Source organism: Diceros bicornis, chromosome 14, assembly GCF_020826845.1.
Source record: "Diceros bicornis minor isolate mBicDic1 chromosome 14, mDicBic1.mat.cur, whole genome shotgun sequence".
NCBI classification, from domain to species: domain Eukaryota; kingdom Metazoa; phylum Chordata; class Mammalia; order Perissodactyla; family Rhinocerotidae; genus Diceros; species Diceros bicornis.
In genome coordinates this window covers 48820955-48965133 of record NC_080753.1, presented here as the reverse complement: position 1 = coordinate 48965133, position 144179 = coordinate 48820955, and the positions used below count along the sequence as shown (strand labels likewise).

General features: G+C 38.3%; 1 long non-coding RNA gene across 1 annotated transcript; it reads left to right on the top strand.

Annotated features, from left to right (window-relative positions):
• The first annotated feature begins 43915 nt into the window (after positions 1 to 43915).
• Positions 43916 to 124867, top strand: LOC131414110 (uncharacterized). Its single transcript, XR_009222122.1, has 5 exons — positions 43916 to 44083; positions 49216 to 49297; positions 49796 to 49877; positions 54194 to 54324; positions 124442 to 124867. It is a non-coding gene; the product is annotated as an uncharacterized LOC131414110 (long non-coding RNA).
• Positions 124868 to 144179: the final 19312 nt, after the last annotated feature.

Below are 144179 nucleotides of genomic sequence, written 5' to 3'. Positions count from 1 at the left end.
CCTTTCAGCACTTTGAATATATCATGTCACTTCCTTCTGGCCTGCAAAGTTTCTGCTGAGAAATCTTCTCATACACTATGGGAGTTCCCTTGTATGTAACAAGTTATTTTTCTCTTGCTGCTTTTAAGATTCTCTCTTTATGTTAAACTTTTGACATTTTAATTATAATGTGTCTTGGTGTGGATCTCTTTGAGTTCTTCTTATTTGAAACTCTATGGGCTTCCTGAATCTGGATGTCTGTTTCCTTCCCCAGGTTAGGGAAGTTTTCAGCCATTATTTCTTTAAATAATTTTTTTACCCCTTTCTATGTCTCTTCTCCTTCTGGGACCCCTAGAAATTGAGTGTTATTCCACTTGAGGTTGTCCCATAGGTCCCTTAAGCTGTCTTAACTTTTTAAAATTCTTTTTCTTTTTCTTTTTTTTTTGTGAGGAAGATCAGCCCTGAGCTAACATCTGATGCCAATCCTCCTCTTTTTTGCTGAGGAAGATTTGCCCTGGGCTAACATCTGTGCCCATCTTCCTTTACTTTATATGGGACACCACCACAGCATGGCTTGACAAGTGGTGCATCGGTGCACACCCGGGATCTGAACCTGTGAACCCTGGGCTGCCAAAGCCGAGCATGTGCATCTAACCACTGTGCCACTGGGCTGGCCCTAAAATTCTTTTTCTTTTTGCTGCTCTTTTTGGGTGAGTTCCACTGCCCTGTCTTGGAGTTCACTGATCCTTTCTTCTGCTTCATCTAGTGTGCTGTTGAACCCCTCTAGTGTATTTTTCAGTTCAGTTATTGTGTTCTTCACCTCTGTGACTTCTGTTTGGTACTTTCTTGTATTTTCTATCTCTTTGTTAAAGTTCTCACTGTGTTCATCCATTCTTCTCCTGAGTTTGGTGAGCATCTTTATGACCGTTAATTTGAACTCTTTATCAGGTAAATTACTTATCTCCATTCCATTAAGGTTTTTTTTGAGGTTTTATCTTGTTCTTTTGTTTGGAACATATTGCTTCTTTCCTCATTTTGCTTGACACTCTGTATTTTTTTCTACATATTAGGTGAAACAGCTATCTCTCCCAGTCTTGAAGGAATGGCCCTGTATAGAAGATGAATCTTATTGTTCAACCTTGCCCTAGCTCTTGGTTGTCTCTGGAACCTTTGTGATTGTTTAAGCAGCCTTATTTATTCTTAATAGGTCCCAGTTGTTAAGGGTGTGGCAGACTTGTCAGTGTTCCAAAGGGAGGGATCTCAGTCAGCACCTAGTCTGACTTGTCTATTCCTTAACATATTTGCTCATTTAACAAAAGTGTTAATAATGCTTTGTACTTAAGGAAATCATTAAAATGGAGAATGGCTTTATATATGTATTATATGAAGTCCCCACTCTACCATTTGTAAATGCTAATTTTCTTTCTTAAACCTGGAAACTAGAGACAACAATTAAGGTTGAGGATGGAGTAACCTCAGTGAAAAAAAGACCACACATTCAATTCTGTGGCCTAAGATATAACCAGGCCTTGATTTTTATTTTCTTGGACAAATTACTTTTGTCTTTGGTATATTCTCATATTCCTTTCTGGAATAAAAAAATAAGTTGGCTTTGGCAACTGTCACCACATTGATTGCTATGGTTGAGCTTTCTGGATAGTGCTTTCTGGACTGTGCTTTTCTTTCTTTGATATCCGTGTATCTTCCTTCTGAAGCTGCATGTTCTACTGAAGAGAATGACCTTCAATTCAGTGTTTAGTTAAGTGTATACAAATAGCTAGACACACCAGTCAACTTTCTCATGCCTTCCTCTATCTATCGGTACTTCTGCCCTTCCTTCTCCTAGGTGTTCAATATTTCTTATAAATCATTGGCTGCCCAAAATCCAATGCTGTGATGCTTCATGAAGGCTTCCCCTTCCCCAGTATGCTTCATGCTTTGCATTTCATTATCTCCTTCCCTTCGATCCTTCCATTGAAATTTCCCTTCCCTTATGATCAATGAATTAATATATGTTAAGTATTTGCTCTGGCTTATCATGATGTTTGGATCTAATGCTTAAATAACTTATCCTCTAGTTTGAGTCAAAGTTTACCTAAAAAAACAATCACAAAAAAAGTATTAAGAGTCAAATTATATTATATCAGCCACAGGAATAGTTTTCAGAGAAAGAAGAGGTCAATATGATCTGGAGTAGCTAGAGAAAGATTAAAGGAATCCAAATGTACCTGGAGATAAAGATTAATATTTAATTTCCTTATTGAATAACTTACTGGAATAGCTGAAAATTAATGAAATTAAGATTTACATTGCAGAGAAATTCTGGTCAAGGCTACCTCTACCCCTCAAGTAACTTAGCTTCCTACATGGTGCACTTTTCTCCTATCAGCCGAAGGCTTGCAATCCCAAATTTCTTGTTATTCATGGGGGTACTATGCAGAAGCCAAGGTCAAACATGCACAGGGGTTTGCTCCCAGTGGGGTCTCTATGAGGGTTGACTGAAGATGAAAATGATTCCAATGATGTCATCCTGGCCACCTGAGTCTTTGGATGCATTATGTCTATAATTTCGGAAAGGGCTATAAGCTAACAGTTTTCAAATGCTTGGAACTTATCTAATTTTAATAGCTTTTCAGTGACATGAAGAATCAGACTTTCTTTCTGCAAATCGTTTTCTGAGAATTAGACCTGATACTTCTGTTCCCTCTGGTAGACCAGTTAGCCTGCCATTCTCTCTTTTTTTTAACCTACATTTGATTTTTGAGAGATTTAATCTCATTCCCTATCACAACATTATTTTTCATAACAGCAGGAAGAAATTTGATAAACTATTCTAGTTTCTTATATTTGCAAATTTAATTCCCACTTCGTCAAAATGGGCTTCTATCAGGGGATGAAACCAGATGCACTGAGTTGCTCAAGTCTTAAATGTCTCTCCAGCTTGTTGAAGTAATTGCACTAAAGATCTTAATAAATATGGTTGCTGACTTTCTTGCTCCCTTTGTATTCTTGCTGCAGTTATGCTATTTACACTAGAGCTTTTGCCACATCTGGTTAGAACTCAAAGACTGCCCTCCCTATTCCCCCTGCTTTAAGTTACTGTCTCCCTCCAGGTTTCTCTTCCATGCATTAAACTTCCATTAATTCCTGTCTTTGGTTGAAAAGAGGTGTAGGAAGAAGAGTATGGGCATTGGTCCCAGAGATGCCCAAGTTTGAATTCTAGCTCCGGCATTTGCTAGCTGAATGATCTTGGCCATTTAACTTTTCTGACACTCAATATCATTACACTTATCTTGATGAGTTGTTAGGATTAAATAAAATAACCCATGCAACTGCATCTGGCACAACAATTTGCATCTAGAAGCACTCATTCTGCCTACTTTTGATACTTGTATCTATGAATTTGGCCATAATCAAGAAATAGTAATTTCTTATTCAAAAGGGCTTATTCAAAACCTAGTTCTGTGTTCTGCCTATGCTCTATATAGGCTGTTATTTAAGTCCCATTATGATTTCTTAGTTATCAGTGTTTCCTATACTATTTTTATTATTACTTTTTATCCTCATAGCACTTGATGCTTATAATGTGCTTTTGTGTGCCTTAATGTATTTTCGTAATGTGTAACATACACATTACAAATTCATCTTGTGGGCTCATCATTCTGTATGGGGTATGGCTTACGTGATCTGCTTATTCTGAACATCACAGTCTTAACTGCAGAGTTCACTTAGTCAAGAAATTCAGTTATCACAGAAGTGGGGTTCTTCAACCTGGAACTCTATGAAGACAATAGAAAACATCTTTCGAGCTCCAAGTAAACACAGTAGAGGCTTAGTTTGAATTTTTTCCACTCTTTCTCTTGGAAATTATACAGAGCAAGAAGCTTAATGAAAAAAAAATTCTTAAATTTCATTTTCAGTGAAACCAGGAGACCCAGATATCTCTTTGTCTACAAATTAGGTATACATGCTGCCAAAAGCAACCGAGACCAATGGAAGAAGGCAAGAAGCTGCACGGCAAATGGTGACGGGCTATAAGAAGGATGATGAGGAGGGCGTCAGCTGTGGTGAACTTCAGTAAACATAGTAAGTATTCACTTCCAGAAGGGGAGGATCCCCTTCTGAATGGCAAATGCAGTGAGCAGGGATGAATTCAGGGTGTCCAAATTGTCCCAGGTTGCCTGGACCTTCCCTAGCTTTAGCGCTGAAAGTCCCATGTCCTAGGAACCTCCTCAACGCTGGGCAAACTGGGGTGTTGTTCACCCTAGATGAGATGAAACAGGATGTGGCATTGGGTGGGGAGGTGGGAAGGGCCCAAAGATCACACAGGTGGCAGACTACAGAAAGTACAAGCCAAAATGCACCAAAAAAAGTGGGGCTGCTACCTTGGAAGATAAGAGATGTGTCCCATGTGGCAGTGGCTGGTGAAGAAACTAGAGGATCACATCAGTAGAAGCCATTCTGAACCTTAAAGGCAAAGGGAATGTGGTTGAATTGAGGCATCATTTTAAAAGGAACGAGTCTGTTGCAGCAGACTGGAGCGGAGGGAGCCCATGCGCTATAAAGGTTGGCAGACTGGAGCTCTTAGTCCTTCCTTTCTACCCACTAGTAGCCTTTGAAAACAGCTGGGCCACGAAAACCAAACTCATTCAAATATGAGTAACCAAAAAAGTAGTTGGAAGAGCGTCTGTACAGAGCTACTATGAAACTGTGGAAAAGAATTAAAAACTTTTCCTATAGCCGAATGAAACGCACCAGAAAACTATTGCCAAAAAGCAGGGGAAAATTGTAATTTAACATTCCGAGTATTAAAAAAAAAACTTAGTCGAGTAATAAGTGTAATTAGTGAAGGTATACTGAGCAGAAATGTAAGTACTCAGGACTGGACAACAGGAGATGATGAATGAATTATAGGAGGAAGTGAAATGAGATTTGGCAGAAATCATGAAAGAAATACAAGAAAAAGACAAATTTTTTTCAGAAGTAAAGACTAAATTAGATAGAACACAAGAAGAATAGATACCATTGAAAGCACAGTAGGGGACAAAGTAGATAGATATGAGAAAAGTGACTGAAATGAACAAGAAATACAGAGATAAAAAGGGTTAGGGACACAATTACAGAAAAAAAACACAAGCAAATATATACATATGGAGTCTTCCAAGAAGAAAGCCAAAACAAAAGAACAGAGCAAATATTTAAAACTACAATTCAAGGGAAAATTTCTAAAAATAAAATAAGGTATGAATCTATATATTTTGAGGGCTTACCATGTACCAGGAAAATTGATCTAGAAAAGGCAACATCAAGACATATCCTAAAGTGGTTAGAATAAAGAAAGAAATTTTGGGCGAGCAGGTAAAAATATCTTCACTTGTGGTGGAATGAATTTGGGCAGGCATCAGACTTTTCTAAGGATACAAATCAATCCCAGAAGACAGGGGAATAACCTTTACAAGGTACGCAAGAGAAGAAAGAATGAGCTAGAGATTTTGTATACGGCCAAGATGTCTTTCATATTCGAAAGACTGCAGAAAACCAGTTTTGAATGTGCAAGAACCCAGGAAATGTTATGCATGTAAGTCCGTTTTGAGGAAATGATTAGAAGATGAACTTCCGTCAGCTAAACGATGGCTTGGGGAAACTGGTGAAAAGACTAGCAATAAGCATTAAATGTTTTTAATTGCAGATTTAAGTCCAAGGTGAAAGAGGGGAACCCCAAGGGGTCAAGTCTAAAAGCTGTGAAGGGGGTAAGATCCAGAATATCTTTGCAAGGAATAAACCTTGATTGGAGGTAAGATACTCCCTTCATTGCACAAACAGAAGAAGGAAAAGCTGATTTGATACAGGAAGATGGTTTTTGTTTTCTCTGTGCAGTAAAAGTCAAGTCCATCTACTGAAAGTAGGGGGCTAGGACTAGGGTAAGGGTCAGCAGTGGAAGGGAAAAGAAGTATGGAACAGAATGGGAGATCAAGCCTCTAGAGGATCATAGTAGAGATATGTAAGAGAGTTTGCTGTTTAAGGAAAACGTGCAACGAATCTGTTAAAGGGAACTATTTACCTTGAGGTACCTGAATTTATTTACTCTGTAAATTAGATGCTGAATAGTATACAGAAGTTTAGGACAGACATCTATATTACTTTGCACCTGTGGATATATTGCTTTGCATATTTCTTGTGCACATCCATTCATTAGTTATGCTGTGGTTTTTTTTCTGCTTTGTTATGCTATGTTACACTTTTTCTGCTATGTTACACTTTTTCTGCTATGTTATGACACATTGAGGGTAAGGAGCATGTATCTTATTGCACTCAGTCCACTTCAGGTGTTCATTCAACAAAGATTTGATAAACTAATAATTGAAACATACTATAATATTCCACTCTGCTTAATATTTATTTTCAAACACTCATCCCTAAAGATCCACCTGAAATATTCTTACCTTTAATAATTGTTTAGTTTCTGAGAAATTAATATACAAACTTGAAATTCCTGGTGAAGCTTAGAATAAATATTACAACGAAATTCATAAATGTGAAACTGCATACATTTCTGATCTAATAGGCCAAGGTGTAAGATGTGTCTCAATGTTTCTCATCCAGAAAGTCCAGTGAATTTTTTAAGAAAATAAAAAGCCATATATGAAAGAGTCTATGGAACACCATGTTCTTAAGTCATACTCTAGATAGGCCAACTAGGTACGGATTCAATAGCAGATATGAATTTAAAAAGGCTACTTGGCAGGTCATTTTATGATCGTTATAGAATCAAGCACCATAGAACTGTAGGACTATACTAACCAAGGGTGAGAAAAGCATTATCTTCTCTGGGAGCTTTAAATGAACTCTGGTTGAATTGTTTACTGATTGGTATGGCCAGGACAGCATTTCCAAGTCTTCCTTACCAGTTCCCTACTGACTCAAAAAGAATTTCCCAAAGATATTCTCTCAATCCAACTGCAATTAAGCCATTATACACTTGATGCTGTTTTCCCTACAACATTTGAGAAGTATACATTTTACTTTATTGTTAATTTACTGTGAAAATGTCATTATCCAAATATAGCACTCTGTTAACAATTTTGTGTGAAAGAGAAAGCATCTGAGGATTAGCCAGTGTCAAAAATAATGTATGGTTGCCAAATTATTACTTACATAAGTGAAAGGAAGGCTGAGGTGCCAAAAAGTAAGCAAAACAGGAAAGAACTATAGAAAATTTGGATACCCTATACATTATATAATTTATCTCTTTAAGTGAGGGCAATTTCAGAATGATAATTCAGAATATCTGTAACAGTTGCTATGCCTCACTATGGAATGATTCTGAGGCTAGAGATAAAGGATAGTCTAATTCAACATGAGAGAGCCATTCCACCTTGACATATTATTTTATTCTTTAAGAAGTCCCCCAGATCTAATATCCACAGCTTTAACTACTGCATGTTTTGGGGAACAAGATTGTGATGTAGTTGAAAGAGCACAAACTTTGGAACCAAGCAGAACTGAGCCCCAATCCTCACTGCAGTGTGTACTAACTGTGGGACCAGAATATAACAGTAGTTTTTTTCTAGGATTGTTGTTAAATATTAGCAATAATGTGAGTAAAGTACTTAGCAGAGTGCTGGACACATAGCAAGTGCATGATGAATGGTAGCTATGCTTATTATTACTATCGCATGGCAAGAAATTTTATTAGGGTTAAAAATCTCAGAGAAACAAAACATCCACACATCTCAAACAGCCATCTGTTTCGAGCAACATTCATACTCTGAAACTCTAGCTCACTGAAATGATTTGGATTCCCTCTTAAAACTCACCATAATGAGATTTGGCCTGCACCAGAGAAAAGCCATTAATGACCTAATTGTCAAATCTAATAGCCTGTTTTCAGTCATGTTCTTATTTATTTCCTCTGTGGCATGTGATGCTATTGACTATTCTTAATTCATTCATTTGGATTCCTCAACAACGCTCTCTCTCCTGGTTCTTCTTTTGTTTTAGACCCCTTTCCTGGGGTTATGATTTTGAAGCGGCCTTTTCCACACTTCCTGATCTCATCTTCAGTGAAGACTTCCCTTCAGTTTATCAGGGAGTGTCAACGCAGTTCAGCAAAATTTTGTTCAGTACCTAGCACACATTTGCCCATCTTCCAGGTATTGGGGTCACAAGGAGATTAGAGGGGTAGGAACTCCCAGTGCTTATTGTATTGAATTCTTCTCTGCTTCTTGAACACACAGGAGGTTATATCGCTCGGCCCCTTGCAGGAGATGGGGCTATATAACTAGTTCTAGCCAGGAGATGTGAATGCAAATGATGTGAATACAAATCCTGGAACTAATATTTAAGAGACAGTACACTACTTCCTCTCTCTCTTCCCATGCTGCCATGACCCGGGAATGTTGTGTTGACCTGACAGTGTCACTCGGTGGAGGGAGCCTGGGCCCATGATTGCCAGATGGAGGAAATTCCTACCAACTTGCATCAGACTTGTATGACTGAGAAAAAAACTTGTACTAAGCTGCTGAAATCTCAGAGTTTGTTTTTGCAAACAAACTCTTGTTCGCATTGCACCCTATTCTATCTTATCCAATCCTATGCTATCCAGTCCTATCCTAAACTATTATAGTATGCTATCCTTGAAGGAAATGGGTATGTGTATATAAACAGATAGTACCAAGAAAATGTGCAAAGTGCTGTAACGGAGTAATGACAGGATGCTTTTGGAGCATTGAGGAGGGGCAGTGAACTCATCCTGGGTGGGGAGTCTTTAGGGAAGATGTGACTTCTTGGTTCTAATTCATCTTTTCCCATCCTTCCTTTCCATTCCTGGGCTCAACCTTAAGGAGATGCCACGGGAGAGAGGGCCACTCTAAGCAGTAGTCTGCCTGGATTACTGTGAGCAAGAAACCAAAGACCAAACATCCCCTTTTTTCTCAGTCCAGGTTCCTGATAGCTGGAGATTTCTTTCAAGCTATGATGCCTGAAAGACCAGATGAGAGATTGAGGATATGCAGCTTCATGATTTTTTACTTAGCACCACTTGGACAAAGTCAGCCAGAGAAGTTATCTATATCTGAAATATATTTTGAATATATAATCTTAAATTAACTCTTTTATGTATGTCTTATTCTTTTCTATTTCCATATTGTGTATGTTCCTAACACCTCACAAATTTCCCTCTAGATCTTCCTGTAAGACAGAGCTAATTGGAAAACATACTGCCTCTGGTTACTCTGCATTCATATACATTTGCTTTTTTTCTCGGTACAATGCCATTACTCTAAGGTTTGTATCCTATTGACTGGGAAAATGTTAGTTTAGCCCTAACCTCATTCTTTACCTGTGCTTGGCCAGAGTCCTTGTGGTATTTTGTTAATTTCAGTTTTTTAAAATTAAAAACTTGTAAGCTATTCCACAGTTATGACTTTTTCTGCTTGTTCTCATTTTCCTTCTCTCATCTCAAGGTGTGGCTGCCTTGTAGTTTCTCCCAAATTTATTAGTTTAACACATTGATGCCTTCCCTTCCTACATCCTGGATTTCTCCAGTATTTCTCCTCTGATCAATACTTTCCACTAATCTGCAGGTTATATGAGTGAGGGGACCCTTGAATGAATATGAAAGATCTAGTATTGTTTATCCAAGTGAACAAGAGTTAAAATATCATTCTAGACAGAGCATTGGCATAAAATACCATGGGAGCATTAAGGGAACTATAAATAATTTGGTAATGAGGGGGCGTATTGAAAACAGTGTATTAATGTCTCATTTCTGTGTGTTGGGGCTAGTCTTGTTAGGTGTTGGTTGAGTTACAACTTAGAACTGGATCGTAAGAGTTTTTGAGAGTTGGTGTGTGATGTTCATGCCCAAAGCAAACAAAGGTTCTAAGGTCTGGAACATCAACCTAAGTCAAAGACTGTTAGAAGGAAGTCTTGATTCACCAGAAAGATGAACTAAAAATACCAAACTCAGAAGGCTAGAGTAGAATCCAAGTTGAAGTTACAGAGTGAAGAACATAACACCAGGAGAAGATGACATTGGAACAAAGCTGGGTAGGGATCATTTAAAGGGGCTCAGGTCCAGAGTTCTAAAACCTAGTGTTGTGATTCATCTTCATGAACTGGTAGGTTCAAAAAAGAACCATGGTGAGATTAGGTTGTGTCACAGGCCTAGGGCAGGGCAAACATATGGGAGATAAGGTTGCCAAGAGAGCTATAGATCACATCGTGAAGAATTCTTGACTTTAAACAGGAACGATAAATGGTGCAATTTGCACAAACGGGAGCCTTCAAGTAACTGTGTGAAGGTTGGACTGGTGCAGAATGAGACAGGAGGACCCCTGGTTAAGAGGCTATTGTAGTTGTGTAGGTGAGAGAAGAGGGGACTGACTAGGGCAGGCAGTAGGGACATTTAGTTGAGGGTGGGCAAATTTAGAAGGTAGCTTCAATAGCATCTTTGTCGTGCTGTATGTATGGTATGAGGGAAAGGGGAGAGTCAAAGTTGACTTGCAGATTTCTAGGTGGATGGTGGTGTCAGCAGCAGAGGTAGGGAGGTCCAAGCGAGAAGAAGTTTTCATGAGAAAGATGTTGATTTAGTTTTGGACATGATACTTTGGTGGTTCTCATAGGATATCTAAGTGCAGAGCTTGCCAATCCATTGATACTACAAGCCAAAAACTACAGGAAGGAAGAGCATAGAGATAACCTGGAAGATCTATCAGAGAAGACAGGGTCTCAACCTGAGAGAGGAGAGAGAGTGAAAAGCGGGCTGAAGCTGATTTTAGATTAAAGACACGAAAGCAAACACCTGAAGAAGAAGAAGAGCGGATGGAATCAAGGGCCAGAGTGGGCAGATTGGTCTTGAACAGGAGGGGAGGGACCTGCATCCACTGAGTCTGGGCGGGCCCGGATGGGAACAGGAACAGCCATAGGCTGTGTTGGGTCAAAAGCTTGAAGGAATTCACCTTCACATTTTCTTTTTTTTTTAACCTTTGAGATTTCTTTTTTTTTTTTTTTTTGCTGGGAAAGATTCGCCCTGAGCTAACCTCTGTGGCCAATCTTCCTCTCTCTTTTTTTTTTCCTCCCCAGAGCCCCAGTACATAGCTGTATATTCTAATTGTAGGTCTTTCTAGTTCTTTTTTGTGAGCTGCCACCACAGCATGGCTACTGACTGGTGAGTGGTGTGGTTCTGTGCTGGGGAACCAAACCCAGGCCACCAGACTTTAACCACTAGGCATCAGGGCTGGCTCCACCTTCACATTTTCTTGGTGAAGTAAGAGACATTGTTTTCTGCTATGCATTAGAGCTGGGGTCAGCAAACTATTTTCCTGAAAGGCACGAGAGCCAGTAGATTATACTTTGCAGGTGATGTGGTCTCTGTCATAACTGCTTCACTCTGCCATTCAAGCAGGAAAGCAACCACAGACATTACCTGAAATGAATTCTGTGTTCCAACAAAACTTTATTTACAAGAGAGGTGGTGGGCTGAATTTGTTCTGCGAGCCATAGTTTGCTGACCCTTGTATTAGAGGGTTGAGGCTTGGGCTGCAGGTCTGAGATATCACCTCACATCTGTTAGAATAGCTATCGTCAAGAAGAAAAGAGACAACAGGCGCTGGCGAGGCTGTGGTAAAAAGGGAACCCTTAGACATTGTTGCTGGAAATGTAAATTGGTCCAACCACTATGGAAAACAATATGGAGGTCCCTAAAAAAATTAAAAATAGATCTACCATATGATCCAGAAATTCCACTTCTGGGTATATACCAAAAGGAAATGAAAACAAGATTTTGATGAGTTAGATGCACTCCCACGTTTATAGTAATTCTGAGTTACTTCCTTCTCTGTGATTCGAGATCATCGCTTACACTTCTGGCTAATCATAGGTGTCCCTCCCCCTAAATTGTGGACATCTTGAGGGCAAGGTCCTTGTCTTATCTATTTTTGTAATAGCCTGATTTTCCTCAGTTTCCGGGTGACAACCATATCCTTTAGCTGTAGGCATTTACCCCTCACCTCACTGCAATACAGTGAGAACACTTTCCTGGACCTCAGGCGTGATTGCCAGGCCTGTGTCACTTTGAGTTGAATCTACCCAGGCCCGTCTTGTCCTTTGAGGACTGGTGACTAATACGGTGACTATTAGCTGGTCAGAGAAGCTGAAGTCATGCAGCAATTATGGCTCCACACACATGCATTCACTGTTTTATCTGCACCCCCCACCCCCATCTTCCTGTCTTTGGAACAAAAAAATTCTCTGACTTCACATGGCCGACACAGCTGTCCAACTGGCTGCAAACACAGAAGTGGATGAAGTCAGTGAAGGGATGAGTCACTGCACAACAGTGTCATTTACACTCGCCTCCATCTTCACCCCCACCCCCCCACCCCCACCTCCTCCTAACTGGGATTTACTGCTTGAGAACGAGCCCTTTGCCACATCTCCAAGGGCAATGTGCAAGGAAGAGGCTTTCGGGGGAGAAAGTAACTCACTTGGCAAACGGGTTGTTCACTCCTGCTCCACCTAGTTGAGTAATACCATTTAGATCTAATGAAGAGATGGTAGGATTTAAGGGGCACAGAGAACTGGATGGGTGGCTTAGTGGTGTTTCAATATCTTCTAGAAAAAGGACACATGACATACAATTCAAGACCCAAATCCACACAATTTAGTTATAGTCTAATAGTGTTTCCTGAGTCATGAAACAGAGTGAACCTATAACCAGGAAAGCTCATAGGAACCAATTGGCTAACCAATTAGCCAAAAGGGTAATCTTTTCCTCTGCTGCTGTTGTCCATATTAATTCAAGAAACTTTGTGAAAATGAGCATCCTTGCAGGGGGAAGGGTACTGCCTGATAATCTAAATTGAGGCTGTTAGTTTTTATCACTATTAACGTTTTATTTGGATCAATGTTGGCACGAATTTAAAATCTATGATCAATAAATAACAATATCAATGATATTATTAATAAACAATTTATTTTCTCACTGTGGTCTCTACTACTCTGTTATGAATTTCTCCTAATCTTGCGGATGACGCTGTTCAGAATATGGGAAGCTTAGTCCAGTTGAAATTTGTCTTAGTTCTCACATCGACTGTTTTTCCTGCTTTTTGTGCCCTAGGTCAACCTTCTGTAATCATCACCCTTGCATCTCCTGCTTTCAAAGTTCTCTTTCCTCCTCTTTGTAATGGGCCTCCCAGGGGACGGCACTTGGGTTCTCAGACGGAGGAGAGAGAAAGACAAGACTGAAGCTGCAGGAGCAGCTGCTGGTCCACCCTGCTGCCAAGCCTTGGCAGCAGGCTCCTGGGGAAGCAGTAGGCACCTGGTTCACACAGGACCAGCACAGCTGGTCCAGCTTTTGACTGGCAGAGCATGGCTTCCTTCGTCACCAAAGTGACTGGCCCTGTGATCTTGCTACAGGCTGCTGAAACCGAGAGGGACACAGTGAAAGCGGTACACCTCAGTGGAGCAGGTGCAAGTCACATTTCACTAATGAACAATGGGCACTTTGCACACAGGGAGGCTTTGATCTGAGAGCTAAAAAGCTCTTCTGTTGGACAGGATGTTGGCTGGGGCAGGCAGCAGTAAGAAGCATTGGGAAGGATCCTTTATCCAAGAAAGTCAGTGCAAGAGCAATCAGCAAATAATACTTGCAGAGTCAAACACTCCCATGCTCAGAGATTTCCTTGGGAGAAAGCAACGTGTTTGTGGAGTTTTTTCAGTTGATTCCATATATGGACCATCCCCAAAATGAATAAAACATTTGTCCTATATTAAACTGAAACCTGTCTTCTACCCATTGGTTTCAGTTCTGCCTTATGGGTTTACATAGAACAATTCTACTTAAGGAAGAGGGTGTCCATGTGAGAATCTTCCATGTTTGAAGACTCTCTCATGTCTTCCAGGAAATGTGAATAGGGCATCCTTTAATAAATTAAAAAAATAAAAACAAATAAATAAATAACAAAGAAAATAAGAAAAATTGCTATCTTCATGTATTAAAGGGTGCATTCCCCCTCCACAGTGACCTCAAAGGCTTTATGCAAATCTCTTACCTCTTCCCCTAAAAAATCAACAGAATTGCAGATTTTTTAATGATGGAAAAGACCTTAGAGATCATCTTTTCTAAGCCCTTGTTTCACAGATTGGGAAACAGAGGCTGACAGAGGTGAAATCACATAGTTAGTTCAGAGCTGAGACTAGAACCCAAGCCAGTCCGGGGCTTGTGCCTCTGTGTCACGTTGCCCTGATATCTGCGATCAAGTGTAGGAGTGAGTACGATTCCATGCTAGGCAAGGGGCAAATTATCCATCCCACTCTTGATGTACACAGGACTTCCATCGTCTCACCTTCCTTTCCCCACAACCTGCTCTCAGAGGATGATGATGACCTGATCAGAGACTTCATGTGAATTTCAGCCAACGTGTTTCTATTCTTGTGAATATCTGAATTCTTTCCTGTCACTTTTCTTTGAAGAGTCTAGTCTTGGGCAAAGGATTTGAGGCTTCATAAAGCAGATGAGGGAGGGCCATTTAGGGAGATGGTAAAGAAGGAATGTCCATATGAGGAGAAGGTCTCCTTGGGGCAAGAGCTGGGGTATCTCCAAGTCTGTAAGGACATGTTTGGTGTAGCCACTGTCAGACAAACAGGGGCATATTCTGAGCATGTGAATGCTATGGGAACAACTGATGGGTCAGGAGATAAACCTCAAAGAAGGAAACCAGCACAAGCAAATTATTGCTCAGAAGCTGATTATGTCAGGAGGCACGTGGGTTCACAGCAATAAAAATAATCATATGATCACTGTCCATAGACCAGTTTAACAGAGTGACATGGCTATAGAGTAGACACTACACCTGAGCTCAGTGAGTATCATGTCAGAGGTAGAGGAAGATACCCAACTGGGCATGTGTATTTGAGAGAGGGTTATGCAGGACTGAAGCATGCAAGGAGAGGGGTAGGAGCATGGAGGAAGAGATATATGAAAATCCACGGGGGAAAGGTAGAGAGACATGGATTCAAAGCCTAATGTGGAAAGGCTTTGAGCCACTGTGTCAGCAAGGGTCCTTTGTGCCTGGGAAGGTGTTCTGTTTTGCCATTCTTGGTTAGGCTCAGAACAAGTGGGAATATAAGGTTTCAGAGAGACAAGCATCACTATTTTCAAATCCTTCCTATTGCTCTTGGATCAGAAGCTTGTTTGGGTGGATACTCTACAGCAGAGTAACTGATTCTAGCGGTTTCCCTGCTGGAGGGGATCCCCCAACTAAGATGCTTCCTCTCCTTGTCAGGACTGGCTCAGGACCCAAACAAGGCCAGACCTGGGGCAATCAGACCTCTGTGAATTTCTCTGAACCGGGCTAAGAAAAGCAACGACTGATACTGTGGGTGTGGACAACACTTCACATTTTCCCCTTTTTCTCCTTCTCTCACTTTATCAAAACATATCTGTCCCAGGTACCAATCCTCTGGACCTAGCTGTTTTTAAGGAACTAATCAATTAATTTTGCAGGAACATTATGGCTAACTAGAATACAATGTCATTATCAGAAAACATTTGGCATAGAAGTGGGAATGGGCAAGACAAGTGAATTTACTCAAAGGAATGGGAAGTTGAGTATCAGGGTTTGTGTGTGTGTGTGTGTGTGTGTGTGTGTGTGTGGGGAGAGACTATTAATCAACTTGAAAAAGCTATCCCTCCATAAGAATTGGAGTTATAAAGCTGAAGATGTATTATAGATCCCTCTACTCTATGTATGTTCCTTCAAGTACCTGCAATTCTCTTTACCACTGCCAGAATATTATTGCCCTCCGGTGGCCTGCCATCTGTATAGTTTTCACTACTGCTAAGGGTTTTCAAAAGTACTCTATGCCTCAACAACCTTATTTTTTCTAATCAACTACATTTGAATCTGTGGATTATGTTGTCCTTTTTTTTCTTGGAATTTGTCTCTTTGAATTCAGTTAGCATTTGCTTCCAGTTTTTAAAAACGTGTTTGAGACTACATCCTTCTCTTTGCTATTTTTAACATTTTAAAAAGTATAGTTGAGTCAACAGTGACAGCCCAGTTTTGCAGCTTATTTCTATTTTTGATCTGAACTTTGCTCTTCATTCAAAATCTTCATGGTAGATTGGACCCTTTAAATCTGAAATGTCCTTACTCTTCTACCTATCTGCACAAGCATTATTCTTTTTCTCATAGTTTTCTCAGAGAGGTTAGGAGGGATGTGAGTTGAGGTTTAGATCTGCCCACAGATTTCCCTGTGCATCCTCCTAAAATTTCCATTTCATATTTCTTCTACTATTGAACATTTACTTTGTCAATGTCTTTTTTTTTTCTTCTCTTTCATAATTCTTTCATTTATTTTTGCTTTGCTACGGTTGAAAAGTTTGTACTGGGATTTCAATCTTTATCCTTATGTTTTGTAATTTGTATTTTTTTTTATGGTTTTGCAACTTGTATTTTGACTTTTGTGGCAATCCCAGACTGCATAAATGCCTATTCCTAGGATATAGGTTTATAAACCATTAAGATTTGCTTATTTACTCATTTCTTCTTCATTTTCGTCAGCAAGTCCATGGGTTCTGGTGGGTGAGCAGATGGAAGTCCCCAAAAGCCTTTCTCGTCTATTTTTTACTCTCTGGTCGGTTTGTCTGTTGTTCTCCCCTCAGCATAGTTGTGCTTGGCTCAGTTCTCCCTGCCAGAGAGTTTGGAACAATCAGAGAAGAACCTTGAAATCTGTCCTACGGTGAAAACAAAATTCCAGGATGAGCATGTTTCATTGGGGAGCAGGTGGAAGGAGGCAGAGCAGAGCAACGTCTCTTTTGCCCACCAACTGAGCTCTAGTCTCATTTTGTGCACAAAATTGTTCTCAGCTTTGTGGGCCTTGGGAGACTTCCTCAGAAGTCCTGAGGCATTTATTGTCTAAGTCTCTTCTATGTTAATTGGAATGTGGTCTGTATTCAAGTCTCCAATCAGCTTGAAGTCCTTTCGAAGATAAAGATTGTCTCTCATCTCCCCGGCATCTAGCACAGCACAGTCTGGAACATAATTGGTTGTCAATATTTATCTGCTGAAGAAACAGATAAATATGTTTTTCCCCCAACGCTATATATGGCAGGCATTCAATAACAGTTTATTAACAGTTACTAGTAATATATTTAAAAATCACTGGCCATTTATAGCTCCACAGTTTTTTGGTCCATGTGAAACCTATCCATTTTTCCTTGGTTATGTCTAATTCTTGATTTTGTCTTTTGGAAGCAAATATAAAAATACTGGGAATGTTCAGGTTTTTTGAGCAGAGCTAAGGAGAACTGGACTGTAAGAATAGTTAACACATTGAGTCTGTATTTACTAACAAACCTGGTTAGGATGAATATGAGCTCTGAGATTGTGAAGGAGAAAGATGAGGAATCATCAGTTTATTTTATCCGTGCAGAGAATCAGCTGATCCTGAAATTTTCCCTTTTGTGTGGTCCTCTACATTGATCAGTAAACAAAGCGGCTCACTGCTAGATGTCTATCTTGCTTCATTCCATGTAGATGCAGAAAAGGTAGTGCATTCTTTCCTATCTTGATGACAGATAACTCAGGCTAACCCAGTATTACCCTTGGTAATATGCTTACTTGAATATAAAAATCATAATAAGATGAATACTTTGATGCTCCCCCAAATTAATTATTTGCTTAAAGCTAGAGGGGGTAAAATTCAGTGCTTTTGAGCAATTCTGTTAAAAAGGTAATATCTTTGTGTATAAAATGGTGGCATAGCCTTCCTTCTTATCTTTTACTCTACATGTCTCTTCACTTTCTCTCCATCCATTCCCTAATCAAGTACTACTTGGAGCAAAATGTGAAATGTATCTTGGATCGCTTGAAAATTAAATTGCAAATTATGTCAATAGGAATATCTGCAGAATTTTGAGTTTTAAGAATAACAGAGAGATAATGAACAAGTACATTGAGTATCTGGCACATAGTGGGTGCTCAATAGCTATGAGCTTTATAAATGAATGTGGATACTGAACACAAATACAAAAACAAAGGCAGCAGTGAGGAAGCATATGTATAGACCAAACTTGATTGCTTCTATGGCATTAAGGAATAAAGGTCACAAAATGCCATGTGTAGGATTTAATCTCAAACTGATGCAGTCTGTCCTTCTGAAGCTCAGAGAGGACCTTCGAGAACACAATAGAGCTGACTGGACTTGATATGAACTTTAAGTAAGTAGTGTCATGGGTCATGGTTTGAGCTGTACAAGTGATATTTTGGCCTCAAAATCTTGTTCATGTTTTTATTCTTCTTTATATTAAATGTTTTATACTCTTTAGGTTTGGAAGAGTAATATTTTTTTCAGGAAAAAGAGCATTGAAACCAAGGAATTAACCAAGGATCCTCTCAATTTTCTGTTTGTCTCATTGTGCTCACACATTGTACTAGGGTTTTTTGTCGTTGATTTCTAAATTAAGTCATTTAAAAATCACATGAAAACCAAACTTTTCTTTTTTTCTGGGAAAGGAGTGAATCCTTTGTTGTGTTTCTTTGTTTGATTAGTGGAAGATGCTCTCATTATCATGCCAACCACTGAGTGCCTTCACTCAAAATTAAACCACGACATTACTAAATAACAAGAATCCTCATTATAACTGTAAAGGACTAGATAGAAAAATTAGGTCTTGACCTTGTGACCCAAGGACCAATATATGATCTATATGTCTATACAGACATATGGTCTATATGTCTATACAGACATATAGAGATAGTTCCAGAGTCGGAGGTTCCCCATTTAAAATGCCCACATCCAATTCTTTAGAGTTCAGCTTGGTATCATTAGCTTGGTATCATTAGCTGAGTCTTCTTGCTACGTCTCGAGAGACAGAGACAAGCTGTTAAGCAGCATTTGTCCTAATTGCCTTGTTTGTATTAACGTCTCAGAACTTTAATTTAACTTGTTTGGAAAGCTTCCTTTTTCTTTGTTGTGTCACTAGCTCTCCAAGCGATCTGAACTCCTGCTGCATGTCGGATCCTTTCTGGACCTGGCTTTTCACTACCTCTTTACTCCTATGAGTTTTCAGTTGTGGCTACAGAACATTGTAAAAATGGATTGAAAAACTTAGACTGACTCTAAAATTACTTTTCCATTCTCACGTCTCATTACTCTCTTTCAAGCGTGACTATTTTTCCTGTCTAGACCAAGCATTCTCCTCTCTGTGCCTTTGCTTGAGTGATTCACTCTACCTAGAAGGTCTTCTCCCAGTTCAGCCTGTTAGAATTTCTAACCATTCTTCAATGATCAGCTAGTAGTTCACCCTCTCTGTGAAATCTTTCTGGATTCTTGTAGCTGGAGACACACTCACCCTTCACTGCAGTCCCATAGCCACCCCACGACGCCTCATGGCCATCACCACACACTGCAGTGTATTATCCTATGTGCCTTGGTAGTCATCTCCTAGTATTCCTAGGCTGTAAGCATTTTAAGAGTCAGGACTTTACTTCCTCGATGGTTCCAATCAGGAGCCCTCTTAGTGAAGGGGCTCAAAAAGGTTTATTGAATGAAGGCACAAATAAATACACGTTGGAATAAAATGATCTGTTTACTAGACTAAATTTTTTCCCCCATTTTTCAACTGGATTTTGAAATTACATAGACACCCAGCTGAACAATGCAAAATAGTTTCCCCCTCTTCCCAAGACACTATATGTAAACCACCAGAATCACAAGTATAAAGAACAAGTGTGTTTATAGCTGTAGGCCTGTGCTTTGGGGTAAACATAAGTTGAAGTTTTGGCAAACTGATTAAAAAATAACAATAACCTCGTGGTGTGTGTGGCCTGTTATTTTATGCAAAGTATTTTGTGTCCTGGGAAAGGTTGCCTTCGTGTTCTCTGAAATCCGAGACACAGATCATGCCTCTACGTTTGGCTTCAATTCAAATTTCCTAGTGTTACAGCTCTGCTCCTTAGGTGCTGACTCACCACTGTTCACTCTTGTTAAATTTTCTGGCACCAGCACATGTATTGTGACTTTTTTTTGTCTCCAAAGAATACACAGTCACATCAGAGAAGAACTTTCTCCAACTTCTTTCCCCTCAGTGCTCACTAATTCCAAACTACTTTTATAGCTGAAGGAAAGAGTTCTATACTCTTGGAGTTAAATTTAATTGCTGCTTCATAAACTTTCAATGAAATTCTGCTTTCCTCTTTGGGAAATAAGGGAGCTTTATGGCACAAACTCTTCCAATTGATTAATAAAACTTCAGTAGTAAATTTAGATGTAAAGAAACAAATTCTATTCAGAAAATTCACCCACTGCACCTAATGAAGTTATTTATAACAAGAAAATCCAAAGAAATAAAGCACGGACCCTGCCCCCACGGAACTTAAGGCATCAACAGATATTAAAAAATTGACAAGGTACAGTGTCAAAAGGAATATAATATAGGTATTATATAAGAAAATGGAAAATAAAGCATTTACTAGTCTTACAAGAATATTTTTACATTTAGTGAGATAATGTGCTTAAAATCTTGGAGATACCTTGATGAAAGTGAACATTTCTGTTGAGTGGGGATATCAATGGTAGTTACATCATAGGTTTATTGTATGAAATAAATGAGTTAGAGATAAGGCATTTGGAACACTGTTTGGCACATACTAGTCAATATGTGCTAGTTATTTTCAATGATCATTTCTCATCTCTATGAGCTATTTCAAAGCTCTATACAAACAGTTGCTATATTGCCATCATTTCCCAAGTATATAGAAATAATAATAGTAATATTATTGTAATGACAATTGGTAACAGTCATTCTAAGTACATAGAATTTGTTACAATGAAAGATTATGCCACCTAGAGCTATAGAGCTATCACAATTAAGAAAAGAAAAATTCTGAAGGCTTCATTGTATGTTCGTAACAACTTAGCTATTGGAAGAGAACTTTAGCATCAAACGTGCATTCTGCACATATCTGATGGACTTTCAAAGACTCATAGAAATTAAGCAGATCTTGGATGAGGCACAGTACCTAATCTGACCAGTTAGTTCCCCGATCCCTATATAAATGGACATATAACTTTGTGCCAAAATGAATAACAGGAGCTGAGTCTTCTGAATGACCGAAATCAGGCCTAAGGAGTGAAAAAATAAACTGAGCATAGTATTTATTGCTACAAAAACAAAATAAAACAAATTGCTTAATTGTTTATTGTGTTTATGTTGGTGATAGATAATGTAAGCGGTGCAGACACTTACTTGCTCCCAATTTATTTTTAATCATACAGTGTGGTCAGGGTGTTACAGTGGGGAGAGTCTAGCTGTGTGACCTTGACCCAGTTATCACCAACACTGGGCATCAGTTCTACCCTCTAAAATCGGAGTGTACTTCTACTGTTCCTTCCTGAACTAAAATGCCTGCCTCTAGAGAATAGAATTATATTATGGATACTATAGGAAAAGGGTTTGCCACTTACTTTAAAGTTTCTTTTTAAAGGAATAGTTTAAAGTATGAGTGTAACAAAGTGCAGAGCATTGCTCAATGTTGATTTGTGAAAAGATTACAATTTAGCCCTTGAAATAAATGTTTCCCAAAATAACAGCATTTGGGAAACTTTGAGCTCTGTTTTAGTCCTTTCACAGGAACTAAGAGGTCCTTCACATTCTGAAGGCGGGATACTGAGTAATAGAAGAAACAAGAAGTGCTCAGTCTCCATGGCTCTGCCTGGGGACCCACTGGACTATTATTAGCATGGGATACAAAATAGATTTGGTAAACATTGGAAAAGTCTTGCCAAACAGCGTCTCAAAGACATATGGTCTTTTGTAAGTGCCATGATCATTATAAACAAGCAAGATGTTCTAATTAAGAAGGAGTCTTTGTAAGGCAACTTGTTCTATAACTTAGCACTGAGGTTCTGAAACAGACAGGCAAAACTTTGGGGGTTGGGTAACCCCTATTCCTTCTTCCATGCAGACTCTTAAGGCTGAAACAAGAGCTGCCATCTCTACTTTGACCACTAGAGGGAGGGCAACTACGTGGAATTACTAAGCCAGGGGGTGGTTTATTTCAAACCACACAGTCCCCTTTGCCTCTTCACCCTGGTCTTCACAAAAGACCAGCCTATAGTAGAAAATGATTTTCTTTGGCTTTTTGAGGAGCAGAAATGTAGGGGAATGTGTTTCATCAATGCATGTCAGCCCCATCTTTTAAGTTCAGTGGGGTTATGGTGTGGATATTATTTTCTTATTTTTACAAACCTCACTAAGCACAGCACAGATGTGGTTGAATGATGGAATGAGGGAATAAATGGCTCTTCTTCAAATCTCCCCCGCCTTGTGCAGAATGCCTGGATTTTCCACTATAAGATTATCTCTTTTGAGTTAAAGCATTGAATCTTTGTAACGATTTCATGGGATAAAGGTTGGACCAGAAGAACTTTGATAACTCTTTCAACCCTAAAATTCTATGATTCTGTATTTCCTCAACGTCTCGAGGGTAAGGAACTATGACTTAGATATAACACCTACTGCCAAAGCTGTTCACTGAAGAGTCCACGATTGAAGTGATTGATAAGACTGGCTTGTTTATATGATTATTTATCATCTAGGAGCGCCATCAAGAATGGGACATAGTTTTGATTCTCAAAGCATATAAGTGTATCTCCTCAATATTTTTTTAACCCGTTGAATCTCAGAACAGTAGTGGTTAAACAAAATGCCCAGAAATAGTACTCCTCACTATAACCATCTCCTCCAACATACATACAAATACATACCCGTTATAAACACACATATCCCACACATCAAACACACATGCACAAATTCAGATTCTAAGGCAAAAATCTTTACCAAAAATACCTTATGCTAGACAACAAGTAATTGTGGGGAAAAAAGTCTTTCTCATCCTTATAAAGCAATAAAAAGGAGTACAATAAATTTGAAAAAACAGGAACTATTTATGATTCACTTGTGAGAGAGGTATTTATAGTCTTTTATAATGTCATGTTATTATAATTATAAAAGGTAAAGACTTAGAAAAAGTTCAGAGATGATAGTGGTATTAAAAATCATCCTTCCTCTTTTTGTTGTGGTTCTTTTTTTTTTTAAATGAAGGAAAAATACTGATGCTAAGGAATGACCCAGCTGGTTACTAGTGAGCTGGGCCCAGAACTCGGGTCTCCTGGTTCTGAGTCCATCCTGTTAACATCTCGCAGTAGAACTATCACTGCAAGCTGTGCCTGGGATTTAGAAGTTGATCTTTCTATACTAGATTCTGAAGCCAAACTATGTAAGGACTTAGAATCTGGAAAGGAAGCTGAGTTGGAAAATATTCCTAAATAAAAAATGAACTAGGACACAAAAAGTAAGCCTTCCATAAAGAACAGAATTCTAATTGGGAACAAGAATGTCTAAAAATAAACTGAGGAATGAGAAGACTTTATTGTTCTAATTTAGAGCCATTAATAACAAAGATACAGACATTAAATAAATATATTGTTTATATGCTGCTTTTGATTGAGCCACAGGAAGAGCTATGAATGAGGACATAAGAATAGAGTTGAGGCTGCTTTGTGTTTAATTTGACACTGCTCCTTTAATATAAAGAATGTGGAAATATCAAAACCTACCATAATTATCTTAATACTAATAATAGAGTTGCTGTCTCTGTTTGGTGAGACTACAAATTCAATTAATTCCAATGCTGGTTCCAATAAGCTCTTTATAAGTCTAAGGGGATTATTAACACAGCAAAGTTTGAAAGATTGAATCACAATAACAATTTCTTGCGAGATTTTTGAAGCTTTCAGCAGGTTTGCTTTCATGAAAATAATCATTTATTAACCTCATGCAGTAGAAGGAGCAAGCTGGGAAGAGAGGGAGCAAAGGGATGAGGGATAAAAGGGAGGGGATTGGCATCTCTCATTCTTATTTATATCTGCCAAGTGGAAGCCAATGACAATGTCAGGTTTTTTTTCTCGGGCTGACCCCAAAAGGACGAATTCTGTTTAGGATCCATTTTGTAAGGCCAGGATATTTAACGAGACTGAATAAGGCTGGGGCCTCTTTTGGGTCCATGTGTGCAACTGTAGATACACTGACTCAATTTGCACACCTGGGCACCAAGATTGGGCAAATGTGACGCATATGCACATGTGGTATTGGTGGTGGTACTGGTGGCAGCAGTGAGGGGTCATTTCATAATCTGGTATTACAGAAAATAGTGAAAATGTTATTTGAGAAGACCCTCCAAAAAAAGTAGTAGTAAAGTCTCCATTGGTTTATTAAATGATTAATTTAACTCTAAATATTACAGGTATCATGGACAGAATACTCCCACTTAGTCAGGAATCAATACAGTCCTCAAGTCATGGATGGCTAGAGGCAAATCTCATCCTTAGCCTGAGTCTTTATATATGTATATATTTTTAATATTATAGGTTTTCATGCCTAAATTGAATGATCTGCTTCTCCTATTTCACACACAGGTATAGGGGACAACATTTTTCCAGTGTCATACTATGTGGTATAAGGGTTGTGTTATCCTTGCTATAAAAATGTCTTCTGCAACTCATGTTGTCACATTTCCTTCTTTTGGCCTTTCTTGATGTATAGATCATGTCACCCTACGCTGGGGTAGATTCCCCCTAGTAGCTGTCTGAGCTGTTTCTTCAACTACCTCGTCCCAAGACAGGGATGCCTTGGGACGTCCTCATGCATGCCTTCACCGTGGCTGATTGATCACGTAGTGACGTAGTAACTGGCCAAGTCTCTCTTTTCTGGACATGATAACTCCCCAGGCTTCACCACCAATACTGCCAATTTGCCACATGCCAATTAGCCTAAGCTGAGTCAGGTGCTGCCTATGACATCTTTCTACTGGATGACCCCTTGTCTGCTCTGCTGGTCCCATGACTAGTTCTGATTTGTAGATGCCTGTGGGCTGATTGATCATCACACTGAAAGGGCTGGTCATTTCCTCCCCTAGTTAGGGACAGGACGGCAGAGCCTGCAGGCAAAGAGCTGTTAGAATGACCATTTCTTAAACACAATCAAGCCCTTTCTTTATGGTTTTTTCCTGTTTCTCAGCTTCCCCAAGACTCCTTCGTGTATCTATCTGGGATGAAAGTGGTGCCTTAGGCACTTCAAAGATCATCTGAAGGAAAGGCTGGAGGCCTTTGAAAACCCTGTTGCTCCCCCCTCCACTCTGCCCAGTACTGTGAGTGACACAGACTCACTGATGTCTCTGTGTTTCAGTTCCATCAAGTCTGGCTTTCTTCCTGGAGTGAAATAGTCATGGGGCTGGGTGGGTTGGCTCAAGGGATTAGGGAAGCATTTTTTTTACGTTGTCCTTATTTTGAGTCATAGGGAGGGGAATGGGGTTTAAAAATACCCATTATCCCTAGTAACAGAGAAATATTATATTCTGGTAAGTTGGTAACAATGAGAAGAGAAAATGAAAGTGGAGGTAGTAAGAAAACAGACTTCTTGGGTCTTGAGCCCAGCAGCTAGATCAGCTTGGTTTTCCAGGCAGGGGGGTTTCTGCTGGCTTCCCTTAGCATAGTCAGATTTTATCACTGCATTTCTTTTCTGGTTCTTGGAATCAGAATGGAGAGGGATGATTTTTCATGTTCCCAGGCGAGTCCCCTGTTTTCATCAGGAGACAGATATAGAAGCATTTTTAGCATCTCCTGCCTATTGTTCTTTCCAGATGATAGAAAGAGAAGAGGGGAGAAATCAGAAATCAGAAGGGGAAGTGACTCTGGCATCCCCAAAGGGAGCCCTCTCACAGAAGCTTGTCCCATGGACAATGCCATCCAAGAGGTAATCTTCTCCAGATCCTGAATTTGACGGGTCCTGGGGTTGAAAAAACCCCAGGACCATGATTGTTGGGAGAAATGTGGGCACTGAAAGTGTCCAGTGGGTGGGAGAAACTTATGACACTGTGTGAGCAATAAAGTCAAGAGGTAGAGAATTGAAGCCAAAACTGCTCAGATAATTTCTGAAACCCACCCTCAACAAAAGGGTTACTGAGAATAACTGACTACCCAGCACTTTTCCACCTGGTCTTGAGGTGGGGCTGCTCTCAGTGAGCCAGGAAAGTAAACAACCTTGACTTTGGGGTACAAGAGAAGCTGTCTAGTTGTCTCATCCTGACTTAGTGATTCCAGTGGCTGGGGAGACAGTATAGAGTCTGGGAGAGAGGAAGAGTGCCGAGGAGGAAGGGATGCCAAGGAGATGTTTCTGGCGATGGAGCAGCTGGCATCCTGCTCTTATTGAGATTGGCTGGCCCAGGAGGATCCTAATTACTGCACAACTGCTGCCTCCATAATCACTGTGATAGGAGCAGTGTGGGCCAGAAGGAGATGTGAGATGGAACTGGTTGATGCGGAAGAGGATATTGGAATCACTGTTTTTTGCCCCGGCTTCAAACAGGAGGCTGTTGTCAGCTGCCTGCTAACGTTGAACCAGCTGCCACCAAGGAAAGGACCAGCCCCTTCCTGCCTCGTCTCCAGGGGATGCACCAGCGCCAGACTGCAGGTCTTTCTCTGGGCCCTCTGGCCAGCGGGAGTGGGCAGGTTGCCCAGCAGGCCTGTAGAATAATTATGGGAGACCAGAGGGAGAATTCAAAAGTATGGTGAGGGGTTCAGAGAGAGCCAGGCTGGGAAATCAACCTAGATTAAAAACCAATGACACAACAAACTTCCGTGGAATTATCCTCAAATCAAAGAAAAGAACTATGAAATTTATCATTTGGTGATATTGGTTAGGTAATCTCTTCGATTCAAGTAATCATGGAAAAACGAAGCTATTTTACCCTTCCTCATCCCTTATGCTACATGTGAGAGATTTTTTTTACCCCCTTTTGGATAAATTCCCAGGTTTAGGGGTGAACGGTCTCTTGGATGGTAACACAAATAGTAGATTGTGGGCAACTTGCCAATAAATTGTGAGAATTAGCTGAGGGCTTCAGTCTGTTTGCAGGGAAATCCAGAAATAAACCATGGGTGCTAGAACCAAGGTGAAAGGGGCGTGAGAGTGGGTGAGGAGGGAGGCAGCTATGCAGAAGGATGTATTTGGAGGAAATGTATATGGAGAAGGATGCTTTGACTTGCCTATTTATTGCCTGGCTCTCAGGAAAATACCAAGACTGGCCATTTACAGGGACTTCTAATGAGGCTCTGGTATCCTCTGCAAGTCTTTTATAGTGCTTTCTGACTTCTGACACCAAGGAAACTTCTGAAAGAAGAAAAGGCATAATGGATTTGTTGCCTGATTTTGGTCTCCTCGGGAGGCAGGTGACTGGATACAACATAGTGCTGACTCCTGGAAAGCCCACTTGCCATGTTGATGCTTAGAGTGGGCTCACTGGGAAAGAAATCTTGTGGAGTCCCAGAATTTAATGTTTTTTTATTCTATTTTATTTTTTTATCCCCCTTTATTCAGCATAGCGTTAGTTTTATTGGCCTCTCCTCCAATGCATTACACAATCGCAGCATTCCCTATCATGTTGTACCTTTGGGTTCCCATGTATGAAGCTAGTCATTCTCACATAGTCTTTTCAGGATTTCTCTATAGATTATGGCTCCTTTTTAGCTGCTTCACAAGATAGTAGGACAATATTGAGAGTGGGGAATTTGGAAGGCTGAGATGCTCACATCCTAGTTTTTTGCATAAAGAACCACTACAAAATAAACCTGGCTTTTGGGGCTCAAACTTTTTGTTCCCTAGCCTCTTCTGTTTATTCCCTCCAAATCCTTTTAGCTTAGCTTATGAGTCTGAATATGATTCTAATAACCCTTCCCCTGAAAAGCATCTCTCACATGTTGTCATGAGAGATTGCAATTTTACCATGAACTAATTTCACCACCAAATAATAAGTTGATCCTTTTGCTGAGAGCATTTGGAAGAAAATATAAATTAAATCTCTTTTCTACAGTTCCAGGAGTGTGGTAGTAGGCCCTGGTCTTTGACATTTCCAGTAACCATAAGAGAAAATTTGGGATTTTGATAGAGAGGTGGAATTGGGATTTGGAAAAGGGTAGAACTACTATTTTAAGATAGTATTGCCACGATAGCATTTCCTGTATGTTCTAGCTTTAAAAGTCACAGAGTCATTAGAGTGGTGGTATGCTAGACAAATTGGGCATGGTTTAACTGGAAGATGTTTAGCTGTGAGGCAGTTGGTTTTTCCCTTAGATGATAATCTAAGCGTAAAATGTCAAGAAGGCAAGAATACAATGAGTGTTGGCATTTTAGTGAGTATAGTTTTGGAAATATAATTAGAATCATGTATTTGGGAGTCAAAGATTAATTAGTGGAGTAAATGACACTGTATATACATATATAGATTATGGTTGGCTCTGATGCGATCATAAATCAGTTACTAACTGTTCACCCATGGAATCATTTATGGCACTTTGAGTAGGCAGAATGGAAATGCAGCCTGGATAGTCTGCTGTTAACATAAACCATTGGAAAGTATGCCATCTTTCTTCCTCTGGGTCTCAGAATCTCCCCATTTCCACCCTTGCTCTGTATGGTTTCAGTAGGGTTGGGGTTGAGGGTAGAGGTAGAGGTCTCCTTGTTTCCCAGCTTCACATATAAGCTGCTTCTAGGCTGGCTCAGTTCCCTGTAACTTCAAAACTGTTTTCCATCTAGGCTAAATAAATTATGTAAAAATTATATGATTCATGCAAAAGAATGAAATTGGAACTTTACCCAAAATCATATACAAAAATTAACTCAAAACGGATCAAAGACCTAAATGTAAGACCTTAAACTACAAAACACTTAGAAGAAAACATCGAGCAAAAGCTTTATGACATTGGATTTGGCAATGATTTCTTGGATTGACACCAAAAGCATAGGCGATAAAAAAATAAAGAGCAAATTGGACATTACAGAAATTAAAAAAATTTGTCCATCAAAAGATAGTGTCAACAAAGTAAAAAGGCAACCCCCAGAATGGGAGAAAATACTTGCAAATCCTATGTCTGATAAAGGATTAATATCCAGAACTTCTAAAACTCAACAACGAAAGAACAAACAACCCAATTTTAAAAACAGGCAAAGAACTTTTTTTTTGTTTATTGCAGTCACATTGGTTTATAATGTTGTATAAATTTCAGGTGTGCATCATTATACTTCTATTTCTGCATAGATTACATCATGTTCACCACCCAAATACTAATTACAACCCATCACCACACACATGTGCCTAATCATCCCTTTCGCCCTCCTCCCTCCCCGCTTCCCCTCTGATAACCACCAATCCAATCTCTGTCTCTGTGTGTTTGTTTGTTGTTGATTTTATCTTCTACTTATGAGTGAGATCATACGGTATTTGACCTTCTCCCTCTGACTTATTTTGCTTAGCATAATACCCTCAGTGTCCATCCATGTTGTCACAAATGGCTGGATTTCATCATTTCTTACGGCTGAGTAGTATTCCATTGTGTATATATACCACATCTTCTTTACCCATTTATCCCTTGAGGGGCACTTAGGTTGCTTCCAAGTCTTTGTTATTGTGAATAACGCTGCAATGAACACAGGGGTGCATGTATCTTTACACATTGGTGTTTTCATGTTCTTTGGATAAATGCCCAGCAGTGGAATAGCTGGATCATATGGTAGTTCTATCCTTAATTTTTTGAGAAATCTCCATACTGTTTTCCATAGTGGCTGCACCAATTTGCACTCCCACCAAAGAACTTTAACAGACATTTCTCCAAGAAGATATACAAATGGTCAATAAGCACATAAAAAGATACTCAACATCACTAATCATTAGGGAAATGCAAATCAAAACTACAATGAGATACCTCACACCAATTAGAATGGCTACTAATAAAAAACTCAGAAAATGAAGTGTTGGTGAGGATATGGGGAAATTGGAACTTTTGTGTAATGTTGGTGGGAATGTAAAATGGTACAGTCATTGTGGAAAACAGCATAGCAATTCCTCAAAAAATTAAAAATAGGATTACCATATGATCCAGCAATTCCACTTCTGGGTATGTACCCCCCAAAATTGAAAGCAGAATCTTTGAAGAGATATTTGTACACTCATGTTCAGAACAGCATTATTCACAATAGCTAAAACATGGAAGTAACCCAGTGTCCATCGACAGATGAATCAATAAGCAAAATGTGGTATATACAATAAAATATTATTCTGCCTTAAAAAGGAAGGAAATTCTGACACGTGCTACAACCTTGATGAAACTTGAGGACATTATGCTAAGTGAAATAAGCCAGTCACTAGAAGATAAATACTGTATAATTCCACTTATGTGAGGTATATAGAGTAGTCAAAATCATAGAGATACAAAGTAGAATGGTGGTTGCCAGGGGCTGGGGGGAGGGAGGAATGGGAAATTATTGTTTAATAGGTAGAGGGTTTCAGTTTCACAAGGTGAAAAGAGTTATGGAGACGGATTGTGGTGATGGCTGCACAGCAATATGAGTATATTTAATACCACTGGAATGTACACTTAAAAATGGTTAAGATGGTAAATTTTATGTAGGCATATTTTACCACAATAAAAAATTGGAGAAAAAGTTATGTGATTACTTACTATGTTGTCCTTTTGTACTCTAATTGTCTTTGTACACACATTTTAAATGTGTACACACACATTTTTATCACTACTTGATCAAATAATTGATTTAATATGGTGTTAACTTCGCATTTATAAAATCTGAGTGCTGAACAACAGGTGAAGTTATGTAAATTAGTGTATATATAAGTGGATTAATATATTGACATTACTAATTATGTTTATGAATGGGAAACCACTCATTATATAACGTTAAGTACCAGGATCAGAACACAAAACTATGTATTGTGGTGATCTCATATCTGTAAAAATATGCAGAGAAAATAAACTTGTAGGAAATATGACACAATGTAAACAGTGGTTATCTGTTCTTAGTTAGTTTGCAGGTAATTTTTCTTTTCTGTAAAACACTTTCAACAATAAATATATACTATTTCTGTAGTCAGAAAAATACTTTTATAATAAAAAATAGTCATAAAATATAAATATAAAATATTTTATATTTAGATAGCACTGGATATGTGTCTCCTTTACACCTGATCAAAGAATTGATTGAATATACCTGAATAAAATTTGGGACTCTGGCTCCTGATCAGGAACATAACACTATTATGAAATAGTTTCTAAAGAAAAATAAAATCTGTCTTACAATATTTTGACTTCCAGTGCCTTTTGCAGACACATAATCTGCCGTGAATTGGAGACCTGCCAGCTGGGGCAATACAGCTTAACAAATGAGGTTTATAAGCCTTTCTTCAGTTCATATTGGTAGCATTTCCTTACTGAGATGTAAATAGCACAGCTGGTGAAGTGGCAACATTAATTAGCATTGGAAAGTATGTCAGATAAAAAAGAAGAGTCAGTAGAAATGTCATGAGATATAACTTCAGGTAAAAAGCAGGTAGAAAGGCAAGTAATGCTCTTTCCTCTATTCTTTGAGAAGACAGATAATATTAGCTGGGTCATATTTGTAGAGGAAAATAAATATCTTGCTTTAAGAGCTGACCACAGAATTACTTTAATGGGAAAGTCCCATTGTTTGGGTTGATAGCTGGGTTGGCCATTTTGGTTGAGGGAAGAAAGCCCTTATGGCCCAGATGGTAGGAGTAAGAGAACTCTTAGCTGAATGACTCTGAAGGAGAGTTGAATAGGACATCTGAAGTATAGGGGCAAGTGAGGTAGAGAGGAGAGAAAAGGAGGAGGAGATTAAATGTGTGCCGGTGTGTGTGTGTGTGTGTGTGTATGGCGGTTAGTAATGGAGAGCCTTAATGAAAGGAAGGAAAAATTCTGAAGTGGGAGTGAAGTGATGGTGTGGATGATGGCTGCAGAACTTTTAAGAAGAGGAACAGAAGTCTCTCCTCTGCTGATCTGTGCTACGTTGTAGATAACTATCCTGTCTCCTCAGTCAACATTACCTTCGATTTTCAGTGACGAGTCTACTACATCCCATGGCCATGTATGAGTAGTCTTTTCAAGAAGGGGCAATATTCCATGAATGGGTTGACACAAAGAGGAGAGAAGAGAATGACCACAGAAAGAGAGGAGAGAGACATTATTAGGATTGCAGTAGAGAATTGGAACCAGATATGTCAAGGTAAAACATGAGTCTCCCAAGAATCCCCAGAAATATTGAGAGGCACTCTGGGCTACCCATTGCAGTTACAATGAGATTTGAGATCTGAATCTCAAAGGCAGGGTCACCCCAGTTGACATAAGTGTTACATTTGCACTTTTACAGAGGCAGATATTTAACAGTTAATTCTTTCGGATTGATTGATTCATGGATTTTTGGTTAACTAAATGCCCAGCCCAGGAAAAACTCAGTCCAAAGTTTGGATTATTATTAGTTCACAGGTTTAGTCTTTCCCTGTTTGTTTTAAGTAGTACAATTTGTAGCTGAGATTTGCAATTGTCAATTATCTGTTCTCCTGCCAATATTAAAAAAAAATAGGCATGGGAAGAAAATAACCATAAAGACATTTAATCAGTTACAAGAATGGGGTTTATTTCTCCCTACTGGGTCATGTTTTCCAAAAAGTCTTCAGAGACTTTAAGCTGATTAATATTTGTCATGTCAAAACCACATAATTGCAATTCAGCCCATTAGTATGCCCGTAGTCTTATGGAACAGGACAGAGCAATCAATTTATCACTAAAATTTCATTTGTTTATTACCCAAACAAAAGAGCAGGATGGGAAATTATGGCAATACCATTAGTAGTGATTTTTTTGGGCTCTTATTTTCCCTTAGCAATTTAAGTGTTGGATCCAGTATTGTTCTACTTGTGAGAGCCAAATCCATGAGCATTATAATGGAGCACATCCTGACTATCAGTTATTGATCAAGGTATTTAAAAGTGAGGGTGGGAGACCTCATTTTGAATAGTTCAGTTTCTTATTCACCAGTTCAGAGGGCTTTCTTTTTTAGATGCCTTTTCCCTTTCCACTCTGTTTTTTATTAGATGATCTCATTTTATTGGGACCAACAAGGAAAAATGAGTACACAGGGATTATCTGTGCTTAAAAATGTACATTTATGGAAGTGCAATTTCAGGTTGAAGTATTATTAGACAAACTAAATGTGGCATGCTAAAAAAGCAATAGAAAGTAGGAGATTTGGCTTTTAGTTTATACTTTGTTGCTTGCAAGCTCTGGGACGTTGGGCAAGTCACTTAGCTTTTCAACTCCTCATTGTCTAATCTACTGGATGGGGATAATAATGCCTGTCCTACCTGAAGACACAGGATTGAGCTAAATGATCACCAGTGTGCCCTAACTATATAGCACTTTCCCAAGATAGCCCCCTACTCTATTTTTTTATAGCATGTATCACTATCTGATCTTTTACTATATATGCTTATCTTTTTATTTCCTGTGTATCCAAATAGAAAGTAAGCTTCTTGAAAACAGGATTCTCTCGGTGTTATTGCCAGTGCTAGGGCAGTGATTGGCACATAGCGTATGCTCAATAAATATTTGTTGAAAAGATGAATCCCAGCTGTAAGACCTGAGATGATAAAACAGAATCTGATGCAGCATGGTGGCCAAGCTCTGTTGTCGAGATGCCATGGTTCAAATCTCAGCTCCGCCACTTGCTGGCTATGTGAACTTAGGTAAGTTAATTAGCTGCTTAGAGCTTCAATTTTATCTTTTGTCATGGGTAAAATGGACCTAATAATAGTACCCAACTCTGAGTTGTTATGAAAATAAATAAAATAATTCATGAACAAGGGTCTGAGTTTATGGTCAGTTGTTGCCATGAGTTTCTGGATTCATAAAACACGGACACAGCTTTTCCAAGCCAGGATGAAAAAATTAGATGATGTCACAATAAAGACTTACAATGACAAAGGTTTGTTGCTGCCTCATAACAAATGCCATCTCCTGGTAATCCTGGTTTTGAGGTGTAGTTGTGTTTGCTGTGGTTACACTTTCGAGGAGGGAGGAGTGCAGGCTGAAGGAAGATTCTTTTACAGAATAACTTCTTGTTACTATCTTATTGTCTTGGTTAAAGTGACAATAGTTGTGCCTGGTTCAAGTGACAATTACGACAGTGGTGAGCCAAGCTGCAGTGGTTGATGAATTACTTTGGAGCCTTGGGCTATGAGGAGCCCGAATGGGATCACTATCCAGGCAGCAATGAAGGTGGTGGTGTTGCTGGGGCCACAGGCTAATAGGGGAAGACGACAAAATCAGGTGGCCTGAGCTTGTGTGGGACTTAGCAGGATCAGGTTGTGCTTCTGCTCAGCCCCACGCCTGTTCCTCTGCTGCGTTAGATCCACGGAAACCTTGACAGCCAAAGAAAATTAGGGATGAGGAAGCAGCAAGGAAGGAAGCTAACAGTTATTTAGCACCCCCTGTTTGTCAGGCACTTTTAATAGTTTTAAAAGTTATTGTCTCATCTAGTCTTTATAATAACCCTTGAAACAAGTGTTTTATTTATTTAACAGTTAAAGACCTGAGGCTGAGGAAGTTTAAATAACTCATTCAAGGTCAACAGCAAGTAGAGGATGGTCCACAAGTTCTAATTTAGACCTCTCTGATTCCAAAGACTTCAAGATGGAAATCTGACTTCCAGAGAATAGGCTCAGCAGTTGGATCTAAGAAACCCATGTGGTGCAATAACAGCAGGAGGGGATGCTGAGTCCACTGCCTCCTCAAGCGGCTCTTACATGTTTCAGTCCAGCTCAGCATCCAGACTGGACAGAGCATAAGGTAGAAACACATAGGCTGATGGAGAAGCAGACTTTTGGGAACGAAGGAAGCCTTCCCTGACCCATGCAGGCCCCTCACTCCCCCAGACTATGTTGATTTAGGTGTTCCTCCTATACATTCCCATAAATCATTTGTAAATGTACCTTGCTCGGCAGCTGACACATTGTTTTCTACCTCTCTTCTTATGTGTCTGCCTTCTACTCTAGTATGTGATCTCCTTGAGTGCCAGGAGACTAGCTCAGTCACTTAATACCCAGTACACTGCCTGTCACATAGCTGATGTTCATGGCTGCTGCAGAGTTGAGGGGAATAGATGGGAGTTATAGTTGGAGTTGGTCTTGAAAATATCAGCAGCTCCTGCTTTACTTCCTCTATGATGACTCTGTTTTAATAGCCTTTGTTCCACGACCTTCTCCCCTCCTGCCCCCTACCCTTCTTGCCTGTAGACAGGAATAAAATTGGCAGCAGTGGTTCCAGAAGCAAGGCCACTGTTCTCTCTGCTTGAAGGTATAAGAAGAAGGTAGTGGAGGTGGTGGGCCCAGGGCTGTTCTGTATCACAGTTAGTCTATTTTGGGCAAGGCCAAGAGGTATGCATAGATTACGAATGGTTTGCCAGAGTTGGAAAATATCATGAAGCTGCTGACTCAAGAGATGTAGGGTATGTAAGACAGCACACCCAGCAACTGTGGGAAGGAAATAGACTTTGGCATTGAGTTTGCCCCTTGCAGTATTCTCTTTGGTTAAGCACCACATTTTAGTTGATTGTCTCCAATTTTTATGTGTATTATATACACATAAGGTTAGAAGCCCTGAAGCTTAGATTAGGGAGGCAGTTTAGTGGAGCAGTTATGGGCATCAACTCTGGATCCAGTCTGCATTTAAACCTGGCTCCACCACTTCTAATGCTGCTTGGCTCTGACGAGTTTACCTAAACTCTGTACCTCAGTTTCCTCATCTGTAAAATGGCAATGCTCAGAGGATTAAATGAGTTAATACATTTGATACACTTAGAATCATGCCTGGCACTTAGGAAGCTTTATTGAGTGCATTATTATTATTACTATGATGATGATGGGATCTTCAAAACTTTGCAGCGGTATTGTAATGTGGATTTCAAAACTTTGAGGATATGTCTGTCAAACTAGATATATTGAAGCCCATCGTACCCATTGGTTCCCAGTACTAAAGAACAGAAAAAGCAAATGACTAATATGTAACGTAGTGTGGTGGAACAATCACTAGACTCCACTAGATTTAGAGTTGAAAGTTCTACCATCATTGCAGCACAATCTTGGAAAATCCCTTTCAGCCCCTGGTCTCAATTTTCTTTTCTTTAAAATGAAAGTGTTGAATTAGATCTGGGATGACAAGTGAGCGAAAGCAAGCTGCTAATCCACCCTCCTGTGACCATGGAAGGCATGGCTAATAGATATCAGCACACTTTCCTGCTGCTCATAATTTGGCTCAACTCTGCCGGCCAAGAAGCCACTGCCAGTTGATTGGTGCTGGCAAATAAAATAAAACCTATTTCCCGTTCCTAGTATCGTATGCTCTGGAAGGTCCCTTCCAGCTCTATACTTCTGTGATTTAATGACTCAGAAATGAATGAATGTGTTAGAAGTTGATTTTTGTAGATTTGTTATAGCCGGTATTGGGAACTTTCCAGGATGCCAAAGGATTCAGGGAAATCGGAGAGCTTTTTTCGCAGTCAGGATAAGAAAATATTCCCTGACAGCTTACCATGATTCTTATGTTTCAAAGGGAAGTTTGAAGAGGTAACGGAAGACCCAGGAAGGAGGAAGTCTGGGTGTGGGAAATTCTTTCTTCCTAATATTGCCCAAACCTGCTTTTTGGAAGGCTCTCTTGTGCCTCATAGAAAGGGTGCGGGCATTTTGTCCTTGTAACCCCGAAGATGTTGGAGTGTGCTAATGGTCGATTTTGAGGCATTTAAACTGGAGAACTTCCCAAGAACAGCACTGGTTTCTGATTTATGAGTTGAAAGCAAATCTACACAGGGGAGTAATCAGAGGCCAACAACCTTTTCTGGTTTCCATATGTGCTGTCTACAGATGTTTTGATCAGACATTTTTGACCAGAAACGGATTACCTTGGTAAGCTTGGCTTTGTGACAAGGTGTCCTTTATTTAAAGTTTGGAATTCAAGCTTATTTTTATAAATAAATTTCAGAGACATGGTGATGTGGACATCTTTCAGAGAATGATGTTCATTTTGAGGGCTTTGGTGCTGAGTTCCCCTCTCCCCCTCATATCACTGGGATTTTATATTTACTCTGGTATTGAACAACTCTGGAGCATCCATTTCCATCCCTATAATGTTTGAGCTGACAGTTTCTGTTTATCTGAGACTGGAAGATAGCAACACCCAAGAAATTAGACATTGTAGAACCAGAGAAAGTCACTGTTTTGATAGTCTCAGGAAGGAAGAATTTTGAACATCTAGACTACTTCCTCACTGGATCTTATTTTAATCACTTGGAAATTTTCTTCCAGTGTCTAAAGAGTAAGATTGCTACATACATGAAAAATTGACTAAATTTGCTTACTTTTAACAGGGTAAAGCACTAATTTCAGCTCTCTACTGACCCAGAGAGAAATGTTTTGTGAGAGCTCTGGGTCTGCAGTTTCATGTTCCTCAAGAATCAAATGCCCCAGCACAAAACTCTCGACTCCTCCCTGTGAGAGTGGTGAGTGGAAGGTCTTTGTTACCAAGATCAACGGTGTTCTTTTTTGTTTTGAAGTTTCAATCATAACTTCATTAACTGCAAAGTCCTCATCCTTGTATTATTTGTACCACTTATGGTTCCACATTTTCTTTGGTAATTCTGTAAACAACCAACTTTCTTTATACTAACCTGGAAAATGTAAAGAACTCTTTTGCTTGGAAGTGCTAGTACTGCTGAAACAGTTTTGGGCTTTCTTGAAAGTTATATATATATATATATTTTTGATTTTTTTTTGTTGTTTATTGTGGTAAAATTGGTTTATAACATTGTATAAATTTCAGGTGTACATAATTATATTTATATTTCTGCATGGATTACATCATGTTCTCATGTTTACCACCTAAATACGAATTACAGTCCATCACCACACACATGTGCCTAATTATCCCCTTCACCCTACTCCCTCCCCTCTTCCCCACTGGTAACCACCAATCTAATCTCTGTCTCTATGTATTTGTTTGTTGTTATTATCTACTACTTAATGAGTGAGATCATACGGTATTTGACCTTATCCCTTTGACTTATTTCACGTAGCATAATACTCTCAATGTCCATCCATGTTGTCACAAATGGCTGGATTTCATTGTTTCTTATGGCTGAGTAGTATTCCGTTGTGTATAAATACCACATCTTCTTTGTCCGTTCTTCCCTTGATGGGCACTTATGTTGCTTCCATGTCTTGGCTATTGTGAATAAAGCTTCAATGAACAGAGGGGTGCATGGATCTTTACGCATTGGTGTTTTCATGTTCTTTGGATAAATATCCAGCAGTGAAATAGCTGGATCATATGGTAGTTCTAGCCTTAATTTTTTGAGGAATCTCCATACTGTTTTCCGTAGTGGCTGTACCAGTTTGCACTCCCACCAGCAGTGTATGAGAGTTCCCTTCTCTCCACATCCTCTCCAACACTTGTTGTTTCCTGTCTTGTTAATTATAGCCATTCTGACAGGCGTGAGGTGATATCTCATTGTAGTTTTGCTTTGCATTTCCCTGATAATTAATGATGCTGAACATCTTTTCATGTGACTGTTGGCTATCTGTATATCTTCTTTGAAGAAATGTTTGTTCAGGTCTTTTGCCCATTTTTTAATTGGGTTGGTAGTTTTTTTGTTGTTGAGATGCATGAGTTCTTTATATATTTTGGAGATTAACCCCTTATCAGACGTATGGTTTGCAAATATCTTCTCCCAATTGTTAGGTTGTCTTTTCGTTTTGTTGATGGTTTTCTTTGCTGTGAAGAAGCTTTTTAGTTTGATGTAGTCCCATTTGTTTATTTTTTCTATTGTTTCTCTTGCCCAGTCAGATATGGTGCTTGAAAATATGTTGCTAAGACTGAAGTCGAAGAGTGTACTGCCTATGTTTTCTTCTAGAAGTTTCATAGTTTCAGGTCTTACATTCAAGTCTTTAATCCATTTTGAGTTAATTTTTGTGTATTTGTAAGGTAATGGTCTATTTTCATTTTTTTGCATGTGGCTGTGCAGTTTTCCCAACACCATTTGTTGAAGAGACTTTCTTTTTCCATTGTATGTTCTTGGCTCCTTTGTCGAAGATTAGCTGACCATAGATGTGTGGATTTATTTCTGGGCTTGCGATTCTATTCCATTGATCTGTGTGTCTGTTTTTGCGCCTGTACCATGCTGTTTTGGTTACTAAAGCTTTGTAGTATATTTTGAAGTCAGGGAGTGTGATACCTCCAGCTTTGTTCTTTTTCCTCAGGATTCCTTTAGCTATTCGGGGTCTTTTGTTGTTCCATATAAAGTTTAGGATTCTTTGTTCTATTTCTGTGAAAAATGTTGGAACATTGATAGGGATTGCATTGAATCTATAGATTGCTTTAGGAAGTGTGGACATCTTAATTATGTTAATTCTTCCAATCCAAGAGCATGGAATATCATTCCATTTCTTTGTGTCTTCTTCGATTTCTTTAAGCAATGTTTTATAGTTTTCAGTGTACAGATCTTTCATCTCTTTGGTTAAGTTTATTCTTGGCTATTTTATTCTTTTTGTTGCAATTGTAAATGGGATTGTATTCTTAATTTCTCTTTCTGCTACTTTGTTGTTAGTGTATAGAAATACAACTGATTTTTGTATGTTGATTTTGTATCCTGCAACTTTACTGTATTCGTTTGTTACTTCTAAAAGTTTTTTGGTGGATTCTTTAGGGTTTTCCATGTATAAAATCATGTCATCTGCAAATAGTGACAGTTTCACTTCTTCCTTTCCAATTTGGATCCTTTTTATTTCTTTTTCTTGCCTGATTGCTCTGGCTAGGACTTCCAATACTACGTTAAATAGGAGTGGTGAGAGTGGGCATCCTTGTCTGGTTCCTGTTCTTAGAGGGATAGCTTTCAGTTTTTCACCATTGAGGATGATATTAGCTGTGGGTTTGTCATATATGGCCTTTATTATGTTGAGGTACTTTCCTTCTATATCCATTTTATTCAGAGTTTTTATCATAAATGGATGCTGTATCTTGTCAAATGCTTTCTCTGCATCGATCGAGATGATCATGTGATTTTTATTCTTCATTTTATTAATGTGGTGTATCACATTGATTGATTTGTGAATGTTGAACCATCCGCGCATCCCTGGAATAAATCCCACCTGATCATGGTGTATAATCTTTTTAATACATTGTTGTATGCGATTTGCTAGTATTTTGTTGAGGATTTTTGCGTTGATGTTCATCACTGATAGTGGCCTGTAATTTTCTTTTTTTTTCTGTTGTCCTTGTCTGGTTTTGGTATCAGGGTAATGTCAGCTTCATAGAATGAGTTAGGGAGCTTGCCCCCCTCCTCAATTTTTTGGAAGAGTTTGAGAAGGATAGGTATTAAGTCTTCTTTGAATGTTTGGTAGAATTCACCAGGGAAGCCATCTGGTCCTGGACTTTTATTTTTGGGGAGGTTTTTCATTACAGTTTCGATCTCTTTACTGGTGATTGGTCTATTCGAATTCTCTATTTCTTCTTGGTCCAGTTTTGGAAGGTTGTATGACTTAGAAATTTATCCATTTCTTTCAGATTGTCAAATTGGTTGGCATATAGCTTTTCATAGTATTCTCTTATAATCTTTTGTATTTCTGAGGTATCCATTTAATTTCTCCTCTTTCATTTCTGATTTTACTTATTTGAGACTTCTCTCTTTTTTTCTTGGTGGGTCTAGCTAAAGGTTTGTCAATTTTGTTTATCTTTTCAAAGAACCAGCTCTTGGATTTATTAATTTTTTCTATTTTTTTTTTAGTTTCTATTTCATTTATTTCTGCTCTGATTTTTGTTATTTCCCTTCTTCTACTGATTTTGGGCTTTGTTTGTTCTTTTTCTAGTTCCTTTAGGTGCATTGTTAGATTGTTTATTTGAGATTTTTCTTGTTTGTTGAGATAGGCCTGTATTGCTATAAACTTCCCTCTTAGAACCGCTTTTGCTGTATCCCATAAATTCTGGCATGTCGTATTTTCATTTTCATTTGTCTCCAAGTATTTTTTAATTTCTCCTTTGATTTCTTCATTGACCCAATCATTGCTCAGTAGCATTTTGTTTAATCTCCACATATTTGTGGCTTTTCTGATTTTCTTCCTATAGTTGATTTCTAGTTTCATACTGTAGTGGTCAGAAAAGATGCTTGGTATTATTTCAATCTTCCTAAATTTATGGAGACTTGTTTTGTGGCCTAATATGTGATCAATCCTGGAGAATGTTCCATGTGCATTTGAAAAGAATGTGTATCCTTCAGTTTTTGGATGGAATGTTCTGTATATATCTACTAGGTCCATCTCTTCTAGTGTGTCATTTAAGGCCAATATTTCCTTATTGATCTTCTGTTTGGATGATCTATCCATTGGTGTAAGTGGAGTGTTAAAGTCCCCTACTATTATTGTGTTCCTGTCTATTTCTCTTTTTATGTCTGTTAATATTGCTTTATATATTTATGTGCTCCTGCGTTGGGTGCATAGATATTTACAAGTGTTATGTCCTCTTGCTGGATTGTTCCCTTGATTATCATGTAGGGCCCTTCTTTGTCTCTTTTTATAGTTTTTGTTTTAAAGTCTATTTTGTCTGATATGAGTATTGCTACCCCAGCTTTCTTTTTATTGCCATTAGCATGCAGTATCTTTTTTCATCCCTTTACTTTCAGTTTGTGAGTGTCTTTAGGTCTGAAATGTGTCTCTTGTATGCATCATATGTATGGGTCTTGTTTATTTATCCAGTCAGCCACCCTATGCCTTTTAATTGGAGCATTTAGTCCATTAATGTTTAAAGTAGCAATGATAAGTATGTATTTACTGCCATTTTTTAACTTTTTTTCTTGGTGTTTTAGTAGTTCTTTTCTGTTCCTTTCTTCTTCTCTTGCTCTCTTCCCTTGTGGTTTGATGGCTTTCTTTAGTATTATGTTTGGGTTCCTTTCTCTTAGTTTTTTGTGTATTTATTATAGGTTTCTGGTTTGTGATTACCATGAGGTGCATATATAGTAACCTACATATATAGCAGTCTATATTAAGTTGATAGTCTCTTTAATTTGACCTCTGTCTGAAAGCTCTACTCTTTAACTTCCTTCCTCCCACATTTTATGTTTTTGATACCACATCTAACTTCTTTTTTGTGCATTTGTATCCATTACTCTCTTATCATGGAAATAGATAATTTTTCCTATTTGTGGTCTTCTCTTTTCCCCTTAAATAAGTTCCCTTAGCATTTCTTGTAGTACTGGTTTCTTGGTGACAAACTCCTTTAATTTTTGCTTGTCTGGGAAACTTTTTATCTCTCTTTCCATTTTGAATGATAATCTTTCTGGGTAGAGTATTCTTGACTGTAGGTTTTTTCCTTTTAGCACTTTAAATATATCATGCCACTCTCTTCTAGCCTGTAAGGTTTCTGCTGAGAAGTCAGCTGATAGCCTTACGGGGTTTCCTTTGTATGTAACTTGTCTTTCTCTTGCGGCTTTTAGGATTCTCTCTTTATCTTTAATTCTGGACATTTTAATTATGATGTTTCTTGGTGTGGGCCTCTTTGGGTTTATCTTGTTTGGGGCTCTCTGTGCTTCCTGTACGTGGATGTCTGTTTCCTTCCTTAGGTTAGGGAAGTTTTCAGCAATTATTTCTTCAAATAGATTCTCTGCCCCTTTGTCTCGCTCTTCTCCTTCTAGGATACCTATAACACGGATGTTAGTGAGCTTGATGTTGTCCCAGAGGTCCCTTAGACTGTCTTCACTCTTTTTAATTCTTTTCTCTTTTACCTGTTCAGCTTGGGTGATTTCTTCTAGTCTTTTGTCCAGCTCGCAGATCCGTTCTTCTGTATCCTCTACTCTGCTTTTGAGTCCCTCTAGTGAATTTTTCATTTCCAGTATTGTATTCTTCATTTCTGATTGGTTCTTTTTTATACTTCCATTTCTTTGTTGACGGTCTCACTGAGTTCATCCATTCTTCTCCCAAGATCAGTGAGCATCCTTAACACTCTTTGTTTGAACTCATTTCTGTTTCGCTTAGTTCCTTTTCTGGAGTTTTGTCCTGTTCCCTTACTTGGAATGTATTCCTTTGCCTCCTCATTTTGCCTCTTTCCCTGTGCTTGTGTCTATATATTAGGTAGGTCAGCTACGTCTCCTGCTCTTGGAGAGGTGACCTTATATAAGTGATGCCTTAGGAGGCAGTGTGCTTCCCTCTCCTCTCCAGTTGCAAATGTTCCAGGAGTGACCCCTGTGTGTCCTTCTGTTGTGGCGGGGTTGTTCTTCCTGTAGGTGCCCAGGGAGGCTGAGCTATGCCCCTGGCCAGCTGTTGTAATTCTCAGCTGTGTGTAGTTGTTGTGGGCCCTTCAGTCTCTTTATCGAGTGTGGGGTGTCCCAGCACAGTTGGCTGCAAGGTCTAGTAGCACATTCCTGTTGCTGTATTTCTATTAAGTGTGTAGGCCCCCAGCATGGCAGGTTGTTAGGCTCATGCGCTTACAATTGCTATAAGCCTCTAGCCTTTAGGTCCCTTGTCAGCTCTCTGAGGATTGCAGCTGGGTGGGGCTGGCCTCAGGCACGGGAGCACCCAATTGTTTCAGGCTTTGGAAGGTGGGGCCAACCCCCATGTCACTCTTCGAGAAGCACAAGTCTTCTGCAGCTGACAAGCCCCACTGCCTACAGGTCCACACACACAGTCAACACAGTCCTGCCCCGTACATACGCCCTGACCTCTTGAAGTGGACCCAGTCTCTCCAAGGCGGGAGCCCACAGTCTCCACCCACTCCTTGCACACACCCTGCCTTAGAGAGGCAGACCCAGTCACCAGGCTGTGGAGAATCCAGGCAGCTGCCTTAGCAGGCCAACAAGTTGCCCGAGGGCTTGTTGTTGGGTGGGGCCAGTCTCTTGGGTGGGCTGCCTGCCCTGGCTGAGCTGGATTAAATCGGTGCTCTAGTGGGTAGGGCAGATCCTGGGCTAGCAGGCCCCAGGGAGAACTCCAATGGCGTCTGCCAGCGTCTGTGTCAGCACGCCCACACCAGGCCACAACAATGGCCTCCGCCAATGTCCCAGTCCCTGGAGAGGTCTCATTTCTCACCGAGATGCACTCAGAGCTTAGTGAGTGCACCAATAGCAGTCAGAGACTACTATCAGGTGAGTCTCTTTCCCCCAAAGTGCTGTGCACCTTTCTTTCTGCTGATTTTAGGTTGCTTTCTGAAACAGGTGAGTTTGCGTGTGGGCCCTTTAAGAGCTGGTTTTAGTTTCTTTGTGAACCAGCTTTTCTGGGGGTACTCCCCAATGTTTTAGTAGCAGGCACAGTCAGATATTATGCCACTCGGCTAGATTGTGCTGGGTCCACAAAATGCCCCCAGCAGGGGCGCTCCCCGGCTCAGGGCCCCGCGCCTCCAGGGAGGGCTGCGGACCTGTGCGCTGCTCCCGGCGGCCCGTGAGGCGCTGCGGCTTGTGAAGGCGGCGTTTTTCCTCTCCAGAAGGGAGTCTCTTCCTCTTCTACCTCAGTTAGGATTGTCGTTTGTTGCAGGAGTTCCTCGTATCCAGTTTTCAGTTCTCTCTCAGGGGTCATTTTTCCACGAGTAGTTGTAAATTGGCTGTGTCTGCGGGAGGAGGTGAGTTGAGAGTCTGCCTACGCCGCCATCTTGACTTCTCTCCGAAAGTTATATTTTTTTATGGCTCTTTTTGATTTTTTTTTAAAAAACGGGAAAATCTTTTCTCTTTGTGGTTCTTTGAGACAGTAGGTGAAACTAGAGCCAAAAAATGGTAGCAGGAGAAATAGATAAAGTAAGCCAGCGATTGGGTGGTGAGGATGCTAGATTAAGATATGTGAAGTGTGTCTTTGGGTCTTCCAGTTCCAGCAGTATTGTTGACAATTTCCCCTCCCCTCCATGTGTTAGCATCCTTATATTTCCCTGTCATTAAGTCTGTTGAAACTTTGCTTAGGAAAAGCAAAAGAACCTGCTTAGGAGCCTGATCTACTTACTAGCTCTGAGGGCAAGTGATGGGTTAATCTTCAAGTGCCTCCTCGTTTGGACAGCCGTTTGCTCTATTATTCTGAAATCACTCTACGGATAGCTGATTACCCACCCTGATAATCACAGGGGAAGCTAATATTATCTGAGCACTGACTATGGGTTAGGTGCTGTGCCAGGCAGACCATGCACTTCCTCATTTAGTCCCATAATATCCTTATGCATTTGGTGTGACTATCATTCCCATCTCATAGATGGGGCATCTGAGGCCTAGGCTGGTCAGATAACTCAAGTTACCTGGGCTCATGCAGCCAATATGTGCTGGAACTGGAATTTGGGCTCCATAACTTGGCTAAGAGCATGGCCTGGAGAGTCCAAATTCTGTGCTCTTAGCCAACTTACTGTCGACAGTTTTCCAGCATTTTTCTGATGACAACACTTGATGAGGGTTGTTTGATGATATAGTCAGTGGAGTATCATAACTGATAAGAGACAGGGAGATGGCTTAATATTTCTTTGGTTCGGCCTATAATGATATGTATCCCATTTGCTTCCTCTTTTATTTGATTATATTTATATCTTGAAACCAATGAGTTTTCCTTTCAAGGGTGGTAAGAAATCCGAGAAGGAAGCAACCCTGGAGAAGAAAGGGAACCATTACAGGTTGACAGTGAGGGTGGAAATAAAAACACAGAGGTGTCCCTCAAGTCTCATCGCTAGTGTTATCTTCCAGAGAGGAACTTTGATACTTAGCATCAAGAGTTCAACCCTCCTCCTCATTTCACATATTGGGCATATAATTTTTGTGGGGATTACAACCTGAATCTTCTTAGGTACCTCTGGTTTCTGACACAGCAGCAGTGTTTGAATCACTGAGTGTTTTTTCCCTGCTGCTTAATCTCCGGAGCAGCCAATTTATAGACGGGAGGAGTTTTACTTTATCTGTTGCAACCACACTCCCACTTTACGCCTTTGTATCAGGAAGCAGCTTTGACTCTCTGTTGCTCGGCGCAGGTTTGCCGATGTGTGTGTGCACCTCTGTGTGTGCATCTGGATGTTCCTGAGGATGCTGGAAACAATGGTGGACAAGTGTGGGAGGGTGAGGACCTTTATTGTGTAACAAACTGAAGGCACCAAGGAGGCTGCATTTGTTGTGAGTTAAAAGGTTTATACAAAGATTTTCTTAGTAATGTCTAAGTTTTTAATAGGGTAATTAATCTTTCTAAGTGTTAGTGCCAGATTATGGGATCAGCTATTATCCCTGGCTGCAGAGTAATCCTTTGTGTGTTGCTATGAGCAGGACTAAGTGAAGAGAATACTCAGGTTGCCAAACAAAGATATGGCTGCAGCGAGCTTGTTTAGGTTTTTAAAGCATTTTCTGGTACAGTTAAAAGAACCCCTATTTCTGTGGGACTATCACTGCCCTTTAATAGCCATTGAGTTGAGGGGAAAGGCAGAGAAATAAACATACATGCTTTATGCTTTCTATTCCTTAACAATCAATTCTTATTATTTTTAAAATAATGACAGGCATATTCATTGGAGACCTTATTTTAAGCCAGAAAATACAATTTCACAGAAAGAAAGACCTGCAGGAATAAGGGCAAAAGGTTTTCATCTAATTCCAAGAGTTCTGACTTTTTCTTTCTCCTTAATTGAACTTGAATGAAAATGGCCAATCCAGCAAGTTCACAAAAATTGAAGGGAAAACACAGCAGCTAATGAGACTTGGCTACAGTCTTTATGCAAAATTGATTATTTAATATAGCCTATCAAAATATTGATTGCAAATAGATGGCTTGTTTCTTTGTAGTTTCTATATATACATATGTGCGAAAGAAGAAAGTTCAGAACACACTGTACTGTGTGAAAATCCTGCAGGTTTAATGATTGTGTTGCAATCCAGCTGATGGCCTCTGCTCTGGCTTTGCTTAAACTTCTCCTTGGCTGTGATGAGGATTTTGGCTCTGGCTCCTAAACGAAGCAGTTATTCAGAACTATATGTCTATTGGTTTGGCAATTGGTTGCAGTTACCACTTATTTTCCTCAAACTGCTCCAACTGTTTTGTTTACATGAATTCTTGTAATTCTCAACTGCTAGTGTCACTGCTCTGGTAGAAAAGATTTCTCCTTTGAATTGTAACTCCTTCCCTCTCCATGGGGCCACACTCTTTGTGCTGGCTCTACTGTTATGATTGGCGGCGTACCACAGGAAGGGTCGCTAGGTTTGTTTGTTCTTGAATCATGTCTGTATTTTGGTGTTAAACTCTACTTACGTTTGAGATCCACCAGAGGATGTTGGTGGGCGGTGGGGAGACGTTCTGTAATTTGTTTGCCTTTTATACAGAAGTGATACAAGAATGATGACTTAAGCAAGAGGTACCCAAGATTCTCCTGTGTAGGGTGGAGCAAGAGTTTTAAGGAGTAAGGAAGAACTTAGGCTGGGTGTTCTGGTGATCTTAAAGTCATGTCAGTGCTTTGTTTATATCTAAAGCAGTTATATAGTTATATCGCTCTCTATCAAAATGCCAAACTTCCAGTACCTGAGCTGACCGGGAGAAGGCCAGCGGAGAAGGGAGAGGTGCTCATGAAAGTAAGATGCTCATCAGGATGCATGTGAATATCAATCAGCTTGCATACCAAAAAATGGTTCACACAGCAGCTTGGACTGGGATGCATGCCAGTGTAGCCCCCATATATTAGAGGATGCTTGCAAGTAACTTTCCCAGACCGCTGCTACTGTTAGGGAATATTACCCAAGGACTGTCTTGACATTATTCAATGAAGGTCAAATAAGAAATTGTGTTTCCCAGCTAAAGGGGTTTAAAATGCTCTTTTCATTGTTACACCATGCAGAATACTGATCACAGTATGTGACCAGTAAATAATTCTCCTCCACTGGGGGAGGAGGGATGAACAAGGACAGCACGTGTAAAAGTGAGTGAGAGAGCTGCAGCACCAAGTAGTCATTCCTGTTAATACATAAAGGTAGCAGTTAATATTTTGCATACTTTGCAAATTTTGCACAGCCTCTTGATGGGAGGAAAAACATCCTGGAAAAATCAATTAATAAAGACTCATGATTTAAAACAAATATTTAGTCTTTTTTTTTTTCAATGCAGCTGACTTTTTTTTTTCTTTTTTTTGGTGAGGAAGATCAGCCCTGAGCTAACATCCATGCCAATCCTCCTCTTTTTGCTGAGGAAGACCAGCCCTGAGCTAACATCTATTGCCAATCCTCCTCTTTTTTTTTTTTTCCCCTTTTTCTCCCCAAAGCCCCAGCAGATAGTTGTATGTCATAGTTGCACATCCTTCTAGTTGCTCTATGTGGGACGCCGCCTCAGCACGGCCCGACAAGTGGTGCGTCGGTGTGTGCCCGGGGTCTGCACACAGGCCACCAGTAGCAGAGCGCACGCGCTTAACCACTAAGCCACGGCTGGCCTCAAAGTGTTTACTCTTTGTGGTGTAAAGCCTGAGCTTTTGGGACAACTCTTAGGAACAAGCATACTGAAGCTGTTCCAGAACGAGATAGGGACGTGCACACGCTGGGAAAATTCAGGTTGGAGAAGATGAGAGACTACTTGCTGGATGAGGAGGAACTGGATGTTGAAGTTAGGAAACGTTGTATAATCCCTCTTATTGTTTTACATTAGTATGTGCATGTGGGTCTTATTTCAGAGTGTGGAATTGAACATATCCTCTTGTTGTCTTACTGAAACTCTTAATGCTGTTGAGTATCTGGTCTGGGTGGACTCTTTTTGACTATTCCAGGCAAGATTCTCGGTCCCACACTGTCTCAAATGGAGAAGTAGAGGCTCAAACAGAAAGCTACCTTCACAAGTTTAACTTATGAGTAGGTGTGCTCAAGTCCATCTTAAGTGGACAGTCACTATGATAAAGTAAATCCTCATCTATACTGCATTTGAAATATTGCCAAGGACACACAGTCAATGTGGGTGGATAAGAATCTTTTTATGAGCTTTTTTTTGGGGCCATTGCCTAGGTGAAGATGATGGGGCAGAATAAAGAGGACGAGGTTGGGAGAGAGGGTGGGCTTGATTCCTCTTGATGGAGAGTAAGACTTCATTCTGCCACAATTTCTCTTCTTGCTAATGATAAGGTCAAGTATCCATATGTGGAATTCAAATAAATTTTTTTCAGTTCTTTGGTGAATCCAAGGCAACTCCAGTGCAAGTCACCAAGAATAGTGAAAAGTAAATAGAGAATCAGACCAATGATGGGAAGAATGGCTGCACTCTCACATTATTTATCTTAGTTTCTCATGTTTCAAAAAATTTCCAGGTACAGAATCACTTCACGGATGTTAATATATTTATCAACTCAGTTTATGATAGTCCTGGAAATTTCTTCATATCAAACAGTGGTAAGCAATAATGCCATTTTACATTATGGTTTTTTCTTTTTTTTTCCTTTTAAGATTTTAAGTTTATTTTTAAAGATAATCAATGGCCATAATAGAAAATCAGAATGTGCAGCAATAAAAAAGCACATGGTCTAAAAATAATCAGAAAATATAAAAGAATAATAGTAAAAATTGTTAGAGTAATTTTTTAAAATTTTAACTTTTTTGAGCGTAGAGATTTTGTGTAGTTTTCTTGCGTTTTTTAAATAAATAGAAATCTCAGACATATGTTTTTAATTTGGAAGTTTTTTCTTTTGTTCTGTTTTCGTTTTTAAGCTTAAGAATATTGGTCAAATTGGTATACTTCTTAACAGCCTTAGGAAATTTTTCTAATCTTGGAAAATGGTCCATCAGGTGACTTTTAGGAGAGTTATACATACAATTTTTTTTTTTTAGGGAGATTGGCCCTGTGCTAACATCTGCTGCCAATCGTCCTCTTTTTCTTTTTTCTCCCCACAGCCCCAGTACATGGTTGTATATCACAGTTGTAGAGTTGTAGCTCTTCTGTATGGGATGGCGCCTCAGCATGGCTTGATGAGCGGTGAGTAGGTTGCCCCCAGGATCCGAACTGGCGAACCCTAGGCTGTGGAAGCAGAATGCCTGATCTTAACCACTATGCCACTAGGCTGACCCCTATACATACAATTTTTAAAGACTGATCTACTCTATTTCTCAGGATGATCCATTCTTACTTCCATTCACTGCACTGGTTCCTAGTAGACACTACAGAGGTTTATAAGTATGTGCTAGATACGTATATTCATGGGTTAATGGGGTGACTACTGGTCCCACTTGCAACTCCCAAATAGAGATAGTCACCTGGGGGATTTGTACCACTAAACAGAAGCCTCAATTCCCATTTTACCATCCAGCTCTGGTCTTCAAAGATATACTTCTTTGAAGCAGCCTTCAGCTTGTAGTTCTTCCTTCCTCCCTCCCCCTTCCCCTTCCTTCCGTCTCACCTCTCCTCCCCTTTCCTTCTCCCCTTCCCTTTTCCCTCTTCCCTCTCTCTTCTTTCCTCCCTTCCTTCTCTTTTATTCTCTTGCTTCCTCCTTTCTCTCTTGCTTCCTTTCTTTCTTTCTTGCTGTTTCGTGTAGAATTGTTTTTTTTTCAAAGGTAGATAAGAGGCCTGATTCTTGGAACAAGAAACACAATTTTGGTGCCAAGTAGGCTGCTAATATCATTAAACACACACAATTAGCCAAGGTGCTGAGGAGGAATAATTTATAAATTATGAAATTACCAGGGAGTAATTTTATGAAGAGAAATAGCAATTTTATTATGCTATCTGCATATGTCAACATACATTCACATGCATAGACACATTTTTACTCCCAAGTGCTTACTCACATTGCAGGAAAGTGCCTTGGAGATCATTCAGTTCATCCATCTCACTTCACAGAAGAAGAAACTAAAGTCCCAAGAAGGGTCACCAAGATTCGTTTGTCAGAGCCGTGTGCAAAGCCCAGTCTTTCGATTTCTAAGCTTCCCCTGTTATATCACAGGGTTATGTATGTGTTTTGCATGTCTTTTTCCCAACCTTATTTTGGAAGAAAAAAAAACCTATAGAAAAATTGAAAGAATGGTAAATACTATGATCACCAATGTACCAATATACTCTTAATCAATTGTTAACATTTTGCCACATTGGTTTCTCTCCCTGTCTCTCTGTGTCTCTGTCTGTCTGTCTGCCTGTTCGGCTCTCTCTATATGCATATGTATGTGTGTATATGCATATGTATGTCTTTCTTTTTTACACTTTCTTTTTCTTTTTTCCTAAGCCATTTGAAAGGAAATTGTAAACATCTCTCTTAAATAGCTCAGGATGTGTCTTCTAGGAACAAAGGCATTCTTCCATATAAGTACAATAAATTATCCCAGTTTAACATTGATACAATATTATTATCATGAAATATTCAGTCTGTATTCACTCCCCAACTCTCCTTGTAATGTCGTATAGTTTTTCTTTTTCAATCTAATGATCTGAGTAAGGATCACACTTTGCGTTTAGTTGTCATGTCTATTTAGTTTCTTTTAATCTGGAATGGTTCTCCCATCAGGTTTTTTAGGATCTTTTGTAACACTGACAGTTTTAAAGAGTCAAGTCCAATCTTGTGGTTGAATATGGATTTGTCTGATTGTTTCCCCATGATTAGCTTCAGGATAAGCATTTTTAAGGCAAGAACACTCCACAGGTGATGTTACATCTTCCCATTGCATTGCATCAACAGGCATGTATTGTCAGATTGCCCTACTATTGTTGAGGCTAACATTTACATTTCTCTTTCATAAATCTATATGGACAAAGACATTTAAAGGCCATAAAAAACATTATGAGAAGAAAATCATCTCACCTGAGAATCCTATCTATTTGCGATAGAAAAAGCCACACAGCCAAAATAGACTTAGAAGTGAATTTTGAATCACTCAAAGTGGTATGTCTTGCATCTGGGGCGTTTAAATCTGGTAATTGTGTTCCTAGGTACTGATATATCCAACTTTCTCTGAATTAGGAGCAGTTTTATAAATATACTGAAACTGTATTTCAGCTGATTAACTCTGGCATAGCAAAATCCTTGATTAGAGGTCAACGTCATTTATAGTGGGAAGGAGAGTCGAGCTTGGGGGCTGGGTTCCATAGGAGAAGTATCATCAAGGATTAGGCAGCATTGGAGAAGAGAAGGTACTAGAAATATTGACATTGGCTCAGACAAGTCATAGGTTTAAAGTCGGTCTTTTATTCCTCTTATTAAAAAACAAGTCAGCAGTCACTTATCAGTGAATTATTGGGAGATGCAATGGAATTGTTTTCTTTAACGTGTGAATGATACATTTTAGTTATTTCTCCTAAGCCCAGTATGGAGCCTTTAAGGAATAAAAGGGAATTTCCTCCATATCCTTGGACTAACAGACTTCCTTTCCTGGACACTTTCATCTTATCTCCTCTATGTTTTGCTTCTTGCTTTGTTCTCCTCACCTTAATGCCCTTCAGTCATTTTGTCTCTGGCTCCCCGGATCAGTTCGGTGTAAATCTAGTCTCTCCTGTCCTCGAACCTCACTTCACTTCCTTGGCTTATCGTGTCTCAGAAAACTCTCAGAGAAACAGCCTCTGCATTCACTTGGCCTTCTCTTCCCATATACATATGCCTTTTATACCCATTATCCAACCTCTCTATATAGGAACTGGAAAATTGCCTTTATATTTGTAAAGGTGTGATATCTGGGCTCTAGTTTCCTCACTGCCAATGTAGTTTTATTAATAAATGTCAGATGTTGGATCACAGTACAATCTTAGTTTCTCTCTTCCTTCTATACAGGAATCACTTCTTTTCTCACCTCGTTCTATGTATTTCTACATTTTGAAATATTGATCATCTCATGTCATTTTATAACTGGAGGAATGCTCAAGGATATCTCTAATATATTGTAAGGCCCAAGTCAGAATGGTTTTGCTCATTCCTGCTAAGTGTAGAATGGTATTATTTCTGAGAGTATGGTTTCATAAAAGGAATTCAAAGTGTTAAGTGTGTATTGACATGTACTGCATTCATATGAAATTCTGTGTTCAGGACTCACAGGGGTGCATTTCAGAAGTGAAGAGGTTGGCTGCTTTACATATGGCCACTTGTCTTCTCCTTCTGTCTCCCATCCTCAACAACATTTATCAGTCTTGCATGCTGAAGGCTCTGCTATCGGCTAACTGTGATTAAACCATTAATTCATTACTGAAAATTTTGAGTGCTAACCTTTTGAAGAATAGTTACAACACCTTTAAGTATGGCTGTAAAGAACCTAAGGCAGAACACAATTGGGAAGGTGTTTTTTGGGGGATGTTGGTGATGGTGGACAGAAGAAAGGGTTTTCTTAGATCTTGCAGGTTATGCCACGATTTGAGTGACTTGCTATCTTTCACCCTCTCGTATTTATCTGAAAATGTGACCCCACTTTCATGATTTTTCTTGACTATTTAAATGGATATTATTAAAAATATGCCTAGATTCTGTTGGCTTTGAAGAAAACAGAACTTCTCAATCCAGTTTTAAAAATAGAACCTATTGCTATTCTTTCACAACCATATGAGTTTTGGTATATTTTCTTAGGCTTTTTTTTTTCAATGAAGAATTTTGCTGTTTTGTATTACATAGTTGTTATTACATAGAATATACACATTTTCTCTTATTTAAACCAAATATTATGAGAATTTCTCTTACAGCAAATTAATAGAAATCATCATTTTAATGGCTGCACACTATCCTATTATAATGATGAACCATAATTTATTTCATATTCCTTGTTGTTTACATGTATATATGAAAATATAGGTGATAACTTCACATCAACATTATGTATTATATTTTTATTTTTTTTTTGCTGAGGAAGATTTTCCCTGAGCTAACATCTGTACCAATCTTCCTCTATTTTGTATGTGGGTTGCTGCTTCAGCGTGGCCGCCAATGAGAGGTGTAGGTCTGAGCCCGGGCTGCCGAAGCGGAGCCCACCTAACTTAACCACTAGGCCATGGGGCCAGCCCCAGGTATTATATTTTTAAAAGAGAATTTGCTAGTTTTATAGGCCAAGCTTAAAAGCGTTTATCTTAACTTGTATTTATTGGAAGACTATGAAGGTATAACCCTTCCTGTGTTTTGTGATCCAGATATATTTTCTCTTTCATGAATTATCTATTCATCTGCTTTACTCATTTATCTTTTGGAATTTTGATGGTTTAAACGTCAAATTTTATGTACTTTGTAATAGAACAAAGATAAAAGTTATTTGGCTTTTTTGTCTGTTATAGTATTTTTTCCTGGTTATTTGCCTTTTACTTACCCCACTTTTAATTCTGTCTTCTCTATCAAGGAGAAAAACATTTAAACTGCAAAGAGTGAAACTAACATGAGTAAAAGAGAACTGAAGCTCAAGAAGGTGGGGAGCCCTTTGCTTCTTCACATGAGTGAAACTATGCACTCTTGGATGAAGTACTTTTCAAGGTAATAAAAGAAGTTGGAGATGCAATCATGGAAACAATATGGCTAATCTTTGAGGAAGATGGTATTTTTTAAAATGAGCAAACTATAGAATCTCAGCTTACCATGCTAGTGTTTTGATGGCTCTCTGGCAAAATTCTAGATGAATTGTTTACAAGAACTCTTCACAAAGGAAAATAGTGACCAGTTAGACCCAGAATGAGCATGTAAACAATAATTTATGCCAAAGTAACTATTTTTGCATGGGTTATTAGATTTAAAGATGGAAAGAATTCTGTGAACGTAGGCTAATTTATTTCTGCAGGGTGTTCATTGGAAACTTTATAATATTCTTGCAGGCAAGATGGAGAAGTATGGGCTGGGTGATAATCCTGTTAGGTAGATTAGCAGCTGGTTAAAGAGCTCACTCAATAGGATGCTGATTGATGGGAGCTTCACGTTGTGTTCAACAGGGCTCCAATATAAGCTTTAGTTTAATGAACATTTTTCTAATTACTAGGTTGAAGAGATCAAAGCCTGCTTATCAAATGTGTGAAGGTCCCAAACTGGGAACCTTAATGAATATGCTAGATGAAGGAATCTTTTTAAAAAATATCTCAATTGATGGAAATCATGGGAGTAGGTATACATATAAAGTATAATGAGCTTAGTTTAAAACAATGAATTGAACAAATATAAGATGGGGAGTCTTCATGCAAGTAAAAGAACTGAGTGTTTCCACTGTCTAAGAGATCCAAATGAGGAAAAAATGTGACATATCTTTAGTTGAATCAGTCAGGGTCCCTAGAAAAGGCAGAACCAATAGGATACATGCACACACGCACGCACACACACACAAATTACTGGGGGGGCACTGGTGAGTCTGAAATCAGGCAGGCTGGAAATTCTGGCTGAAGTCAATGTTGCAGTCTGGAGTCCACAGGTAGTCTGTAGTCAGAATTCCTTTCTCTTATGAGGATCTCAATCTTTCCTTTTAAGGCCTTCAACTGATTCGATGAGGCCCACTCGTATTATAGAGGGTAATCTGCTTTACTCAAAGTCTACCCTTCACAGCAACATCTAGATTGACCAACAATTGACCAAACAATGGGGTAACACAGCCTAGCCTAAACTGACATATGACGTTAACCATCGCAATATTATTCATGGAATATGGAGCTGCACAGATAGAATTATCGTATCCAGATCAATAACGGTCAACATTTACTGTTCTCTGCACCGCTCAGAGCACATCTCACATTTTGGGTTTAGTTTTGGGTAAAAGTTTATGAAGCTCATTTTCACTGGAACACATCAAGCAGTGAGTTGATTGGGATGGTGAAAAACTGGGAAGACATGCTGTTTAAAGAATAGTTGGAGGAACTGTGATGCTCCTTAAAAAGGATAAGACCCAGAAAAGCTCTATTAGTCAGAACTCTTTTGTTTGGAAATGACTCATTGACTTACAAGAAAAGTGAAATGGATTGACTTATGTAACTGAAAAGGCCAGGAGTAGACCTGTTATCCAGATGTCAAACCACATCATCTGGTCTCTTTCCTCTATCTCTTGGCTCTGGTTTATTTGGCTTCACTCTCAGGCCAAAACCTCTCCATGAAGTAGTGCCTGGAACTTTGAGCTTGCATCATTCTAAAACTATCAACCCATGGCAGGAAGAGAGCTCTTTCTCAAAGGTTCTATAAAAATAATTGAAACTATATCTCATTGATTTAGCTTTTGTCAAATGCCCAGTTATAAACTAAGCATTGGGGCAGGATATTTGTATGTATTTATTGGTAGGCCTGGGTCATGTACCTGCTCCAGCAGTGTGGACCTCCAATCTCTGCAAATAGCCGCATAGATTAAGAGTGAGGAAGGTGTGGCACTAGAGAAAAATTAGATACTGTTACCAGAAGAAGGAGGTGGGGATGGGAACTGGCCAGCAAAAAATGACATTCTTCACTATAAAGGACTTGGTAACTATTTTTCAAACATTTGAAGGGCTGAATGTATGAGAAGGATTAGGATTTTTCTATGCACTCCCAGAGGGAAGAACTGGTGTCAGTGGGCAGAAGTTAAGGGGAAACAGATTTTGTCCCTACATAAGGAATAATAAGTACCAGTATGGTATGTGTTATAAGGTAATCTGTGCCCAGTCCCTAGAATAATTTACACAGAATCTTGATGGATATTATAGAGATGATTCCTGTTTTGTATTAAAGATTGCCTAGATACATTAGAAAATCCCTTCTCTTTCTATGACTTCATTATTCTGTTCTCTACATATGTGTGTACCAGTGCATGAGCACAACCTGTGGTTATTAGATCCCCCAAGGAGGAAATTTAATCCAATCGCCTGATATGGGTGTTATTTAATGTCAATTGTTTTCAAGTTGTTTCTTCTGCTGAATTGATTCCACTTTTCTATTTCTTGTTAATATAGCATTACCCAAGACATAAGTAGCTATACATGTTGGCATGGAAGATATAATGCTGATTAGAGGCAAGGGAGTGGAAAGAAATATGGGTGGGGTTCACTTTATCCTTGTGTACAGGTCACTTCTACAAACAGATAGAATACTCAGTTTTCACTTTATGTTTCAGTTCTAGTACCAAACACTGAGAGAATGTAGACTATAACGAAGAAATAACACTAAAGGGAAGCCCTTGAAGATAATTCCATCATCCATAACACCAGGCGCTTCCTGGCATTACGACTAATAAAACTCAGCTAAAAACATGTGCTAAATATTTTTATGTGCAAAAAATAGAAAATTGTAATAAAATAGTGGCTGTTATTTCAAACCATGACTATAAAATGCCCCTGGGACAGAAATGCCTAATTATGAAATAAAACAACTTTTGTATCCCTCGGGCAATGTTTTCAAACTATTACTTTCTCCAAAATAGTCACTATAATTAGTACAATTCCCCAGAAGAAATAAAAAGTGTAGGGGAATTCATTTAGGGCTGTAGCTCAGGGCTGTGTCTTGGATTAGGATCAAATGGACTTATTAAAATGTTAGTGTGAAAGACGTGTATTAGCATCGCAGGTCAGAGGAATACATCTATCAGGAATTGCTTAATATCATCTCAGAGTCATTATATTCATATATTTGCTTTCCAGCAGGTAACTTGAGAATTATGAATACTAGGAGGAGTTGGCTGATCTTTGACGGGAAGTTTATTCCCAATGATGGTTAGCCGTGCCGTCTCTCTTTGCCTTAGCTTTCCTAATTCTCAAGTGGGGTTATAAATAACATTGCCTCTTTAGAAACAGGAAGCTTTAAGAAAAACTAATGGGAAGTTGTGAAGGAAAAACTGCAACATTTCTCTTATGTTTCCTCTTGAAATATTTTAAAGTACTATAGTACTTGATGAGGAAAATATTCTAGAATTATAAGTCATTGTTAGGATAAGTATTTTCTATTTTGCTACATAGAATTTATTCCTACTAAATTATTCCTTAAGACATTTATTTAGAATTATTTTGTAGATGACTTGTTAGGGAATATTGTATCATTCTTTCCGTTTCAAAGGTAAGCAGTGCAATACAACATTTTAAAATTAGTTGGATACTTTCTAGCTTCTGGAGATTACTGCTATTTTCTCAAGCTAGGATGCTGTGCCTTCTATGTGGATTTTCTGTTATTGACTTTGGATCCATAGCTATGGCTTCATCCTCTTTTTTTTTTTTTTCTTTAGTTGATGTAACATTGGTTTATAAAATATAAATTTCAAGTGTATATCATTATATTTCAGTTTCTGTGTAGACTACATCATGTTCAACACCCAAAGACTAATTACCATCTAGCACCATACCCAGTCTCCCCTTTTGCCCTCCACCATCCCCCCTTCCCCTCTGGTAACCACTAATCTAATCTCTCTATCCAGATGTTTGTTTGTTGTTGTTGTTGTTGTTTTTAATCTCCTATTTATGAGTGAGATCATATGGTATTTGACTTTCTCCATCTGACTTATTTCACTTTGCATAATACCCTCAAGTTCCATCCATGTTGTTGCAGATGGCAAGATTTCATCTTTTTTTTTATAGCTGAGTGGTATTCCATTGTGTATATATACCACATCTTCTTTATCCATTCATCCCTTGGTGGGCACTTAGGTTGTTTCCAAGTCTTGACTATTATGAATAATGCTGCAGTGAACATAGGGGTGCATGTATTTTTACACATTCGTGTTTTCAAGTTCTTTGGATAAATGCCCAGCAGTGGAATAGCTGGATCATATGTTAGTTCTATTCTTTTTTTTTAATTTTTTATTTATTGCAGTAACATTGGTTTATAACATTGTAAAAATTTCAGGTGTACATCATTGTACTTCTATTTCTTCATAGATTACATCATGTTCACCACCAAAATACTAATTACAACCCATCACCACACACATGTACCGAATTATCCCTTTTACCCTCCTCCCTCCCCCCTTCCCCTCTGGTAACCACCAATCCAATCTCGGTCCCTATGTGTTTGTTTATTGTTGTTATTATCTACTACTTAATGAAGGAAATCATACGGTATTTGACCTTCTCCCTCTGACTTATTTCACTTTGCATTATACCCTCAATGTCCATCCTTGTTGTCACAAATGCCTGGATTTCATCGTTTGTTATGGCTGAGTAGTATTCCATTGTGTATATATACCACATCTTGTTTATCCATTCGTCCCTTGATGGGCACTTAGGTTGCTTCCAAGTCTTGGCTATTGTGAATAACGCTGCAATGAACACAGGGTTGCATGTACCTTTACAAATTGGTGTTTTCAAGTTCTTTGGATAAATACCCAACAGTGGAATAGCTGGATCATATGGTAGTTCTATCCTTGATTTTTTGAGGAATCTCCATACTGTTTTCCATAGTGGCTGCACCAGTTTGCACTCCCACCAGCAGTGTATGAGAGTTCCCTTCTCTCCACATCCTCTCCAACACATGTTGTTTCCTGTCTTGTTAATTATAGCCATTCTGACAGGCGTGAGGTGATATCTCATTGTAGTTTTGATTTGCATTTCCCTGATAGTTAGTGATTTTGAACATCTTTTCATGTGTCTGTTGGCCATCTGTATATCTTCTTTGGAGAAATGTCTGTTGAGGTCTTTTGCCCATTTTTTAATTGGGTTGGTAGTTTTTTTGTTGGTGAGATGCATGAGTTCTTTATATATTTTGGAGATTAAGCCCTTATCAGAAGTATGGTTTGCAAATATCTTCTCCCAATTGTTAGGTTGTCTTTTCGTTTTGTTGATGGTTTCCTTTGCTGTGCAGAAGCTTTTTAGTTTGATGTAGTCCCATTTGTTTGTTTTTTCTATTGTTTCTTTTGCCCGGTCAGACATGGTGTTTGAAAAGATGTTGCTAAGACCGATGTCGAAGAGCATACTGCCTATGTTTTCTTCCAGAAGTTTCACAGTTTCAGGTCTTACATTCAAGTCTTTAATCCATTTGGAGTTAATTTTTGTGTATGGTGTAAGGTAATGGTCTACTTTCATTTTTTTGCATATGGCTATCCAGTTTTCCCAACACCATTTGTTGAAGAGACTTTCTTTTCCCCATTGTATGTTCTTGGCTCCTTTGTCAAAGATTAGCTGTCCATAGATGTGTGGGTTTATTTCTGGGCTTTCGATTCTATTCCATTGATCTGTGTGTCTGTTTTTGTGCCAGTACCATGCTGTTTTGGTTACTATAGCTTTGTAGTATATTTTGAAATCAGGGAGTGTGTGTTAGTTCTATTCTTAATTTTTTGAGGAATCTCCATACTGCTTGATTTGTTCCCAGAGTGGAAGTTTAATACAATCTGCATCAGTCAAGGTCCTGGCAGGAAATTGGGTAATTTGAATAGAGTTTAATAAAGGGATTATTTACAATGGTGTGTTCAGATTGTATAGAAACCACAAGGTGCAATCCAGGATGACTGAGGAGAGGAGGAATTCCCAGAGCCCAGAAAGAGAGAGAACTATGTGAAAAGGGCTGCTCGACAGGAGCTGTGACCTTCAGTCTAGGGACAGAGCCATCTTGTGGTGACACGGCAGAGAGGGAGCTGGGTGAGTGAATACCTGACCTCCATCTTTTCCTCTTTCTCATTTCCTGTCTGCTCTAATGGGTTCTCCCCAGAGAACCCAAGTGGCAGCCAGAGTGTGGGAAGCCTGCTGACGGAGTGGTCCACACAGGTGAGCCTCCCAGGACACACAGCAGAGAAGAGTGCACAGTGGATTTGGACAGGACTAATGGAAGAAAGCCAGCACAGTTTCTAGTAGCATCCCTTTTCAAAAGCAGAAATGAGATAATCGGCTGCTACTGTACTTGTGTAGATTTGAAATAAAACCTTAGAAGTAGATGTGGGACGGTTTCATTGCCTCATTGCATTATAAAACATACCTTCAGGCCTTTGGTCAAGGGATGTAGTCTGAGAGTTTATCAAGACACAGCTTGCCACAACAAGCCCTCTGCATGACCCAGTCTTGAGCCTCCCACTTGCTTGCATCTGGTTCTTACTCTTATCTCCGGAAACACGAAAGAAATTTGTCTGGATTTAGAAATATTACATATTGGGAAGCTTGGAAAGACACTTGTCTTAGAACCATTGCACAGTTTTCACAAGACTGTGGAGAAGATAAGAAGGGAACATTAGAAGAGGCAGAGGCCACTGAGAATGACAGCCCAGAATAAGAGGTAATTTTAGAGATCTCCTATGGCAAAAAGGAGTATCCAGGGAGGCTTTCTCCTGTCTTTTTCTTTTTTTCTCAGCAAATTCAACAAAAATTAAACATTTTTAAGTGGTTAACACTGTCTAGAAAACCAAACATAACATTCATCTCATTTTTTCTCTCTCTCTTTCAAACTAGGCAATTAGTTTCTTTTCTTAGGAGGGTTTTCTCTGCTTCTTAAATATTGGCTGGGCTTAGAAAGGCTAAGTAATTTCAATAATCATTTTATAATTATTATCTGATTATACTATCTTAAAAATTTAATATCTCAATATATCAAACATGATAATTTTATAAGAAACATATATCTTCAAATAAAATCTTTATGTATTTTAAAGCATCTCCTTAAACACAAAGCTATGTCCATTTTTATTTCCTCCCCGATTTCCGTTAATTCTCTTTCATTCACCCTAAACCTCAAATCTGGGGAAAGTGATTTTGATTAACTGCATGGTTTTAAAGTTTTAACAATGTACTCTTGGATCACAGATATATTTTGAGAATAAATAAAATCGTACTTGTAAAAGTATTCTGAGTCTTGAGTGGAGAGGAATTATATGGATTCAAGTTGTCATTATTAACCAAAGGAACCATTGTTCTCCTAAACACAGCTATAAATGGGGCACAGAAAAGCCCCTCAGCGAGATGGTCATCTTTCAAAACTTGTAGTTTATTTTACAATTGACAAATTAAATGGGCACTGTCTGAATTGTAGACTGGGTGCCTGCAGACGTTAGGGCCATTTTTGTGTGTGTGATGTGCTGTTTGATACAAGGAAACAGTATAGAAATATGTCTGTGGCTCTGAGAATCTTTCCAAGAAGATAAAACAGGATTTGGCCCACTAGATTGGACATCCAGTCAGGTTAGCGTGGTGATTTAAACTTTGTAGCTGCCCTAGAGTTGTGAGTTCAGAGATTAGTCCCTGGATTGCTCTCGAGATCACTCTCTAGTTTATGAGTCACGGAACTGTTTCCTTTCTTATTTTGTCATAACCGAGAGGTCACAAGAATCAGAAAAATCTAATTGGAACTTAGTCTTAGCCAAATGGAGATTGACAACCCTTAAGGAGAATTGAAATAAATCTTTCTCTTCATCTGCCTATTTCTAAGAGCTGCAGAGAAAAAAGATTTTTGATATCTCAGAGCATAATTAGTCTTACAAAAGCTGTCAGTACAGTGAAAACCAAATTGTAGAAGAGAAGTTAATTCATTCCACTAAGTAAACATCTCCTCTTGCTTAACTATACTAAAAAAACAAGCACAAATAAGTCACTAGGAATGTGTGAAATCAAATTGGTGTGGAATTTACATTCCTAATCAGACAAGTTGGGTTGTTTCAAAAGCTCTTTCTGTGTGATGTGGTTGATGTGGACTTTATTGGAAAAGAGTTCTGTCTAGTTCATTTTACTTTTTTGATTGGGTTTGGGGAGAAGATACAGAAATTGGGAGAAGTTTGTGACTGATTTTTATTGGAGTAAATTTCTTTTTGAATTTCATACCTTAAGGCAGAGCTCTATCTATGAAATTGACTTGTTTTTAAAACTAAAAACAAGAGGTATTAAGTGTGCAGCCATTTGATTTTGAGACTATGAGGACCCGGAGTAGGAGTGAAAAGGGTAGAAGAATGAAAAGGTGGCAGGGATGCAAGAGATACTATAGAAGAGGATTGACTGCGTGTTCTGGCTGAGAGGCAAATCAGAGATAATTCCAGGGCTTTGTGGTTGTGGGTACCTAAGAGAATCATGTTAACATTAACAGAATAAGGATGTTTGAGGGGCAGCTTATCTTTAGAGGGTGGAGGTGAGGTGGGGAAAGGATGTATAGTAGAATCATGATGTTTGTAAATACAACTTTTGCAACATTCAGTATTCCATAATGATATTACGATGTTTCTTGATGTATTAATTTTTAATGAAGAAGATAACTCCCTCATTGAGTTGTGAAGATTAAATTGGACAACATAGACAAAGTGCTTAGGGATAATGATTATAATTATCATCATAACAAAAATTTTAGGCAAGTATTGAACAACTCCTAAAAGCCAGATATTGTTGTAAGATTTTTACATGTATTAACAAATTTAATTCTCCAATGGCTCTGTGAAGTAGGTACTGATATTACCTCATTTTACAGATGAGAAAGTTGAGGCAGAATGAGAGGTAAAGCAACTTGTTTGAGGTTACGTTAAGTGGCAGAGTTCAGACTCAATTCAGGTAGTCAGGATCCAGAATTCAGCTCATAATCTCTCTTCTGTAGACTCCTGGGAAGAATTTGAACTGACAATTCTACAAGACTGCAGTATCATAGTAAATTTTCAGTTATTGAGTGATCCTAGAAAACAGTCCCACATCCATACCTCAGTTAGTAAATCTCATGAATTTGAGGATACTCAAAGGATCCTGGGAAAGTCAGTGGGTCTATGAGCATAAAGGAAAAGACTTTTAACACTTTGTTACGTAAATTATAAACACACACACGGTCAATTCTTTAAAATATCCATGAACAAAGGAATTCACAGTAATGTAACCATGTCAGCTCTCTTCCTATTAAACTATTTGATAAATGTTTTTTGAGCACCTGTCACAGTGATAAGCACTATGGGGAATGATGGGGAAGAAGAAAATTCCTTCTCTTAGCAAGCTTACTCTGTAGCAAGAGAGAGAGAGATGAATGAAATGCAAGCACAATGTAGTGAATTAATTACTAGGTGGAGGTAATTACCACGAATGTATTCGCAGTATCAACTAACTTGGTCATAGAAGGGTCAAATGTAATGCTTTTTGGAAAAAGTGATGTGGAATATGGAACTTGAAGGATGAGTAGGAGATTAGTGCAGGTGAAAATGAGAGGGAAGTGAAGAAGAGAGAGCAGGCTGTGCTTGTGAAACTATGAATAGTTCAATATGGCTGAAAGATACAATTTGCTGGGGGTGAGCATCAGGTGGAGATAAAGCTGGACAAGTGAGCCAGCAGTCAGCTCGCGAAGGCCTTCTGGATCATGGTGAGGAGTTCCATAATTGTCTTGAGGGCAATGGAACCTATTGGTGTGATTTAAGCAGAGAAGTGCTGTGGTCCAGCAGCATTCTTGCAATATATCTGGAACATACAGATATGCTGGTCTAATACTAATCTGAGGGCCTTCGGAGAGTACATTTTTATTTATACCAAATTTATATGGAACACCCATTGCATACATAAAGAGCTTATAAACTATGTGAAGGAAAGATAAACTTGCACGTAAGTTTTAGCATGCAGCATGTCCTTTTTTCCTAAAGAGTGCGGTTTTATTTTGGTGCAAACTTGAGGACCGATGTGTACAGTCAGATTGTTTTGCTACAAAATCACCAGTTATTTGTCTAGGGAGGCAGTAGAACCTGATTTCTGGTCTTGACTGTGCTCTGTGATGTTGGGACAAATCAGTTAACTATCTTTGGCATTGGTTTTCTTATCTGCAACATGAGAATGTTGAAGTAGTTCATCACCAAAGTTTTCTCTAAGCTCTAAAATTCACCTATTGTGGTTTGAAACTTTTCAAACATTCCAGTCATGTGAAAAATGACTAATTTTTATACACTGTTCTTTTCGTTATGTTTCTCTCTTGCCTTCCTGGGTGATTTCAGTGGTAGTTCTTGTTGCAGAAGAGGGCTGCAATGACAGTAGGACATTCAAGTTAAAGAAGAATTTGGAGACCATCTTATCCATTCCCACATGTGACAGATGAGGACACTGAGGTGCCTAATTATGTGACTTATCCAAATTCCAGCAGTAGGTCAGAAGCAGCAGAGTGAAGTCCAGAGCACCAGGGGCTTCTGACTCCAACCCAGTTCTCTTTCTACTCCGTTGGGGGTCACTTTCCTCACCTCTGCCAGGGTAATATAAGGTGATAGGTGATAAACTGGCAAAAAAGTTGTGTACCATGGAAGATTTCAGATGTCGTTACGTAGACGTGACTGCATCACTGCCAATTAGAGTTGCTGTTTATTTTTCTACCTTCAAGTTGTCTAAAAAAATTATATATATAATATATACATATTATATATACTATGTATATATAATAATACATGTAATCATATATGTATTTTGCTCCCTTATTCTTCGTGAATGATTCCTCCATACGTGCTATTGTTTTCCTCTCTGGTTTCTCTAAAAGAAAGATTCTTTTTCCTCCTTTCCACCCCCAGTGCTCTTACATCAGCAATGAAATGATCTTCCTTTTAGTTCAGGAAGCTGGCAGCCTCCAGTCTGCAGCCTTTAGATAGCCAGCTAATTAAGGGGAAAGCAGGTGTGGATGGGTCTATTCAGCCTGTAAATAAGTGCCAAAAATTAAAGTTATTGGTCTGTGAGTGCTAGCAGGTGGAAGTACTGTTTTATACCTTTAATAGAGGAGGGGGAACAAGGGGCATTAGAAAGCGTTACGGTAGGAAAGAAAAAAAAATGACTTTTTATGACTAAAAGCTCTTCAAAAGAGAATGTGTCTATTTCTGAATCATTGTCTTGTTTGGGATTATTCCGAAAGACATATAATTGCCTGCCCTAAGGGTGTAATGTTCCCTGAGCTGGGCTCCATGAACTGTATGGCCTGGGCAGAAATAATTCATGGTCTCAAGCGGATCCTTACTGGCGGAACTCGTGACTGACTGCAGACATAAATGCCTGTGTTCTTTTGTGATTTCTTTTCTCCGTTTCTTACATATGCTCAAATGCCCAGAGTTCTCTATCTGCAAAGCCTTCCACTTAAATGTTGAGAAAAAAATATGATCTATTGTTGCACAACTTAATGCATTACTTAATGAAGCGATTTGGAAATAAAATTTATATGAGGAAATGAGTTCCTGGAAGCATACTGCTCCGTTTGTCATTTCTTTTTTCTTCCTGATTTTTTTCCCCTTTCTTTTTCCTTCCTTTGTGTTTAATAATTTATTTTATCATTTCTTAACTGGAGGACATTTTTCAGTAGGCTGTTATGGCAGAAGACCACAAAAGCATCATATATTACGCATTCAAAATACATTAATACAGGGCTGAAATGCTAACCCGTACAATGGAATAATTATAGTGTATCTTCACTGCAATTGTACACATGGCTTTGTGATCACGCTCATTAATTTAGATCCAAATGAAGCAAAATTATTCTGCATGGCTGCTGAGTTAATTTATGTGATATAAGGAAAGAAAAGTTAAATAAAGTGTGATGGAAAATGAGATTGCAGCTGGGCAATTAGGTCCAGAGGAAGAGGTTCACTCATCTCCCCAGGCTTCTCGGCCCCTCTTGTCTGCAAAGATTATTCGTGTTATTGCAACAATTGGTCCATTTTAAGACTGTATCTTGGAATGTCTTGATGGAAATTCTGAAGGATCTTCTTCACAGCTAACTTTTTGTGGGAGAAGAATAATGTGCTGATATGATAGATGCTTTTGCTTGGAACTATTCAAATATCCAGGTGAGAGAACACAGTTTCTCTATTGATGTGAGGCTGAACTCTCGGCGGAATGGGAAAAAGTCTGTGTTATAATGGGTGGTATTTTTAAGGGCTTGAACATCTTACAAGTAAAGTGCATATTGTATATTGTTTCAAGTAGACAAAGAAATAAGCTTTTTCTTTTTCTTTTTTTAAATTGAGGAGGAAAAAATGTGTCCCCATGATTTTCTAGTAGTGCAGCAATGTATGCATAATATGTCTTAGAAAAAGCTACCTTGTTGCTTTCTCCCTTATTTCAGCCCATTTCAAGGTGTTTGAAAGTGGTAACTAGTTTCAATTTTGTGATCAGTGGGATAATGGTTCATCTTACAAAATGGAGGAATTATTATATTTCTATATATAGAAAAGAGACTGATTTTGAATCTAAACCCCATTTGAAAGCATCCACAAAAGCCCTTGTCCTTCATTTACTTAAACTTTCATTTCTGTGAGAGAAGAGCAGAATCAATTCAATTGCAAAAAGTTTCACTGGCCTCAATTTTGGAGATGCAAAGATAAATAAGACAGGACCTCCATCCTCTTGACTACTTGAATCTAATAGATTCAAAGAAAAAAATGGACATGTACAAAATAGCTAACAAACTCTACCATAAGCCAAGAGATGGTTCAAACTGCAATGGAGATTCCAAGAGAAGTAGTTCAAATCTAAGTGGCAGAGGGGCCAAGACAGCCTTCACAGAGAAATGAACTTTGATATTGACCTCGGAGAAGGGTGCGGGCTCTGATAGTCAGAGAGGACATAGAGATTTGGGGCAGAGGAGGAGGAGTACAGAGGGGAAGTTGTCAGGAGCTGGGCAAAGGCCTGGAGTGGAGGGTCCCGTGGGGTAATCATGAGAGAGAATTCTAGAAAGTTAGATTGGGATAACATTGTGGGGCTTGAGGTTGGGTTAAGGCATTTTTATTTCACTTGGAGACGAGGAAGGGGCATTCAAAGTTTGTGAGCAGCTGAGTGCTGTCAGTGAAATAAGGGATAGATGAGAACAGGGACACTTGGGAGGCTGAGAGGTCATTAGGAGATTGTGGCAACTACCCAGGTAAGTGACAATCAGTGATTAAGCTAGGAAGATGTCAGTGGGAGATAGTAAGGAGACTGAACCAGGGGAGTTTGCAGACACAACTGGTTGGATGCTGGGGAGAGGAAGGGAGAAGGAAGAGATAGATGCTGGTACCTTTAACAGAAATCCAAAGGAGTGGCAGATTGTGGTGGGAACATAAATTCAGTTTTACACTTATGTGTTTTTAGGTGCTTCCAGCACATTTAGTAAAAGATGTATCACAGTCAGTTGGAAATTCAGGTTAAAGCTACTTTGAGAACTTGAGCCTAGAGAGACCGTTTAGAAGGCCAAACATATAATGATGATATTTAAAGCCATCGGAGTGGGTGACATTGCTCAGGGAGAATAAGTGGAGTGAGAGAAAAGCAAAATGTAATGACTTTGGGGAGAGATTTCTTCACTTAGGGAAAGGAGAAGAAAATGGAGGATAGGGAGGAGTGACCAGAGATACAGGGTACCATGAGGATGATATAATTCATTGAAGTGTAAGGGGGAGAGAGTTTCAAGAAAGACAAGACCAACAGAGTCAAATGCTGGAGGGGGAGAGAGGCAAGACTATTGAATTTGGTGTTCAGAAGGTCCTTGGTGCTTCAGTGCAGTGATGGAGAAAGAAAACAGACTGTAAGTACTAAGGATTAAATAAGCAATGGATTCAGGGTGCTACTGTTTCAAAGTGAACAATGAATGTTGAAATCAATCTAGGAAAAGGGATCTTTTGAAAGGACCAGATGTAGATCTTTGAGGCTTCCCTGATAGATTTTTCTAGCCTATTTTCACTAAAGCCCCCTGCTCCTTTGAGCACGAACCTCATCCCACCAGTCATTCTCCATCATTTGCCAGGATTCTCTGGAGTAGGGAGGTGATTTCCCAGTGGGAACCTCTCCCCTTATGTACTGACCATGAACATTTCCCTTCTATGAAAGGACTTCATTTTCACGTTGACACGTTGCCTTCCTGTCATGTTTCTGTGGAATAAAAAGTGTCTACTATTATTGGTAAAGTTGGATGTCATGATTCTGGAATAAAGCAAGTCATACATCTATTGGCTGCAGAGAGGTAGTAACGCATTTAGCTGCCACATATAGATAATGAGCCAGTTAGCCAAAGGAGCAGGTTTCAAACCTCCCCCCACCCTCCTCGGAATCTTTTTCACGAGTTCCCTTCCATCCAATGAGGCTCTGTGTCTCAATCTACTTTGCACCCCTGCGATCCTTCCTCTCACAAGAATCAATTCTAAAGACTGTGTTAAGAGTAATATTTTGGTCAGAGGAGTGGGAAGCAAAGAGGTAACGAAGAAAATGTAATGAAAGAATTCAATGAAATAGAACAATTGCACATTCCAAATTCATTTTAACAAACTTCTGCTTCTTAGTTTCATCATGAAAGAAACAAATGTCCATTTTCCCCTTTGTCTTTCATTTTATCCTGTTATTGTGATATTTTTCTTTAGTATTGCTTTACTTAGTGTAGAAAATACAGTGTCAAAGATTCAAATAAATATAAGGTTAAATCTTTGTTCCCAAGACTCTAAAGATAAGTGGCAATGCTTTCTCCCACTATTTTTTTTTTGCTTTAACCCTTAAGAGTATTTTATATCTCATCTCTATTCTGTGCCACATGATTCACGCAATCATTGTCTTGGTTTAAGGCACTTGAAAATAAGGTCCTCTTTTGCATATCAAGGAGTGTTATGAAGTTACAAACGTTCTCTCTGACATTATGGGATCACTTGAAGGAAAAGTGCTCGCTCAGCAGAAGTGTTGTAGCTGTCATTGATTTGTGGAGACATCAAAAGGAAATGAAGAGAGACCAAAGACTGAATAAAGCAGTCGTTTCAAGTATAAGTAATCCCAAGAATGAAGTTTCGCTCATTTATCAATTCTACAATTTTAGAAAGTTAACGCCTGGGGTTTTTCCTTAGCCCCTTCTGTTTGTGTACAATTATCTGGAGACTGATTTTCTAGCAAATAGTATGCTCAAAAATGAGGCTAATTCATGAGAACGTATTTATTCAGTGACTCATTAAAACTACATTCGTGGGGCCGGCCCTGTGCCATAGCAGTTCAGTGCGCGCTCCGCTGCTGGCAGCCCAGGTTTTGATCCCAGGCGCACATAGAGGCACTGCTTGTCAGGCCATGCTGTGGTGGCATCTCATATAAAGTGGAGGAAGATGGGCACAGATGTTAGCCCAGGGCCAGTCTTCCTCAGCAAAAAGAGGAGGATTGGCATGGATGTTAGCTCAGGGCTGGTCTTCCTCACAACCAAAACAAAACAAAACAAAAACAAAACAAAACAAAACAAAACAAAAACTACATTCGTATTTTTACTAAGCTATACCGTTTTAATTTTCTATGTGAACTGTTTGGCACAGCATTATATATTGTTGTATTTGCTGTGGAATATTGAAGTCTTACGAAGCTGTGATCTCTATTTCCTTTAAATTGTCAGTCTAATTTTAACCTTTGTTACCCTAATATAACTGCCTTCCTCTACCTCTCTCCCCTTCTGTTACGTCTAGTTCTCTACTCTCCTCTTAGGAGGATAAAATTTACCTAAATTTAGGAGGGTAAATTTAATTAAAATGAAAGATTCTTGCCTTGCAAAGCATGCTCTGTGACCACTCACACGTGATTCCCTGTGCTGGCTCATTATTCTCTCCCAGGACCACCCTCTTCTCTGACATCTTCCTACATTAACCTTCCACCTCTAACTCTGATTCGCTTCACTCTGACTTTGGGTTCTGGGAGTATATGCTAAGTTCTTTCTGTTTGTTGTGGGTTAAATTATGTCCCCTCAATAGATATGCAAGTCTAATCCCCAGTACCTGTGAATGTGACCTTATTTGGAAACAGATAGTTTGTGGATGTCAGCAAGGTAAGATGAAGTCATACTGGATTAGAGTGGGCCCTAGTCCAATGACTGATGTCCTCACAAGAAGAGGGAAATTTGGACATAGACAGATATACAGGGAGACTACTATGTGAAGATGAAGGCAGAGACTGGAATGATGCATCTACAAACCAAGAAACGCCAAGGATTGCCAGCAACCAATAGAAGCTAGGATAGAGGCACAGAACAGGTTCTCTGTTAGAACTTCCAGAGGGAACCAACCTGGCCAACATCTTGATTTTGGACTTCTAGCCTCCAGAATGGCGAGAGAATACATTACTGTTGTTTTAAGTGGCTCAATTTGTGGTAATTTGTTATTGCAGTCCTGGGAAACTGATATACCTTTCTTTTATATATTTTAAAAAATCTTTTAGTTTTTTTTTTTTTTTTTTTTGTGAGCAAGATCAGCCCTGAGCTAACATCCATGCTAATCCTCCTCTTTTTGCTGAGGAAGACCAGCTCTGAGCTAACATCTATTGCCAATTCTCCTCCTCCCCCGCCACCCCAAAGCCCCAGTAGATTGTATGTCATAGCTGCGCATCCTTCTAGTTGCTGTATGTGGGATGCGGCCTCAGCATGGCCGGAGAAGCGGTGCATCAGTGCGCGCCTGGGATCCGAACCCGGGCCGCCAGTAGCGGAGTGCGCGCACTTAACCGCTAAGCCACGGGGTGGGCCCAAAATCTTTCAGTTTTAACAAAAATAAAATTGAAACTAGGTAATGGTGGAGCCTATTAATCAGGTTTCTGGGTTGCAAACACAGAAACTGATGCTGGCTATTTTAACTAGCCAATAAAATAAAATTTATTAGAATGATAGAAGCAACTAATGGAATCAATGCAAAAGCTGGAGAACTGGGCTACAGACCAGGGAACAGAGGCAACAGCTGTGGTCATGCCACTGGATCAGTTTTGGGCCATCATGGCTACTGGACATGCCCTACCACTGTGCCTGACTCCTTTATCTTCACAGAGAATTCCCTCTATGGTTTTGCTGCCCGACCTTGAGTTAATCCTTCAGGGATTTGCCCACCAGTGGGAGTGTTCCAAACTGAGCCTCGACCATGGGCCTGTGCTTTGGCTGCAAGGGAGCAGGGATAGACCCCATCTCCTGCAGCTCCAGGAATGGGAAACAGTGCTTTCTGGTGACTCCTGTCTGAACTTTTCTTAGCATCTGTGTGAAAGGAATATTTTGCATCAGATGCTTCTTAGAAATGGCAAAGCAGATTATATTAGAGCTACTGCAGTAGGGGAGAGAAACTTCAGTATAGAACTGAGCTCAGCTCTGAATACAGCAAAGACAGCTGGAGATTTGCAGCTGACAAGCAGAGTGAGGAGGTAAAGAGACGGAAAATTACTAAGAGGAAATTGATCAGATGTCAAGGGTGGGGGGATGCTCACTAAACTGACTCAACAGGATTCTTTGCTGAAAGTGGGCTCTGCAGGCCAAGGTTGAGGCCTCATGGAGAAGAGAGCTTAGAGGAGCCTGACTAAAGTTAGGTCAAGGAGAGAGTCTTTATCATCCCACTCGTGTCCAAGGCAAGGAATGTGAATAATAATAATAATGGGCTAGTTATCAATGGGTTAGTTTCAAAGAGGCAAGCAGCACCTTTAGAGGAAAACTTCCTTGACTTGAAAATGAGTGTTAATTGCTGCTAGTTGGAGTCCCAAGCAGTGTTGCTTTGCTGTTATTTACACTTCATGACTCAGCCTTTCCTTAGACACTACTGGAATTTCCTGGTTGGGGGAAGTTGTCTTTCTTTTTGATGTTTACTTTTTCTTTTAAGTGTCCTAATCTTCTTTAGTATATAGAGAAGAAGGGATAAACCCATGCCCTGGTCTGGTTTTCTCCATTTGCACCCTTCAGACAAGTTCTTCTCTGCTATCTTCTCCGAGCTCCACTCCCCAGGATGCTGGTCTGTCTGGGGTTGGCCAGTGGGAGGCACTGGCAGGAGATTAAAGGGCAGGAGGAGAGAGAGGTCTCGCTCTCTATTTTGCTGTCATGGTTCTGACAGCAGATACATCCTCCATGTCCATGGCTGCTGTCAAGTTTCCAGCTCTCACCGGAGCCCTGTGACACTATTTCTTGCTTTTGCCCATTCAGTCTAGGTGTGGAAATGGCTTCTCACTCATTCCCCTAATCCTGTCCATAGCACTGCAAATAATCCCTTCATTAAAATCTCTTCTGATGAGCTATCATCAGACCTTTATCATTTTCCTAAATCCTACTGCGACCTTGGGCCAAACATCTCCATAGTTAGATGTTCTCTCTGCTCAAACATATCCTTTCTATTTTCAAAATTCTAGTCAAAAACCATCTTCTCTTTAAGGCCTCCCAGATTATACCTTTGCTACTTCCAGAAAATTGTGAATGAATGCACTTTCTTTTGAAATATCTGTGTGCTTATATATTTTCACTTTGAATCTGCCCAACCTGGTAATTAGAGTATAAGTGCCTCAAGGTTAAGGGCAGTGTAAACTGTCTAATTTAAATGCTGTTTCTCTGTACCCTACCCAATAGGCCTCTGCAAGGTCTTGCATATGCTGCATGTGGTAAGAGAAACTGACTGAAAAACAACCAAGGCCAAATGCGTACAAAGTCAGATCTTCTTATGTTGTGCTTATGGAATAAGTTGCATTTAGTATTTATTGCATGGGATGCTTTGGATTTCTGGAAAGAAACGTATGGACAATTATATTCTCAACTTTTTTTTATAGTTTAAAAGGAAGAGAAAAAGAAAGGTTCTTTGTTCTTGCTTCAACTACTATGACACTTTTTTCCCAGCTTTATTGAGATATAATTGACATGTAACATTGTGTAAGATTAAAATGTACAAGTGATGATTTGTTACACATATATATTGAAAAATGTTTATCACAATAAGATTACTTAACACAACATTTACCTCACATAATTACCATTTTGTTGTTGTTGTTGTTGTTATGGTGAGAACATTAAAGGTCTACTGTCATAGCAACTTACAAGTATACAGTACAGGTTTTTAAAATATAGTCACTATGCTGTGTATTATATCTCCAGAACTTATTCATCTTATAACTGAAAGTTTGTACCTTTTGACCAATATCTCCTCATTTCTGTCCCCCGTCAGCCCCTGGCAAACACCATTCTACTCTTTGTTTCTACGGATTTGATGTTTTTAGATTCCACATATATGTGAGATCATACAGTATGTGTCTTTCTCTGTCTGGCTTATTTCGTGTAGTATAATACCCTCAAGGTCCATCTGTGTTATCCCAAATGGCAGGATATCCTTCTTTTTTTTTATCGCTGAATAATATTCCATTGTATATGAGTGTATATATATCACATTTTCTTTATCAATTCATTTGTTGGAGGATGTTTAGGTTGTTTCCACATCTTGGCTATTGTGAATAATGCTGCAATGAATGTGAGAGTGCAGATCTCTCAAGGATATCCTGTTTTCGTTTTCTTTGGATATATACCCAGAAATGGGATTACTGGATCATATAGCAGTTCTATTTTTAATTTTTTGAGGAACCCCCGTACTGTTTTCCACAGTGGCTGTGCCCATTTACCTTCACACCAACAGTGTACCAGGGTTCCCTTTTCTCCAAATCCTTGCAAGCACTTGTTATCTTGCCTTTTTGATAATAGCCATCCTATGAGGTGTGAGATGATATCTGACTGTGGTTTTGATTTTTATTTCTCAGATGATTGTTGATGTTGTGCACCTTTTCTTGTACTTGGCCATTTGTATGTCTTTTTTGGAAAATGTCTATTTAAGTCCTCTGCTTATTTTTTAATTGGACTGTTTGTTTTTTGCTATTGACTTGTATGAGTTCCTTACATTTTGAATATTAATCCCTTATCAGATACATGGTTTGCAAATATTTTCTCCCATTTCATAGGTTGCCTTTTCATTTTGTTGATTGTTTCTTTTGCCGTGCAGAAGCTTTTAAATTTGATGTAGTCCCACTCGCTGATTTTTGCTTTTGTTGCTTGTGTTTCTGGAGTCATATCCAAAAAAACATTACTAAGAGCAATGTCAAGGAGCTTTTATCCCATGTTTTCTTCTAGGAGTTTTAAGGTTTCAGGTCTTATATTTAAGTCTTTAAACCATTGTTTTTTCTATTACTGTGAAAAATGCCTTTGGAATTTTGATAGAGATTGCAGTGAATCTATAGATGGCTTTGAGTAATATGGACATTTTTAACAATATTAACTGCTGCTTCATGAACACAGGATATCTGTCCATTTACTTGTGTCTTCTTCAATTTATATCCTCAGTGTTTATAGTTTTTGGTGTATATATCTTTCACCTCCTTGGTTAAGTTCATTCCTAAGTGTTTTATTGTTTTTGATAGTATTGTAAATGGGATTGTTTTCTTTATTTCTTTTTCAGATAGTTCATTGTTAGTGTATAGAAATGCAACTGATATTTATATGTTGATTTGGCATCCTGGAATTTTACTGAATTCGTTTATTGGATCTAACAGTTTTTGGTCTTTGGGAGTTTCTATATACAAGATCATGTCATCGTGGACACAAGCTTTCAACCTTTCTTCATTGAGTATGACATTAGCTGTGGGTTTGTCATATATGGATTTTATTATGTTGAAGTACATTCCTTTTATACCCAATTTGTTGAGAGTTTTTATCATGAAAGGATGTTGAATTTGTCTCCTGCTTTTTCTGCATCTATTGGGGTGGTCACATCATTTTGTCTTTCATTTTATTAATATGGTATATCACATTTGTTGATTTGTGTATGTTGAACCATCCTTGCAGTCCAGGGCTAAATCCAACTTGATCACGTTGTATAATCCTTTTAATGTGCTGTTGAATTTGCTTTACTAGTATTTTCTTGAGAATTTTTGCGTCTATATTCATCAGGAATATTGGCCTGTAGTTTTCTTTTCTTGTAGTATCTTTATTTGGCTTTGGTATCAGGGTAATGCTATCCTTGTAAAATGAGTGTGGGAATGTTACCTGCTCTTCAAGTTTTTGGAAGAGTTTGAGAATGGCATTAATTCTTTAAATGTTTGGTAGAATTCACTTGTGAAGACTTCTGGTCTTGAGCTTCTCTTTTCTGATCCTGGAAGTTTTTTATTATTGATTCAATCTCCTTACTTGTTATTAGTCTGTTCAGATTTTCTATTTCTTCATGATTCAGACTTGGTAGGTTGTATATTTATAGAAATTTATCCATTTCTTCTAGGTTGTTCAATTTGGTGATATGTAATTGTTCATAGGAATCTCTTATGATCCTTTGTATTTCTGTAGTGTCAGTTCTAATGTCTCCTTTTTCATTTATAATAGTATTTATTTGAGTCTTCTCTCATTTTTTCTTGGTAAGTCTAGCTAAAGATTTGTCAATTTTGTTTATCTTTTCAAAAAACCAACTCTTAGTTTCATTGATCTTTCGTATTGTTTTTCTATTCTCTATTTCATTTATTTCTGCTCTGCTCTTTGTTATTTCCTCCCTTTTGCTAATTTTGGGCTTAGTTTGCTCTTTTTTATTCTAGTTCCTTGAGGTAAAGTAGGTTGTTTATTTGAGATCTTTCTTTATTTTTAATGTAGGCATTTATCACTACAAACTTTCCTCTTCATGCTGCTTTTGCTGCATTCCATAAGTCTTGGTATGTTGTGTTTCAAGATATTTTTTGATTTCCCTTTTGATTTCATCTTGATCCATTGGTTTTTTTCAGGAGTGTCTTGTTTAATCACCACATATTTGTGAATTTTCCAGTTTTCCTCTTTTTATTGATTTTTAGTTTTATACTACTCTGGTTGGAAAAGATATTTGGTATAATTTCAATCTTTTAAAATGTGCTAAGACTTGTTTTGTGACCTAAAATATAATCTATTCTAAAGAATATTCCATGTGCACTTGAGAAGAATGTGTGTTCTGCTGCTGTTGGATGGAATGTTCTGTATATGTCTGTTCTGTATCTGTTTGCATTATTTAATTTGTTTCAGTGTTCTGATGTTGGGTACATATATAAATGTGTTATATCCTCTTGGTGAATTGACCCCTTTATCATTATATAATGACCTTCTTTTTCTCTTGTTACGGTTTTTTGACTTAAAGTCTATTTGTCTGCTCTAAGTATAGCTACTCCTGTTCTCTTTTGGTTTCCATTTGTATAGGATATCTTTTTGCTTTCCTTCACTTTGAGCTTATGTGTCCTTGCAGCTGTAGTGAGTTTCTTGTAGGTAGCATATAGTTGGGTCTTTCTTAAAAAATTCATTCAGCCACTCTATGTTTTTGATTGGAGCATTTAATCCATTTACATTTAAAGCAATTATTGATAGGTAAGGACTTACTATTGCCTTCTTGGTAATTGTTTAAAGGCTGTTTTGCAGGTCCTTTGTTTCATTCTTCCTTTGTAAATTGATGATTTTCTATAGTGGTATATTTTGATTCCCTTCTTTTTCTTGTGTGCATCTACCGTAGGGTTTTGTTTTGTGATTACACTGAGGCTTACTCGAAACATCTTATAGATAGAGCAGTTTATTTTAAGCCGATAACAATTTAACTTCAATCACATACAAAAACTCTACCCTTTTATCCCCCCCCTACATTTTATGTTTGTGATGTCACACTTTACATCTTTTTATATCGTGCATCCATTAACAAATTATTGTAGCTATAGCTATTTTTAATACTTTTGTCATTCAACCTTTATACTAGAGTTAAGTGGTTAACACATCACCATATTACAGTATTAGAGTATTCTCAATCTGGCTATACACTTACCTTTACTAGTGTGTTGTTTATTTTCATATTTTTTCATGTTATTAGTTAGGGTCATTTCACTTCAGTTTGAAGAACTCCTTTCAGCCTTTCTGATAAGGCAGGTCTAGTGGTGATGAACTCTCTCAGATTTTGTTTGTTTGGGAAAGTCTTTATCTTGACTTCATCTCTGAAGAACAACTTTGCTGTGTAAAGTATTCTTGGTCAGCAATTTATTTCTTCTAGCACTTTGACTATATCATCCCAAGCAAAGAGGGCAGTAATAGTATCTTCACAAATATTATAAACCACACCTAAAGTACTATGCTCTCATCTCTACTCTAAGACTTTAAGTGTACAAAGCAGTTGTGAACTCTGAGAAACATGTTTTCTTCCCCATTTGTGTGGCCTGATACACTAACATTTGGGGTTGAGAGAGAAAGGAGACATTATTAAATGTTCACTGATGAGTATTACATTGATTGCGTATGACAACTTCCTTTCAGTAAGATATAGTGCATTCAACCATTTTGAGCTTTATTTAACATTTTTCCCCCAGATATCATTATTGATGCTTTTAGTTTGGTAACAGACAGATTGGCAAAAAATAGATGATTTGGCAAAAGTCTGGGCTCTGGAGGCCTTGGGAATTAGGTATTGCCATTGTACAGACTCAAAGATCTTTCACAGACAGTAACTTGCCTCTCTGTTTGGTGAGCTCCAATATTCTCCCAGGCTAAGCCCCAGAGATAGGAAGCTGGGGCCCAAGCACTAAAGTTTAATGAGCCAGTCATGCAACAACAAGGAGAATTAGCTCCTTAGAGGCTGAGATGATTTCTACTTCATAGCACAAAGCCACTTAATAAGAACACATAAAACCTTGCTTTCTTTTTCTTCAAGAGAATGTATAGAATTTATCAGAAAAGGGAATATGGGCTCAAACTCACAGAGTGTTTCTTCTTTTCAAATTGTGTATCAATGAATATAACCATTTGTCAGTAGCCCTGGAATATCTGATCAATAATCAATACTGGTGTATTATTCAAATATTGTTAATCTTAAAATATAGGATATTGCTCTTTGCATTGCCATAGGAAATCTGTGAACTCTAGGTCTAAATCAGTGATTCTCAGCCTTGGATGCACATTGGAATCTCCTGGGAGCTTTAAAAATCCCAATGCCCGGGTCATACTACAGAATTACATTAGAGTCTCTGGGGCTGGGTTGAAGTCATCAGTATTGTTTAAAGCTCCTCAGGTGATTTCAAAGGTGAAGCTACCATTGAGAACTATGGAGACTTTAATTTATATTTTATACTAACACTTTCCCTGTGGTCACATTTGATGACTTGAACTAAAATGTAACTCTGCTAAAAATCAGGGAATAAGCAAAAATGCACAAACAAAACAACAAATCCAAAGAATGAAACAGCAACAACTAGAAATATTTTTTCCTCCCAAAGGTGCCTTTGTTTTTTCATCAGACACTTATTATGCACTTATTTTAATTTGCACACTGGCTGGTATTCAGAAACAATGACCGAGGCCCTGACCATACAGAATTTTTAATCTGGTATCTAAATCAACAATTATAACTTCAGTAGTAGAAATATTGTTGAGTAATGTATAGAGTGTTAGGTAAGCATAAAGGAGAGAAATATAATTGAGCTAGGGCTAAGGAGTATAAAAGCGTATTGAATGAGTTGATACTTGATTTGAGTCTCAAATGAAAGGAGATTGACTCAGATCAGAAGCAGGGGAAGGGCACTGTAGGACAGCTGAGGGCACAGCATGCATGAAGACACAGGGGCAAGGAAAAACATGGTTCTTCTTGTAGGTGGAATAATATTCCCCACTCCCTGCCCCAAAGATGTCCACATCCTACTCCGCGGAACCTGTGGATATGTTATGTTATGTGGCAAGGGGAAATTAAAGGTGTAGGTGGAAGTAAGTTTACTCATGAGCTGACTGTAAGATAAGGAGATTATTCTGGATTATACCGATGGGCCCAATGTAATCACACATGTCCTTTAAAGTGGAAGAGGGAGACAGAAGGGAGGTCAGAGTCAGAGAGAGATGAAAATGCTACTCTGCTGGCTTTGAAGATGGAGGATGGGGCCAGGAGCCAAGGAATGCAGGTGGCCTCTAGAAGCTAGAAAAGGCAAGGTAACTTATTCTTCCCTAGAACCTCTAGAATGAACGCAGCCCTGCAAACATCTTGATTTTAAACTTCTGACCTCCAAAACTGTGGGATAATAAGTTTGTGTTTTTTCAAGCTACCAAGTTCATGGTAATTTGTTACAGCAGCAATAGGAAGCTAATACAGTCCCTTATAGGGAACTGCAAGTGATGATACATTTGGGATAAGTGTTAGTGAGCCACTGAATGACTTTTTTCAGGGGAGGAAATGAAGCAGGATCATATTGTAGGAAAGCTAGACTTGTAGCAGTGTTGATAATGGTTTGAAATAGAGTCAACTGCAGAAGGGAGCAGAGTATGAATAGAGAGATTAGAGAGGAGACTAGTGCAGTAATTGGAGCAAGACTAACAATAAAAAGAATGGTAATAGCTGTTTTTTACTGAAGGCATGTTTATGCATAACCCTGCATTTTATGACTTAAATTATAATCCTTAATTCTTAAAAAAACTCTCAAAGGAAGTATTAATATCCACATTTTTATAGGTAAGGAGACTGAGTCTCAGAGACTTTAACAAAAAGTTGCTCAAGATTATGCAGCTAATTAGTAAGGAGCTAGGTTTGGAACCAGGTCTGTTGACCTCAAAGCCCGTGGACTTGCCACTAGATTGCTGTGCCTGAAAGAAAAGACAGATAGCAGCTAACCTGGAAATGAGTGAGAAGATTTTCAAAAGTACAAGAAATCAGGGCCATTGGAAACAGTCTTCAGTACTAGAGAAGCATTTGAGGATTTCAGAGTAATAATTGAAGTTCAAGAAAATGAACCTCAGTCGTGAAGGAAAAAAAGGTGAAACATCGACTTTGTTTCTTTTCTATAAAATACTCAAGCCCTTTACAACTATGCCAACAACTTTTAATGAGGGTGTAAAATATTTGCTGCCATTGAGAATCCACACTGTTTAGTCCTGTCTGATGGGTGAGAATTGAGCAGATATAAATTAGAGTGGATTCAACTGGCCGTAATAGGTAACAGGGAGAATATACCACCAAGCTAAAATCAAGAAAGATGCCTTGCTTCCTGGGAAAGTGTAAGAAATTTCCTGCAGAATGATAGAAGAGATCACAGTCAGGGAAGTTCATAGTTCTACTCAAAGACTTATGTAATTACAAAGGATGACCAAGTGTATAGTAGATGAACTTCAGCTCCTTTAGAGTGTCATCAAGAACTCCAACATTCAAATTGTTCGGCAAACTCAACAAGGCTAAGGATCACTGGACTATGCATTGTTTGTTTCTGTCTCCTCAGAAGGCATAGGGGCCATGTTAAATATTTGTTTACTCAGTGCATATTAAAGTATATTTTTCTTATAACTGTTACTGGTTTTGGTTATATGCTGCTGCCAAGATCTTCACCTTAATCAATTATAGCTCTAGTCCATTTATTAATGATAACCAAGGAATATCCAAATTCTTAGGTTGCATTATTAATTAATAATGAGTATTGGCTGAAGTAAGATTGACTTTGATTAGGCTAGGATATTTTTTTATAATCCAAAGAGATTTTCATTAAATGATATTTGTTTCAATGGGATATGGCATGTGCTATTACTGTGATATTTGGATTGAGTATGGTTTGGCTGACAAGGCCACAATGGTGTGAATGTTTTCTTTGGACTCATGCAAAGAGTTGAAAAAGAACATCTCAAAGGAGAAAAAAGAGCAGATAGGACTTCATCACTGTGGTCTGAAAATTGAACACACACCAACGTTAAGATGAACTGGGGAATGCAAGATCCCCAGAAAGATAGAAAGAAAGTGAAATCGATGAGCAGTCTCAGAAAATGCGGAGCAAAACAAAACAATGCAGACTGAAAAGTAGAGAAGTGGTCAATAGGTCAGAGGTTAGGAGATGCTGAGTTAAAGAGATATGATAGACTACTGAGGCAAAGAAATTCTGCTCACTGATTATATGGTTCAATAAGAGGAGGCCGCTAAAATACCTCCTCCTCTGTAGTGTTATAATACGTCTGTCCAAAGTGGGGCTCCTTTCAATTCCCAGATTGTTCATCTTTCAGACACAAGTTTTATAAACAAGCTTAGCTTTTGCTGAATTCTCAGTGTTCATGTTTTGAAGGGCTGGGTATGCATTAGGAATTCATTAAATGCTGAGATGAATTGAATACTGTAGTTGCTGACATTTAGGGCAATTGGATACATTTGTACCAGTTTCTGGAGGTCTTTTAGTTCAGGGGTCCCCAAAATACTGGCTCAGATGATATGTCAGAATCATCTTGGAAGAATATGTAAAATATAGCTTTGTAGTTCCCTCCCCTGGAGATTCTGATTCAATGTGTTTGAGGGTGCCCAGCCATCTGTATTTTTATAAGTACCTTAAGGGGATATTATGCAGGGGTTGGCAAACTTTTCTGTAGAAGGCCAGATAGTAAGTATTTCAGACTTTGTGGGCCATGTGATCTCTGTTACAACCACTCAACTCTGCCATTGTAGCTCAAAAGCAGCCACAGACAACACAGACAAATGAGCATGGCTGTGTTCCAATAAAACTTTATTTACAAAAACAGGCAGCAGCTTCCTCAAAAAAATTAAACATAGAGCTACTGTATGATCTAGAAATTCTATCCTTGGTGTATACCCCAAAGAATCAAAAGCAGGGACTCGGACTTGTGCACCAATGTTCATAGCAGCACTATTCACAATAGCCAAAAAGTGGAAGCAATACAAGTGTCCATCAACAAACGAATAGATAAGCAAAATGTGGTACATATATAAAATGGAATATTATTCAGCCTTGAAAAGCAATGAAATTCTGACACATGCTACAACATGGATGAACCTTGAGGACATTATGCTAAGTGAAATAAGCCAGACACAAAAGGGAAAATATTGTATGATTCCACTTATATGAGGTACCTAGAGTAGTCAAAGGCATAGAGAAAGAAAGCAGAACTGTGGTTACCAGGGGTCGAAGAAGGGGGGAAGGTAGAGTTATTGTTTAATGGGTACAGCGTTTCAGTTTGGGATGATGAAAAAGTTCTGGAGATGGAAGGTGGTGATGGTTGCACAACAGTGTGAATGTACCGAATGCTACTGAGCTGTGCACTGAGGAAAGCTAAATGGTGAATTTTTAATGTGTACTTTACTACAATAAAAAATAAACTAAAAATACGTAATTAAGAAACAGAAAAACCAGAACAAGAAATAAAACAAACAACAGATGGCAGGAGGCGTGGATTGGACTCACGGTTATAGTTTACCAACCCCTGGTCTAGTGTGCAGCCAGGGTAGGGAATCACCAGCAATAGTTCATTTCCTTTTGGAGTTATAATGGCAACCAAGCCAACCTTCCCTTTTCTGTGATTTGAAATTATTTTCAGAAATGGGACTCTCTGGTGTTTAACAACAGACGATCTTTGCCAACTTCTGTGGAAAATAAGGTTCTCTTAGTGTTATATTCAGATCAAATTGCATTTTGTACTATTATGATCTACTCTAGTCCTTCAAAATCTACTTGTCACTAAATACTAGATAGAGTTTTCTTGAGGAAATATTGCAAATGCATTGCTTGCTTTTACATATTTTTTGTTTCTCTTTGTCTCTGTCTCTCTCTCCTTTGATTCTTGCATCAGTTAAATTGCTTCTCTTGCCATACAGAACAGGAAGTAAGGACGGAGATCGGAAATGCTCCTTGTTGGGCAGTGGAATGGAATTCCTCTACCATCTATGGAGAAACAAAGAGATTGATGATAAATATTCTCCCTCTAAATGCTATTGGTTTACTTATCTTTTCCCAATGATAGTTTAAAGATCAAACTTTAGCAAAATGCCTATTCAGGGACAAATTTGGAATTAGTGAATGAATACAAATTAATAGGGCTTTACTATCTATAAGGGAATGACCTATTATTTTTACATATAAAACCAAAATGATATTTAACCTGAGGCACTCGTAGGTGTTTTAGCTAAAGAAGTTTCTTCAATCCAGCACAATTTTGTACTTTAAGGACTGAAATAAGAGTGAGAGGACCTAAATCTAGCTCCCTTGTTTAGAATGGTATCCTGTGTCCCCTCAGTTTTCTGACTAAATGTCTCAGAGAAGTCACAAAATAGTATGTTTTAATTATCTTGGCTTATTATATATGGTATAGATTAATACTTAAAGAAGTGTGCTGATTCAATTGGTAGGTTCTTTTTATCCCTTTGCTCTGTTATAATATAATCTCTTTTTGTGCGTTTTTGTCACTATTGTTTACACACTTTAGATTCCCTTTGAAAAGTGTAAAAGAACGAGTCATGGTGGGAGTAAGGAATTAATGTAAGTGTGTTTGTGTGTGTGTGTGCACACTGAACATGCACTGGCAAAGCAGCTAAGCATCAGAGCAAAGTTTACATATCTTTCCAATGTATTGCAATCTCTATGTATGGCATGAGGTAAGTTTATGTACCTAGATGTATCATTTTCTTAAATTTCACTTCAGTTTCACTGAGGGATTCTGGAATGGCACACTCTTGTACAACTCTCGGATAGTCTTCACAGAGTTGGCTACTGTTTAGAACTTGTTTTGCTGAGGGACATATCTATGGTGATATTGAGGCCATCTGAGTGAGTCTCAGTCTACACAAATTCGTGTGCTTAAGTACAGGTATCGATGTGCTTCATTTATTGGCACATTTACACAATAGCAAGAATCAGCAATTCCCTTGTTTGTGTGCGCAATGTGCTAGAGATGCCAGGGTCAAGGAGATGAAGAATGTATGCTTATAACAATAAAGGCTCTGACCTGGATGAGTGGTGGTGGAAATAAAAAGGAGTGATGGAATAAGGGGTGGGGGAATGAGATTCCAGAGGTTAGAAAAGTAGCAATGGTAATACTTCACCACTGAGGAGCTCCTCCTCTATACCAGCTCTGTGCTGATTGCTTAACAGACTTAAACTCTTTTAGTCCTTATGTAGGTTCTATCATTACGTTTGTTTTACAGGGAGATTGAATAACCATGATTACAGAGCTACCAACTGTTGGAGCTGAAATTCAAACCCATTTTTTGATCGGGTTGTTCATTTTTTTGCTGTTGTTGAGTTGTATGAGTTCTTTATATATTTTGGATATTAACCCCTTATTGGATATATGATTTGCAAATATTTTCTCCCAGTTAGTGGGTTGTCTTTTCATTTTGTTGGTGTTTTCCTTTGCCATACAAAACCTTTTTAGTATGATGTAGTCCCATTTGCTTATTTTTTCTTTTGTTTCCCTTGAGTGAGGAGACATGGAATTCAAAGAGATACTGCTAAGACCAATGTCAAAGAGCTTACTGTCTATGTTTTCTTCTAGGAGTTTTATGATTTCAGGTCTTAAATTCAAGTTTTTAATCCATTTTGAGTGACAGACGGAAACTAGACTTTTGGTGGTAAATATGATGCAGTCTATACAGAAGCTGAGATATAATGATGTATACCTGATGTTTACACAATGTTATAATGTGAAAATGTGACCTCAATTAAAAAAAAAGAAAAAAAGTGGAATTGAAACCAACAGTTTAACTTCAGAGTCTAAGCTCTTAACCATATGCTCATTAGCAAAATCTACCACTATCCTTATCATACTTTAGATGGACAGGAGAATGCCATCACTGGTGTTTTAGGAGCTAATGACTTAAAAAGGTGACCATCTAAGGGGATGTAGCATGGAAGTAGAGAGAGCATAAACTGACTATAAATCTTAAGGAAGCTTGTATTGCTAAACATGTCTGTGGAAATCTTGCTTAACCTCTCTGAGCCTCCTTTTCTTAAGCGTGAATGGGTCTTAATTATATCATATAGTTTATAGCATTATCATGAGAATTAAAAGAGTTAACACGTGGAAAGTGCCATGCTGAGTACTAAGGAGAGAATAGAATCGCAATAAAAACTGTTCTATTTTGATGATGATTAAGATTAAATATGCCTGGCTAACTCCATATTCCAGAGTTACTCTGTTGTTTGATTCTGGATGAGTAAATGATTGGTAATTATCTGTTCATCATATTTTTCTACTGAATGTTTATTTGTTTAAATAAGGGCCATAGAAGTTGGGAACTAAAATCGAAATTAATAAATGTGAAAGAAAAGAAAATGAAACAAATATCTCTTGAGTAATCTAACCCATCACTGATTTTTTTTGTAACAGTGATAGACCATAAGCTGCGTTATTTATTTATTTATTTATTTATTTATTTATTTATTTATGAGGAAGATCAGCCCTGAGCTAACCCCCATGCTAATCCTCTTTTTGCTGAGGAAGACGGGCTCTGAGCTAACATCTATTGCCAATCCTCCTCCTTTCTTTTTTCCCCCCCAAAGCCCCACTAGATAGTTGTACGTCATAGTTGCAGATTCCTCTAGTTGCTGTATGTGGGACGCGGCCTCAGCATGGCTGGAGAAGCGTGCATTGGTGTGCGCCCGGGATCTGAACCCGGCCGCCAGTAGCGGAGCGTGCACACTTAACCGCGAAGCCACGGGGCCGGCCCTAAGCTGCATAATTTAAATTGCATTTCAAATCATAACAATAATTTGCAGTGTTTCGGAGAATAAATTCCTTTCCTAAAGACTTTGGAAGTGCTTTGCTGAAATATCCTAAAAACTCCCAGGACTGAGTTCAGTTCAAATTATGGCCCTCCCATTTCCCATCTATTGGCTATGGAGCCCTGGCAAGTCTTGAGCGTCCCTATGCTCTTTTTGCTTCATCAAACAAAACAATATTAGGCTCAAATGGATAAAGAACATAAAGTGTGTAGTGTAGTGCCAGGCACTTAGTTCACATTTAATAAAAACTAACCTCCCCTTTCCCATCAACTCAAAAATAATACAAAACCCACTAAGAAAAGGTTTCTTTATTTTCCCCTCAAAACAAAAGAATGTCATAGAAGCCTCAATGTATGCATCTCTTGTTTGTCATACCAGTCTTCAAAAAACTCTCAAAATGCGGCCCAGTTTGCTTTCTTCAAGACTGATGGTTCCAACATCTTAGTGAGGAATTTTGCTTATAGGTTTTGTGATTTTTAAAAACATGAACATATTTCACAGATGAGAAATGTGTCTAGTAGCTGGTAGCTCTGCTGTGCTAGGTGACATGGAAAAGCATTGCTCTTTTGCCCAAAGCAAACTTCTAGGGCCACCTTTGTGACTCAGAGATCCATAGCCAAGAACAGGCTGCTAAGAAAACAGGCTGGAGGAGCTACATTCAGCTTCTTCCAACCCTGGAAACTGGTCAACCCAGCTCAAGCATATTATTGGTGTTTTATTAAAAGGGTTGATTTGGGGAACGTTGTGTTTGCCATGCAGTGTCATGCCTTGACTTCTGGGTTTCCAGCCTTTATTTATATGCCTAATTGTTGCTATGGAAATTCAATATTTAAAGAGGTAATTATTGCTGATCTTGTTGCATGTGTCCATTTCTGATGTCCAGCTGTTAGCTCTTTAGCTCCAGTCTAGCAGATTAATTACTGCTATTGATTACTTTGAGCTTCTCTCTTCACACCTGCAGTCTGTGTAATTAGCCGGTGGCCTCCTCTGAAAATTAGGAGCAGTTTCATTCTGGCGCTTTGCCATTTCCCAGCCATGTGTGCTGCACTGATGAACAAAAGCAAATCTATTTTAAACAGAGATATCTGGGTAATGAACTCTTTGTGTTTTTGAACTATCCGTGGATAATTCAAATTACCCTCTGTTAGCAAATATTGTACTTCATTTGATGACTATCTGCAAAGAAAAAATTCCAAAACACTGGTTTTTATTCCCATTTCCACCTTGCACAAATTTGCTCCTGTGTGTGGTTAAAAAAAAAGATCAAAACAACTTCCTAATTCCGCTGCCGAGGGTATTGGGGTACTGGAATGGGTTTCCTAATGGAGCCCAGTGGAAGCAACTGAGTTTGCACTCTGAGTATTCCAGGCATCCAGGTATTAATGTTCATCCTTTCATTAGATTCAAATGCCTAGTCTGAGAGACAAATCACCATTCTTGGGAGTCACTGATATATATTGAGAATAAAAAATTTTCCCATAAAAAATGATTTTGGCAGAGATATGAGAGAGGTATCGCAAGAGTCTTCAAATGTTTCTTCCCATCTTTACTTCAGTTAGTAAGATTTTTTTTTCCTCTCTGCTTATCAGAAACCCAATCTGGCATTGCCAAATATTGGAATCTAGAGTTCTGCCTCCGATGTCCTGTTACGATACTTTCTCATCTGTCGTGTGTTATTGCCTAAACACTCAGGAATTACAAGTTGGTAGTAGATGTGGGAGTGGACTTCCCAAGTAACGACATGCAATGATTGCTAACATGGCCAGCTGTTCCTTTTCATGCCGACAGTGTCCCACTAATGTTCCCTTTAGCTATTTAACTTGTGTTGAGTTATTATACTAAGGGTTTTTGCTTATTGTAGGAAAAAATAAAGTGCTTTCCTCCTGCCCATGGCATGCATCTGCCAGCTTTCCTTTGAAGCTTGAAGTGGATAAGTATGTCCCAAAACCTACCCAGCACATGGAAGAAAAAAAGTTCAGAAAGTTATTACTTGTCAGAATGATGAAAGTATCGTTCCACTTATGTCAAGCACAAATGTGTTTGGTTGGATCACAGCAATGTGGAAATGCTTCATCAGCTCCAAGATAGCCTCTGTGGAAGCAAAGAAATGCAACCTCCTGCGGTCTCTGGGCATCAGGTGGGAGATGGGCATGGAGTGGGAAAGAGTAAAAAGAGTAGGGGCATTCACTCATCAACTCAATGAAGCTTTGGGGCATCTAATGGGGAGGCTGAACACCGGCCCTCAGACCAGAAGGTCCCCAGCTGGAATCTCATCATTTCCACTGTTTCCAGATTAAAATTTAAATTGTGTGCTGCCATTTGGAGGCCTTCTGGGCAGGGTCTCACAGAGTCACCAGTTATTAGGAATGCCTCCTATTATCACAACCCTAAAAGCTATTTGAACAGCAGCCTAATGTGATTGTGATTTCCAAGGACCATTTGCTGTTATTGCAGCTCTGCTCAGATGTGAGTGGGAGCAACTAACCAAAGCTGCCTTCTCATAGTACCAGAGAGAAGAATCAGAGGCACCAGAGAAATATTTCGCTGGCCATAAATATAAGTTCACCCCAAATAAACAATCCTTTGTTTCTCCTATTTGGGCAAGGTCATCTCTAATTTGGGCAAACAGTAACACTCTTTCCCTTACAAGAGTATAAACTTTAGAAATTCACACTAATTACAATTTCAACTCAACTGGAAATATGAAAACTACAGTAAAATACAAAGTGATAGTTTTATATAACATTTCACACTTAGGGATTATACATACATACATATATATGTATATACATGTACACACATATTTTTATTTTTGGTGTCACAAAATTCAACATGCTTAACATTATGAATATCTGAGGCTGTGCACAGTGTATGTATCGTGAAGTTAGACCCGTCACAGATCTCTCTGGTGTGTGGAGCTACTTCAGCTATCGGTTTTTCAGCACCAGCAGAAGAGAAATGAAAAGTCTATCTAGTTAAGTTTTTTAAACCTGATTTTTAAAACCAGTTAAGTTATTTTACACCATGATGAAGGCTAGGTATTTTTTTGTTGTGTACAAAGTTGCTGGGAGTATTTAACATGTACTCTATTATACCACCATAGGGCATATAAGAAAGCTAAGTAAACTGAGAGATGAGAATTTATCCAGCGAATAATAAAAATAGTGTAGCCGCCACGTATCCAATGCTTATTATGTGCCAGGCGTTGGTTAAATGCTTTGAATACACCATCTATTTTAATCCTCGCAACAAACCTATATTATGGATGCTACTATTCTCTGGATTTTACATTAGAGGCCATTGAAGTTGAGAAGTTGTGTAACTAGACCATGGTCAAATCTAGTAAGTGACTTCATTTGTCTACCAAGCCAGCTTTTTAACTACTTCTGGTTATTTTATTCCAGCCCTACAGCCTTGACGATGTTTTATTCCATTTATATAGATTCTTTAATATTTAAATTAACCAAATGAAATATCCACTCATAAAGTTGATATCTTTGGGTCCACCTAATATTACTTAAACCTTAGTCTAACATTTAGTTTTTCCTTAATTTGTTGTAACTTATATGCAGTTGTGCTAGGAGTTCCACGATCTTATCTTGTCTGTGAGGAAAGAGCCCAGGTTAACGAACTGTGGGGATGGTGCAGTGTTGGGCATTTGTGTGACTCTTGCCTGACTCAGGTCAGGCAGAATGCTCAGTGACTGCCATAAGTTCTCCTGTGGGTTAGTCTTTTAACAGGAAGAATCACAAAATTGGATTCCATTATTGGAAATGCAGGGAAAATCTCCCTCCCCAACTTTGCTGTGGTTTCTTTCTTGCTGTATACAATTATTCTTGTTTCACTTAGATGCTTGAAACTTTTATTTTCCCAGGAAACAATCAGAATAACAGCTCTCTATATATTTATGTACAATACATATATGTATATTTCGCTTTTCCATACATATATTTTGTTATACATGTGTGTGTATTGCTTTTACACACACACACACACACACACACAATTGCTCTTTCATGCAGTGTTTCTAAGATGCTTTCTGGCAAGAACCTTTGAGAGAATGAAGGGCAGAACCTTCTCAGTGTCAATATGTGTGTAAATATCTTCAGAGTCTATGAAAGCATCTTCATTTTTTTCAATCATAGGTTACTGTTTGGAGAGGAGTCGTTTTATCATCTGTAACATACATGGGATAACCTTCAAGAAATTCTCTTGTGAAAACAGAGGAAGTCAGATTTTCTTGGTCTTACATTTTCCCTTTCTATGTCTAATAATGTCCCATCCCAAGCATCAACTCTCACCCTAATGAGCTGAAACTACATTAGCGAAATCTTAGGCAGATAAATTGATTCAAACCTTGGTTTGATGATCCCACTTAAGGCATTCAATTAATTCTGTTTTGCTACAAGCTAATTTATGACTTTGTATTTATTCAAAAAGTGTTGAACATGTAAAGCAGTGGGAGACAAAATAATGAATTATTCTGCCTTCCTTCATGTGGTCGTCATGTGCTCACTACAGTAAGGGAGGAAGAGAAACAAGACAGAAATGCTTTTGATGTTAGATGTGTGGGTATTTTCTTGTCATATCAGACAGTCTTTAATTGATGTAAACACATTTATATCCCTCTAGGAGATACTAATTAGTGCAGTAAATTTTGGTTTATTAATTGTTGTTAAATTTTTCTTTATTTACCCAGTAAATAGTTTTTATCTTTTCTTTTCCCCTCCCTCCCCCGCTCCCTCCTTGCCTCCTTCCTTCTTTCCTTCCATCCTTCCTTCGTTCCTTCCTTCCTTCCATCCAAGATGACACTTGGTTTAGTTTGGTCAGAAAACTCGTTTTCTTTGTGGTGGATAATGACTGGCAACTTGATAAAGCTGTGACATAATAACAGATATCATGATCCACTTTTCTGTGGCAAAGCTTAATAATTGATCTGTACAATTTGAGAGACAAGAGAAAAATCTGAGAGTTTTAAAGTAATTTACAGCCCCATGCCACACTCGATGTGTTTTTAATGAGCTTCTCTAGACTTACAGGTAGCGAAAGTTTTCTCTGCTGATGCGCAGGGCAACTTGTCAAGACATCATACAGGGAAGTGTGTACAGAGGTCAGCCAGGGAATAAATAGAACTGCATTAGGTGATGCTGTGGTACATAATTGACTTCCTCTGTCTCTGGAAAGTGATAGAAGGCAAGGTTGGAAGGAAGCTTGCCCTTCTCAATTCCCTCTCCTTCTTTCTTACTTTATTAAAAGTGCTTTTCTTATACCCCCTTCTACCATTTCTCTTTCCTCTTTGCGTTCTTGCAGCCTAAAACTCTAATTGCCACCCATGTTGCTTTTGTTGTTAATTCAAAATATGAAATGTTTTTTATAATAATCAGCCCCAAATTTCTATACTGCTCTGTTTTATAAGCCTGACATTTTTCATGTATTTTCCTAAGGGCAAGCAACAATCATGTTCCTCTCCCCAGCATGACAGCTGGTGTTATTGTGTGAGACAGGTTCATCTTGCTATGCTGCAGAAGAAAGGCATATTCCTGTGATTTTTTTGCTGTCTCCACTCCTGTACTTTGGAGGACTAAATATATCCACCAATCTCAACAGACTTTTTTTTTTACCCTTGGTAATCAATAACTGTGAAAAAAATATGCATTTTCCAAAGTCACAGATTTTCCAATATTTGTTCTTATGCCAATTGGAAAAATAATTACTTAAAATGAGCATATATCAGTCAATTTAAAATAAACTCTGTCTTCATGGTATGAAGAAAAATAATTGTACAGAGCATATTTGTTTTGCTGGACTTCTTATGTAGTTCTAGGTACCTACCATATTAGACAGTATATCATGAAACACCTGCTTCATTCTATCCAGAGAAGTTCAGAAAGTGAACTTATATAGAATCAATCATAAAATCAATTGCCAATAAGGTGACATAGGTACTTTGACAATGTTGGTGAAAAGTAGAGGCCATTGAAGATAGTAACCACACAAAGATACTCAAGGAATTGATTTTTTTCTTTTTTTTTGTGGTTGAAAAGGCTTCTAAGGCCATTTTGTGAGTCTGTGTTTATAGACAGGCTGTTCAGTGTTCTCGCTGGGCTGAATTGATCTTGCATTTTCTCATTAGGACCTCTGGAAAGAGAGCTTGCCTCAGTTGTTCAGAGGAGGACAGAACCTGAACATCCTTTGAGAGCTGTCAGTTCTGTTTAAAGTGAAAGGTGATGTGGAAGAACAGGAGCCTCCTGGCTCAGCATGAATTTGTCCTGTGTCAGACTGGAATTTCCCATGGAAACATCTCATGTCATCTCCTGGTTGTAGAGTCTGAAGAAATAGGGAGTGAATGAGAGGTGCTGCTGATGAACTTTTGGAAGTCAACCATGTGGCTGAGGGTGTAGCTGAACTCCCCTGATTACCTGGATGTTTAAAAGCTTTGATTTTTGAAATATCATTTTAGGAAGACAATGGTGACAAAGAGGAAAAAAGATAATGTGTTTGTTTCCAGAGGTCTCCTGAGAGGTGTGCACATGGCTCTGTTTCTCCAGGCTGAATTGTTCTCTGGTTGGTGGAGATAGCAGGAGATTGACTGGCAGACACTGTGTGTCCAGGCATGATATGCTTGCAGACCTAGGACAACTCGATCATTTCTTTCTTCCAAATTTTACTCTTCCATAATCACACTGAATTGGGTACTAAAATTTAAATGTCTTCTTAGGGCTTGGCAAAATTAAAAAAATAAATTTGCTGCTGAGGAACTAAGAAATTAAATATCTATTACCAGACGTGGCAAATTTTCATGGACTTCTGCATTGGATAAGTCTTTGTGTCTCAAACCAGCGTTATTCAATGCAGTTACATTTAATGTGGGCCAGGCTATAGCACCCTTGTACTCTCTTCCAAGGTATTAAAACTGGTCCCTCCAGTGCAGCCCCCTCAGCCCCCTCCTCTCCTACCTTTTCCCTTCCAGGCAATGTTTTGCCTGTTGAGTTGACGATTAAGACTGATGTTTCCGACTTTCTAGATTCACCCTACATGTTGTTGAATCCACTTTATTACTTGCAACCATTACTCATTTTTCCATTTAAAATGTAGACATAGAAATACATTGTATTTAAGACCTGATGTCAATTTAAACTTCTCTGTATTAGGAGTATCTTTTGGTCATGGCAACTCCTGCAAATTTCCGTGGTTATATTTTTAAGCATAATTAAAGGAAAAAGACAAAACTTTGAGTTAATCTTTATGCCAGTGATTTCTAGTAATGAGATAATGAATGTGGTTATCTAAATTATAGGCTGAAAAAAGGTTCATTTTAAAGTAAAACTTTCTGGTTATTATGTGAGTTCTAAGGTGAAATATCAGAAGACTGAATAATAGTAACCCATTAAACTAACTATTTAGTGATATATTAAATTGACTATTCTAAGGCACGGTCAAAGAATGGATATTTGGGTTAAACATACTGGCTCTGGAAAGGGCCATGTAGCATGGATAGTATCATTTTGTGTAGGAGGAAATAATATATACTTAATTCTAAATCAATATTGAAGAGAATTTAATATTTCTTTTATTTAGAAAGCTTTTCAAAATTTTGCAATGCTTTACAGTTATTGTTAGACACAGTACTTATTATATTGACTTTTACGGAATGTATACTGAATGTATATGGAGTATATATTGAAAAACTCGGGTATTGACCTATTTAAATAGTTGGGTATTTGCAAAAGGCAGTGATGTTTTCTTTTGGACGAGGGTATCGTGAAGGCAATCCTCCCTCCCTCCCTCCTCCCCTCTCTTCTCTTCCCTTCACAAATGTCACCTGAGTGCCTTTTCTGAGCCAGGCATGGTGCTATGGAGATATAGAAAGGAATAAGACATATAAGGCAATCACTATCTGCTTAGTCTCTTAAACCTAGAACCTAAAAAGTCATTCTTGATTCCTTTTCTCCTCAACCCATACAGCCCTCAGAAAGCTTGTTGACTTTACCTCCAAAATACGTAACCTGTTACTAGGTTTGTAACCTCCAAAATATGTTCTGTTACTCCAAATCAACTGGCATACCCGCCTGCTCTAACCCAAGTGACCATCACCTTTCACCTAATCTATTACAATTGCCACCTAACTGGTCTCCCAGTATCACCCATTGCCTTGCTTATCATTCATCTTCTACTAGCTAAAGTGATCTTTAAAAATATAAATCAGATCATATAATTTCCCCCACTTTTAACCCTCCAGTAGTTTCCATTGGTTTGTATTGTACTATGAATTCCTAATTCCTTCCCTTGGGCTTACATAATGTGGCCCCTGCCCACTCTCTTGCACACCATTGCCCAGGGGCACTCACGCTCTTTCCGATCCTCAGACAAATCATGCTTGTGTCTGCCTCAGACTCTTTGCCCTTGATTTTCCTTCTACCAAGAATGGTCTTTCCTCTCATCTTTATGGCTGGCTTCATCACTTCATTCCTGTCTTAGCTCAGATGCCACCTTCCCAGAGTGGGCTTCCATCACTTGCCCCCTCCCCCTTAGTCTCCCTCTCTGTCACATTGCATTGTTTTATTTTTTTCATGGTACTATTGCTAATCAAAATTGTTTTATTAGTTTATTTTTTTACACATCTATTGTTTGTCTCTCCCACTAGAATGCAATCTTGATGAGAGTAGGTACTTTCTCTGTTCTGTTCATTACTGTATCGTTAATGCTGAGGACAGCGTTTAGCGTATTCAAAGCACTCAATAATTTTGTTTTGTATTAACAAGGTCTGTGCCCACGTGGACCTTTCACTTTAGTGGTTAGTGCCCCCCCCCCTGCTTTTTTTGCAAGTCTGATAAAAGCTTGTTCTTAAACCTATAACCTAGAAAGTCATTCTTGATTCCTTTTTTCTATTTAAGGAATAGAAACTTGTTTCAGTAATTTTACAAAATTCAAGTCTAATATAGCAAGGGTGTATTAGTCTGTTCAACTGCCATAACAAAGATACCACAGACTAGGTGGTTTAAACAACAGAAATTTTTTTTCTCACAGTTCTGGAGGCTAGAAATCCAAGATCAAGATACTATTAGGATTGGCCTTGGCAATGATTTTTTGGATATGACACCAAAAGCACAGGCAACAAAAGAGACAAGTGGGATTACATTAAACTGAAAAGCTTCTACACAGCAAAGAAAACCACCAACAAAATGAAAAGGCAACTTATGGAATGGGAGAAAACACCTCCAAACCATATGTCTGATACTGGGTTAATATTGAAAATGTATAAAAACAGAATATCAAAAAAAACCCAACAAAAACCAAATAATCCAATTAAAAAATGGGCAAAGGAACTGAATAGACATTTTTCCAAAGAAGACATACAAAAGACCAGTATATATTTCATATCTATATGAAAACGTGCTTAATATCACTAGTTATCAGGGAAATGCAAAACAATGAGATATCACCTCATATGTGTTAGGATGGCTTTTATTAAAAATAGCCAAAAGATAACAAATGTTGGCAAGGATGTGGAGAAAAGGGAATCTTTGTACGGTTTGGCAGGAATGTAAATTGTTGCAGCTGATATGAAAAACAGTATGGAGGTTCCTCAAAAAACTAAAAATAGAACTATCATGTGGTCCAGCCATCCCACTTCTGGATATATATCCAAAGAAATTGAAATCAAGATATCAAAGAGGTATCTGTATTCCCGTGTTTGTTGCAACGTTATTCACAATAGCCAGATATGAAAAGAACCTAAGTGTCCATCAATGGATGAATAGACAAAAAAAAAATCTGGTGTCTATATATATGTATATGTATATGGAATATTATTCAGTCATGAGAAAGAAAGAAATCCTACTGTTTGCAACAACTTGGATGAACCTTGAGGGCATTATGTTAAGTGAAATATGCCAGACACAGAAGGACAAATACTACACGATATGATGTGTGTGATAAATCTAAAATAATCAAATTCATAGAAGTGGAAAGTAGAATGGTGGTTGCCAGGTCTGGGGAATGGAGGGGGAAATTGGGAAGTATCAGTTAAGGGATACAAAGTTTCAGTTATACAAGATAAACAAGCCCTAGAGATCTACTGTACAGCATAATACCTATAATTAACATTACTGTGTTGCATTCTTAAAAAGTTGCTAAGAAGGTAGATCTTATCTTAAATGTTCTTATCACACAAAAAGTAAATAAGAGGGCAGGAGGAAACTTTTGGAGGTGATGAATAGGTTTATGGCATAGACTGTGGTGATGGTTTCATGGGTGTATACTTATCTCCAAACTCATGAAGTGGTATACATTAATTATGTAGAGCTTTTTGTATGTCAAAAAATAATTAAAAATAAAAGGTGCCATCAGGGTAGGTTTCTGGTGAAGCCTCTCTTCCTAGCTTGTAGATGGCCACCTTCTCACTGTGTCCTCACGTGGCCTCTCTCTGTGCACACATGGAGAGAGATCTCTTATCTCTCCTCTTCTTATAAGGACACTAGTCCTGTTGGATTAGGTCCTCACCCTTATGACCTCATTCTACTGTAATTACCTCCCAAAAGGCCCTATCTCCAAATACAGTCCCATTGGGGATTAGGGCTTCAGTATAACGAATTTTGAGGAGATGCAATTCTGTCCATAACAAAGGGTGAGGAGAAAAGTACTTTCATTTTAGTTGCTTGAACTATAATGGATTTGTGCAATCCTACGGAGTAACAATCTGAGATTTTGGCATTCATTATTTAGCCAAGGTATTGCTTGACTTGTAGTATACTTCAGTGCATGTTATGGCACAAGTTATGTATTTTTTTTTTTTTTTTTTTTGTGAGGAGATCAGCCCTGAGCTAACATCCGCCAATCCTCCTCCTTTTTTGCTGAGGAAGACGGCCGTGGGCTAACATCTGTGCCCATCTACCTCCACTTTATATGGGACGCCGCCACAGCATGGCTTACCAAGCAGTGCGTCGGTGCGCGCCCGGGATCCGAACCAGCGAACCCCGGGCCGCCGCAGCGGAGCGCGCGCACTTAACCGCTTGCGCCACGGGGCCGGCCCCCACAAATTATGTATTTTAATGGGATATTTTAATGAGCTTCTCTTGTTGATTTGCACAATGGGCAAAAACATGCTGATAATTTAAAATGGGATTAGATTTCTTTCTTTTTTTTTTTTTTTAGCACAATGAGTTGGCTAGGTAACATGCAATGCTAATCATATGTAGCTCTTCTTTTCAGGAGTTTGCTTTTCAAAATTTCCAAAAGTTTTATGCTTATGCTTGCATTGTACTATGATGTTCACAAATTTACCATGAGGCAAGTGTAATTCCGTGATGCCCAAGTAGAAAGCTTTAAAAAAAGATGAAAAATAAATTGTTAAAGAAATCTTTTTCTTTTTCTTCCTTCTCCTCGTGTCTTTTTCTCTCTCTACTCTCTCCTCACCCTTTCTTTTTTAGGAGAGAATCTTGGGTAAGAGATGATCTCCTTAATTCATTTTATTGCCTATTTCCATAGCATGAATATTTAGGAGGTACTTAAGGATAGTTTCTAGGCAGTGACAGAAATGGAAATTATTTACCCCAGGAACCCTGCATGTATTCTTGTTAATTCATTTGCATACTGTTAAATAAATAACATATTGGTGGGACCAGCAGATTTGGAAACTCTTCACCACCCACACTTCATTTTTGTACTCTATTTTTAGGGTCCAAATTGTGTTTGTTTACCTAAGTTACAAGGCTTCCTTTATGTTATACAAATAGAAAAATTGGTTGGGTGGAATCATGGATGAATTAAGTTACTGCCTCGCTTTGTGTCTTTTCAGGAATCTGAGGAGGAATAAGTGGACCTACATGGGTAACAGTTTGCAGTGGCTGAATAATTTAATAAAAAATTAAAAACATTACATAAATATGGCTATGATTATATGTGCACAGGATAAAATCCAATATTTAGGATAAGCCAAATTGATATAAAGTTAGAGAGGAGATTGCTTAAACATTGAGAGGTTACTAGAGCAATTGATTATAGACTGGAGTTTTTGAAAACCTTCAAATAGACTCTGATAAACTGCTCTACTATAAATATGACAATGTGGGACAAACACAAAAGCATGATGACATGTTGATTGTCAAATTGAACTTAAGAACCCATATAAATATTATGGAGTATAAGGAAATTGTTATATGCATATTCAAATGGAATGTATCTAAATTTGGTTTTGAAAGTGATTTGGCTGGGATGGGGTGGGAGTGTTGTTTACTAGATTTGAAATTTTTTAGGAACTTAAAGAAAGTAAAACTGCATGTCCTATGAGAGCTAATCCTTTTATCCATCTGAATAAATGAGCATTTTTTTAACTGGGCAATACTGTGTATTCCAGCTGCAAACTAAATGATTGCTTCATTTCAAGCCTCCTGACTGCCATGGAACCATCTGGTATGTGCTCATGTGTAGGAGTAGGTGAGACTCCAGCTAACACTAAAATCTTCAGCTAGTCTAAGTTGTTTCTTATTTACCACTTCATATTACACCTGGGTGCAGAGGCAGAATTAACACTAAAGTCCGAATCTCTTCCACCCATCTTTAAGCCTATTCTTTTCTGCATTTTGACTTACATAAGGGTGTTCATTTTTAGGGAAATTGTTGGAATGGAAAAAAAAAAGCAGTCATAGCTAAGGAAATCTAAACTCTAAAATGGGAAAGGCTTTATTTCATTCACACTTAGAGGTTTTTCCCCAATGATTGCTTTGGATCAAGGGGAAAAAGTTTTGTGTATGTTTTTCCCCCATGAGTTATTTTGAACAATGTTCATATGTTACGTGAAATGATTATGCTAAATGTCTGTGAGAACAGGAGTCTTAGTGTGGATATATAGTGAGTCTACGGGACCCAAAAGAGCATAACAGTAGGAGAATAAGAAAGGCAAGGGATTTTTAAAAAATGAAGAGTTAATATGAGATAGGCAAGTAGGGGTTTAAATGAGAAATTAGGTGGTTTGAACAGATTGTGTATATATTTTCCTCTCTGAGACCTCTAGGATCTCTTCTTATACATTGCATGGGGAAAAATAATCTTTGCATTTTTTTTTTAGCTTCTTAACTATGCACTTTCATCATTGCTGTACATTCTTTTAAGCTTGGCTCAGAAAAGAAGGGATAATATAATACAGGAGCTCGACATAGTGACTGAAAACTGGCTGTGGATCTGGCACTGGCCAGGAAAAACACAAAGTAGATCACTATTAATGCATGCTATTAGTGCTAAACTATACATATTAGTATAGTTAAAAAGATTAGTGTAATGCCTAGCACATCATCTTTCCTCTTTTTATAAATCATGCTACAAACAGAAACAGCATCTTTTAAAACCGAAGACTATCTGGACATGTGCCTGTGGTGCAAAATGCAGACTGGTATAGTCCAGAGGCTTCCTCTGTCCACTTGGTCTTTACTTGAGTGCTGGTAGTGTCTGATTCAATTAGTAATCAGAGATGTAGTCATCGCTATTTTGTGACTTTGAGAGCGTTGATTGTCAATTATATTCACAGATTGCAATTATCTTTCTAAGTAGGACCCTTTGTATTCAAGAACCTGAAAAGTCTTGCAGTCTGTGATAAAATTGAGTTTTATCCATATAATAATACATCAGACATCATTGTATTTGTCAAGAGTTTGGTCAATAGAGCCAGGCAAAATCCATGTGTATGAATAATAAATTTAGCCACATTTTGTTTGTGGGAATAATTTTGTTAGACACCCTCCCCCCGCCCTACCCCAACAGAGATACCTTGGCTAACATATATACTTTCAAAATGGAAACATCCTGGGTTTTGAAGTCTGAAGCTACTAGTCCATAAACATTGAGCCTTTATTACTCATGGCATTGTGTTATAGCTGATGAGGCAAGCAAAAATATAAGGCATGGTCTTAGCCCTGAAGGAATATACAGTCTTTAGGAAGTCAAGCTCTATATGGATTTAAAAAATAACTAATTTTATAAGACATTTTGGGATAAAGTGCCGAGTGTATGGTATTTAATAAGTAGTTTTGCTATAAAGTCATATGTCTTGACTCCAGAGTTTAGAATGAACTTAACTGGAACTGAGTGTTTCTGTCAGGAGGTTTGAGAGCCATTCTGTCTATGAATTGGTATATGGATCATTCTGTTTATAAACCAGACAATTATGAAAGGTTGTTAAAGCAAGTGGATGGAAACTGTATTCAAAGTCAAGAAGTTATTATAGATCCTATGAGAAGGGTGCATATTTGAGGCTTCCTCTAGAGGACCAAGTAACAAATATTTAGATATTTCCACCCCGTGCCATCATTGGCATGTGGTTTCATTGGGTGATTCATAAACAGGTCAGAAGTTGGAGAACAGCTGAGAATTTAACCCTTTGTTACATTCACTGATTTTTCTATACCCTGTAAGAGAATTCTCCCCATCAGAAAACCAGTTAAGACAGGTTTTGCCTATTGCTCTGCCCCTAGAAAATATAGTATGTAATTCCCATGCAAAAAAATGCATCAAAGAGAGAAACACCAGCTTGCTGACACCCTCATAATGGAGCATGGCCAAGGCAATTGTTGATCTCTTACAGCTTTTTGAAGAGTTAGCTCAGCAGTTAAGCTCTGAATAGGTCCACCCTTCTGTTATTTAGCCAGCAATCTGCTCCCTTCCAATGAATGGAATCAAAGCTGAGAGGCAGAATTTCATCTCGGTTCAAATTAGAAACCTGTCTCCTATAAGCTGGGTCCCTTCTTTCTCCATTAAAATCTTCTACTACCAAGGAGAGAAAAAAGTTCTTGGATACGTAACATAACAATCATTCCACCAGCTATAAACCTCACTTGGTGATTTTTTTTTTTTTAATTGAGTACTAGAAGAACCTAAATGTGCATGCTATATGCAAATCCATTATTCTTAGTACTGCTACCTATAATTAACACTGCCCAATGGAATTTTAAAAATATTTATAAAAAAGGCGACAGAGTGACAATTACCATTATCCCCAACTAAACTCCTCCTCCTCCATGTTTTCATCAAGAGAGCGGTGTTGTTACTTCAATAGGCACAGTGTTGTGGTGACTTTTGTGATACAAATAAAGCAGGACTAAAATTCTAATTGTGAAATTTAAAAGGAAAGTAATTGCTCAGTGTTGGTTAATTCCTTCTTTGTGTGATGACAGCAGCTGCGTTTCCCTGCCTTGTGTATTTTAACAGATGGCTTTATTTCTTATGGAGTGTTACAGTGGCGACCGAGGTGACACTGAAGGAAAATTCTGTGACAGTATGTTAAGTAAGATATTACTGACAGCCCTGCTGAGCGGCAATGCAGAACTGCACGTCGTGGATCTCTTCTCACCCTTATAGCCCCCACCAAATGGTTTCCATTTGTGGCATATGTGGAACCAGAATGGAAAGATGAATGGAAAATTATGTTCTTTTTCAAATTCACTTGTTTGCATACCATTAATAGGCCTAGGACGAAGGCTCAAATCTGGCAAAAAGGTGCATTTATCAATCCAGTATCATACTGTTGTACCTTTCCATATCGTAGGTAAGAAAATCAAGAGGCACTAACAGGTTTGAGTTCTAGACCAGAATCTGCCACAAGTCACTTTTCTCTAGATTGGGTTTCTTTGTGTAAGACTGGAGTTGGACTATGACGAAGTTTCTGGGGCCCTTTCTAGCTCCAACTTTCTGTGATTCTGAAAGTCCTGAGCTTTGTGCCTTAATAGCACAGAAGACAAAGTGAGTAGAATGCAGGATGGAAACTAGGTTGCTCTCTATGCTACAGATTTTGATGCAGCCTACTAGGGAAAAGACCAGCGGGTCACAAGTCAGGAGATCTGGCCATGGTGCAGCCACGAAGCAAGTCACTGAGTCAACCCATGTCAGCTTCCTCACTTCCTTCACAAGGCTGTAGTCAAGGTCTAATGGGATTATGCCACTGAAAGATGATTAATTGATCCAACACACATTGCACAACTGCCCTGTGCCACACTCTGTGCCAAATGCTAGGGATTCAATGGTGGGTAAAGCATGGTCTTTGTTTTGGAGGAGAACGTCTAGTGGGGGAGGCAGATAAGTGAATGGGTAATTACAGTAGAGTATAAGGGGCGCTTGGAAGGGCACACGTACAGGGTGATATAAAAGTGTAGAGGAGGGGCAGCACACTCAGCTGGGGGCACGGAAGGCTTTCAGGAAGAAGTGGATTCTAAGCTAAGGCAAATATAGGTGGAAGGGGGAGGGACAAATGACATGGCCGGCAGCTTCTTGAATCAAGATTTAGAAATCATTATGGTTTGGTTTTCTTTCACCACTAGTCTTCAAAGAAGGAGCCCATCAGCATCTTGGGTCTTGATGAACAAGGAGTGCTCTTATTTACATATTCTTGTAATTATTTATATCCTGCTTCATTTCTAAAACAAATGGGGTTAAAAGCCTGAGAAATAATGTTTAATAGAATACCACCATTGACTGTCAGACTCTAAATGTGAGCCTGAAAAATTTTCTCTAGACTTTCCTCTTTACAAACGCTTGTGTGAGGCCCCAAGAGTTTTATGGTGTACTTTGAAGGAAGGTATGGATGGATCTACTTTGATTGGTAAATGGAGAAATGACAGTGGCTTTATATAGGATATGAACTTCTGGTTTTCTTTTTTCCTTTTTTTTTTGTGAGGAAGATCAGCCTTGAGCTAACATCTGTCTCCAATCCTCCTATTTCTTTGTTTTTTTCTGAGGAACACTGGCCCTGGGCTAACATCCGTGCCCATCTTCCTCCACTTTATATGAGACGCCGCCACAGCATGGCCTGACAAGAGGTGGGTCGGTGTGTGCCCAGGATCCGAACCCCAAGCCTCCACAGTGGAGCGCACACTCCTAACCGCTATGCCACCAGGCCAGCCCCTGGTTTTTTTTTTTATAATCTTCTCTCTTTAAGAGAAAGGCTACCAGCTTGCTGCTCAGTGAATAGTAAATCTGACTCATCCCCTCTTCCTACAGGCTGATGCTCCTCCATACTAATGTTTGACATTTTGCAGTTTCATTGAAATCACCCTTTAAGTAGCACACCACCAAGAGAATAATGGAATTTCTTCCTGCAATGTGATGCTGAATAAAGGACAACTCACCAAGTCTGCCCTACTTTCCACAGAGCTACATGGAGACCTAAGAGTGTTATAATGTGACGCTTTTGGTGAGAACGTAGTTAAGTGGGAGAGAAGAGAGCCCCAGACTTTGGGAATAGAAGCAGAGCCACGTCTCTGAACTTGGTGAGAGAAAGAATGTCCTACTGCATTATTTCTTCTTTAAGCCTTTGTCCTTTCATGAGACTGCAAACAGTAAATGCGATGGTAACCTTTGTGAACCCACCTACTTCTGCACCAGAGTTATCTGTATTTGCAGTTTGGACCTACAATGCCCTCCAAGTTAAAAGAAAGTGCCAGCAATGATCCCAGACCTGTGCAGGATGGTGGTGTTTGCTTGGGAGTCAATGTTATAAACCTTCAAATATATCTAATGCTCAAACCTAGAACTCCAGACCTCCATATTTGCCTCTCCTCTTAAGTGTCTTAAAGGCACCTGAAACTCAACGTGACCACAGCTGAATGAATGATATCTCACCCTTCCCTTATATACTCCCTCTGGGGTCTTTATGTTAGTGTTTCAAAGTAACAACAGTTTTCTTTACCATAGTTCTGTTTGGAATAGCACTGTTTTGTTTGGATGAAAGCCTTGACTATCCTTCTTTCCACCTTCAAAACCCCTGCCAGGAACCTGGGCATCAGCTGGCACCAAGACCTCAGAGTGGAAGAAATTCGATCTGCTGCCAAAGCAGAAAACTATTGTGTTATACCTTGTGGAGAGAGAAGAAAGAGGAGGAAATTGAAGCAAAAGTAAGAAAGATAGAAAGAAAAGAGGAAAATAGAAATTGAGATGAATCGAAGGAATAGCGAAATTCCCTAGTGATTGGTGAGGAGGCCAATAGATATTTTAAGAAAAGAGATGTTTGAAGTTCTCAATAAAAGTTATTTGTTTTAAAATGTAAACTCTTCTTCATCTTCATTGTGAAATCTTGTACAGGATGTGAATAATCGTGTGTGTGTGTATGTGTGTGTGTAAATCAGTGGAGGGGTTGAGTTTTATGTCCAGGTTGACATGGATCACAGCAGAGACAGCAGGAGAAGAGAGGGGATACAAATGAGGCCAGAGAATGGAAGGTTCCTGGCATTACAGCAATCTTTTGAGGGCAATAGACTTGTCCAGACTGTGAAATTGGAGGTTCAAGGCAATTTCACTCAGATCTCCAAGATGATTAAGCCCCCAGGTATCATCTTAGTTATCAGCTATGTCTGCTGCGTAAGGTAAAACACATAATGTTTGACCTTGACACCCGGTCCCCACCTTCCTTCATCTTCCATAGCTAGTCTTCTTACCCACTATGCCTGGCCCCTCTTTCTGAATTACCATTCATCTCTGGAGCCTGGAACTCAGAAAGTGATATTCTCCAGGCAAAGCATGAAAATTGTGTTCAGAATATGTGTAAACAGGAATGAGCAGGCTCTTAGAAGTTATTTTGGGGGATCAGAACCCACTGTGGGATAATTCCACCCCAAATCACTTTAACACATAACTACTAATGATGAGGTTGAATCAAAAGGAACACCAAGACTGCACTACAATGTCTCTAGCAGACATGACTATGTTGGATTAAAGATGGCTGCAAATTCTTTGCTGCACCTCTCACCAAAGGGTGATATCTATTTCCACTTTCCTTGAATCTGAACTGATCTTTTAATTGATTTTAATCAATAGAACGTGGAGGAAGAGTTGCTGTGGAATGTCTGAGCCTGAGCCTTAAGAGATTGGCAACTCCCTCTTAGAATATTTCCTTTTGGAAGCCAGTTGCCATGTAAGACGGTCTGATTTCCCTGAGACCATAATGCTGTTAATAAACCTACGCTACCTGCTTGGAGACAGAGAGGCAAACAGAGGTGAACTGGGGCATCAGACATGTGAGTGAAAACTTCCTGGACTTTTAGCTTAGTCTACTCACCAGCTGAATGCAGCCAAGTGAATGATCTCAGCTGACAATACATGGAGCAGAAGAACCACCCAGCTGAGCCTAGTTTAAAATATTGACCGATAGAATTGTGAGCAAATAAAACAGTTGTTTAAGTCACGAAGTTTGGGATAGTTTTTATGCAATAATAGATAGTTGAAATGATGATATATGGAGGCAACAAAACTAGGCCACATGGCTCTAGAGGAGATGCTTTTAATAGTTCTGCTGAGGTTTGACCATCAATGCCATATCTACCCAAAAGTATGTGACAAAGTAGAAATAATAATGAATAACACAGTTTTTATGGTTTATTCAGGACATTCTCACTTAATCCTTATGACTATTCTCTGATGTAGGCCTTATCTCAGTTTCACAGATGGGGAAACTGAATCTCAAGGGTCACATATAAGTAAGTTGTATTCAAATCCAGGTATTCTGCTTCTATATTGTTCTTTCCCAAATAAGGCTGGAATCAGTCAAAGTAAGACTTCAAATAGCGTCCCACTAGTAATTTAACAGTTGTTGAACACGGATGACAGAGGAACTAGGCACATCTTTTTCAATACTTTGCTAGAGCATATCACCTCGTCTGTGCCATTGTTGTAATTTGACTAGTTGCTTGGATGAGAAGTTGCAAGGGTAAAATTGAATCCTTAAAGCAAACTAAGTAAATGCAAAACTACTTCCAGAGACTAGATTGTCTGAAAATTTGTGTTCCAAATAATTGGCTCAAAAATTTGCAGCCGAGGTTTGTGATGGAATTAGTTCTTTAAAAAGAAGCCCGTCATAATCAACAAGATCATCCTCTGACCTTACAAAGTAATTATGAATTCCTAACTAAGGCTTCTTAGTTACTTTCCATGGTAGAGAAAAATATATCTCTTTTGGATCATGCCCAATAATGTGGCATGTGTAATTCTACTTTACTTTTTTAGTATTATGATCAATTTCAGATCAAAATATCTTCTATATCCAAAACCTTGGAGTGAACAATTTCTAAGTACATTACTTGTAGTGTGACCTAGATAATGTGATGACAGCCCTTTGGAAAAACGTCAAGACCACTCCATACATGTGCTCTTTATGAGCAGGCGTCTCAACATGACAGCTTGAATTACACACGCAGTTTTTCCTATATTAAAATATACCCAAACATCTCTCAAACTCACTTTAAAACATGGACCAATCTGAGATCCTTTATGGTTGATTATACAATGTGACCAACCTGGAAAGATGGGCCAGGGAAATATTCTTAGATCAAAGCTCAAAATGAAGGAGGCACAAGGCAATAGGACTTGCACAGTAAAGATAATTCAAGCCATCGTGTGTAGTAGATTTGAGAATAGCACTCAAGTGACAATTATAAATACCAGCCACACAATTCAGCCCTTACTATGTGTAGTATAGAATGGATGTCAGCTTGTGATGATCAAATGTTTTAAAGGCGTAGCCATAAAGGAAGCTTTGGGACTTCTTTACCCTACTGATGACAGCTACTGCTATACAGATTGGTTCTGAAAATTGACATTTTAAAGAAAGAAAACTTCAATGGATTTTAATGACTGCATAGAATGTACCCAAATCTCTTTATCTGGCCTCTTATTGTTTGGACATTTAGCATGCTTTCATATCTTTTGTTTTCCCCTGTTGAAAACAATCTCGTGCTAGAGGTTGTAAATGAGTTTTTTTACGCCTGTACAGTGATTTCCTTAGTGGAAATTTCTAGAATTAGAATGACTGGATGAAAGTGTTAGGCATTTTAAATGAATGGTCATATAGAATATCTATTTTTGAAGTGTCTGATATTTAAGATAGTCATTATCTGCCCTACTGGTTAAGTTTACCTTAGAGTGAAAATAATTCAGATTAACCTTAATATTTAAAGAGTATGGTATGGCCAGACACTAATATAAAAGACAGCCACCCTCCTAGAAGTGACACTAGAAATGAAAATAAGGTCCCTATGATGACATTTCCTGTATTTTAGGGAGATTAGGATTAAACATCATATAGTACTTCCTGATGGAAACAAACCTGGGTCATAGTTGGAACAAAGCTTTGATAGTATTAAGGCATCAATAAATATTTAATTTTAATGTTCATCTCAGTGCCAAATATCGTACCTGGAGATAATATCTAATTGGATCTGGACCAAAAGGATGAATGAATGAACACTGGCTATGAACACTGATTTATAAATGTTTTTATAAACTATTATTTTGGACTACTCCTTCAAGTCTATCCTAAACTGTAGTTCTCAATTTTGAATTTTCAATCATCTTCTGTTCTTACCTCTACTCTTAGAATCTCTCATGGTTTTCCATTCCAGCTTCTCATGATAAATGTTTGTTGTCTTGCTTCCTTCTGCCTCTTTCCTTTCCTTTGCATGCCATAACTAATGCTTTGCTTTGCTTGAATACCAGTGAATACTTGAAACATGTTGCTGACATAACTCACATTACCTTCCATTTTGTCTCTTTAAATATCAAAAAGGATGTTGACCTAAAATGAAATTCAATTACTAAAACCACTAAAAAGAAAATGAAATAGCGATTACGTATTTGGAATATTATCAAATGCTTCCTGCTTTCTGTTTCCCCTCTGTCTCTTCTGAAGTGAAGAGGGAGTAGATTGAAGAAACTGAACTTAATAGAAGGATTGTTCAAAGAAGACATGTTTTTAAGTAACTTTATATATGTGATCTTAAGTTGAATCAGTTCCTATATTACCATTAAACAATTCCTTTCATCTTATTGGATGAGTCACATCTAAAAAATAGCTTTATTACTTTAAAACTGAAACATGCTTATTATTTTAAAAACAGTATTAGAAAAGTGTAAAGATTAATATAAAATAACCACATGGAATTCCTTCACCAAGGCATAACCACTGTTAATATACTGGTGAAAACTCTTTTAGATAGCTCTCTACGAATACATACACACACACACACACACGCACGTGCCTCCACACTCATTTTATGTGGTTGGGATTACACCATGTATACTGTCTTTTATACGTATGCTTATATGTGACATATGTGGTTACACTGATTTTGAGCATTTATTCGTGACAAGAAAGATTCTATATTATTCTTAATGGTTGCCGGATATTGTCCTGTTTATCCCATAATTTACTTAAATGACATTTAAGAGAGAAAGAACATTTATTCTTTCTCTTTCCTTTTTCCCTTTCTTTCTTCCCTCCCTCGCTCCTTCCCTCACTGCCTTCTTCCTTGCTGCTTTTTTTCCTGCCTAGGCGCCTGCCAAAATGATCTCTAGAAAGGGCATATGAATTGAAATTCTCATTAACAAATCATAAGTGCCTGATTTTCTATTCCCTTTTCGATACAGATTTTGATCTTTTTCACCTTTGCCAATCTACCAGTATGATATACGGTTGCTTTTATTTGCATCTCTTTGACTATAAGTTAGAGAGAACATCTTTTCATGATTGCTGATCATGTTTTAAGTTTTTCCTTTGAGTAATTGCCCCTTCTTGTCATATTACACTTTTTTATTCTAAAGAATTTCTTTGAGGAAAATAATCTTTTGTCATATGCTTTATGAATGTTACTTCCCAGTTTGTATTTTTATTTAAAAAATATGTTCAATATGCTTTATTTTTCTCTTATAATGAAGTTTTCAGCTTTTATGTGATCATTTATCAGTGTTTTTGTTTTATGCTTCCGCGTTTTATGATATGCTAAAAGATTTTCCCCACTGTATGAGTATTCAAAACAAAAAAACTCCTTCTAAATTTTAGTTAGCAATTTTATGGCTCAATTTTATTCTTTAAATAAATGAGATGATGTCCCAGCATTATTGTTTTTCCCTCCAAGTGAATAGTTTATTGTCCTAAACAATTGGCAATATTTTTCTACCAAATTACCAGCTTATTGCCCCAATGACTTTCTTGAACAATAATTGGAAATATTTTTGTACTCTGTTTTGCCAAGTTTTCAAAGTCATTTAGTTGGAATTTTGAATGGGCATTTGATTTCTGTTCAAATTTCTATAATGTTTTAATTGAATTTAATACATGACAATTTACAAAAATTTATGTTTTTATAATGCAGGTCTATTCAAGAGAACATTTGTTCATTTATTTATTCATATTTTTCTTCTATGTCCTTTGTAGAGTGTTGCAGGCTTGCTAATCTTTTTGCCAATTTATTAATATGGTATCTGCTTGCTTTTTTATTTCCTTGATAATAACCGAGAAACAGCATCTTTTTATATTATTGTAAATCACTTTCTTTTTTCTTTGAAGACTTGCCAGTTTATGTGCTTTTGAGTTTTAAAAAATAATTTTTAAGAATTCTTTGCATATTAAGGCTAGTTAACCCATCATCATACGTCTTGTAAATATTTTTTCCCAGGTTGATTTTGTTTTCCAAATATGTTTATAGTGCTTTTATTTTTCCATTATAAGGAAGTGTTTTATTTTATGTAGTCGATTTATCAGTTTTTTTGCTTAATGGGTTTTTGTTTTTATGCCAAAAAACATATTAAAGGGGCATGACCAGCAGTGTAGTGGTTAAGTTTGTGTGCTCTTCTTCGGTGGCCTGGGGTCCGTGAGTTTGGATCTCAGGTGTGAACCTATGCGCCACTCATCAAGCCATGCTGTGGCGGTGTACCCTATACAAAGTAGAGGAAGATTGGAACAGATGTTAGCTCAGGGACAATCTTTCTCAAGCAAAAACAGAAAGATTGGCAACAGTTGTTAGTTTAGGGCCAATCTTTCTCACCAAAAAAAAAAAAATTGTTTATTCTGGTATGGTCAGACCTTTAAATTTCAGTATTTCTAGTGGGTGTGTAGTGGTATCTCATTGTCACTTTAATTTTCATGTCTCTAATGAATAATAATGTGAAGTATCTTTTTATGTATTTATTTGCCATCTATATGTCTTCTTTGGTGAAGAGTTTATTCAACTATTTTGCCCAGTTTTTATTGGATTGTTTGTCTTCCTGTGATTGAGTTGTACAACATCAAAATATACTCTAGGTACAAGTTCTTTGTTGGGTATAAATTTGCAAATATTTTCTCCCAGTCTGTGCCTTGCCTTTTCATTTTCATTGCATTGTTCTTTGAAGAACAAAAGAATTTAATTTTAAGTCTAATTTATCAATTTTTTTCTTTTATGAATTTTGATTTTTGGTGTCCTACTTAAAAAATCTTTGCCAAGCTCAAGGTCTACAACATCATCTATGTTTTATCCTATAAGTTTTATAGTTTTAGCTCTTACATTTAGTTATATGTTCTTATCTGAGTTCATTTTATATATGTTGTGAGTTAAGAATCAAGTTTAATTTCTTTTTTTTGCACATAGCTATTTAATTAATTGTTTTAGCATGGTTAGTTGAATATATTAGCACCATTGCATCTTTTTCCCATTAAATGGCCTTGGAACTTTGTCAAAAATCCATTGACCATATACGTGTGGGTCTGTTTCTGGACTCTATTCCCCACCATTGATCTATATGTCTATCTTTACAGCAATCACACTGTCTTGATTACTGTAGCTTTATAATGTCTTTAAATCAGGTAATGTCAGTCTTCTTTTAAAAATTATTCCAAGACCTTTGCATTTCCATATAAATTTTAGAATCAGCATGTCAATTTCTACAAAAATGCATGTTAGAATTATTCCAATTCCTATATCGTATGAGAATCTTATCACCATGTATTTCTATTCACTTCTCTTGGCCTCTGTGCTAATTTTGTCATATATTTTGTTTCTACATATGTAATGAACTCACAATACATTTTACTATTTTTACTTTAAATAATTATCTTTTAAGCTGATTTAGAAAAATAAGAAAAATGTGTTGTATATCCACCTATGTATTTACTATTTCTAGTGTTCTCCATTCCTTTGCTTAGATACAGATTTCATTTTGGTATTATTTTCCTTTTGTTTGAAAGACTTCCTTTATCATTTTTTTTAGTGTTGCTCTGCTAGCCATGCATTCTCTTAGATTTTGTAGGTATGAGATTGTTGTTATTTTGTCTTCGAAGGATTTTTTTTTTTGGGTATAGGATTCCAGGTTGAGAACAGTTTAATTTCAGTATCTTAAAGCTGTTGCTCCACTGTGTTCTAGCTTGCGTTGTTTCTGATGTGTCTGCTGTCATTCTTATTTTTTCCTCCATAATTAATGCACCTTTTTTTTTCCTCTGGATGATTTTAAGATTTTCTTTTACACTGTTTTGAAGCAGTTTATTTATAATGGGCATTGGTGTCATTTTCTTCATCTTCCTTGTGCTTGGAGGTTTGTTGAGATTCCTGAAACTGAGTTTGTAGTTTTCATCACATATGGAGAGTATTTGGCCATTATCTTTTCAAAATTTTTTGTTTCCTCCCTCTTTCTTATCTTTCTGGGACTCTATTTAAATATATATTGGAACAATTGAGGTTGTCTCACAGTTCCTTGATGTTCTTATCATTTTTTTCCATCTTTTTCTCTCTTTGTTTAATTTTAGGTAGTTTCTATTGCTATGTTTTCAAGTTCACTAATGTTTTCTTCTGCAGTGTCTAATTTGATGTTAATCCCATCTAACATATTTTTCATCTCAGACGTTATACATTTTCATCCTTATAAGTTTGTTTTGTTTCATTTTTACATTTTCCATATTTCTGCTTAAGCACCAATGCTTTTCTCTACCTTCTTAAAGAAATGAAGTATACTTATAATTGCAGTTTTATTATCTTTTCTACTCATTCCCTTATCTGTGCCATTTCTGGGTCTTTTTTCTATGATTTTGTTTTTTGCATCATTATCTGTTCTATTTTCCTGCTTCTTTGCATGCCATAACTCAGGAAATTTCCAGAACTCAGGAAAGTGGTATACTTACTATTATAAAGGCTGGAACTCAGAAACAGCTAAAAAGAAGAGACACATAGGGCAAGATGGGAAGAGTGGAAAGTGCAGAGCTTCCATGCCCTCTCCTCATGGAATTAGGGTGCTGTCACCCTCCCAGCACATCAATGTGTTAAGCAGGAAGCTCCCTTGAGCCTCAGTGTCCAAGAATTTTTATGGGGGTTTCATTACTTAGGCAAGACTGATTGAATCATTGACCATGTGATTGAACTCAATCTCCAGTGCTCCTCCCCACACCAGAGGTCAGACAACTGAAAATTCCAACTCTCTAATCACATGGTTGGTTTTTCTAGTGACAAGCCCCCATCCTGAAGCTATCTAGGCCCTTCCCCCATGAGTCACCTCACTAGCATAACACTATCACTCAGGGAATTCTAAGGGTTTTTGAAGCTTTGTGCCAGGAATCCAGGGCAAAGACCAGATATATGTTTTTTATTATACTACAGGATCAAAGCAAACATTAATCTAGGGCTAATTTAGTCCCTCTACTGAGGTAGTACAGTCTGAGTATTCAACTTGATTCTCCACGTATTACAAAGTTTTTATACACTCGCTGTTGGGAATGTGAATATTCCTGGCCCTGGGTGAGTAATGGGGATTGTGTCCTCTGATTTTTTTCTTGTGGTTCCTTCCCCAGCCCCCGGTAGTTTCCTCACACTTATACCTTGATCACTACTCATGTGAAGACTCACAGGGGACCCCTTGTAGATCTCTAGGACTTGCTCTCTGTGCTTTTCTTCTTCTCTGGTAGTCTGCCTGGAAAATTCTAATCTTCTTGATGTCCCTGAATTGTCAACTCCATCACCTCAACTTAGAGAGACTGCCAAGATCTTTTTGGGTTCTACCTCCCTGTACTGTGCCCTGGAAACTCTTTCTGCAGTTAGTTGGAGCAATCACAGGGCAAACTGTGTTTATTTCTCTTCTCTTAGGTATCACTGTCCTTCACTGCCTGTCTGTCAATGTCTGAAGACAGTTTCATATATTTTGCCTGGTTTTTCAGTTGTTTAAGATGAGAGAGTAAATGTTACCCTGTTACTCCATTGTGGGTGGAAGCAGAAGTCTATGGACCTTTTCAATCTGAGTTCTTTCTGGGAAATGTATCTTTCTTATTTCTGCTGATATAGCCTCCTCTCCACGTTTGCCTCTCTCTCTTTCTGACCCTCTGATGATTTCACTATTACCATTTATTCCTCTATCCTCTGTAGGTCTTACTTTTTCTTTTATATTTTTCTGTTTTTGTCTTTTCTTCTTTGGGGAGCTTGTCTAAATTCACTAAATTCACTCAGTTGTCCCCATTCTGCTGTGTACCTTATCAACTGTGTTCTTTATTTTAACCATTATATTTTTATGACTATGATTTATGTGTAGTTATTATATTGTGTTGTTCTTGTTTCATATTGCTAATGTTTTCACTTGTGTTATTTAGTATAATTAATTGGCTAGTTTTAAGTTCTAGGTCTATTTGTTGTAATATTTTTGTTTCTGATGGAATGTGTTATGCAGTGTATTTTCTTTTTGGAAAATAATTTAGATCCTTAAATGCCTTGTTGCTTTGGCCTATGAACTCATTTTTTTCCTAGGGTATTTGCTACTCTGTCAAAGGAAGCATGTAGAGAAAGTCCAGAATGCAGTCTGTGCCAGTGAACTCAAAGGTGGAGTATAGATGATCCCAAGAAAGGAGAACTCCAGTTACCTAAAAACCATGGGCAATAACTCTTCACACCCTAAAATAACTCCTCAGCTTAGTGTTTTGCCTTTTGTCCCCCAGAGAGAAGCAGTACTAGGAGGACAGTGGTTTTCAAACTTTAGTATTCATCAGAATCACAGGGAGGACTTTTTAATACATAGATTACTGGGCCTCACTCCCAGAATTTCTCATTTAGCAGGCCAGGGGTTGGGCACAAATATTTGTTTTCTAACAAGTTCTCAAGGGATAGTGATGCTGTTCGCCCTGGGACAGCACTTTTGAGACCGCTGGCATTGGAGAATGAAGAGCAGAATGCCAAGGTTTTTTTTCTATTCTACCTCCCACGGCCAGGCCTAGCAACCTCCTGCCTCGAGTCAAATCTACCTGTTCCTTCCTCACTCCACCCCAGCCAATGTAACACCATTTCAAAATTATACTGCTTCCCATCTGGAATTTCATTTCTCTCCATTCTCTCTCTTTTTTTGTATTTTCCTCTATATTTCCTCAGGGTTTATTTTGGGGCAAGAAATCCTGCAGCCAATGTAGTTACACTTCTTGGGAGAATTAAGACTATATATTAAATTTCTAACTGATCATCTTATCAAATTCCTAATTTTCTAATTTTTTTTCAGTTGGATCTTTCAGTGCTTTCAGGTATACAAATATATCCTTTTTAAAACCTTGGTAATTTTGCCTTTCTCCTTTCCCATAATTATGTCTTTAAAAATGTTTAATTGCACCTGTACATAAAAATGCTAAATAATGAAGTTAATAACAGAAATTACTATTTGTTATTGTTTTTGACTTTCATGTGAATGATTCTGGAAATTCACTATTAACCCTGAAGCTGGCATTTACTTTGAGTTTAATTTTTTATCATGTTATGGGAATATCTTTCTATCGAATGCCTTTTTAGCATCTGCTGAGATAATAATATTGTATTTCTCCTTTGACCTTTTAATATGGTGAATTTTCTTGATCATTTTCTAATAATGAACCATTGTTGTATTCCTAACATGATCACCACTTAGTAACGATTCGTTAGTTATTCCTTTAGTGTACTGCTAGATTCAACTTGCTAATATTTTATTTAGATTTTTTTTTTTGCCTTATGAATAGGATTGGTCTTTCTCCAATGCTCGATATATAACTACATATAATTTGAGTACACAGTACTTCGTTGTTAGATAACATTAGTACTCATCCTTCCAATTTTTTTTTTCCAAAACCACTTTGTATCATTCACTGTGTTGAGCAAGAAGAATTCAAAGACAGATATTCTCTAGTTTCTATCTTGGAGGAACACACTGTCTAGTAGGGGAGAGAAACAAGGAAATAGACATTTACAAAATGGTGTGAAAGTGCAATGGTAGAGCCATATTCCAGGTTATCTGGGAGTACAGAGAGGATATTTATGGCATTTACATGGCCAAAACTTATGGTTGGTTAATAAATATTTGTTGAATTGAACTCATCTTGTTTAGAAGAGGATTTTTAGGAGAGGCTTCATAGGTCAGTTGATTTTCCATATTGTTGATCAATAAAGGAATAGAACATAAGTTCTTTCCTCTGAGAAGAGTGAACTACTGAGAGAACTAGAAGGTAGAGAGACCTGATTTAACTGTGCCTTTCATAGTCCACACCCTGCAATTTCAAATGGAATCTTTTTTTCTTCTTCATGAGTTTGTTATGAATCATAGTTTCTGTTAGTTTCCAAGCCCTTAACCAAAATCAACTAAACATGGCTATGCCATGAGTTCTGCAGAATATTTCAGAAAATCATTTAATCTATAAATAGTTTGAATCCCAGAGAAATTTAGTATTGAGATTCTTACCCTTTAATTATTGGGATTATTTAGATGTAAAGGAAACAGTTCACATGTTCTTGATATCCTGTGTTTATTTATTTTTTACGTCAGCCTTTCTTTCTATTTTTCCCTATGTCCTTTATTCTTTTCCCACTGGTCACATTACATAGGAGGAAGGGAGAAAAAGGAACAAACGTATTGGTCATCTATCCTGTGCTCTATACTCCTGGAGAGCTCATGGCAACCTTTGAGGGACATCCTCTTCTTATCCTTATTTTCTCAGCTGCACAGAGGCTTTAGGTAACTTACTCCTGGGCACATGACTTAGTTATGGTGAAGCTGGAATTCCAACTCAGATGCGTCAGAGTCCAAAGACCGCATCCCTCCTACTATACCATAGAAAGGATTGGTTTTCAGAATGAAATAGATGTGTCTGTACATTTATGATGTACTCACGCCTTTGTCTATGCAGGTCTAACAACTATTAATAAGCCAAACACGTAAGAATCCCTTGGGTAGTTTGATAAAAATGCGTAACAGAGCTTTACCCCCCAGAGACTTTTGATTCAGTTAGTCATGTATGGTGCTTTGGAATCTGCATTTCTAAGAAGTTCTTCACGTGATTCTGATGCCCAGCCAGCTTTGAAAATTAGAAATTTATGTTATTGTCTCCCAGTGGTAGAAATTATGTTGTGAATCTAAACTCATTAGTGCTTCTCAGCATTATTGTGGTGTCGGGTATTGTCTATGGAGTCCGTACACATCATGAGCACTGAAATAGAGAAGGTGAACGTCTCTTGTGAAAGAAGATGCTGACTCCCCACAGCATCCAAATGTCTTCATGGATGAGCCCAATGTGCAGATGTTATTTCTTAGTTGAGACTCCTGCTCTCCATCTTTTTCTAGGACAGCTCTTCTCAACCCCACCTACACATTAGAATGGCAATGCCTGGGCCTCAAACTAGACTAATTAAATTAGAATCTCTGGCATGGGGCCTGGACAGCAATATTTTTTAAAATACTCCAAATGATCCTAATATATGGTCAGAGTTGAGAACACTTTTCTCAAGCAGGGTAAAGTGAGTTTGAGTAATAAACATTTTTTCCTTCTGGAAATTGGGAAAAATCCTAATTAAAAATGTTGAATACCTTCTTTTTTAAAATAAAATTGTATATATTTAAGGTGTACAACATGCTGATTTGAAATACATAGATATAGTGAAATGGTTCTCAAGTAGTTACCTTTTTTTTTTTTGAGAGCACCGGAAATCTACTGTTGTAGCAAATTTCCAGTATTCCAAACAGTATTAATAACTACAGTCATCATGCTGTACACTAGTTCTCTAGATTTATTCATCCTATATAACTGCAACTTTGTACCCTTTGACCATCTCCCCATTTCCCCCACCTCCCCACCCCTGGTAACCACTGTTCTACTCTCTACTTCTGTGTATTCGATGTATTTTTTTAGATTCCATTTATAAATGAGATCATGCAGTTTTTTTCTTTCTGTGTCTGGCTTATTTCACTTAGCATAATATCCTCCAGGTTCATTCATGTTGTTTCAAATGGCAAGATCTTCTTTTTTAAAGCTAAATAATATTCCATTGTGTGTATATCTATATCTATATCTATATCTATATTATCTATATATCTATCTACATACCATATTTTCTTTACCCATTCACCCATCAATGGACACTTAGGTTGTTTCCATATCTTGACTATTGTGAATAATGCTGCAATGAACATAAAATGGCAGATATCTGAATATTTTCTTTTATTTGTTTGCATTATTAACATTTTAAATATTGAAAAGAGTCAAGGATAAAAAAAGTAATCAGCAAAGTAATATGTCTGACTTGAACTTGTATTTTTCCTAGCAACTTTACTCACCTGAAACTAACACAAAAACACCTCCACACTTGTGTACATTCTGAGATGTGTCTTAGGTTTCTAAGTAATCTGGAGGTAATTGTGGATGGCTGTATAAGGAAAATGAAGCTTATAACTGCTAATTTAGGCTTAAGTTGATCAACTCAGTTGTCTCTCACTTGTGTCTTCTGCAAATTGTTCATACCAACTATAGGTCAGACACTCTATTGCGTACTTAGAGTACAACTGAAAATACTACACAATTCTTGCCCTTGTTGCTTTCTAGTGGGGCAGAGAGAGAGAAATGAGATAAATGCCACAATATAAGATAACTGGAGAATGCTATGAGACCGCTTAGGAGAAGAACCTATCACAAAGACATTTCAAAAATCCCCTAAAGTCTATTATCTTGTATCATGTGTGCAAAGGCAAGAGAGAGAAGATATGGGATAGAATGAGTGTTTACCTGGATTAATAAGTATTTAAAGGATTAATACATACACAAAGACAAATACAACTCTCAATGTGTGTGTGTATGTGTGTGTGTAAATTTTTGGATGATGTCCTGGGAATTACTTTCTCTTTGGTGTGGTAGGAATATTTGTAATGATTTTTTTTTTTTTTTTTTTTTTTTTTTTTGTGAGGAGATCAGCCCTGAGCTAACATCCGCCAATCCTCCTCCTTTTTTGCTGAGGAAGACGGCCCTGGGCTAACATCGGTGCCTATCTTCCTCCACTTTATATGGGACGCCGCCACAGCATGGCTTACCAAGCAGTGCATCGGTGCGCGCCCGGGATCCGAACCAGCGAACCCCGGGCCGCCGCAGCGGAGCGCGCGCACTTAACCACTTGCGCCACCGGGCCGGCCCCAATTTTTGTAATGATTTTTATGCACTGTTTTTCATTGACCTATAATATCATTTCATGTTACACTATTAATATTATTCTTTGTATAAAGGTAAGGCAAATAAGTTGGTAAAATTTGCACTGCCCACTCCCACCCCTTGCTTTCCCATAATCATTCTGAATGGTTGGCAGGTTGGCAGGTTGGGACTAGAATTCTTATTCCTTGAGTTTTAGATTTGGGACAAAGAACACTGTGTTACATTGACTCTTAGAATAAAGTGTTTGGGGCCCCTTTGTTATGTGAATAAACTTTATTGTTTATTTTTATGATATGTTTTCTTCTATTTCACACCTGCTGACTATCTACACATCAAAGAGAAGTTAGATGGTTTGTATTTTCAATGATATTTGAAAATAGCTATGCTAAATATGATATTTTCCAAGCATTGCTAATATCCTTCCTTTAGTTTCCAAGTATGGCAAACACCCTTTTGTAACATAAAACTCTCATTAACAGCCATTGAAATGTCATTTTTTTCCTAACCCTTTTTCTTGAAAGTTTGAATTCTGCTATTGACTTAAATTTTTTTTAATGCCCTGAGGATTTCCCTTCATAATGAAAAAAAAAAAGAACACTTAACAAGAATGGCATTGTCTCTATGAATAGATGTGGCAAAAGAATAAAGTCAATGTTAGGATTATCATTCTTGCCAATATCCTTTCAGGTATATTTTGTAGACTAACATGAGGATGAAGGACAAAGAAAGACTGGAAGGCATAAGTACAGACATTCTTTTTTGGCTCAAGATACTTCAAACCCAACTAGGGCAGGATTTTCACCTAAAGAGGAAGTTTTTCTGATAATACTCTCTTTAGGCAAAGATAACCCACCAAATGATACCAAAAAGCTTTTTATATTAAATGAGAGTGGAGTTATAACTGAATAAAAATGAGAGAAAGTATTTTTTTCTGAAATGGTCATGATATTTCTAGTCCATGGAAGCCTATTTGAGTGTCCAGATAAATGTGTATTAGTCTTCCTTATCTTTTTATTGATAGCAACATCATTAAAAATTAAACTTGGAACTTCTACGGAGGATGTTTTCATTGAGTTATGAAAGATAAAAACTCTCCTATTTTTCTGACAGTTTCTAGGTAGATGTTTCTAAAATAAAGTATTTTGAATGCATACAAAATGTTTAATTCATTTTTGACTTTTAGGATGAAAGGATACTATTTCTCAATCCTTGTTCAAAGAGGAAACAATTATTTGAAATATTTGCCCCTTCATCCATTGAAAATGAATTTCAAAAATTATTCAACCTCCAGTCATGCTTGTTTAAGTTGATGAAATCAACTTGTCTACTGGTTTAAATTTCCATACATCTTCACTTCCACAGTATGACTTAAAAATACTGAGGCATTTTTTTTGTGAGGCTGCAACTAAGCAATGTTCTACAGGAAGGCATTATGGATTGTGGTGAGTCATACAGGGAACGCTAGGTTGTGACTTTTTTCCAGGCTTCCCTGAGACTTCCTTTTATCCTTCCCCATTTAATAGCATGATACTTTCTCAGCATGGACACACAGACAGAGGTGGCCACATTTCCAACTTCTCCTCCTAATTCACACCCTGAAGGGGAAAAGAAATGCTACACAAGTAGGTTGAACCTCAGAGTTTGCTCTGAGAGAGCAAAAGTTTACATTTGTCAGAGCCAAATGGAGAAGCATGGTAGAAGGCAAACAGTGGCTGCTTGGAGTTAAGCGCCACCGCCCCCAGTCTAATGGGTAATAGAGTCATTAATTCTGCTGATTAACTTGGCCTTGGGGTTCATGGAAATGACATCCACCTCTTGTTTTTTTTTAAGCTCAAACTGTGGAACGAGGGAACATAAAAAAACAAGATAATTAGAGAGAAAGCAGGAGAAAAGAAGCAGAGAGAGAGAAAGACAGTTTGAGCATTAATGAGACTTGTTTGGGGAGAGACTGTGACAGGCTCTTCAAAAGCATTATTGTCAAATGTGTCACCATTGCATAGACGGGGAGAGCTACCTTTGAGCTACATGCTGATAGTTAATGATTTGAAACTATAAAAAGATTGAAAAGGTAAAAGGCAAAATGTCAGACTCAACTGGATTTTAATGAGCTTATTTTTTTTTTTTTCCTAAGGAAAACAGCCTAGAAAGTAGAGGACGTTTGCGTTCTTTCTATCCCTCGCTCTCTGCTCTCTGGATTTCCATTTCTTTCTTAGAGATACAGTTGGCAAAGGAACAGTGGGAGAGGAATATCAAAGGTCTACGCTCAAAGATCTGGGACATTTTACTTTTCTGAGAAGATGAGTGGTAGTGAGGGCAGCACAGGGGTTTGAGTGACAACCATAAGGAGAGATTGATGGAGGAGACAGCAATAGCTCTTGTTTGTTTTTTGGAGGACGTGCTGAGCAGAAGCCATCTTCACACTGTGAGATGTAACAAAGAAATCCAAAGTGATTACGCAGGTTCATTTGTCAGTATCGCTACTGCAGCTATTGCTGTGTGCAACAACAAGATGACAAGGCATTTATTGCTGATGGTTGGTTATTAGTCGCATTATAGGAAACATTAGAGCCGAGTAGGATACATAGACCAGGGAGACAATAGCTTTCTGGGCTCCGAACTCAGCAGGGTAGCCTTGTCATTAAATTTGGTAGTGCCAATTTAATTTTTTAAAAAGATAAACTGGAGAGAAACTTTGAAAATGAATTCTGTAACCCCATTTTTACCTTAATAGTAACTGTCAGGATTTCACTCCCTGGGCTCTCAGTTATGTGTTAGCAGGCTGAGCACATAGAGAAGGCGAACATATTTTCAAAAGAACTGAATGCTAGTGGGAAAATCAGAACCAAATTTTAATTCTTTTCTATATGATTTTCTTGTTGTCCTTGAAACATTAAATTCTGATTATGGTACAGTATCTAGGAAAAAATTACTAATCAGGTACCAGGGTCAAACCAACTGCTTTCCTAGTGAGTTTCTGATGAATTCCTTTCTGAAATAAGACACCTAGATTGCTGATTTGAAAGTGGTGGCCCAGTTCATTGCACAGCAAAGAGGCTGCATATAGAATAGGGACCTGACGTCTTTTGTTTTCCTTCACAGTTCGTCATCCAGCGTCCACTGATACAAATATCTCTGAACTCACTGGGCTTGTATCTGGGCTTGCTATCTCCAAATGTGTGTTTTTTGGTCCACTCACCTGTAGAAAGATTGCAAACAGAACAGAGATGAAAATATTGATCTGAAGAAGATCTTGGGGACATAGGGGACTATTTAAAAAAGGATTTGTCTACTTAAAAAAAATACATTCTATTCTAGAGTTTCAGAACACATTAAAACACTAATTAATTCTCAGACCAACCCCATATAGTAGAAATTACTAAGATAATTCTGCTCTTGGGTAAATGGAGGCATGGAGGTTTAAATAAACTTGACCAAGCTTGTAGTCATTATCTGACTTAAGACTAGAAACTTGCATTTATATTTCAGAACTTGTCTGATTTCTGCTCAAGGCACTAGGAGTACACTTTTATTAATTTTAAGTGGCTTTCCTCCATGCTATTGTGGATCATTAAAATAAATTTTGTGCAATGACAAGCAAGATGGAGGTCTCTTAGGCCTCTCCTTTGGTACTGGGCATGGACAAAGTTTTACATGATGCATGGAAGATATTTTTACAAAGTTTATTAGAGAAAATAAGAATTGGTTCCAACTGGAAAGGGTATTGTTTCTTGGGGATTGTCATTGCCCTGAGGGCTCAGTTTAGGAATTTCCTGTTTAAGAAGTCTATCCTGATCCCTAAGAGCTGTGTTAAGTGTCTCTGCTTTGTACTTTTCTGTCATTGCACTTAGCACATTTTATTAAAATTAGTTGTTTACATGGCTGCTCTTCTCTATTTGAGGATACAATACTAAGAAAAGAAATATGTACAAATGTTTAAAATGGTTGATCTTATTTGTCAGGAAAGCTTTAAAAAAAGAAACAATGATTTAGAGAAATCCAAATCAATCTCAACCTTTCTATCATATTTTTCCTGTTCTTTGTCTTTGTAAGCTCCCTTCCTTCTCCCCAGTTTCCATCTGGTTTTATTCATAGAAAGTCTTAGAGACCCTTACGTATATGCTCCCTTCACCCTCTCTCCTACCAGTCATTGACTTTTAAGTGACATGTAAGTTATCAAACAAAATGTATGTTTGTAAGGACAAAATTTAATCCTTCATTAGTATCTTATTTTTCATAACTATGCTATAGAATGTTTTGAGAGTTTGTTGGGAAGAGAAAATACTCGATTTCAGAAGTGACCAAGGTAGATTCTTATAAGGAAGAAAAAATGGAAGCCCACACATTGCCTCTTTTCTGAGTTGCTTTCCTGAGGTTTTAAATAAGTTCCTATTTTGGGTGAGTGACTTGGATGGCATCCATGAGGTGCCAGGTAGTTCTCTACTCCTGTCGTTTATATTTCCATTAGATTTTCCACAGCGATTGTATGCACCAGGCAGGACAGAGTCTTTAATTCCTATTGTGCAGATGAGCAAACTGGAATACAGAGTGTCCTATTCAAGGGCAGGCAGGCAGCTGCTGAGTAGTGGGGCTGATGATCACCACCTCGTCTTCCTGCTCCAGTACTCATTCTGTTATTCCAATCTAGACACTGGAATGAGCTCTTAAATTTGCCACAAGTTTACTAAATGTTATGGAATTATTATTATTGCCACATTTTGCACCAGGAGTTCCTCAGAAAAGGGTACTACATAAATGAATCCCAAACCTTCACTTTTTAATGGCTATTCCTAAAGGTAGACAAACTCTTTCTCCTTGAGGTGTACAGATGTTAAATTGAAGAAATAAAGGAACATGTATAATATAAACAACACTTGATTTAGGAGGAGCTCAATATGGCTGGATATAAACCTGTGTATATTTTCAATTCAGAGAGTAAAAGACAAAATATTTTCTAAAAGTAGTTATAAAAGAAGAATACTATCTTGAGCACCCTAAGCAGAGTAAGTATCTTAATGACACAAGGGCTAAACAAAATGCCAGTGTGCGTGAGAGAGTATAAGTGTGTGTGCATTTTTGTGGATATAGAAGTTTTGCCAAATTTTTGCCAGTGGTGCTAAATAGAGTTATTGAGCAATCACAGTGAGGGTTCCAGGGTTCTACAGCTGGAATCTATGCAGGTGCAGCTTTCTGGTAGCTGGCCAGCATTATTTTGCAATACTGCTGGCAGTAACCACTTTTAAATAGAAACATGATTGCACTTTATTTTAATATTTCTCTCTTCTATTTTTTCCCCCTACTGTAAATCAACCCTGCTCTGAGCATAAAGTCCTTGCCAAAGTTTCGGGTAACAGATTAAGCCCACTGGGCTAAGCCTGTTTTCAGTGCGTGGAAACACACTGAGTAAGTTTACTGCAGTTGGTCTAGCACACATGACTGAGTAAGAAAATATTAACCATACAAAGCAAACTTCTCTTAGACTTTTGTGACATTTGGAGATGAATTATTTCACTACTCCCAAGATGATGGCAGGTAGCAGGTGTATGTCAACTATGTGACCAAATTAAGAACAGCCCCTTCTTCTGGTCTGCTTTCCTACGCTATGGGTTCTGGGAGGATTCTGTTCTAAATGAAGCAATTGGGAATCAAGCAGATCCTTCTACAGAAGAGTAATTAAAGTTGCTCACTCTCAGGTAGCTCTTACCCTTTGCTAGACACTATTCTAAAGACTTTACATGTATCAATACAGTTGATCCTCATACCAACTCTATGAGGAAATTATTATTCTTATGTGACTTTACAAATGGGGAAACTGAGATACAAAGAAGTTAAATAATTTACCTAAGTTTAGGTAGATAGTAAGTGGAGAAGCCAGGATTTGAACACAGAGAATCTAACACAAGAGTCTATGTTCTTAACTACCTGGTTACACAGCATTCTATTTTGGAAACTGGAGGCTATCTCATTTCACACCAAGCCAAGATAGGCTTCCCCACTCTCTTCATGTGCTATTTGTGTACATGTCTGTCTCTCCAACTGGACCATGAGCTTCTTAAGGTTAAAAGATAGGTTTTTAATCTCTATATCTGACCTTGCCATCTAGAATTGGAGTTTCCTATAATAAGTATTCCACAAGATACGCAAAGCAGACATTTCAATGTTTTGAAAAGATTATGCTCCAAAATGTTTGATAATGGTGCATAAGATCAAAATAATTAAGAGATTTGTTTTAAAGACCTAAAATGCAGTAAATTCAGCATAAAGTGAATTATCCTGTGTCAATTTGTAACACATTTTCCCACAGGACTAGGGCTCATGTAAAGTTTCTTGCTTGGTCTTAAACAGACCTAACTGATTCTCTATTCTTTGTAAAATAAATACAACAATTTTTTTTTCTCTGCAGGAGGAAGCATCCTTAGCAGTTTTCCTTGGTGTTGGACAATTCAATACTTCTTTCAGAAGTAACTCCTGTCTTTCTTGGAGCTTGGCTTTGCACAACAAGTATATCTTCACTTAGATCTTTGGAACAATTATTATAAGCCTAAATGACCCATACTGATGATATATTTTATAAAACAGCAGTTCTTCCTCCTGGTTCTGTGCTCTTAGGTATAAATTTACATAATTTTCGTACTGATTGTAGCTGGATGGTCCTATAAAGAGGTCATCGGGCCTGCTCTTTGCTTGTAAGCAATTTGAGTTGCCAAGCCTCTATTAGAACCCATTTCTCTCATTTTTCTGTAAAGTTTCATAATTGTAAAATACTCGTCCAAAACTAAAGATTAAAAATGGAAAGTCTAACAACACTGTAGAAGTCAGAACAATGAATTGGGAGTTGAGAGTTAATGATTTTAGTCCCACTTTTTCCAGTGATGAGCTATGTGACTAGCTGGGTGACCCTGAGGAAATTAAAATGGGATAAATTTCCTTATTAATAATATCAGAGAGTGAAATTAGAGAATATCTTTTCAATTCTCTTCTTTTAATCAAGTCTATAGATTACATGAAGACCCTCTTCCCTGCACCCACATCACCTCTGCTTTCCACCAAAGATCTTGGAAAAAATAAAACTTTAGTAGGAAGTGCACATTTTGATCTGTTTCTTTGGTGAGCAAAGAATAAAAGCCTTGTGGTTAGTCTGTTGAAACTTTCAGGAAGGGGTTGATTGGTTTCACATGTGCAAATTTACATTTTGGATTTTACATTTTAGAGCACCATAAATTGACCTGAGAATTAAAAGTTATTAGAAGGTTCCTTCCTCTACTAGTGGCCTTTTGGAAAATCTTGAGAATGCTTACATGCTTATGGTCACTAAAGATCATTCTAACTGTTTCTTTGAGGCAGTGTTAATATCACTCTCACTTTACCTGCAAACGGGCACTATATACCTTCACATGTTTGTTTTCCAAATCTTTGCTACTCAAAGTGTGACTGCAGACCAGCAGCATCAACATCACTTTGGGAGCATGTTAGAACTGCAGACTGACTGAATCAGAAATGGAATTTTAACAAGATCCCCAGGTGATTTGTATTCACATTAATGTTTGAGATGTACAGCTCTCAATCACTGAGATTGTTGAAAGAAAGTTCCCCTCTCTTAAAATCTCAGTGTTCTGTTTAAGGTGGTGCTACCTAAATCAAAATTTATTGGTATACTAGAAACTCAGATCCTTGAGCTTAATTTGTCCACTAAAACAGAGTGAGCATGTGGGGCAGGAGAGAAGGGGTGTAGCATTATTTTCAACACATATTAGGATGCTAGTTTCTCAAGCTGGTGCAGGCCCACAGCAAAATTTGGGCTTTGATGCATTAGGAATTAATTGACTCAAGTTGCACATAGAGAGGCATATCCAAGAAGGTAGAATTGTGGAGGGAAGCTGTGTGCATGAGGGGCAATAATATGATCCAGTGCTTTGCAGCTAAGATTAGAGCTGAAGAACCATTCAAAATTTGTGTGGCAATTAAAAGCCATTATCACCTCTCCCCCAATGCTGTAAAACATTTGATTGTTTATCAACTAACCTTGTAGGACATTATTACTATGCTTTCTTGTAATCCATAGGGTGTGTTCTGATTCCTCTGCTAAATGAGGAAAGAACAATGGGAAAGCTGCTCTTCAGCAAATGGAGTTCTTTCTTTGGTGTTCTCCTACCTCTAGTTCCAGATTTATCTTTTCCTTTTTTATCATCATTTTGTCAGATACTCAGTCTCTCTTGGTGCTCCTGAGTCCTGAACCTACCTGTCAAGTGTCTGGTGTTTTTTCTCTCCCACTCCTCATCTTCCTTCACTCCTGAAACCTTCTTTCCATTTTCTCTCCAATTGTGTCATGTTAAATGATTCACAAGGCTTGAGAGTCCCTTTTCTCTGGAATATCTGAATTTTAGCAACAACAATAATAAAATCCTGGCTTTCTCCAAGTAATTTTCTCTGCCGGGGTCCTTCAGACATCAGTACAGGTGAGTGAAGGAGATAACAGTAAGAGAGGAGGGCAGCACCAGCCTGTTCCAAATGCCACTTAAAACCCTTTGCCTGGATGTTACTTCTTTGTACTTGGTTTGTGGGTCTGATGTAGCCACAAAGAGAGTTAAAATCTTGCTTCATGCAAGTTACACTGGAAGGTCTGAGAACTATAAGGGATGTTGTGTTTAGATTGAAGATGGTCACTGTAGGACAATAGACTTTTGTGCTTGAAGCACGCTTAGTATCAGAACACTAAGATAGAACGGCACCAAGCAGAGTCAGGGGTGGACGTTGGTGGGGAAGTTGACCTTCAAGGAAACTAGTGAACTGGAGGCTGAGAAGCAGTTCAGAGGCGGGTGGGAGTGGACTCTGTTCTCTCTCTGACCACTGCTGAGCTTGGCTTGAGGACTGGGAGTTAGATGAGTGTTCGTTATTTCCATTAATGACCCAGAGATGGTTGGTGCATGCTTGTTTACGTTTTCTTCCTTCATCCACAGCAGGAAAAAGGTTCCTGGATGTGTTGAAACCCTTCCTTGTGCAGGCAGTGCATTGACATGTGCTGCTCCCTGATAGGGACTCCAGGGTTCATGGAGACAGGCTGCATCTGCCTCTGCTCCTCGTGGCCATATTGCCTCTAATAAGTTTGTAACCTTGGGTAGATAATTTGGGATCTTAATCTAATCTCACAGGGGAGCTGTTTGTGGCTTCTGCCTGCCATCCCATGGCCCATCTGAAGTGCTGAAGTCTTCAGTCTTGGAAGAGAACTCTTTAGACATGTATGTGATAAATTTCCAAAATGCCCACATAGTTAAAAGATAGCTAATGTTAGCGGAGCACTTATACTATGCTGAGTAATATCTGAATTATTCAACACAGACACCATATGAGGCAAGTGCTACCCTTCCCATTTTACAATTAAAAACACTGACAGAGATCGAAAACCTCGTCTGGAATGGCATGGTAAGGTTATTTTACTCAGCCAAGTTGTTTCACTCCAAAGTCCATACCCTAAACCTCTAGGCCACTCAAATAAGAGCATTGATTTAATATATGCTTTCCTCTGTTAGCGTAGAATGTTTTCCTCCAGTTATACTAGTGTTAATATATACCAGTGTCGCTGTATACTATCACACATATACTAGTGTTAATGTGTTACGTTAACACATTATAACAAAAATTCTTAGTCCGCATTATTTCAGCTCTCTCCAGGGTCAGTCCTCACTCAATTCTTCACCTGGCCATCTCTGGATACTTCCACAGGTCTGAAAATTATCAAGAAGGTGGCCTATGCTGTCAGGAACCCTCTGCTTACTCTTTCTTGTTTTCATTTTTGTAAGCAGTTACACCCTTCATCCAAGGCTAATAAAGTTAATGTAGTTTAATTTAAATGGTTCATTTGGCTTGGGGACTACTTGAATGTTTTTATTGGATACATTTCTTAATGAACAAATTTGGAGAAAAAAGATCGGCATTCTCCATTCAACAAATATTTGAGTTTCTACTCTTTTTTTTTGTAAGACAGTGTTGGGAACTATGGAGCATGGGCCATTTGGTCCGAAGTCCTGTGACTAAGTGTGATGGTTAATTTTATATGTCAACTTGACTGGGCCACAGAGTGTGGGGCTCTGTGTGTATGTGATGGTGTTTCTGCACGAGATTAATATTTGAATCATTAGACTGGAGTGAAGCCAATCACAAACCCTAATGTAGGTGGGCCTCACCCAGTCAGTTGGAGACCTGCTGCCTGACTGTATGAACTGGGACATTGATCTTTGCCTGCCTTCAGATTCGAACTGAAAACTGAAACATCAGCTCTTCTTGGGTCTTAAGCCTGCCGTCTTTCGTACTGGAACTATACCATTGGCTCTCCTGGATCTCCAGCTTGCCAATTGTAGATCTTGAGACTTCTCAGACTCCATAATTGCATGAGCCAATTCCCTATAATAAATCTCTTTTATATATCCTGTTGGTTCTGTTTCTCTGGAGAACCCTCGCTAATATATCAGGCGATATCAAGCACACCCTTTAAACCCATCCCTTTCTATAGGAAGTGTCTGTGCCTGGAAGCTAACTTACCCAAGATAGGTTAGATGAATTCCAGATCAATTTTGTTTAAGGAATCCTGTAGCTATAGTCATTTAATAAATCAGTCTTGGGAAAGTACAATATCAATAATAATTGGAAACACTTCAATCAGTACTTTGGAAAAAAACCTCTTCATAGGGATCTTTTTACGAGAGTGTGACAGGTTTGAAAATGGAAGACAGTGTTTCCATTGTTTTCCAAGCTTTAAAAGGAAGGAAGATGGTAAATGCCAACTGCCAGGCCCCAGAGGAACAGTCACTGTTGACTGACTGATTGCAGGGCCAAATCTTCTCTGGGTTGGGAAGGATGATTTCATTTGCCTCTGGGTGTGACTAGGGCAGTTTCTCCATAAAAAACATAGGAAAGGAAATGCTGTGTTTTCTTATGGGCCAGGAAGTTGATTTTTCTAATGAACATAAGCTTGTTCTCAGCATCTTCCATCTCATTCTAATATATTTTTTTATTGAGTGGAATTCACATAACATAAAATTAACCATTTTAAAGTGAACAATTCAGTGGCATTTAGAGCATTCACAATGTGGTGCAACCATCATCTCTATCTAGTTCCACACATTTTCGTCACCCCCCAAAAAACCCTGTGCCCCTTAATCAGTTGCCTCTGGTTCCTTCCTTCCTCCTAACCTCTAGAAACTCTATGAATTTACCTATTCTAATACAGCTTTTAAATAATACTCTTTTTACAAGGAAAAACTTACAGAATAGAATGCAAGTAACATAATCGAAGGAGTATATTCGACTTAACAGATAGTTTTGATATTTGTCGTACATGCTTGTAGAATTCTTGGATAAAGGACTAGCTTTGTATGTGAATCTAGTGCTCTTCACACTATGGCAAGATGTGCGCTTGCGAGAATTTCTCAACAACCTGTGGCGAGACAGACAGGCTTCAGTTGGAGCGACTCTGGCAGGTCCTTCCAAGATGAAAACACAGGGAGCAATGCCCTTTTGGCACCCTCCTTGGCCACACTTTGGCTGCCAGGCGAGTCGGCACATTGCACACAAGCTTCAGCATGGAATCCCACTGCGTTCAGCTGTTTGGCTTTTGATTAGCAGAGAACTGAGAAAGATTGTATTGGTCCCATGTGAGGACTGTTTTCTATTTCTGACAGACTCTTCCCATGGTCTTTTTTCTCCTTAGCCATCAGATATCATAGCTGCATTTTTGGTCAACTATCTGTATCTCTCTTTTCTAGGTTTAAATACTCTATTGAAAACAATCAGGAATTCAACTGCAGGAAGTCATAGGTCTTTGAATATATGGGGATGCTTGAAGGTGATGAAGTCATCACTCTATTTTCCATGCTGAGGTGGTTGGGAATAGACGAGGGGTCTTTTTTTATTTGCCCTATTTCACACCCTAAGTGTGAGGAGCAATTTTTGGTTAGGGAGAATTTTCATAAAACAAGAAGAAGAAGTTGTTGGGAAGTGGGAAGCGCCCATTCTAGAAAACTGTTTCTTAAAGATTAGGGAGGGAAGCAAGTATTCTTCATAGGACTGCAGGATACCATTTAAGGGGTAGACTTTATAACTCGACCCTCTCTATGGATTTACGTACACGAAAAACCACCCATCTCACAGTGGAGGGAAGGGTTCCTGCCACGTAGGGCTATGTGTGTTGCACACTCTGCATCTCAAGAGTGTGCTTTCATGTAGAGAATTGATGTCAGGGGATTCCTCCCCAAATTACCAACTTCTCTCTTCCTTTTCCCATACATAAAACTATAAGATATTGGATTTGAAAACCACTGCAGGTATTTATAGTCAATTCTTTAACCAATTAATTTCTGTCTGGTTGTTTTGGTTCTGCACTCTGCAAAGAGTAAAGCAAATGGTCCTTCTTCACTGCCAGTCTTTCAGCCATAGGAAGATAGAAATCATGCTCAAAGGTCTTTTACCAGTGTAGCCTCACCAGCGAGGGTGGAAAAAGGATCAATTCCCTCACTGCTATTCTATTAAGGCCACTCAGGGTGCCACAGCTTTTGTATCAGCCACATCAGGTGGTGACTCACTCCTATTGGATAGTCAACTGTAACTTTAAACATCTTCTTTCATATATATTGATAATAATATCCCTGGCCTTTCTATGGTGTTTTACAGTTTACAAAGTATTTTCGTACATTTCATTTGATGTCGACAGTAATTCTGAGGCAAGAAGTGTGGATGTTATTGCATGCATCTTACCATCAGGGAATCTATGAATCAGAGAACTTAGATGGCTTGGTCAATATCACTAGCACATCCAATGTGAAAAGAACACAGGCTTTCTGAGGCTCTAACTTATGTTTTTTTTTTTTTTATCATGAATTCATATAACTTATTTTTTTATCATGAGTTAGATGCCCCCAACTTGTACTTGTGCCTTTGATTTTTCTGGAACTAAATGCATCTTCTTAGGTTTTAATGGCAGTAATTTTGCAAGGGTACAATATCAAGGAAACATATCTATATTTTCCAGAATCTGCTTTACAATATATTTGAGGGAGAACAATGTTTGTCCATCTCCAGTCCTTTTTCTTATACTATTTCCCAAGATTGCAACAAAGATAATGCACTGAGTCCTTTCCTTTGCTCTTTTTGTGTGTGTGTGTGAGGAAGATTAGCCCTGAGCTAACATCTGTTGCCAATCCTCCTCTTTTTGCTGAAGAAGATTGGCCCTGGGCTAACATCCTTGCCCATCCTCCTCTACTTTTTGTATGTGGGACTCCTGCCACTGCATGGCTTGATAAGCAGTGCGTAGGTCCGCTCCCTGATCCAAACTTGTGAACTCCGGGCCGCTGAAGCAAATCATGTGAACTTAACCACTACGCCACCGGGCTGGCCCCCTTTGCTCTTTTTTTTTTGATCTGGGCACCTGAAATAATTTAAGTAACTCTTGTATTCATTTTAATTTCCTTACTTCTTTTCTTGTGTTTTCATTTCTTCCTATCCAAATTTGTTTCTACCTTTTTGAGTTTAAAGGCATAATTTGCATTAAGAGGCACCAGTTGTGATTCACCTCTTACCAAACGCCTTGTACACGCACAGTCTCAGTTTTGTTTCTCTCCTTTTCCCCTTCATTCTTTCCTCCTCATCATGCTCCCACCATTGCTCAAAGGTCTTTTACCAGTGTTGCCGTCAGAATGGCTATAATTAACAAGACAGGAAACAACATGTGTTGGAGAGGATATGGAGAGAAGGGAACTCTCATACACTGCTGGTGGGAGTGAAAACTGGTGCAGCCACTATGGAAAACAGTATGGAGATTCCTCAAAAAATCAAGGATAGAACTACCATATGATCCAGCTATTCCACTGTTGGGTATTTATCCAAAGAACTTGAAAACACCAATTTGTAAAGGTACATGCACCCCTGTGTTCATTGCAGCATTATTCACAATAGCCAAGACTTGGAAGCAACCTAAGTGCCCATCAAGGGACGAATGGATAAAGAAGCTGTGGTATATATACACAATGGAATACTACTCAGCCATAAGAAACGATGAAATCCAGCCATTTGTGACAACATGGATGGACATTGAGGGTATAATGCAAAGTGAAATAAGTCAGAGGGAGAAGGTCAAATACTGTATGATTTCCTTCATTAGGTGGTAGATAATAACAACAATAAACAAACACATAGAGACAGAGATTGGATTGGTGGTTACCAGAGGGAAGGGGGGAGGGAGGAGGGTGAAAGGGATAATTCAGTACATGTGTGTGGTGATGGGTTGTAATCAGTATTTTGGTGGTGAACATGATGTAATCTATGCAGAAATAGAAGTATAATGATGTACACCTGAAATTTTTACAATGTTATAAACCAATGTTACTGCAATAAACAAAAAATTAAAAAAAAAAGGGTATAGTTTTAGGTATTTGGATTTAAACTCTGGAATCTAAATTTTGGGCAAAACTGAGGCCTCTGAAGTTTGTTTTGGCTCCAGAAATGTTCAGTTTTGCAAAGTCTGTGGTTTTATTGTTATCTACTCCTGACTCCTACACCCATTACAATGAGAGGAGAGAAGAATTTTGTTGTAGTCTTACCTAGCCTGCCAAATAATTTAGGAGAAAATATAAATTTCTCAGAAAACAATTAATGCTTTGGGTTAAAGGAGGATATTTTGCAAATGTCCCTACCAAAAATTGAGGACACTGAACTTTACATAGATGAATGTCTGCATACCAGCAGTCAAGACCTGTGGTTACATAAGATATCTTGACTAAATTCTCTGGTTGAAAATTACATTCCTTTTAGATTAGCCTGAGTAGTTTCTTGCTTAATATTTTTTGAATGTGGTTGATAAATAGTGGAAAGTTGTTAAAATCAAAGTATATACCATTTAAAAATAGTTTTTTATTATAAATATAATTTATTACCTATATACGTTACAAGGTAGATGTGGTTTGATTAACCAACTTGAATGCTTCACTTACTACCTGGCATAATCAGAGCAAATGTTGAGACAAGCTCCAATCTGTGCCCTTTCTTGATAGTTAAGGCGACTGCATTCTAACCCTGTAAGGGATTTATTTAATTCTCTGAAGTATTTTTGTCATGTATCTCTACTCAGAGCTTACCACAGACTTGACATCTCCATTAAGAAGGGAAGTCAAACTGCAGCAAATTGAAAACAAATGATAATGATAGAGAATGATAATAGTGAAGAAAAAGGGGCCACCCTTTGAGTTCTTACAAAAAATTATTCCTATAAAACAAATTTGGAGGATGCCCGTGATACAGTCCTTGAAGTGTTGTAGCCGTCTTGGCCCCCTTGCCCCAGGTGAAGAGTGTGGCCTTCCATAAGACAAGAGGGAAAGCAGGATGGCAGTGCAGGCCACCCTGTAGTCAGCAGCCTTGATAAGCAGGTATACAGCATGCACTCTGAATATAGCTTAAAGAACATATGTAGTATGTATTTTTTCTCTCAGAATTTTGTATTTTTGGGCTGGCCCCGTGGCTTGGCAGTTAAGTGCGCACGCTCCGCTGCTGGCGGCCTGGGTTCGGATCCCGGGCGCGCACCGACGCACCGCTTCTCCGGCCATGACGGGCCGAGTCCCACATGCAGTGGCTGAAAGGATGTGCAACTATGACATACAACTATCTACTAGGGCTTTGGGGGGAAAAAAAATAAATAAAATTATTAAAAAAAAAAAGAATTTTGTATTTTTTTTTCCAGGAGATAAGTCAAAATGCCACAGTGATATGAAGATAAAAGGAAAACAATCTAAATAAAAACCTGTAATTCTGAAGCCGTTGTCCATTTATCTCAGCTTTAGACATCTTGACTAGCTCACGAGTCTGTGCTTCTTCATAATTTGATTTATGCCTCAAGTTTCCTCCAGCCCCTCTCTCTCCCTCACCTCCTGCTTCTGATTGCTATTGATTCCTTTCTCCATCATGCATCAGAGCAGTACCCAGTAGGACTTTTTAATTTGACGTGGAATCTGATCAGGCATGCTTCAAGTACTCCCCTATACGTGTCCCTTACTCTGGTCCCTCTCTCCCACCTTTGCCCCAGATTTGTATTTACAGGAGCTCATAGGCCGTTCTGCAAGCTGGCTCTGCTCTCTCACCCCTCTATCGCAGCAACTACCGCCACACTGTTCCTTTCAAATGACGCTTGGAAGCCAGTTCGCTGGAGCGTGCAGTAAGTTGAATTGCTACTGCTTCCTGCAGTTCGTGTGATAGATAGTACCATGAAATGGATGTGATGTGGTTATTAGGCTGTGATTCGGTTCATACGGAGCCGTATTGATTGGTGTTGATTCATTGCTTGCCTCACGTTTTATCAATTGACCTTCCAGATTGTATCCTGCCTTTGATTCTTTTACCTTTAATTCTACTTTATCTCCAGTTTTGTGGCTCCTAATTTTCTTTTGGTTGATTTCTCCTAGTATTTCTTTAGTTTTCAATTACCCAGAAAGGCTTTTCTAATGAAACCATATTTTCCCCTCACTACGCTTATTTATGTATTTATTTATTTAGCTGGGTTGGCCTTTGTTATTCTGGCATATCACTTCTGTCCTTGAGTTTCCAAGTTCTAAAATATTTCTGACTGCACACCGAAGAACTTTTCCAGAACTTTCCAGTCCCTGAAACTGGCTGTCAGAGCTCAGCAGAGGGTGATTTGGTTGCATCGATCTGTAGCTGGTAGCAACAGGGCACTGAGTTAAGGAAGGAAGGAAGGAGGGGAGGGAGGGCTGAAATTTCTCCTAGTTTCAGTTATTCTCCATAACAAGCAGTGTTCTTCTCTAAGTAATGCTGTCTTTCCATGTTTGAAGTTCTTTCTTTTCTTTTTTTTTTGCCTAGTGAATGTTCTGGAAAGTTCCTTTTCTTCAAATGTTTGTATAAAAATATTGGACAATTAAACGGAGATAGGTGTGGAAAGTAGAAATTTGTCAAGAAAAGAAGAAAGGGCAAAGCTATTTGAGAAGGTGGAGGCAGATGTGCTTCCTGTGTATGCGTCTCAACGGATGTGTTTTACGAATGGATATATACAGAAAGAAGGTAAGGGGTGAGAGGGAAGGTGAGGGAGGGCCTGGCAAAGTAAGTGTTGGAAAAGTTAGATTTAACGTATTTTTATAGATTGTAAATCCATCAGAGAGAGTAATGTTTAATATACTGTTGAGTACCTTATCAAGTACCCTGTAAGTAATAATAATTACAGACATTATTGTAAAAAAAAAAAAATCACAGGAAAATCTGTGTTCCTTGAGCAACAGTGTTGTGACACTGAATTACTTTTGATCAGCAATTTTCAGAGTTTGATTCTTATGTTTACTGCTTTTATTTCCCAGAGAAGCGGGAGTTAAATAAAATTTATGACCATTTGTTTCCTCTGACATGAGGCAGACATTGTTTGACCATCTACCATCTTGTTTAAAGGGACTGGAGATTTTTAATGGCTGTTTTTGTTTACCAAGAACCATATTGGGTTGTGCAAAGTAATTGCTGTCTGAATACTTCTTAGTGTCCCAAATGGAATTAATACATCTTTTGAAGTCCCACATCTCCTTACCTGAAATTAATTTTTGAGTCAAAATTGCTGAGTATCAACCTCAACAGGATGGGTGAGGAGTGCATGTCATGCAGCTGAAGAGTCTTCTTTTCCTAAGGAAGCACTTCTTTTTAAGACTGAAAGTAGTCAGGAATAAGGCAGTGTGTCCTCTGTCTCTATCACAACACCATACATGCATAAAGCTTTTTTTTTTTCAATGACCAGCCCAACTCCATGTGTAAAAACATATATGACTTTACATTCCTTCATAATGTCCCTGTGAAGTGGTTGAGAGAGAGTCCCTATTTTATTAATTGAGAGACCTTTAACCTCCTGTCTCACTGAGTGTTCCATATCAAGAGATCCAAATGGGGAGCTGGGACATCATCGGATGGTACAGATATTTTCTAGTGTTTTTTGGGGATCAGGGGAATCATTGGGCTCTGAAGGCCCACAACACCTTCTCAGTGCACTCATGCTTGGGACAGTGATGGTTTGAGGGCTGCTACAAGGGACTTTCTTGACCTGGGCCCTTGACTAGCCACTCATTTGGCACTCTCCTTTCATTCCACGGGCAGAGAGGTAATGATTCATTTTCTCTATCTCCTTCTTTGCATTAACATCTCATGAAAAGAATGGGGTGGCACCAACTTTCTTCCTGTTCCCCCCTGAGTTTGCTTAAAACTTCAATCAGTTGTTGTGTAATTTTGTCAATTTGAAGAACTTTGTCATGCCTTTTAAATCATCCCCTTTTAGTATTGGCCATAATGACCTCTTTTGCCCCAAAATTGCAGGCAAATAATCTTTCTTAATGTATGAGAACATGGATGTCATGTATTTTTTCCCAGGTCATTGAGATATAATTGACATATAACATTGTGTTAGCCCAAGATGTACAACATAATGATTTGATATATGTATATATATATGTATATATATGATATGCAAATATCATATTGTTGAACTTGACAATTTGTCATCAGATCTGGTTTATAGAGAGCTGAGGCTTAGCAAAAAATAGTTTAGGGCATCTAGGCTGTGCCTCCCCGTGCAAAAGCCCCTGGAAAGGACCTGATCGTAGAACAGCTGCATCTTGGCAAGAAACCCATGGATTTACCAAAACATTCAACAAGGAACTTCACATTTACAAGAGTGACTTGTTTTCACTCAATCTGGGGGATGGGGGTATGGGGGTGTAGGCTACTCAAAAGCGGTAAGAAGATATTCATTAATAAGGCCTAACAGGTTTTTCCTTCCTTAAACTGCCACTCTGTGTTCAAGAACTAGTCAACCAAAGGGCCGGCCTGGTGGCGCAAGTGGTTAAGTGCGCACGCTCCGCTGCGGCGGCCCGGGGTTCGCCGGTTCGGATCCCAGGCGTGCACCGACGCACTGCTTGTCAGGCCATGCTGTGGCGGCATCCCATATAAAGTGGAGGAAGATGGGCACGAATGTTAGCCCAGGGCCAGTCTTCCTCAGCAAAAAAGAGGAGGATTGGCAGATGTTAGCTCAGGGCCGATCTTCCTCACCAAAAAAAATAAAATAAAATAAAAAGAACTAGTCAACTCTGCTAAATAACGCACGGGGTGGCGGTTCAACACTGACCTCCACTGTCTTCACTCAGACTCATCGGAGGACGTACAGGCAAACCAAAAGGCCTTCTGAAGGTCATTCATCACTCATTTTAATCTCAAGAAAGTTAATCTTGCTGAGAAGTCTGGAACTAGACTACCACATGTGTTTTTTCTTGCCTTTATAACCAAAGTCCTTAGGTTCATATGTGAGCAAAGGACTAAGAAATGTCCAGATTGGGGTGTGCTACGTTCTCAAATTGTGGTTTTTTATTTCACTTACCTTTTCTCGTTGGGCACTGCAGTGATTAAAATGGAATGTGTTCAGAGTTATTTTGTGATAATGAGGGAATACTAGTGAAGGCCTCATTGTTGCTTGCTTAATGGTTGGTTCTATATCCCAAGATATTAGAATCCTTGGGAGAAAAACAGTCAAAAGACTATTATATATACAAGATTTATAAATAAATAAATGAGATTATCTTTTCGATTATAAATAAACGAGATTCATATTTTCCTTTAGCAGTATTAATATCACATTGCTATTATTCTTTTACTTTAAAACTATCTTCTTATTTTTAAATAAGTGATAACGTGATTACTAGTTAATGCAGTTTTATTGCTGAGATAAATAATTCCTTATACTGTGATGGGAATACTGCTATGAGTTACGCTTACTCCAAATATGATGTCACAACACTGAAATGATGGGTTGGAATCCCTACTAAGGAAGTCAGTACATACAATTCTATAAAGATAACAGATAATAGGCCTCTGAATTCTTTCCAGATCTACATTTTGAGACTTAGGCCAGAATTATCTTTAGTAGATATGAGGTGGATTCAATAGTAGGATTCAGTATCTTTTCTTGAAGTCACTGTATTTTGACATTGTATAAGATGCCTGTTGGTAGCTGAAAATGCTGTTTAAGAGCTAATTTCACTCCATAACATGGCTCAAACACATTGATAAAGAGCATCTCAGCTGTTTAAAAACTACAAGGTTTTCCCAGGAGTTGTGGTGGAGTCTCGTAGGCCTTTTTGTAAGAAAAGTGTAACAATGCTTCTCACACTGTTTCTGACTTTTAAAGTAATTATAACACAAAGTATTATGATGATTGATTTTATGTGAAACTTGGCTGGGCCATGGTGCTCAGATATTTGGTTAAACGTTATTCTAGATGTTTCTGTGAAGGTGTTTTTTGGATGAGATCAATGTTTAAGGGGCCAGCCCGGTGGCGCAAGTGGTTAAGTGCACGTGCTTCGCTGCGGCGGCCCGTGGTTCACTGGTTCGGATTCCGGGCGCACACAAACGCACCGCTTGTTAAGCCATGCTGTGACGGTGTCCCATATAAAGTAGAGGAAGGTGGACATGGATGTTAACCCAGGGCCAGTCTTCCTCAGCAAAAAAGAGGAGGATTGGCATTGGATGTTAGCTCAGGGCTGGTCTTCCTCACACAAAAAAACAAAAAAGAAAAAACAAAGACATTTAAATTGGTGGACCTGGAGTGAGGCAGATTACCCTCCAAAATGTGGGTGGGCCTCATACAATCAGTTGAAGACCCTAATGGAACTAAGACTGACCTCCCCCAACCGAGAAGGAATTCTGCCATTAGATTGCCTTTGGATTCAAACTGCAACTCTTCCTTGGGTCTCCAGCCTGCCAACCTACTCTGCAGATTTTGGACCTATACCTCCAAGATACTGCGGCGGCCCGTGGTTCACTGGTTCATTTAAGAGCCAATTTCTTAAAATAAATCTTTCTCTCTCTCTTTTCACATCCTGTTGGTTCTATTTCTCTGGAGAACTCTGACTAATACAAGTATTGTTAGAGCTGAAAAGGAACTTGAAGTCATCTAGTCCAATGCTCTTCTTTTTAATGATGAGGAATAGTGACATCCAGAGAAAGAGACTGACTTACCCAAATTACCCAGCTAAGTAAGCACTTCCCACACATCATATCTCTTGCATATATAAATAAAGCAATACCCAAAGAAGCAGATTCTAACAGAGAGAATATGTGCCTATTGGTGACTGTCTAAACTTTTTAATATAAAGACTTCAGTTTTCAGTGGGTAGATCTGAGGAGCAATTAAATAGAGCTTACCATCCAGTACTATTTGCTTGTCCATCAATAATTTTGACTTGGAATCAGTGGCTGTCCTTGAAGAAGAATAAAATATTTAAAAATGTTAACCCACACAAAACTCTGACCTAGTTCAGACATGCCTTCAATAAAGTTTAAAAAACAATTACTCCAAGTATATATCTGGGGGAACTGTCTCCATTTCAATTTATTGAGGGTTCTCGAAGCACCTAAAAAGAAAAGTATGCTTTAAAATCCCATTTCAATTATCTTTAGTAAGATCGACTTGTCTGATATAGACGCAATATGAGAAGCAGAGCAAAAAATACTTTCCTTTCTAAATAATTCTTTCTAAAACAATTATAGTGCATTTTCTTTAAACCACTTCAGGGTGGTGAGTCCCATTTGTCATTTTAACTTCCTTCTGTCTTAGGAAGAACACAGACATCTTGGCTCTCAAATGATTTTTGTAATGAATATCTGATGGTGGGACCTTGCTAATAACATTGTGACAAAAAGACAGTATTTTTGCCTCAATCTCAAGGATGTATTCCTGAGAGTAACTTAAGAGTCTTTTTGCATATGGTTAAATTTCTTTTTTTTTTTTTTTTTTTACTTTTTATTTTGAAATAACTTTAGGTGTTCAAAAATGTTGCCGAAATAGGACAAAAAATTCCCTTAAACTTTTCCTCCAGATTCTCCCAAATGTTACTATATTTGTTTTATTTTTCTCTTTTTCTCTCTGTATCTGTCTCTCTTTGTGTTTATATATATATGTATTTTTTTTTCTGAATTGAGAGTAAATTGCAGACATAAAGCTCCTTTTACTCCTAAATATTTCCAAAGCAAGGGCATTCTCTTACATAACAGTGGCATAATTATCAAAATCAGGAAATTAACCTTGATATAGTACTTTTATCTAATCTACAGAATTTATTCGCATTTCACCAATTGTCCCACTAAAGTCCTTTATAGGAAAAAAAAAATCATCTGGTTCAAGATCTAAACAATTGAGTTTTTAACTTTAACATTTATAACCAGTCAAATGTTAAAGGTTTGCATGGAAATTAATGATCTCCCTTCTCCTTCACTCTAATTCTATTCCTCCCCAATATATCAGAATCAACATGTGTGTATTTTTCAATATTGTCTATACTCTTTCACTTATACACATATAAAGTGTATTTCTTTTTGATTTTATTAAAATTAAGAAATTTACCACATACATTAAGATGCTTCATGGCTTTTTCATTTAATTGTAGATTTGGAACATCCTTTGAGAGAAACAGATTACTGTAATTCTGTTTTGCTTGTCTTTAAAGCTGTTTTTAATTAAGGTAATACATGCATATTGTTTAAGACGAATGAAAAGGCTTACAATAAAGAACACCAGTCCTTTCCTCCACCTCTCTCACATCTCAAAGAAAACCACTTTCAGTTATTTTATCTTTCTCATAGGTAATTCCATTTCACATTATAAATAATATTCCTATATTGCTATTTCTTGATTCATCATTTTTAGTGATATTTTATCACATTCCTTTTATGGTATATGAGGCTTTATCTCTCTTACACCTCTGTTCCTCACTGTATTTTCCTGTTCTTTCTTTCTAATGTAACTATATTCCAAATATTTGATTAAAAATTTTTTAGAGTATACATTTTGTGATTATGAAATAGCATAATATTTCATGAAATACTGTTTACTGCTGAGTCATATAACATTCTACGGTTGAGGTTTTCTTCTTCTAAAACTTTTTTTCCTGCAGTTAAAAATTGTCTCCAATTTTTTATTTGCTTAATTTGTGTGACACTAATTCTAATTCTTCTCATGTATCTAACAGTTTTTTCTCATATCTCCAACAGCTGCTCAGTACAATGATCAGGTAGACTGTTAGATTCTGTTTTTCCTCTTTTGGGGCCTGTAATCCACTAGTTCCCATCTAGTCAGCATCCTTTCTAGACTTGCTATAGAGCTATTTCTTGGCACTTCTTTTTCCTTTATTCTAAGATTATCTTATCCTTTTTCCCTTATTGAATTCCCTCATAACTGGATCCTCTTCTCTCTTGATTTAGTCCCTCATTTTGTTGGTGCACAACTTTCAATAGCTTTCTGTATAAAGGAACTTTGTGTACAACTTTTTTAGACCTTGCATATAAGGTTACTCTGCTCTCACAGTCAATTGATTGGCTAGGTATTGAATTGTGGTTGAGAATTAGTTTCCCACAGAATTTTGAAGTCTTTTGGCTTCTAATGTTGCTTTTGAAAATTCCAATGCTATTATTATACCAGATTATTAGCAAATGATCTATATCTACTCTCCTAGGAAACAGTTAGGTTCTTTTGATCTGTGATGTTCTGAAATTTCATGATTATGTATCTTACTGTGGTTTATTTTTTATCATTTTTCTGAGCTCTCCAGTGGGCCTCTTTCTATCTGGAGAAGCATGTTTTCTAGTCTGGGAAAGTTTAATTTATATTTTTTAATTAATCCCGCCTTTTGTATCTCTTTTTGGAACTCTTATGAGTCAGATACTAAACCTCCTGGCTCATCTATTTTTTTTCCTTCTATCTCATATAACCCATTTCTCTCCCTTTCCTTTTATAGTTTCAGATTTTTCCTCAATTATATTTTCAATCTCATTAAATTTTCTATTTCAGCAGTCATTTTTATTTTCTAAAGACCATTTTTGTTTGTCTTCTTCTCTTTTCACTTCCCTATCTTCCTCCTTCTCCTTTTTCTTTGTCTTTCTCTTCCTCTTCTTCTTCCTGCTCCCCCTCCTCATTCTTCTTTTCTTCTCCTTCTAGAATTCTCTTCTTGTTTCGTAGATGCAGTATCTCTTCTTATCTTCCTGAGGATAGTAATTTTAATCTGTTTGTAGTTTAACTTTTCACCTATTTTCTGAATTGTTTCTGTTTCCTTAAGGTTTCTTTTGTATATTTGTTTTAGCCTGCCTTCCATGTTGGAAATTTCAGTCAACTTCTGGTGATCCTCAGCTGCCTGTTCATATTAAAGAGCTGTTTTGTAGCTCTGTATCAATGTGCAGAAGTTATTGGCTCGTGGACTTCATTGGAGGGTGGCCAGGCTTTTTTTTCTTGTTGCCCGTCCATTAAATGTCCATTTCTGCAGGTCTTTTCTCTTGGTCACTCAATTTTCTGATAGAGGGATGTCCCAAAATGCCTGAATTTGTTATCTATTGCTGCATAAAATATTACTCCAAAATGTAGTAGCTTAAAACAACATTTATTATCCTATAGTTTCTGTGTGTCAGGAATCTGGGCATGCCTCGCTGGCTCCTCTGTTTTAGGGTCTCTCACAGGCTGCAATTGAAGTGTTGGACTAGGGCTCTAGTTATCTCAAGACTCGACTGGGGAGGGACCTTCTTCCAAACTCAATTACGAGGTTGTTGGCAAGATTCAATCCCTTATGGATTCTTGGACTGAGCACCCCAGTTCCTTGCTGTGTGTTGGCTGCCCCATTTCTTGAATCTCTCCAACATGATGAGTTATTTCATTAAAGTAAGCAGGCCAAGAAGACAAGAGAGAGAGAGTGCCAGCAAGATGAGACTCATAGTCTTTTATAACCTAATCTTTCCATCACTTTTGCCATATTTTATTTGTTAGAAGTGAGTTACTAGGTCCAACCCAGATACAGAGGACTTCTATTACATAAGGGTGTGAATGCCAGGAGACAGGGATTATTTGGAACTATTTTGGAAGGCTGTCAACCACAATGCTCAAGGGGTTGTTATCCAGTCTGCAGGCATTCTGGCAACTGGATGGAGGAAGAGATTGTAAGGCTTGTGTCACCTTTGCAGTAAACAGATTTAATCTCTTTTTTTTTTCCATCTAGCACCTTATCCTTGCTTTCAGTCATGCCTGATGTCTTCAAGGTGGAGCATTTATGGTTCAATTTCTTTAGGAAAGAGACCCTTAGTCTTCTATAAGAATAGGAAATGGGTATTTACCTTGAAGCATGAGGCAGAAGAGAGAACATGAGAGTTTAACTGCTTCTTATACATATTTTAAAAGTCAGTTTCCCTTTTCTCACCTCCAAACTTAAACTTCATGTTGTATAACACCTTATTTTCCAATTCCTGAACCTTTTAAAGGTTCCTCCGGGATGAACCAATTTGCTTCTCGTTGATCTTACCCTATTGGGTTCCATAGGTTCGTGCTTCTTTTGCTCTGATTTAAGTCAACGTCACTCCTGTATCCTGTTTCTGTCTTCCAAAAATTAGTTGACATTTCTAGTTTGCTGTTGTCTCCTTCCCATTCTCTTTGTCTGTGAGAATTTTTAACTTTTTTTATACTACTTTTGTCATTTCAGTAGTGTTTGGGAGAAGGTAGTGATAAATGTATATGTCTATAGACTCAACTAACCACAATTCTCTCCACAATTCAGTATTAAGGGAGGGTTTCATTCTTTTTTAGGGTCATAAAATGGTACATTTATCTCAAGGGAAGTCTTAGGCATTAATGAGCAACCCAAGGTGCTGTTACTGTGCCAATATTGGTTGCTCTCTAAATGTTGGGAACACTGACCCAAGGCAAAATTATTTATCTTTTGATTCCCGCCTGTCTTTCTACCCTCATTATGATTCAATTCCTCCTTACTCCCAGGAATTTATGGACATTATATTACACACCCTAATATTCCCTTCATTTGGTCTGTCTTCTTCCACAATTCCTGATCTTCAATTTTTTTCTCTTCTTCTCTATCTCAAATCAAATGGCTGAATTATTTAAGTAGTTATTAGAAAGAGAAAACCTGTTCGCTCATTAGAATAATTCCCTTTAAGATGTCAATGTGAGCAGTTAAGAACTTCAAATCCTAGCCTAGTCATCTGCTAGCAATATGACCATTTGAAAAATCCTTTAACCTCTTCATAATCTTTACTTTCCTCATCTTAGAGGTAGGAAAAAAGTAATAACATCTTCATGG